The sequence below is a fragment of the Schistocerca serialis genome, chromosome 1 (assembly GCF_023864345.2).
Source record: "Schistocerca serialis cubense isolate TAMUIC-IGC-003099 chromosome 1, iqSchSeri2.2, whole genome shotgun sequence".
In the NCBI taxonomy this organism is placed as follows: domain Eukaryota; kingdom Metazoa; phylum Arthropoda; class Insecta; order Orthoptera; family Acrididae; genus Schistocerca; species Schistocerca serialis.
In genome coordinates, this window is record NC_064638.1 from 520,366,152 (window position 1) to 520,510,330 (window position 144,179).

Below are 144,179 nucleotides of genomic sequence, written 5' to 3' on the forward strand. Positions count from 1 at the left end.
CCTTAATTTTGAACATTAAAATAAAAGAAAGTGCAAATGCGTTGTATTCCCCACCCCTGAGGGTAATGACACGCAAAAGTACTGGGTAATAACATGTAAAACAAACAAACCTTAAAAATGTACAATACTTGCTGTTTTTATTTGTTTATTAGTTACTACAAATAGTAAACAGTATATTTAAGAATGAAATAATGTAATTCTACAAACATCTCTTATAATTTTCGATTTTTACATTTTTTTGAGGTGAAAAGAGTTCATTTTCTCATACCGTACAGCAAAGATCGCACTTGGAACCTTTTGGAGTATTCCAGCCACTACATTCTTCATGACTCCATCTGCTATAAGAAATACATCGGTGCCATAGTTCTCCATCCTTCCCAAACTCTCTACAAACTAAACAGACATCTTCTGAAATCGCCACGTTTTTACCCCTTTCCAAGACGTGGCCCCACCTATTTGTTTAACACCTTTAGGAGCCAAAATTCTCTCAGGCTTTTGTACAGTATTTGTGCCCATTTCATCGACGTTGAACACTCGTCCCTCTTTAAATTTATATTTATCAAAGACATGTTCTAAGTTTTTAAAATATGCATTAACCTCTTCTTCATTAAATGCCTGTATTCTGTTACTGCTAGTTACTTCAGGTTTTCTCATGCTAATACTTGGGTTTCTTTTTAAAAACAGAGCTAGCCAATCCTTTCCAGCTAATCTAGATGACTTATCAAAATTGTTTGCAATGTTGTTAGCCTCTGCACACTCTAATGCAATCTTTCGCAGCTAGATGCATGTAATGTCATTGTAATAACATGATCCCTAATCTCATTTTCCTGTTCTGTCGAAAATGTTGGGTTTCTTCCAAGTTTTGGACCCTCGGTATTTTTAAAGTTCATTCTCGTTTGCAGAGTAGCTTCATCAATCCCGAAAGCTCTTGATACTTCTCTTATTTTTCTTCCAGATTTGATAGCATCAAGAGCCTTACAAAGTTCCTCTTGCATCCATTTTGTTTTCTGGGGTTTTCTTTTATAATATCTACCCATCTGAAATTTAAAAATAACTCGTAAGTATTGAAAATATAACCTGCAAGGGGGAATACCACGCACTTTAACAGCTGCGTGGCATTACCCCACTGTAAGTTCGATGACTAACCTAAGCATAACTCGGCACCTAATTCAAATAGCGGGGCAAATCTACAATTAAATTAAAGGTTTTATCTAGGGTTAGTAGTTGATATGCAAGAATTACATTAAAGCAACTTATAGTTGCACCTACCTTGCAAAATACAGCTGACCAAAATTACATGAGACACGCCGAAAATAAACAATACTTCACTGCTCCAACAATGCCACTGGAAAATGGCTGGCATAAACCGCGTAGTAGTTGCTCCTGCCGGCAGGGTGTAGCACCAACTGGGAACAGCCTGCGCCATTCAAACTGCGTAAATCAGCCTGCGTGGGATTACCCACATGCGTGTAATTCCCCCACCTACCCCTATACTGCTGTAGCACTGGTGCTGTTTTTTGTGCACCATTTAAATTGTCCGGATTTAAGGTTGCGATTTCTACTAATGGTATTGCAGATTGGAAAAATATTTCTAATAATTTATATCATCGTGAGATTTCACTTGAACACAAAAATCACTCTTAACAAGAAAAAAGTCACTTGGAACAATAGATAACCATTTCGAGTCATATGTTGAGACAGAAAAAATGTACTGGCACAGTGTGTTGAAAAGGGTGTTTGCAGTAGTGAAGAAGCTAACAAGTCGTGGACTTCCCCTACATGGACACGTTGAAAGATTCCATTCATAACATAATGGTCAATTTATGATGTCTCTTGAACTTATAGCCGCGTCTTATCCTTTTCTCGCAGAGCACATCGAATGTCCAGGGTAGGGACATACAAGTTATCTTTCGTCAACAATCTGTGATGAAATAATAGGGCTTCTTTCTGAACGAATAAAAAGAATTATCATAAGTGAAATAAAACAGGCTAAATACTTCTCTATAATAGTAGATTCTACTGCAGACATTTCATATATTGATCAATTATCTTTCATATTAAGATATGTGAACGAGAATGGTGAACCTGTTGAACGTTTCCTTCTGTTTTTACCAAACCCGGGACACAAGTCCGAAAACTTAGCTGACTAAAAGTCCTGTCTACAAATTCCATTGATATTACTGACAGTAGAGGCCAGTCATATGACAACGCAAGGCAATATGTCAGGAACCTACACTGGTTTGCAGGCACGCATTAAAGAACGAAATCCGAAAGTGCATTATGTGCCTTGTGCTGCACATTCTTTGAATTTAGTCGGCACTAATGCTGCAAGCTGTTTTCTGGAAGCATGTTCATTTTTCAATGTAGTGCAAAACCATTATTATTTTATCCTCTGCCTCTGCACAACGCTGGGATAAACTTCTTTCTTTCATGAAACCAGGAAGCAGAACGGTAAAAATGTTATCAAAAACACATTGGTCAGCAAGAGGAAGCGTGTGTAAATCTCTATGAAAACTGGGAGGGCGTTATCAATGCCCTCACATATATTGCCAATAAGACGTTTGAAAAACCACTTGAGCGAAATGAGGCTACAGCTTTATTGAATCAACTATCAACTCAGCAGACTAGAAACAGTATTTATGATGACAGTCTGGAAGGACACACACCAGAGATTTAATAGTGTGAATCTGAAATTACAGAGTGTAAATATTGATACTAAAATAGTGCATGAATTATATGAATCACTTGTAGGATTTATTGCATCTATTCGTGGCATGTTCGACTATTATGAAAATAAATCCATGGAGATTGTGACTGATGTAGACTATGAATTCACTTATAAAAGATCACGAAAACGCAAACTTCGTGACGACGCAAAAGTTTTTGTTACTGGAAGGGAAAAATTTAGAGTCGAAACATTTCTCCCAGTACTCGACAACTTGTACGCCGAATTAATGAGGAGGAAGGAGAGCTATAGCAACACTGTTGGACTGCTTCACAGTTTTTCAGTAACCTTACGAACAGTTCACCTGGCAATATTGCTGAACGTGCAGCAAAACTCCAAGCGTCATACGACACACATTTAGAGCCCTCCTTCCCTCGTGCATGCGTGCATTTCGCGGAACTTTTGAAATCTTCTGACATTAGTGATATACCAGTCGAAGTGAGTAAATTTTTACGAAAAGGTAGGTTACAGTCCCTGTTTTCGAATGTTGACATGGCTCTTAGAATATTTCTATGTATGGCAGTTACAAATTGTTCAGCAGAACGCTCGTTTTCGCCTCGTAAAAGACTGAAATCGAACCTACGTTCTACGTTGTCTGAGGAGAGATTGAACGCCTTGTCCATTCTTCACATTGAAGCCGACCTCCTAACTGATACCCGTCTGAACTAAGAAGATATGATCAACGAGTTTTCTGCCGTCAAAGCCAGACGCAAACTTTGCTGATTTGTGAGTTTGTTTATTTATTCATATTAGTTCTAAAAATTTAAGATTATAATGTGATTTTTTATTATAACTTACAGCATATTCATTAGATTTACAAATTACGTATTACCTCGTTTACGTGCAGACGTGACCGAAGGCGTCCGACAATACTAAACAATATCCGAATGACCCAGGCCGCTCGGCGCTCTACAGTCAAGTCATACTGATACTGTAAAGCCTTCCTCACGGGGTCGTGGTCGCAGGATAAAGCAATTACAGCATGGCTGGTAGCGTATGTTTCATGACGATCACCTGCTATGGTGAAAATGTCACCCGAAAATGACAAGTTTGTGGAAGCACCTTGCAAATTCGTTCACGTTCAGATCTGGTACTTACTTATGATAATGAATACGAATTCAATTTAAACCTGTTGAAGAGTTCAAATGCGCAAACGCTTGCAGCAGTGAGAAGCAACACGATGTGTATGGATCTCTTCCCGCTTCTGCGGAATAGAACTAGGGTGGCGAGAGTCATTAAGTCTTATAAAGACAGTATTTACCTCTGAGAGGTTTGCAGGGACAGGAGAAAGGACCACACCAACATCCGGATCATGACTATTTTAAATCAACAAATAACATTACTATTTTATGACCTGAATCATATTAGTTTGCTGCTGGTTAAGTGTTTTCAATTTTCTTTCGAAGAAATCCAGCGGTGTAACAGCTTCCTTGGAATGTTTAGTTGAGAGGTGACGCAGAAGCTTTGATGGTTTCATACTCTCACGTGACAGTACCTCACCGCAAATTACACATTGAGGTTTATTGTTCACGACAGTGGAACCATACTTCAGGTAACTGTCGTCATAAAGTCTATTTTTTTCGAATTTGATTTGCTTCCGGCACTGCCACTTGTACCAGACGTGGAGGGCTGCACAGATCTTTTAAGAAACTTGCCCATTTTATGTTCGCTCAGAGAAGCGCGAAGACAATAATCACGTCCATACTTGCTGACGTACTCGGACAACTGATTGTAGTGACCGAAAAAGCGCTGACCTCTTCTCATCCGCACGCCTCTACCGCGGCAAAGAATATAATTATATATCAGCTCGCAGAGCACTGCGACCTCTTTTCACATTGCACTTGATTTCTCGATCAGTGTAGTATTAATAGAAAGAAAATTAAGTACGTTGCCTTTGAAATCGCTGATACACTTTTATTATGGTTCTAGGGGTCGCCAGAATATTTTTACTTGGAAAGGGGTCGCGTATTCAAAAAGGTTGAAAAACACTGCTGTAGTATATTACCACTGATGTGTATTCTTGGCGTCTGCTGAAATGTATAAGATATCGCGGAAATATACGTTATCGGAGAGTACGCTCAGATGAAAAAGTGTTAATAAATAACGTTGTTCAGTTCTGTGGATAAATACGTAATAGCTTTGCCAATACCGTTAGAGCAGTAGCTGCAGTACAAAACTGTTCAGTCCTTACATGGATAACAAGTATTGTGTAACTTATTATGCAGCATCTAGCTACACAGACCTTAATGCTTTACGCGTTAACTATTAGATTACAAAACAAATTTGATTTTTCCACACTAGTCTGTAAAATAATGTAACAGCAAATCTAGTTCTGTGTTTGTTCGTCTGTGTTTAGTTATTAGTTCGTGCACCGAAATCTCTATTTCATTTTCAGTTCTTAAGGTTTCCTTTAAATTCACGTATTAATACCGAACGTGTTTTTTATCTGCTACACATTCAAGTTATTAGATCGTAAAACGACAGTTTAATTTTAATTTTGAAAAAGAATTGCAAAAGTACGTATTAATTTCTAATGTATGACACGTTCGCTTCAATTTTTAGATCGTGACACAACTTTCTTATTTTCATTTTCAACGGTTTCGTGTAAAAGAACATATTAAAAGTGAATGTATAACAAAAATCCGTTGTCTCCTAGGCGCTCTGCTGAATTTTTAGGCCATAAAAGAAATGTTATTTTCCTTGTGTTCGTTTCTGTTGTCTTTCGACAGAAGAATATGTTAATACAATGCAGTTTTAAGTTTGTTTCATCCGCTGCCGTACACCAAGTACAATTCAGGAACCATATTACATTTTGATTGAGCGCGACTAGACCGATGACGCGCCCTTCAGAACAACGAATAGCAGAGTACGGAAACAGCTCACAGCGTTCCCACCCAAAACGACAACTGTGAAGTGATCGGGTAATAGTTATTATTTAAAACACGTTTTTTTGGGGGGCGCATATAATATGGTGCGCCTAGGGGCGCAAAATTTTTAAATCCGCCACTGCGAGCATCATACACACCAACAAATTACTGTCATCTAAAATTTATTCAAGAAGTACCGCAGTAAGAACATATAAAACTATAATCAGACCAGTATTACTTTATCCGGCAGAAATGTGGAGAACAGATAAATAAGTACATGGAGAGAAAGCAAATTGTTTTGGAAAATAAAATCCTGCGAAAGATATTTGAACCAATGAATGAGGGAGGAGAATCGCGAAGAAGAAAGAACAGAGAGCTGTCCAATGAACCAGGTGTAGTTGCGGAAGCTAAGATAAGAAGACCTCTATAGTCTTAGCAGGGATCTTTACTGAGAGAAGTCTCAGAGAATAAACTGAAAGGACGAAGGCCTCTAGGCAGACCGAAAGTGAGACGGAGATACCAGGCTGCCAAGGATCTCCCGAAACTCGGGGCAAGGAAAGAAGATGCCGAAGACAGAATACTGTGGTAGAGGCTATTTGACGAGGCCGAAAACCGACTGCGGTTTGTGAGTCCAGGAGAGTAAAAGTAAGTAAGTAATAATGGAGTAATCTTGCTTCGTAAAATAACGAAGTCACTTTGAGCAGTTTCTTCACAAGTTTAGCTGCTTTATTTTGCTGATACCACTGTAAAACTTTCCATTTCGAGTCCCGAAAACCAGAAATGAAACTCACACTAACTGATTAGAATAAGCAATGTCACCTGACGTACTAGCAGCAGCCAATCTGCAAATATACTGCACATTACAAGGCTTTAAACAATACTGCCACACGAATTAATTGTTCAGCTCTATAAAAATAGGCAAGTGAGAAAAACGGCGAACAAAAGAAAGAAGGGGGAGGGGTGAGTCCATTGCACTGCTCACAAAAGTGTTTGAAGCTACCCGCCCATTGTTGCGGTCAAAAATTTCTATCCTACTTCACGCATACGGAGTTTATAAACGGATGGCACTACTTGACATCCCCCCACCCCATCTTGCTTCCCTCAGTCCAGTCCTTACTCCTTGGTAGTCTAACCTGTACAAGTCTCTTCATCTCTGCATAGCTGCTGCAACCTAAGTGCAGTAGAGCATGCCTTATGTAGTTAAGCCTTGGTCCCCCTCTACAAATCGAATGCGGTTGGGGGGGGGAGGAGGGGGGACCCTTCCCCCACTTCTTACCATGAACAAAATTTACGATTTATTGAAGCCTGAGGAGGTGCCATAACTACCGACCCCTTCTTTTAGTAGTTGTACCACCAATTTTTCTTCCCAGCTCGACTCGTTACCCACTCAACAACTGTTTCAGAATACTTATGTACACTGCATTTCAAAAGATTCTGTTATCTCCTGTCAGGTTAGATATGAATCGTATTGCACCTGCAGTCCAATGGAAAGACGGCGGTGTCCCAATATACAATGAATAGTAATAATTTTAGGTCATTACTAAAAGTGAAGGCTGGCTACACTATACATTGTATCGTAAGTTGAAAATACTGTAAAACTTACGGGGAATTTCCTAATGTTGCAGAGCTAGTCGTAATAACCTCGTCAACTGCAATAGGGTTTAATGATTACGAATGAGTACTTATTTTTGTAAATTTACCATTCCTTTTACATAATATTTACTTTTCTTACAGTACTTTTGATGCGAACCGTCTAAAGTGGAGGTTGCTTCCTTGTTGGTGAACTACTGTTGTATAACACGTTGTAGTCTCACGGTTCCTAGGTTCCCCCCCCCCCCCCCCCCCCCCCTCTTGTGGGAGGAAGTTGTTTCTTTGGAGGTTGCTGTGGACTCATACGGTACAACACCATTATTTTAGAACAGTAGAACATATTAAGAAAGACAAATAAAATTTTATATAGTGATTGCGTAATTTGCTTACAGGAAACAAGAAGCTCTGAAGAATAGGTTAAGCTTATTTGTTTTGTTTATGTGTGCTAAAAGGAGCTCTACGTCGAACGTATAGAACAATGTAGGTATCAGTTAAAGTTGTTTGATCTAATAAGAAAATGTTATCGTTATAATTTATTTACATCTTAAGACAGTAAGAATGTATTTGCCGCTGAGACATCAGGGGTGCGACGTTTCATACCGTACAGCCATCCACCCTAGTGGACCCCCGTTTCTGAAAATGTGAGAAAAATTAATTTGTTGTGAGTCACAACCCATAACATGAGTTAAGTCAATAGCTCCTTAGCGTAATGGCGAACGCTCTAGGCCTGTAAGCTAAAGGTTGTGTGTTCACTACTTGTTGTTGTTGTTGTAGTCTTCAGTTCTGAGACTGGTTTGATGCAGCTCTCCATGCCACTCTATCCTGTGCAAGCTTTTTCATCTCCCAGTACCTACTGCAACCTACATCCTTCTGAATCTGCTTAGTGTATTCATCTCTTGGTCTCCCTCTACGATTTTTACCCTCCACGCTGCCCTCCAATACTAAATTGGTGATCCCTTGATGCCTCAGAACATGTCCTACCAACCGATCCCTTCTTCTGGTCAAGTTGTGCCACAAACTTCTCTTCTCCCCAATCCTATTCAATACTTCCTCATTAGTTATGTGATCTACCCATCTAATCTTCAGCATTCTTCTGTAGCACCACATTTCGAAAGCTTCTATTCTCTTCTTGTCCAAACTATTTATCGTCTATGTTTCACTTCCATACATGGCTACACTCCATACGAATACTTTCAGAAATGACTTCCCGACACTTAAATCAATACTGGATGTTAACAAATTTCTCTTCTTCAGAAACGCTTTCCTTGCCATTGCCAGCCTACATTTTATATCCTCTCTACTTCGACCATCATCAGTTATTTTGCTCCCCAAATAGCAAAAATCCTTTACTACTTTAAGTGCCTCATTTCCTAATCTAATTCCCTCAGCATCACCCGACTTAATTAGACTACATTCCATTATCCTTGTTTTGCTTTTGTTGATGTTCATCTTATATCCTCCTTTCAAGACACTGTCCATTCCATTCAACTGCTCTTCCAAGTCCTTTGCTGTCTCTGACAGAATTACAATGTCATCGGCGAACTTCAAAGTTTTTATTTCTTCTCCATGAATTTTAATACCTACCCCGTATTTTTCTTTTGTTTCCTTTACTGCTTGCTCAATATACAGATTGAACAACATTGGGGAGAGGCTACAACCCTGTCTTACTCCCTTCTCAACCACTGCTTCCCTTTCATGTCCCTGGACTCTTATAACTGCCATCTGGTTTCTGTACAAATTGTAAATAGCCTTTCGCTCCCTGTATTTTACACCTGCCACCTTCAGAATTTGAAAGAGAGTATTCCAGTCAACATTGTCAAAAGCTTTCTCTAAGTCTACAAATGCTAGAAACGTAGGTTTGCCTTTCCTTAATCTTTCTTCTAAGATAAGTCGTAAGGTCAGTATTGCCTCACGTGTTCCAGTGTTTCTACGGAATCCAAACTGATCTTCCCCGAGGTTGGCTTCTACTAGTTTTTCCATTCGTCTGTAAAGAATTCGTGTTAGTATTTTGCAGCTGTGACTTATTAAGCTGATAGTTGGGTAATTTTCACATCTGTCAACACCTGCTTTCTTTGGGATTGGAATTATTATATACTTCTTGAAGTCTGAGGGTATTTCGCCTGTTTCATACATCTTGCTCACCAGATGGTAGAGTTTTGTCAGGACTGGCTCTCCCACGGCCGTCAGTAGTTCCAATGGAATATTGTCTACTCCGGGGGCCTTGTTTCGACTCAGGTCTTTCAGTGCTCTGTCAAACTCTTCACGCAGTATCGTATCTCCCATTTCATCTTCATCTACATCCTCTTCCATTTCCATAATATTGTCCTCAAGTACATCGCCCTTGTATAGACCCTCTATATACTCCTTCCACCTTTCTGCTTTCCCTTCTTTGCTTAGAACTGGGTTTCCATCTGAGCTCTTGATATTCATATCAGTCGTTCTCTTATCTCCAAAGGTCTCTTTAATTTTCCTGTAGGCGGTATCTATCTTACCCCTAGTGAGATAGGCCTCTACATCCTTACATTTGTCCTCTAGCCATCCCTGCTTAGCCATTTTGCACTTCCTGTCGATCTCATTTTTGAGACGTTTGTATTCCTTTTTGCCTGTTTCACTTACTGCATTTTTATATTTTCTCCTTTCATCAAATAAATTCAATATTTCTTCTGTTACCCAAGGATTTCTACTAGCCCTCGTCTTTTTACCTACTTGATCCTCTGCTGCCTTCACTACTTCATCCCTCAAAGCTATCCATTCTTCTTCTACTGTATTTATTTCCCCCATTCCTGTCAATTGCTCCCTTATGCTCTCCCTGAATCTCTGTACAACCTCTGGTTCTTTCAGTTTATCCAGGTCCCATCTCCTTAAATTCCCACCTTTTTGCAGTTTCTTCAGTTTTAATCTACAGGTCATAACCAAAAGATTGTGGTCAGAGTTCACATCTGCCCCTGGAAATGTCTTACAATTTAAAACCTGGTTCCTAAATCTCTGTCTTACCATTATATAATCTATCTGATACCTTTTAGTATCTCCAGGGTTCTTCCATGTATACAACCTTCTTTCATGATTCTTAAACCAAGTGTTAGTTATGATTATGTTGTGCTCTGTGCAAAATTCTACCAGGCGGCTTCCTCTTTCATTTCTGTCCCCCAATCCATATTCACCTACTATGTTTCCTTCTCTCCCTTTTCCTACACTCGAATTCCAGTCACCCATGACTATTAAATTTTCGTCTCCCTTCACAATCTGAATAATTTCTTTTATTTCATCATACATTTCTTCAATTTCTTCGTCATCTGCAGAGCTAGTTGGCATATAAACTTGTACTACCGTAGTAGGTGTGGGCTTTGTATCTATCTTGGCCACAATAATGCGTTCACTATGCTGTTTGTAGTAGCTTACCCGCATTCCTATTTTCCTATTCATTATTAAACCTACTCCTGCATTACCTCTATTCGATTTTGTGTTTATAACCCTGTAGTCACCTGACCAGAAGTCTTGTTCCTCCTGCCACCGAACTTCACTAATTCCCACTATATCTAACTTCAACCTATCCATTTCCCTTTTTAAATTTTCTAACCTACCTGCCCGATTAAGGGATCTGACATTCCACGCTCCGATCCGTAGAATGCCAGTTTTCTTTCTCCTGATAACGACATCCTCTTGAGTAGTCCCCGCCCGGAGATCCGAATGGGGACTATTTTACCTCCGGAATATTTTACCCGAGAGGACGCCATCATCATGTAATCATACAGTAAAGCTGCATGCCCTCGGGAAAAATTACGGCTGTAGTTTCCCCTTGCTTTCAGCCGTTCGCAGTACCAGCACAGCAAGGCCGTTTTGGTTATTGTTACAAGGCCAGATCAGTCAATCATCCAGACTGTTGCCCTTGCAACTACTGAAAAGGCTGCTGCCCCTCTTCAGGAACCACACGTTTGTCTGGCCTCTCAACAGATACCCCTCCGTTGTGGTTGCACCTACGGTACGGCTATCTGTATCGCTGAGGCACGCAAGCCTCCCCACCAACGGCAAGGTCCATGGTTCATGGGGGGGGGGGGGGGGGTTCACTACTTACAGAGCGACAATTAATTGTAATCCTTATCAGAATGATATTATGGTTTTAAATGTGATTCTTTTCTCAAATTTAATTTCTGATCTTTGGTATCTCATTTTAATCATTGTATTAACTTTATTGCTTTGTACATGTTTAATGAAGTGAATTTGCATAAAACTGTGATTCCAGTAAGATAGCAATCATACTTTCTCATGGTGAGAAAGAATTTATGTTTAAAATATTTGTACGACGACAGCCATCCACAAAAATGTAATGTATGGGACCCTAATTTCGTTCCCGCTCCTATCTCGTCCACCCAGGAATTTTCGTCAGCCGCGTACATGGGTGACGCCTGTCTATTGTATTGTTGAGAGTGTTTGTTGTGTGGATTGCGTTTATGAAGGAATTCATTTTTTTATGCTGAGGTGAGCTAGTAAAGCAGTGAAATTAACAGCCTGCAATTTCTAGCGTTAGCACTGATTTGTGGTCTAATATTGCTTCGTGTGTTGTAGTTTCTGGTATGTAATCTTTATGGACAAGGCTTTGGGCTCTGTTGCTGTAGCGGTCGACATAATAAATCTGGGGATGTTCGTAATCTCGTTCACGGTGCAGTTCCAGCGATTTGGTTTGGAACTGTTATTATTAAAAAAATATTTTATTTGCTTTTTATAAAGATTACTTTACTTTTTTAATACGAGAAAACGCAAAGGAAAAGAAATCGATTCTTCGCACGAAATGTTTACTTTGTTACCAGTCAATGTGCTGTTTATTTAAACAGCCAAACAGATTCAAAATCTTTGGAAGACTGAAAAAACGTGAAAGGAGTGTTCGTTCATGACATTCAAGTGATTTATAGTAGTGAATCTGTCTGGCAATGTTAGAAAGGGAAAATAAATTTAAATTAATTGTACGGTAGAGAATTTTTGTGGGAAGCGAAATTACGAACACTTTTGATACTTATGTTTTTGCAGTATTAACACTTACGAAACTTCCTGGCAGATTAAAACTGTCAGTTATTCGCTTTCGTTATTTTACAATAATTTAATCGTATCTTGCCTTCAAGTGGAGGATAAATTCAGGAATGTATGTAACAATTTCTAGCCTTTTCCGTAACTTTTCAGAACTTATACAGGTTCTAACGTACTAAAGCGTTAGTGGCGAAATTTGGGCTCACTACCTTAACATATCTTTTTGCCACCAAAGTAAAGTGCTGCTTTAGTTTGTACCATAAATTTTGAGGCCTAAAACAAAGGAAGGGTCTTTTCTTAGCGTTTGCTCCGGCCTCGCACTGACTTAACCCAGCACTGTGAACATTTCACTTTCGTGGAAAGTTACACTCCTGACAACTACTCGTACCTTCAGAAGAACTTCATAATATTTAAACTTGTTTTCGGTGTTAGCAAATTTCTCTCGTTCAGAAATTCTTTTCTCGCTATTGCCAGTCTGCATTTTACACATCTGTACTTCGCCAATCGTCGGCTGTTTGCTGCTCTGATAAGAAAACTCACGTAGTACTTTTGGTGCCTTGTTTCTTTAATGGTGTTCGACCGGGAGATCAGCCGAGTTGTTTCCATTTCACGCACAGTGGTTTGACGACGGACACAGTCGTCTCCTTCATGTGCTGCGACTGAACAACTCGCAGCACCTGCAAAAAGTGAGTGGGTCCGTCGTCGATTGGTTGGTTGGTTGTTTTTGGGGAAGGAGACCAGACAGCGAGGTCATCGGTCTCATCGGATTAGGGAAGGATGGGGAAGGAAGTCGGCCGTGCCCTTTCAGAGGAACCATCCCGGTATTTGCCTGGAGTGATTTAGAGAAATCACGGAAAACCTGAATCAGGATGGTCGGACGCGGGATTGAACCGTCGTCCTCCCGAATGCGAGTCCAGTGTCTAACCACTGCACCACCTCGCTCGGTCCCGTCGTCGAAACAACGCCGCCCGGCGTAGTGTAGCAACTCGACGTGTCATGGACTCAAGTCGTTGGAAGTCCTCTGTAGAAATACTGAGCCACGCTGCCTCTATAGGTGCCCATAATAGCGAAGGTGTTGCCGGTGCAGGATTTTGTGCACGAACTGACCTCTCGATTATCTCCCATAAATGTTCGATGGAATTCATGTCGGCCGATCTGGATGGCCAAATCACCCTCTCGAACTGTCCAGAATGTTGCTCAAACCAGTCACGAACAGTTGTGGCCTGGTGACATAACGTCTATGTTTGGGAACATGAAGTCCATGAATGGCTGCAAATGGTCTCCAAGTAGCAGAACATAATTATTTTCAGTGAAAGGTTGCTTCGGGTGGACCAGAGGACCCAGTCCATTCCACATAAACATAGCCCATACCATTATCGAGCACGGAGCCCTGTTGACAACCTGGGTCAATGGCTTCGTGGGGTTTGCGCCACACTCGAACCCTACCATCAGCTCTTACCAATTTAAATCGGGGCTCATCTGACTAGGCCAGGGTTTTCTAGTCGTCTAGGTTCCAACCGATATAGTCACAACCCCCGGAGAAGCACTGCGAGCGAAATCGTACTCTTAGCAAAGGCACTCGCATCAGTCGTCTGCTGTCATAGTCCATTTACGTCAACTTTCGCCGCACTGTCCTAATTGATTCGTTCGTAGTAAGTCTCACATAGATTTCTACGGTTATTTCACGCAGTGTTGCTTTTCTATTAGCACTGAAAAACCTACACAAACGCCGTTGCTTTCAGTCGTTGTCCGTGGTGAGAGGTAATGCCTGAAATTTGGTATTCTCAGCACACTCTTGACACTGTGGATCTCAGAATACTTAATTCCCTAACCATTTCCGAAATGAATGTCCCATGCATCTAGCTCCAACTATCATTCCACTTTCAAACTCTGTAAATTCCTGTCGTGCGGTTATAATAACGTTGCAAACCTTTTCACATGAATCATCTGAGTACAAATGATAGCCCCGCTCCTCCATCTGTATACGTGCATATCGCTATCCCATGACTTTTGCCAATTCAGTGTGAGATGCAAACAACTACTTGGCTGAACACCCAGAAGCACATCGTTAATTCCTTCAGCATCACCTAATTCAATTCTGTCACATTCTATTACTCTTATTTCACCTTTGTTGATGTTCACCTTATAACATCTTTTCAAGACACTATACATTCCGTTTGATTGCTCGTCCATGTCCTGTTTCATTAAGATGTCATTTGCTGAGCTCAAAAATTTTTATTTCCTTTCTTTGAAATTTAATTCCCTTTCCAAATTTCTCCATAGTTTCCTCTACTGTGTGCTCAGTGCATGGAGTGAATAAAATGCTGGATAGGCTGCAACATTGCATCATCCCATTCTCAACTATTACTTCCCTTTCACTTTCATCGACCCTTACAACTGCAGTATGGTATCTGTATAAGTTGCAAATAACATTTTCCACTCTTTATTTTGCCTCCGCTTTCTTCATAATTTCATAGAGTATTATCACACAATGCAGGCTTTCACATCTTGTATTTGCATATTTGATCAATTTTGTTTATGAGCATTAGGCCATCGCCAAACACATACTTGTCTGCTTAACGTTTCGCCACAGTGCATCATCAGAAGCATTAAAGCCCACCACAAGGTACACAAGAGTAATTGTAATATGCCTACCATGGGCAAATCAGCAGAAGCAAATCATGCACTGGGACCAGAGAACCATAAAAATTAATTTCTCTGATACTGTGGTTTTATCAAGATCCAATCATTAGTAGGTTAGAATGTACAATGGGGTCACAGAAACTCAAAATCACAGAAACAACTTTAACACGAAAGAAGAAGGATTGAAATTATACTAGTTATGAGCCACAGTGCTAAATGAAGCAAACAGCGCCAACTATACCGCGCTACAAGCTCCATATCACACGCCAGCGCGTCTCTGTGGTTTTGTATGAATGCATGGTGTCTGCTCTTTCGGACATGTCCAATAGAACAGACACCACACATTCATATAACTGATTCGCCCAGATGGGCAATGGATCTCAGTAAGGCTGCACAAGTATGCCCAATCTTTTTAAGTAGCCTGTTTATGTGTCTGTATGTTGGCAGCGCGATAGACTGCATTAATAACTCTGACAGCACCGTGCACACTCTTCGACCATAGATACTAGTAGACTGGCCTTGCTGTGCAGAAGCTATGGGGCTAGTGTGGCTCCAACATAAACCACGTGACTGTTGGCAAAAAGTGGCGGGATTTCAAATCAGCGGTCTGCCATCCTATGTTTGTATCGGATTTTCCCCACATTTCTCAATTGACTGCCAAACGCTTCCAACAAAAACTACTTTTTTATTTGTGAAAAATTATGCCAGAACTACATTTGACCTGGATTTGTTCAAAGTACCATTTATAAAATCTAACAAATAAATCGAACGCCACTCTGGTGGGCAGCGGGACGAAATTACTATAAACTATCAATTATAGTAAAATGTCGTTAAAATTCTTTTAAACAGTAAGAGTGGGCTCGTGTCAAAACTTTAAACATTGTATTTGCCACATTTCGAGCTCTAGTCACTTATAAAAGAAAATGGGCTATGGGAATTATGTCAACTATAAGTGTCAAAGTTGTTTACTTTAGGAGCAGGTCCATTTTAGAGTATCAATTTTAGGTGCACTTCAAAGGTTCAGTTTCCACTATTTTTACAAAAGTTTAAACTATCAGTTTAAAAAAAATGATATTTTAGATGAAAGGTGAGACTTTGCAGTTTCAGAAAATAATTTTGGAGCCTAGGTTTAAAAATGACAGACACTGTAAATACAAATTATAGATATACATTGTAAATAATAACTAACCTATCAAAACACTTCTCCGCTAAGTGCTTCGAGCAAAGGCGCATATGTGCAAACGGCTTAAAGATTTTCCGTTTCAGGGCCTGTATCCAAAGCTGCCTTCGGTTTTCATCCTTACAGAACCTATGAGTAGGAACGAGAAACGATTATACTTACTTCTGTAACCGAATTATCACAGATACTTAACAAAATGTAATATGAGTCTGACTTTACAGGCATCACTTTCAACACTTTAATTTACGTGATACTCTATTTCAAGTGTAAAAAACATATAAAAGTCACTTCAGCAGATTTCAATAAACGCATTTGCACTATCATAGTAACACTTACACGTGAAATGTAACGCCATTTACCCGACAAAACGCTGAGTACAGCCATAAGCGCAACACGAAACAACCATGTTTTGCCAACATTTGTTCTGTCTCATACAACAATTTGTAATAAACATGACATTGAAGAGAGACTTCTGAAGACAAGTATTCCATTTATGATATACAAGTATGTGAAAGAAAAGAAATTTACAAACAAGAGGAAATTGTGTATGCAACAACTTAAAAAGAAGTTCAAATCATGTTAAAAGACTTTGTATTTTGTTAATTATGCGTACAATGAGAGTAAGCTCCCTATACATATACAAATGTTGTGTTAAAAGGAGAGAATTACATGTTCTTGTATCAAAATCATGCCTTTGATTTGTTGTGACAAAATATGGTAATTCAGCAGGAACGTAACTTAACACTTTCTAGATGTGATGATTGGATTCTAAAAGTATAATGAATAAAGTGCTGTCAAGGGGAATTTGTGTTAATTTTCAGTATTGTACCAAACAAAGTTTTCAAAGAGGAAGTAAATAAATAAAAATGTTAAAAATAAATGTTGTACCAGCGTCTTCTTTCATTATTTAAACATGATGGGTGTAGCCAAAATAACAGACAAGTTGGGGAAAAAAGAAAAGAATGTTATGTGTTGCAGTTCATTTTCTTTGTACGTCTCATTGGCAAAAACATTTTGGCTACATTCATGGAGTGTCTACCTGCTCTGCTCCCAATTTGTTTTTCAGTTGATGTAAAGTAGTATTTTGTGTGTTTCATAAATTTATTTGAACTGTGCAGAAGTTCAATTTCAAATGACTGAATATCCATAAATAACAATCAACAGAAAAAATTATAAATCGGATTTTGTAGACTTTACAGTATATGCTTGGTTTGTAGCGCAGATTTTTTTGTAAATGACCTCTTGGTTATCCATTAGCTGTGTAGTTATTTATTTGTGTAACCTACTATTCCACTTTAGATCATGCGAGTGGACATAATGTGCTTTAGGATATGTGGAAACGTAAAAATCATTTATATATGCATGCAATCTCAGATGATTTTTTAGTCTGACATGTGCTAAAGCTCGTTTATTTCCACATGATAATGGCCACACGGCCAAAATCGCAATATTGAGTTTTACAAAAAAATTTCACAGTCAATAGGTGATGTCGTAATTTACGAAAATTTTCACAATGTAAACTGCAGCTATGAGTAGTTAATATTTGTTTTTGATTGAGATTTCTATTATATATTACTTTGCAAGATCTCAAAAACCTTTATTGCTGCACTATGCGGCCCACATTCAAAGATTAAATGAAAAATATTGTCATCTAATTCGCGTATTTAGAAATAAACATAAGAGATTTTCGCGCCATTTTTTTTCGTATTGAAGTTCACAACCAGGCCACAAGTAACGCTGGTGTCGTTCTGTGTTTCCGTATAATAACGTGGTCTTTGCACTTATACTATATTGGTGTTCTGTGGTGAACAGTCAGCAGTGATGGAAGTTGGGAGTGGGTAGTCAGCAGTGATGGAGGTTAGACGTTAATAATTAGCAGTGTTGGAGGTTTGCAGTATTAGTGTGAGCGGACAGTCTGAATGTATATCTGTCATTGAGATTTATTACTGATGATTATATATTTTTTGGAACTGGATGTCACATTATTAAGGTAAAAATACATTGTTTGCTTTGTGACAAAATCTTTCCTTTGCTAACCGCATGCCTATCAGCCTTCAGTAGTTTGAATCTTTTATTTAGCTGGTAGTATTTATTGGTGCTTGCAGCATTGATGTAGTTCGGGTAATGAATATTTTTGTGAGGTAAGTGACTTATGAAATGTGTAGGTTATTGTCAGGATTTCTACTAATTGAGAGCCATTCTTTTGTATTAATTAGTTGAAGTCAGATTATCATTTTTTTGTGTGAATTTTAAATCAGTCAGATCGCGTTACCATTGAATATTGTGAGTAATTAATGAATAGGAAAAGTTTGAGTTCTGTTGTTCAGGGCAAATTCTGTAGGTCAGTGTTGAAATGGTAAAGACAAGCAAAGAGACAGTACGTCAGTTTGACTCAGCAGTTTAAGAACATTGAGTAAGCACTCAGCAGTTTAAGTAAAATTAATTTAAACAGAAAAGTTTCACCTGGCAACCCTAAGCCAAGGATATTTCATTGGAATCTTCTAATTTTTCTTGTAGTTTGAATAATTAGTGCATGATTAGAATTAGTTATTGTTATTGCTAGTGCATAAGTGTATAGAGACTTTCCTTTTGTAATTGTAGTTTCTTATCGTTGTACTGTATTGTAATGAGCAAAGCAGTTGTGGCATGAATGTTGATTTGCATTAAGTATCTTGCAGTCGCGTTTGCAACTAATTAGATATTTATTATTTTCAGTGCTATTTTGGTATGCCTTCTTATTTTTTGCTTTCAAATGGTTTTTTGTTTGTTATGTGAAATTCTGTGATAATTATGGATTGTGACAACCCAACACTAGGCTGAATGTAAATTGAGAAATGACAGTGATGACGAGTGTAGCTTGTTAGTACCACTTTGTAATGAATTAGCAAACGTTGAAGATAATAATTTTATAATTGTGTGTAGGGACATAGACCAGGCAGTAAATAATGGTGTAGAGATGGAAACAATCAGTGAACTGGGAACTATTGTCAATCGATCGATCAGTACGGTAACTCTTTGCCTCAGGAATGCGGAATAACAGAATGAAATCTTGAAATACCGTAGATTCAGGTTTTGCGTCATCACATTTTCCTCAATTAAGTCAAAACAAATTTTCTGCTTTTCAAAATAAGAATATTGCCGATGCAAATGGACTGCTGAAAAGCTCAAAGATACATGTTCCAGATGCTAATATGTTGTTATTAGAATTAATGCAACAAATAGACCAAAGGTTGACACAATGCTGCAATGTCAGGAACGAGTACTGCAACAGCTCCAAAAATTTAACACAATTGAACAACCATTTGAACAACTACGTGAAAATGTAACTTCTGAGACATCAGAAATCGAATAGAAACATCAAAAAGTTTCTGAAGATGTGAAAACACAAATTAGTGAACTTCTCAGCCTATCTTTTGGCGACATGAAGACACATTAAAGAATCATGAAGCTGACACAAAATAACTGCACATTATTGTTCGCGCAAATCACGACACCTTGCAAACTAAAACTGACTCAGTTGCATCTAACGATACAGTTACGCAACCTGTAAAAGATCAGGAAAACTTGAAGGACATAGTAGATACGATTACAACGCAAATGGACACACTGAAACTTGGTTCAGAAAAACACACAGAGGAAATCAGCACATTATCAGAAAAAGTAGCCGAACTTTCGGAGCAGTTAACAAATGTGTCTATGAAGGTAGATGATGATCTGAATGATACAAGACTGGTAGCTTTTACTGACACAGAAGAGTACAAGGAAATTAGGAAAAGTTAAACAAAATCAGAATCAAATTAATACGCAACACAAAAGAGAAATGCGGGAAGTATTAGTCTTTTGTTATATTCACATTTGTTGTTTATTAATACTGTTAATAATAGTAGTTACTTCCCTTGTAGAGTAAGTTTGTGATTATTGTAGTCAGGTTTTTAACATCTTCTTATCGTAGTAGCGGAACTTAGAAAAAATAAAATTTTACCATGAGTGAGAAGTGTGGGCTTTGCCGTAGGTTCGTGAGTAGTGGATTGCGGCGTGAGACTTGTTCGAAGTATTTTCACTGGGGGGAAGGCAGTGGGGAAGCCAGTGGGCATTCTGGTGAGATCCTCTCCTGGAACTGCAGGTTATGTAGCAAGAGTAAGTTGATAGAGGAGCAGGAGCGTTAAGATCTGGGGCCTTCAGGTGCAGTTGAAAAACGCACAGGAGGAGCTAGATAGGATGAGGAGGGAGAAGGGGGTTGGGGAATGGGAGCTGGCTGTTGGCAAGGGATCTGCTAGGAGAAGAAGATTTTCAGATAGTTTTACTATTGGTGTTTACAATAGATATGACCAACTGTCAGAGTCTAGTGGAGAGGAATCTCTAGTAGCTGTAGATGTAGGAAGTATGCAGCAGACCTCAGTAGTTACTGTGCCTAGAACAGTTGCAAAATCGAAGAGGAAGAAGAAGGTTCTGCTGTTAGGTAGTTCTCATGGCAGAGGTGTAGGCCAGCAGTTGCAGGAAGTGCTGGGGAGTGAGTACCAGGTCACCACCATTGTGAAGCCTAATGCAGGGTTGCCTCAGGTGACTGTTAACATAGGGGGGTTATGTAGGGATTTTACTAAAGAGGATCAGGTAGTGATTGTGGGTGGGGCTGGTAATAGTATTGATAGGGATGGGGAGTAAAACATAGATGATGACCTGGAAAAGATAGCCACTCAGACTGGCAACACGAATGTGCATTTCGTGGAACTGTTTCAGCGTCACGATCGGCCTCATCTTAATACAGCCGTCAGGCGTAATAACATGAGAGTTGGGGGTGCGCTGATGACAGAAAGCATGGGTCACATTTCAGTGGTGTCGGTGGAGTCTATCAGCAGGACTGGTTTCACTAGACATGGCCTGCACCTCAACAGGTATGGGAAGGGGAGGTTGGCAAAGCGTATAGGTGACAGCATAGGTGGGGTTGGTGGGATCACTCATGGGAAAATTCCTGCAGTAGTGGGTGTTAGAGCTGCATCTTTTTTAGATTGAAGTCAGCTGATAGGTATTCCTGCTTAAGGGAAGTCTCTCTAACAAGGGAATCACTTTTGACAAAGCTTAGGTATCCGCGTAATGAGGGAATTAATATATTTCATCAAAATATACAAGGTATTAGAGATAAAGTTAGTGAACTGCTTATAGATATTGACTCTGAAATTATTGGTATATCTGAACACTTCTTAAATAAGGAGATAATTCAGAGGCTTCCTTTACCAGGATACAGGTTGGCTGGCAGCTTTTCGAGGAGCTCTTTGCGGTGTAGGGGAGTAGCCATGTATGTGAAAAACGGCATCCCATTTGAGTCAATTGATGTTTCAAAGTACTGCACTGAAAAGGTGTTTGAATGTTGTGCAGGTGTGGTTAAATTTAACGGAGCTAAACTTCTAACTGTTGTTATTTATAGATCCCCAGACTCCGATTTCACAACATTTTTGCTAAAGCCAGAGGAGGTTCTTGGTTCACTTTATAGGAAATACAAAAAGTTAGTTATATGTGGTGACTTCAATATTAATTGTATAAGTGATTGTGCAAGGAAGAGGATGCTGGTAGACCTCTTTAACTCATATAATCTTATGCAAACCGTGTTCTTTCCAACGAGAGTGCAAGGGAACAGTAGAACAACCATAGACAACATTTTTGTTCATTCCTCATTACTAGAAGGGCATTCTGTTAGCAAACAGGTGAATGGCCTTTCAGATCATGATGCACAAATTTTAACTTTAAAAGATTTTTGTGCTGCAAGACGTGTTAAATATAGTCATCAGCTCTTCAGGGAAGCTGATCCAGTTGCTGTAGAGACCTTTTTAAACCTTATAAAGGAACAAGAGTGGCAAGATGTGTATAGCACTGATACAGTAGACGATAAATATAATGCTTTTCTCAAGACTTTTCTCATTCTCTTTGAAAGTTGTTTTCCGTTAGAACGTTTAAAACAGGGTACTAGCACAAACAGGCAGCCTGGGTGGCTGACTACAGGGATAAGAATATCTTGTAGAACAAAGTGGCAATTATATCAAAACGTTAGAAACAGTCAAAATCTAAATGCAGCAGCCCATTACAAACAGTATTGTAAGGTGCTTAAAAATGTTATTAGGAAGGCAAAAAGTATGTGGTATGCAGATAGAATAGCTAAGTCTCAGGATAAAATTAAAACCATATGGTCAGCCGTAAAGGAAGTTGCTGGTCTGCAGAGACAGGTTGAGGATATAGAATCAGTGTTACTGATAAGTCGCATATATGTACAGTATTTAATAATCACTTTCTGAATATAGCAGGTGAACTAAATAGAAACCTAGTCCCAACAGGGAATCATATAGCGCTCTTAGAAAAAAGTGTTCCGAGACTGTTACCTGAAATGCTCCTCCATGATACTGACAAGAGGGAGATTGAGTTAATAATTAAATCACTAAAGTCCAAGAACTCTCATGGATATGACGGGGTATCTAGCAGAATACTGAAGTATTGTTCCATGTATGTTAGCCCAGTTCTCAGCCATATCTGTAACTTTTCCTTTAGGAGTGGTCGGTTTCCTGACCGATTAAAGTACTCGGTAGTGAAGCCACTTTATAAAAAGGGAGACATTGATAATGTTGACAATTTTAGACCTATTTCTATGCCATCGGTGTTTGCTAAAGTTATCGAGAAGGCTGTATATACAAGGTTACTGGAGCATTTAAATTCACATAATTTGCTGTCAAATGTTCAGTTTGGTTTTAGAAATGGTTTAACAACTGAAAATGCTATATTACCTTTTCTCTGTGAGGTTTTGGACGGATTAAATAAAAGGTTGCGAACGCTAGGTGTTTTCTTTGATTTAACGAAGGCTTTTGACTGTGTTGACCACAAAATATTACTGCAGAAGTTGGACGATTATGGAGTAAGGGGAGTAGCTTACAATTGGTTCGCCTCTTACTTTAAGAACAGAAAGCAGAGGGTAATTCTCCGCAATATTGAGAGTGGTAGTGATGTTCAGTCCCAATGGGGCACTGTTAAGTGGGGCGTTCCCCAAGGGTTGGTGCTGGGGCCACTGCTGTTTCTTATTTATATAAATGATATGCCTTCTAGTGTTACAGGTGATTCAAAAATATTTCTGTTTGCTGGTGACACCAGCTTGATAGTGAAGGATCTTGTGTGTAATATTGAAACAGTAACAAATAATGTAGTTCATGAAATAAGTTCGTGGCTTGTGGGAAATAATTTGATGCTAAATCACGGTAAGACTCAGTTTTTACAGTTTCGAACTCACAATTCAACAAGAACCGATATTTTGATCAGACAGAATAGGCATATTATAAGTGACACGGAACAGTTCAAGTTCCTAGGCGTTCGGATAGATAGTAAGCTGTTGTGGAAAGCCCATGTGCAGGATCTTGTTCAAAAGCTAAATGCTGCTTTATTTACCATTAGAACAGTATCTGAAATAAGTGACACTTTAACACGAAAAGTAGTCTACTTCGCATATTTTCATACGCTTATGTCGTATGGTATTATTTTTTGAGGTAATTCTTCTGATTCAAAAAGGGTATTTTTGGCTCAAAAACGGGCTGTTCGGGCTATACGTAGTGTAAGTTCGAGAACCTCTTGTCGACCCCTATTCAAAAATCTGGAAATTCTGACATTGCCCACACAGTATATATTTTCTTTAATGTCGTTTGTTGTTAGCAATATTAGCCCATTCCCAAGAGTTAGCAGCTTTCACTCAGTTAATACTAGGCAGAAATCAAATCTGCATGTAGGATGCACTTCCTTGACTCTTGTGCAGAAAGGAGTGCAGTATTCTGCTGCATCCATTTTCAATAAGCTACCACAAGAACTCAAAAATCTTAGCAGTAGCCCAAACACTTTTAAGTCTAAACTGAAGAGTTTCCTCATGGCTCACTCCTTCTATTCTGTCGAGGAGCTCCTGGAAGAACTAAAAGATTAAGCAAATTCCAGTGTTACATTGTTGATTTTCTTCATTTAAACTTACGACTTGTCACCTGAATATGTTTTTTTATATTTCATTTTATCTGTTTCTAATATTGTGTCATAATTTCATGTATTGACTCGTTCCATGACCATGGAGACTTCTCCTTAATTTGGTCCCATGGAACAATAAATAAATAAATAAATAAAAAATAAAATACAAGATCAGTTGGCACACATTATACAAGAATTACACATTTCAGAGGATGCTCGCACTCCGACGGAAGAGGGACTTAGAAATACGGGAGTCACAAAGTAATAATACTGGGTATTTTGGAGATCTTGAAAGGAGTCGGCAAGGTGCACCGAGCTTTCAGAAGGAACCCCCGACACGAAGTAAGAATGACAGATTTGCTACTCGGCGTCATTATGACTTTCACTATAAGCTCTTCATCACAATGCGTAAATTCAGGACATTCAAGAATTGTAGTAATGATATATCCACAGGCTTGGCTTTATCAATTGTCTTATTGCTTTCCTCCTAATTGGTCATTAAAGTACAAAAAAATTACAAAAGATTATACCACATTTCTTGTGTAAACCCGATTATTGAGAAACAATTTGCTTTCTGATTTAGTCTTTGCCATTAAATTTTTCACTTCAAGTTACTATTACGCTTTGCTGCATTTAGAAACTGGTAACATACAGCGATGTATTGAAGTTAACTATCTAACCAAGAACCTATGGAAAGTATTAAGAAAATGATTTTATGAGTTCACTTTTATTACCAACAGACGACACAGTCTCATGGAGCGTATATTTCTGCTTGTTAGTTGCATGATTATTTCATGATTATAATGTTCACATTGTTGGAACATGTACTGCTAATGAGGTTTTTCTGCAACATCTTGATTTACTTGAAAAGATATTTTGTATTTAAAGTACTTTCTGAGAGGCTACAGTCGACACAGTATTTGGTATATTTGACAGCTACACGATTATATTACGACGCTACTAATAAGTGACACAATCTTCATTATTGCTTTTTACGCTGTATCTGTTAATATCTGCACAATTTTCTGTCTTCTTTTTGAAAGTAAAACATGTTTTGGTAATGGCGTTTGTGGCACAGTTACAATAACTGCGACATTTATACGCATAGCTCTTTACTTTTGTATATGACAAAGGTAAGTACAACGATTTTTGTAGAACTTTGCTTATAAACGACGATAACTACGACACTTGGTACATTGTTACCGTTAAGCAATGACAGAAATTACCTTACAGCAAGAAGCATAGTTTAGCGCCACATGACACGCATTTGTGTGATTACCTTTTGTACTTGGAACATTTTTAAGAAATATTTTTGAACTACTGCGATACAGAGAAGGTCTTCTGTGATACATTTCAATCCTTTATTTTAATCTGTAACATCTGAAGGTATAATTACATTAGCCCTCATGGGGGTAAACCTACTTTGTGTACCAAGCATGTGGCAAACGCAAGGAGCCCTAGCTAATATGGTATTTGCTTATACAATTTTACACATCAGTACCATATTCCTCTAACACAGAATTACACAGCTATCTGGTCATTTTAATGAGAGAAATGAACATTTACTACATCAGTGACAGATACTTATGAAATTGCACAGTTGGATTAGTTCACACTTATGAAATTGTACTTTTATCTGCGTTTTGGGAACTGTTCATGTATTTTCGGAACCATTGTGATACTGTGAGAGACTTGAGTGGTGCATTTTGTATGGGATCATGATGTTTGAAGTACATTTGAGGTAGATGACACTATTGAAACGAGCAGAGAGAATTTTTTTAAGTTTTTGAGATAATTGAAGGAAGCTACAAAGATTTTGAGATTTGATTGATCTGTTATAATGATATTATTACAAAAACAATGTGTATTATGATGTTGAGGTATGTTTATGATCAGAAAGATGATGCAATATGAGGAATATGATAATGCTAAATGTTTATTATGATGAAGTACTGAGGACATGTCAACGAATATGTACATGTGTAATGAGGCAATGAACAATGAATAGTGGTTAGGGACTATGGTTTGTGAAAAAATGTTGGAAATCGTACTTTATGAGTAATGAAATGTGAGTATGTATGTGAATGTGAGTACCACAATACCGACGTAAATTTTTGGCCACTGTTTTTCATGAGATTTCGTTTCTATACACTTCCAACATAAATTTTTAACCTGTGATTTTTGTATTTGTGTAGAAACTCTCACTGTCACGGAAACTGTTGCAAATATTTAGGTAAAGAGTTCATGTGACCTTGACAAAATGCTGCACCGAGCTGCACCCTAGCCACTTTGAAATATACCTACTGTTGTGTGGACTTTAAACTTTCCTCATGCTGCATCAGCAGCTTTGAAGCTTGCCGCACTCCCTCATTGCTCGCATAGCTGTAGGAAAGAGAGGCCATTGACCTTGCTATTGACATTTCTTTGCACACTGCACCACAAACACGACACACTATTACTTGGAAACATATGATTACACTTTGGAGCTCGTACCTTATACTACTTACTGAAATGCTTATGAATTGATGAGAAATATTCTTACATTTACACACCTGATTATGACAAGTGTCTCTCTACCAGAATTGCGAGAACTTTTACTGACTTATGAACTGCCACATGGCTATTGAATGATGTTTTTATGCTTTGCTTTGTACATATTTGTTTCTTTTATTTGATAACTGGTTTCTAGCTGCACTGTAGCATTTGTTTTGTAAAATAAAATCCAATACATATGCTAATGTAAACACTTTCTGTCTACAAACACATTAAATAATAATTTTATGATAGACATTCCTAAGAAAAGGGGAGCACTTGGAAAAAAATAGTAAGAAGGAGAAGTGTCTAGTTACTGGAATTACATACATAATTTTCTTTTCATGGACTCGATAATTTTTGGGTAGAATAAGTTGTTGTGGTGCATCAATTTAGTGATAAGTTGTGACTTAGACATTAAGATGTGAATAGACATTTCCCTTACCTGGATTGCTATCTTTACTGTAATATTTTTTTTGTGCTTGTGCTCTGTCATGTTTACGTATAAGTTATTGCATTTGCTACTGCTATTTGTCAGGCATTGTCCTGTCGAATTTTACTTTGTATTACTCTGATAAGCCAGTTTTACCAATGATTTTTTTTCTTGTTGCTGCATATTGCCTTATATTAGTTGTAATGTTGCATTTTCTTTACTAATTTAAATATACTGCTGCTTGCTTTGCCAATTTGCATTTTTTTGTCGTCATCGTTTGAGTTAATTGTTTTGTGCTGCTGCATTGCCTCGTAATTTATATATCTGAGCTCAGGAGATTTAAGTTAGTTTAAGAGGGGGTATGCTATATAAGAAAATGAGTTGTGATGAGTTGGGAAGTAATGCATTGAGAAGATATATGAAAAAGGTTTGGCCAAACAATATTGTACAATGAGGAATAATTATTTTTAAAAACGAAATGAATTGATAGGTAGGATATAGTGACAACAGGTTTAGGTAGGATTTTCTTGGAAACAAGTGATGAGGTAACAAATATATGAAAGTATAAATACAGATAGCATGCCCAGGTGCCAGCTGGAGTGTGTCGAGCGGTTCTAGGCGCTACAGTCTGGAACTTCGCGACCGCTACTGTCGCAGGTTCGAATCCTGCCTTGGGCATGGATGTGCATGATATCCTTAGGTTAGTTAGGTTTAAGTAGTTCTAAGTTCTAGGGACTGATGACATCAGAAGCTAAGTCCCATAGTGCTCAGAGTCATTTGAACCATTTTTGAACCATGCTTAGGTAGAATTTTTGTGGAAACAAATGTTGAGGTAAGAGAAGTTGGCAAGAATTAAATGAAATTTTAGTTGGAAGTGAAGTAATTTTGGTTGAAATAAAATAGGTATGAGCTTAAAGTAGGTATAAAATGCTCAACACAAGTACTGCAGTACCAAATGTTGCACTTACACGTTGACACATTTACTCTTGAAAACAGACCCTTTCCTTTCTTTTTGTGTTATTCCAATATCTTTATGTGTGCCCTTATGTGTCTGTGTTCTTCTCGTCTATATATGATTACCTGAGAAGATAAATTTGGTAGAATTTTTTTCTTCTAATTCTAAGCTGCATTCACTATGATGAGGAATACTGTTATTCTCAAATCTAATCTTGTTTTGTAATATATTCTTTACTTTGGGAAGATGTTTGTACATTATTTATTCTGTTATATTTTTTTTAATGCTCATGTGTCACGTTAATGTTTCAAAGGATATTCTCATTTTTTAAAATTTATTACCTTATGTATGCCAACTAGCTCTGCAGATGACGAAGAAATTGAAGAAATGTATGATGAAATAAAAGAAATTATTCAGATTGTGAAGGGAGACGAAAATTTAATAGTCATGGGTGACTGGAATTCGAGTGTAGGAAAAGGGAGAGAAGGAAACATAGTAGGTGAATATGGATTGGGGGACAGAAATGAAAGAGGAAGCCGCCTGGTAGAATTTTGCACAGAGCACAACATAATCATAACTAACACTTGGTTTAAGAATCATGAAAGAAGGTTGTATACATGGAAGAACCCTGGAGATACTAGAAGGTATCAGATAGATTATATAATGGTAAGACAGAGATTTAGAAACCAGGTTTTAAATTGTAAGACATTTCCAGGGGCAGATGTGGACTCTGACCACAATCTATTGGTTATGACCTGTAGATTAAAACTGAAGAAACTGCAAAAAGGTGGGAATTTAAGGAGATGGGACCTGGATAAACTAAAAGAACCAGAGGTTGTACAGAGATTCAGGGAGAGCATAAGGGAGCAATTGACAGGAATGGGGGAAATAAATACAGTAGAAGAAGAATGGGTAGCTTTGAGGGATGAAGTAGTGAAGGCAGCAGAGGATCAAGTAGGTAAAAAGACGAGGGCTAGTAGAAATCCTTGGGTAACAGAAGAAATATTGAATTTAATTGATGAAAGGAGAAAATATAAAAATGCAGTAAGTGAAACAGGCAAAAAGGAATACAAACGTCTCAAAAATGATATCGACAGGAAGTGCAAAATGGCTAAGCAGGGATGGCTAGAGGACAAATGTAAGGATGTAGAGGCTTATCTCACTAGGGGTAAGATAGATAGAGCCTACAGGAAAATTAAAGAGACCTTTGGAGAAAAGAGAACCACTTGTATGAATATCAAGAGCTCAGATGGAAACCCAGTTCTAAGCAAAGAAGGGAAAGCAGAAAGGTGGAAGGAGTATATTGAGGGTCTATACAAGGGCGATGTACTTGAGGACAATGTTATGGAAATGGAAGAGAATGTAGATGAAGATGAAATGGGAGATACGATACTGCGTGAAGAGTTTGACAGAGCACTGAAAGACCTGAGTCGAAACAAGGCCCCCGGAGTCGACAATATTCCATTGGAACTACTGACGGCCGTGGGAGAGCCAGTCCTGACAAAGCTCTACCATCTGGTGAGCAAGATGTATGAAACAGGCGAAATACCCTCAGACTTCAAGAAGAATATAATAATTCCAATCCCAAAGAAAGCAGGTGTTGACAGATGTGAAAATTACCCAACTATCAGCTTAATAAGTCACAGCTGCAAAATACTAACACGAATTCTTTACAGACGAATGGAAAAACTAGTAGAAGCCAACCTCGGGGAAGATCAGTTTGGATTCCGTAGAAACACTGGAACACGTGAGGCAATACTGACCTTACGACTTATCTTGGAAGAAAGATTAAGGAAAGGCAAACCTACGTTTCTAGCATTTGTAGACTTAGAGAAAGCTTTTGACAATGTTGACTGGAATACTCTCTTTCAAATTCTAAAGGTGGCAGGGGTAAAATACAGGGAGCGAAAGGCTATTTACAATTTGTACAGAAACCAGATGGCAGTTATAAGAGTCGAGGGACATGAAAGGGAAGCAGTGGTTGGGAAGGGAGTAAGACAGGGTTGTAGCCTGTCCCCGATGTTGTTCAATCTGTATATTGAGCAAGCAGTAAAGGAAACAAAAGAAAAATTCGGAGTAGGTATTAAAATTCATGGAGAAGAAATAAAAACTTTGAGGTTCGCCGATGACATTGTAATTCTGTCAGAGACAGCAAAGGACTTGGAAGAGCAGTTGAATGGAATGGACAGTGTCTTGAAAGGAGGATATAAGATGAACATCAACAAAAGCAAAACAAGGATAATGGAATGTAGTCTAATTAAGTCGGGTGATGCTGAGGGAATTAGATTAGGAAATGAGGCACTTAAAGTAGTAAAGGAGTTTTGCTATTTGGGGAGCAAAATAACTGATGATGGTCGAAGTAGAGAGGATATAAAATGTAGGCTGGCAATGGCGAGGAAAGCGTTTCTGAAGAAGAGAAATTTGTTAGCATCCAGTATTGATTTAAATGTCAGGAAGTCATTTCTGAAAGTATTCGTATGGAGTGTAGCCATGTATGGAAGTGAAACATGGACGATAAATAGTTTGGACAAGAAGAGAATAGAAGCTTTCGAAATGTGGTGCTACAGAAGAATGCTGAAGATTAGATGGGTGGATCACATAACTAATGAGGAAGTATTGAATAGGATTGGGGAGAAGAGAAGTTTGTGGCACAACTTGACCAGAAGAAGGGATCGGTTGGTAGGACATGTTCTGAGGCATCAAGGGATCACCAATTTAGTATTGGAGGGCAGCGTGGAGGGTAAAAATCGTAGGGGGAGACCAAGAGATGAATACACTAAGCAGATTCAGAAGGATGTAGGTTGCAGTAGGTACTGGGAGATGAAAAAGCTTGCACAGGATAGAGTAGCATGGAGAGCTGCATCAAACCAGTCTCAGGACTGAAGACCACAACAACAACAAAAACAACATTACCTTATGTCACAATTTCTGTAATACTCATGTATATGCTTATTTCTATTCTTTTTGTAAAGCATGTATTACTACAAATGTTATCGGTATTATCTTGTTTTTGACTGTAATGATGTTTTTTGTACCTTTGTAATTTTACCCTGATGCTGTAAAATTGTAATTGTATAGACACCAGTTCTTCTTGTCTATGTATGATTACCTGATAAGATAAATATGGTAGAATTTTTTTCTTCTAATTCTAAGCTGCATTCACTATGATGAGGAATACTGTTATCCTCAAATCTAATCTTGTTTTGTAATATATTCTTTACTTTGGGAAGATGTTTGTACATTATTTATTCTGTTATGTTTTCTTTAATGCTCATGTGTCGCGTTAATGTGAGCGCGCACTTTTTGGAGCAAGCGATAGTGTGGAACTGAATCGAACGCCTTTCGAAAGTCGAGAAATATGGCATCAATAGTGGGATTTATTTTACTGTACACATTTCTACATCTACATATCTACATATATACCCCGCTAGCCACCAAGCGGTGTGTGGTGGAGGGCACAATTCGCGCTAAAGTCCTATTTCCCCCTCCCCTCTGTTCCACTCGCGGATCGCGCGAGGGAGAAACGACTGTCTGAACGCCTCAGTAATAGCTCTTATTTCCCTTATCTTTGAATGGCGATCATTGTGCGATTTGAAAGTTGGCGGTAATAATATATGCTCTGCATCCTCGGTGAAGATCGGATTTCGGAATTTAGTGAGGAGCCCCTTCCGTTTAGCGCGCTGTCTATCTGCAAGTGTGTCCCACTTCAAACTTTCTATGAGATTTGTAACGCTCTCGCGATGGCTAAATGTACTAGTCACGAATCTTGCCGCTCTTCTTTGGATCTTCTCAATCTCTTGAATCAGACCCAACTGGTAAGGGTCCCATACAGACGAACAGTACTCTAAGACTGGACGAACTAACGTATTGTAAGCTTCCTTTGCTGAAGGAGTGCATCGCTTCAGGATTCTACCCATAAACCGCAATCTAGAGTTCGCCTTACCCGTTACTTGTGTAATCTGATCATTCCATTTGAGATCATTTCCAATAGTCACACCCAGATACTTGACAGATGTTACCACTTCCAAAGACTGAGCATTTATTTTGTACTCGTACATTAATGGGGATTTTCGCCTTGTTATACGCAGTAGGTTACACTTATTAATATTGAGAGATAACTGCCAGTCATTAAACCATGCATTTATTTTCTGCAAATCCTCATTGATTTGTTCACAACTTTCGTGTGATACTACTTTCCTGTAGACTACAGCATCATCGGCAAACAGTCTAGTGCCGCTGTCAATACCATCAACCAGATCGTTAATGTAAATCGTAAAAAGCAGAGGACCTATTACGCTGCCCTGGGGCACACCTGAAGTTACGCTTGTTTCTGTTGAAGTCACCCCGCTCAGGACGACATACTGCTCTCTGTCTGTTAGAAAACTTTCTATCCAACCGCATATGTCATCGGATAGACCGTAAGCGCACACTTTTTGGAGAAGGGACAGTGCGAAAATGAGTCGAAGGCCTTTCAAAAGTCGAGAAATATGGCATCAAGCTGGGAGCCGGTATCTAGAGCTTGTTGTATATCATGCACAAAGAGGGCCAGCTGCGTCTCGCATGACCACTGTTTCCTAAAACCGTGGTGGTTTCTGCAAATGAGCTTCTCAGAGTCTATAAAGGTCTTTATGTCTGAACATTTCTGTTGGTCATACTATATGTATAAAATGTCAGAGGTTATATGACAGTGTTAGTGCATGCACAAGTGTTGATAATTCAGCAAAGGACTGGTTAACAGCATTGCTGGTTCTAAGGATATTGCAAAAAGTTAGTGAGTGCACAAGTGGTGGTTTATGGACTTGCTATATTATCCGCAAGACTCTTCAATTGTGATTGTGCACCCACACAGTCGCAGCGGATGGCTGCTGCCCATCTCTACAAGGACTACAGTGGGTCTGCACCTTTGGTGGCCCACTACTACAATAATTTCTACAAGACTACAGTGGGTCTGCACCTTTGGTGGCCCTTAACTACAAAAATCTCTACAAGGCATACTGTGGGTCTGCTCTCTGGTGACCTACCTACCAATATTCTTCAAGACTTCGACTGACTCTGCTGTGGGTTTGCTCTGTTGTGGCCCATTACCAGTCTTCATGTCAAGAGTCGGCACTGTGTTTCTGTTGGGGGGGCAACACTACTTCTTCAAGACCGCATGGAGGTCCACTACTTATGTGTGCATTTTCTTTTACTGCTCAGACTTTGTGCTTAAAACTGTCATAGACTACTCTTCCGATGAATGATTAGGACTGTCTTTAGGGATTGTGAGGACAATTTGCTTTTGACCAACAGCATATTACTAATTGTGTGCATTTGATCTATTTGATATTGTTAGTATAAAAAATTTAACAAATTAGTTTTGGCCATTGCCCATAACATTTTGTAAAATTGTTTGAGAGGAGCAGGGGGACTATGTAGGTCGCCTGTTTATGTGTCTGTATGTTGGCAGCGCAATAGACTCCATTAATAACTCTGACAGCACTGTGCGCCCTCTGTAAGAGACTCTGTGGCTGGTCGGACTAGCAGTTGGAAGTTAACAGACAGCGGTGGTGGAAGTTGGAGGTGAACAGCCAGCAGTGATGGAAGTTGGGAGTGTGTAGTCAGCAGTGATTGAGGTTAGACATTAATAATTAGCAGTGTTGGAGGTTTGCAGTATTAACACGAGCAAACGGTCTAAATGTATATCCGTCATTGAGATTTATTACTGATGATAATGTATTTTTTGGAACTGGATGTCACATTATTACGGTAAAAATACATTGTTTGCTTTGCGACAAAATCTCCCCTTTGGTAACCACATGCCTATCAGTAGTTACAGCCTTCAATAGTTAGAATCTTTTATTTAGCTGGTAGTACTGGTGCTTGCGGCATTGCTGTAGTTCAGGTAATGAATATTTTTGAGAGGTAAGTGACTTATGAAACGTATAGGTCATTGTCAGGATTTCTACTAATTGAGAGCCATACTTTTGTATTAATTATTTGAAGTCAGGTTAGCATTTTCTGAGTTAATTTTAAATCAGTCAGATCGCATTACCATTGAATATTGTGAGTAATTAATAAGTAGGAAAAGTTTGATTTCTGTTTCTCAGGTCAAATTCTTTGAAATCATAAAGAATAGAAAAGAGACAGTATAGTCAATTTCTCTCAAAAGTTTAAATAAAGAAGTTTCACCTTCTGCGGGAATCTCAGAGTAGCGAGTGTGGAGGAAATGGACAGGGACTGCGGATAGGTGGAGCTCGGTGGTAATGTGGGTTGGATGTGTGCTGGCTCTGAGCACTATGGGACTTAACATCTGAGGTCATCATTCTCCTAGACTTAGAACTACTTAAACCTAAGGACAGCATACACATCCATGCCCGAGGCAGGATTCGAACCTGCGACCGTAGCAGCAGCGCGGTTCCGGACTGAAACGTCTAGAACCGCTAGGCCACAACGGCCGGCGGATGTGTGCTGTGCCGAGATAGTCCGTGCAGATTCAGTAACACTGTGTCCCAGATGGTGCAGTGTTTAATGCACCTGCCTAATAAGCGGCAAATCCCAGGTTCGATCTCGGTCCAGGACACATTTTCACTTGTCGCCGCTGATTCTGCTTAATGTCCCAGTGCAGCTGACACAGGAATCCCTTTCATTTCCTTTCCATTTCACCTCCCCTTCCCCTCCACCTTCGATTTACATATCTGTGGTTTTAGACTGAGGTCTGAGGACGTCATGAACTGTCTGTTGCGTGGATGCATACAATTCGGATTGCTGAGCTTGTTCGTGTTTGTAACTGCTTTATGAATCGATATAGTCGCTGAGGATGTGTCCAGTATTGGAAGACGAAACGATAGGCAGAATAATGCCTAGGAGCGTGGCCTAAAGACCCTAAAACAAAAATAAGCAAGTATTGAGGTCCGACCACTTAGCTGAGCAGTCAGCACATATGACTGCTAGGCAGTGGGCCCGGGTGCGATTCACAGCCGTATCAGACATTTTCTCCACTTGGGGAGTGGGTGTTGTGTTGTCTTCATCATCATCAACACTGAAGTCGCTCAATTTGATGTTAGCTGAAAAGACTCGGTGGACAAACTTCAGTGCCAGACGACCATTTCATTTATCCACGAAATATTAAAAAAGTATATTCCAGTCTACATTGTCAAAAGTGTTCTCTAAATTTATTAGGGCTAAAAATGTAGATTGGCCTTTCTTTATTTTATTTTTTAAGATAAACTGTAGGATTAGTTTTCCCCTCACACCTTCCTACATTTTTCCGAAATCGGAAAGCCGTCTACCAGTTATTCCATTCTTCTGTCCGATCATCTACGTCAATCTGGTTTTCTACAAGTGTTCCAATTATGATAACACAAATCTTTATGGATGGTGGAGTAGGGCTAATGTATTATTCCGAGATAAGAAGCTCTGGCCCAGAAACAACTTAGTGGAAATTAGGAATGCGAAGTTGTTGTGGGATCATTACGCTAGTGGGATACAGGCATATACAAATCGTAGTCTAATGGACTACGCACGTAGGTGCTAACACTGTGGGGTAATCAAACACAACCAACATGTAGGTGCACATCACGACTGGTGGGGGGGGGGGGGGGAGGGGAGGGAGGGGGGGGGGGGTCGGAGCATGGAAACTGAACCCTCGCTCTGCACATAACGTGACGTGTATGTGGACATGATGACTGCTAATGTGGAGATCTGTAGGACTACAATCTACATTTACAAACTGAAGTGTGTAGTCGATCAGCCATACTGAAATGCCACAGTATTCTCTAGTGGCCGGCCGCGGTGATCTAGCGGTTCTAGGCGCTCAGTCCGGAACCGCGCGACTGCTACGGTCGCAGGTTCGAATCCTGCCTCGGGCATGGATGTGTGTGATGTCCTTAGGTTAGTTAGGTTTAAGTAGTTCTAAGTTCTAGGGGACTGATGACCACAGATGTTAAGTCCCATAGTGCTCAGAGCCATTTATTCTCTAGTGGAATTAGTACACACAATTTTCAGGTTTAGACAAGCAAGTGGAAGTTACAAAAAATCTGCAATGTATGAAGTATCCAAATACCGGATGTAGAAGTATGAAACCGGAATTTGGTTCTAATAATTACACCTCTGTTGTTTGGACTGATAAACAATATTTTATTCAAAATAATCTTCATTGCTATTTACACATTTCTCCCACCTATCCGGCAGGCCATGAATGCCACGCCAAAAAGCAGTTCTTTTGAAGCGAACCACTAAGCGAGATACTTTCGTTCATTTTCATACGAACAGAAGCGTTCAGCGAGAGCGTGTCCCAATGCTGCAAATAGATGATAATCGGACTGAGCCAAGCCTGGAGAATAAACGCATGCCCTAGTGTTTCCCAACTGAGCGCCTCGATCCTTTCCCTCACCCATTTTGCTGTGTGTGATGTGTTATCGTGGAGCGAAATGACTTTGTGTTGCCTTTTTCCATATTTCGGTCGTTTTTCATGTAATGTTCGATTTAAGTCGATCATTTGCTGTTAGTGGTGATCAGTGTTAACGGTTTCACCAGGTTTTAGCAGCTCATAACAGATGACACCCTTCTGATCCCAACGAACACAGAGCATTGTGCTCTTTCCAAAGCGATCTGGTCTTGCAGTGGATGTCGATGGTTTATCTGGATTCACTCATGATTTACGACGCTAAGGATTCTGAAAATATATCCATTTTTCATCAGCTGTCACTATTCGATAGAGAAAAGACTTTCTTTTGTATCTGGCGAGCAGAATTTCACAAGTGGTCTCTCGAATTGCTTGCTGTATTTCATTCAGTTCATACAGAACTCATTTCCTGCTCCTTTCCCATAGCTTTCAAACCAAGTGAAACTGCTTTCTGTGTCACATACAATTGTTCCGCGCCTTTCTGTTGTGTATGAGTATCATCTTCATCCAATAAGGCCTGCAATTCGTTGTCTTCGAACTCTTTCGGTGGTTTCCCGCGCTCGTCGTTTCTCACGTCAAAATCACGACTTTTGAATTTTTTGAACTACTCGAAACACTGTGTTTTCCCAAGAGCATGTTCGCCGAAAGCTTTGACAAGCATTCGATGAGATTCTGCAGCAGTTTTCTTCAAATGATAACAGAAAACCAGTGCTGTCTGCAAATCGTAGTTCGTAGGCACAAAACTCGACATATTTACTGGTTTGAAACAGATACTGATGTATGGAACTTGGGTTACTGTGTGTTGACATTCGTCATCAGCCGTTACAGGGAGCAGACGCGGTCTCACGAGCCCTACACTGACGCCTAGGACCATCTGTAGGCAAATTCCGGTTTCGTACATCTACACCTGGTAAGGAACGCTTCATGTTATGAGTCGTTTCTGACACTATAAATAACGGAATACCGTAGAGACCAACAGCGTCTGAAGAAACACTTTGGTCCATATGGAGTGTGGACCCGGTAAAACCAATGAGGATGAACTCAAGCTATGCTGTCGTACAAATCCGAGAAGCGTCCATCACCACACGTAGACAGCCCATAGAGGTATGGAAGATGACCTGGCTGAAGTAAAGGTGAAGGGAGATCATGAGTCACACTTGCATAGCTCAATGAGTAGGGCAACTGTCTGTGAAAAGCAAAGGTCCTAGGTTCCAGTCCCATTCCAACACAGAGTTTTAATCTGCCAAGATATTTCAACCTGAAGTTTTGTACACAAGTTTAGATCAAAGCGAAGATAATCAACAGGGTAAGGGTTTATGAATGGCTGCAACGTGCCGCACCACCACATATGATTGCAGTGGCGTACATTCAATGGACACAAGATACGCACTGCTTATCCAGCGTAAGGAAACAAAGTCAAACTAACGGAAACATTAAAATTTAAAAGCATTCCTTACGTGGGTTGGCGAATATGATATCACAGACTATTGATCGAATAGTGCTGCCGATTTTTCATGATTCTCACCAAATCTCATGTGTTCACGGTCACTATACTTATGATTTCAGGCAGGGACTGATGTTCTCTGAGCGGACTGTACAAGGGCGGCTGGAGTTCTGAGACGAATGGCTACCGGTGCCTGCTGTCTTGGGCCACAAGAATTGACCAATAGATGTCACGCAAGGCGGATCTTCCAGGATAAAAGGATGTGGCGAGTGTTTCGTTATCAGCAGAGAAGCAGTAGCAGCACTGTGGGTTGGACAGGAGAGCTCATTGACTTCAAGGGGAACAAGTCATAGGATGTCACCCGATTAACAAATCCATCAGGGACATTTCAACCCTTCTACAGCTGTACAAGTCAACTGCTGAGACGTGACTGTGACGTGAAAACACGAAGAAATAACCATAGCTAAACGAAGACGAAGCAGACTTCTACATCTACATCCATACTCCTCAAGCCACCTGACGGTGTGTGGCGGACGGTACCTTGAGTACCTCTATCGGTTCTCCCTTGTATTCCAGTCTCGTATTGTTCGTGGAAAGAAATATTGTCGGTATGCCTCTGTGTGGGCTCTAATCTCTCTGATTTTATCCTCATGGTCTCTTCGCGAGATATACGTAGGAGGGAGCAATATACTGTTTGACTCCTCGGTGAAGGTATGTTCTCGAAACTTCAACAAAAGCCCGTACCGAGCTACTGAGCGTCTCTCTTGCAGAGTCTTCCACTGGAGTTTATCTATCATCTCCATAACGCTTTCGTCATTACTAAATGATCCTGTAACGAAGCGCACTGCTCTCCGTTGGATCTTCTCTATCTCTTCTATCAACCCAATCTGGTACGGATCCCACACCGGTGAGCAGTATTGAAGCAGTGGGCGAACAAGTGTATTGTAACCTACTTCCTTTGTTTTCCGATTGCATTTCCTTAGGATTCTTCCAATGAATCTCAGTCTGGCATCTGCTTTACCGACGATTAATTTTATATGGTCATTCCATTTTAAATCACTCCTAATGCCTACTCCCAGATAATTTATGGAATTAACTACTTCTAGTTTCTGACCTGCTATATTTTAGCTAAATAATAAAGGATCTTTCTTTCTATGTATTCGCAGCACGTTACACGTGTCTACATTGAGATTCAATTGCCATTCCCTGCACCATGCGTCAATTCGTTGCAAATACTCCTGCATTTCAGTACAATTTTCCATTGTTACAAACTCTCGATATACTACAGCATCATGCGCAAAAAGCCTCAGTGAACTTCCGATGTTATCCACAAGGTCATTTACATATATTGTGAACAACAACGGTCCCACGACACTCCCCTGCGACACACCTGAAATCACTGTTACTTCGGAAGACTTCTCTCCAGTGACAATGACATGCTGCGTTCTGTCATCTAGGAACTCTTCAATCCAATCACACAATTGATCTGATAGTCCATATGCTCTTACTTTGTTTGGTAAACGACTGTGGGGAACTGTATCGAACGCCTTGCGGAAGTCAAGAAAAACGGAATCTACCTGGGAACCTGTGTCTGTGGCTCTCTGAGTCTCGTGGACGAATAGCGCGAGCTGGGTTTCACGCGATCGTCTTTTTCGAAACCCATGCTGATTTCTAAATAGTAGATTTCTAGTCTCCAGAAAAGTCATTGTATTCGAACTTAATACGTGTTCCAAAATTCTACAACTGATCGACTTTAGAGATGTAGGTCTACAGTTCTGCACATCTGTTCGACGTCCCTTCTTGAAAACGGGGATGACCTGTGCCCTTTTCCAATCTTATGGAACGCTACGCTCTTCTAGAGACCTACGGTACATCTCTGTAAGAAGGGGGGCAAGTTCCTTCGCGTACTGTGTGTAAAATCGAACTGGTATCCCATCAGGTCCAGCGGCCTTTCCTCTTTTGAGCGATTTCAATTGTTTTTCTATCCCTCTGTAATCTATTTCGATATCTACCATTTTGTCATCTGTGCGACAGTGTAGAGAAGGAACTACAATGCAGTCTTCCTTGATGTAGTGACGGGAAGGGACCATCAAGCACTGCAGATTGATGTGGTAAAAATCGCGTTAAATCAGCGGAAGGAATGAATGGTGAGTTCTGAGGTGCTACCCGTATTCTAGCTAGCACAGTGACTGATGATAGAGAGTTAAAAATGACGACAGCAATCGAGGAGCTAGTCAGAAGTCACACATTTCTTGTAGTCAGTGCCAACAAGGGGACCATACAAACCTACCCACACTGATCGGAGTCATATTGACAGGATGTGTGCGGCACGACTAGTACTTTAACGAATCTAAACAGGAAGATGCAACTCTGAACCGTTTTCGAGAAAATCCAGTTTGAAAATTTTACGCGTCCTTATATACTTTGTATGATCGCCAGAACTAAAGAGTCCGCAACAGAGGGAATAAGTGCTTAGCTTCAAAATGGCGAGTCCTTTGGATGAAATTCCCTGCAGGAACTTCTTTTATAATTCCCACTAGTTCAAACAACAGACTTATTACGATTGCAAATTATCAGTAGTTAATGATTCATTTATTAATTTCATAATCTTTATGTTCAAATAAGGAGAAAAAGTTTTGTAAGGAGATTGGAAATAAAAAAAGGATAAACAAGAACTTTCAATCAGATCAGTGTAGTCAATTTATATTATTGTGTTTACATTTGTCACAAGTATAATGAGGAATGTGTGGAGCACTGCACGAATCATGATGATCATAGAAAAAGGGTAAACAATAATTATTCCGACATATAAAAATTGTGCTGAATGCCGAAATGTTGGCGGTTCATAGTTTTTTCAGTGTGTGTGTTGCAAAACAAGCTTCGCACGCATATCTGTTGTTAGAACTGCGTGGGAATGAAAAAAAAAAAGAGTACCAGCAGCGAGATTCGATCGACAGACGTCGCGTTTATGCCCCGCTGAGGAATTCTTGAATATTAGCGACAATACGAAGTCTGTAACCACATCTAAAATTTTCAGACCCATTTTCTCGAAAACGGTTGCGAGTTGCATCTTCCTGTTTCCGTATGTTGAAGTCCTAGTCATGCTTTCTACACCCTGTCATTGTCAATCAAATCGGTGAGGGGAAGTTCGTACGGTCATCTTGTAAGTGGCGCCGCGGTGGTACAAAGAGCTACACAACTGGGCAGGGGATGACTGGACACGTGTGTCTGGAGTGATCAGTCACGTTATATCTTGTGGCAATGAAGTGCGTGACCTGCCGTCCATCATGTGTGTGTCAGTGATCCCGCCTACGGAGGTGGGTTATTTATATAATACACTGAAGCTCAAAAGAAGCTGCTAAAGGCATGCATATTCAAATACAGAGATATGTAAATAAGCAGAATACGGGGCTGCGGTCGGCAACGCCTATACGGGGTGGTCCATTGATCGTGACCGGGCCAAATATCTCACGAAATAAGCGTAAAACGAAAAAACTACAAAGAACGAAACTTGTGTAGCTTGAAGGGGGAAACCAGATGGCGCTATGGTTGACCCGCTAGATGGAGTAGCCATAGGGTAAAACGGATATCAACAGCATTTTTTTAAATAAAAACCCCCATTGTTTTTATTACATATTCGTGTAGTACGTAAAGAAATATGAATGTTTTAGTTGGACCATTTTTTTCACTTTGTGATAGATGGCGCTGTAATAGTCACAAACATATGGCTCACAATTTTAGACGAACAGTTGGTAACAGGTAGGTTTTTTAAATTACAATACAGAACGTAGGTACGTTTGAATATTTTATTTCGCTTGTTCCAATGTGATACATGTACCTTTGTGAACTTATCATTTCTGAGAACGCGTGCTGTTGCAGCGTGATCACCTGTAAGTACCACATTAATGCTATCAATGCTCAGAATGATGTCCGTCAACTTCAATGCATTTGGCAATACGTGTAACGACATTCCTCTCAACAGCGAGTAGTTTGCGTTCCGTAATGTTCGCACATGCATTGACAATGCACTGACGCATGTTGTCAGGCGTTGTCGGTGGATCAGGATAGCAAATATCCTTCAACTTTCCCCACAGAAAGAAATCCGGGGACGTCAGATCCGGTGAACGTGCGGACCATGGTACGGTGCTTCGACGACCAATCCACCTGTCATGAAATATGCTATTCAATACCGCTTCAACCGCACGCGAGCTATGCGTCGGACATCCATCATGTTGCAAGTACATCGCCATTTTGTCTTGCAGTGAAACATCTTGTAGTACCATTGGTAGAACATTACGTAGGAAATCAGCATACACTGCACCATTTAGATTGCCATAGATAAAATGGGGGCCAATTGTCCTTCCTCCCATAATGCCGCACAATACATTAACCCGCTAAGGACGCTGATGTTCCACTAGTCGCAGCCATCGTGTATTTTCCGTTGCCCAATAGTGCATATTATGCCGGTTTACGTTACCGCTGTTGATAAATGACGCTTCGTCGCTAAATAGAACGCGTGCAACAGTCTGTGATCGTCTCGTAATTTCTCTTATGCCCAGTCGCAGAACTGTACACGACGTTCAAAGTCGTCGCCATGCAATTCCTGGTGCATAGAAATATGGTACGGGTGCAATCGATGTTGATGTAGCAGATGCTGATCTGTTCTTGGCCCTCACGTCGGTAAATGCGAACATCACATTTCCAATTCTATGGTGTTTATTCAGAGGTTGAAGTCCTTGTCTCTTAGTCCCTCGGATTTACTTGTGAGCTTTGATGTCGTGTCGCTTTTTACCCGGGTTCCTCTGGAAGAAACCTTGCAATTAATTGGTGAGAAACTGGATGAGGAAACAACCAGGCTTTGTCGCCACGTGCTAACGTCGACGTACTTTTTATTCAGTGACAAATATTTTGAACAGACTGCCGGAGTGGCTATGGGGAGCCCATTGTCCCCAATAGTCGCCAATCTTTTTAGGAAGATTTTGAGGACATGGCGCTGAAGACGGCGTCCTTAAAACCAACCTGTTTCTGGAGGTACGTTGACGATGCGTTTAAGGTGTGGCCTCATGGGAGAGAAGCTCTTGACCGCCTCCTAGATCATTTTAATTCCCTGCATCCTAGCATCAAGTTTACCATGGAGGTGGAAAGTGATGGAAAGCTTCCGTTTCTGGATGTTCTGGTGTACAGAAAGGATGATGGAACACTGGGACACAGTGTTTATCGAAAGTCTACGCACACGGACCGTTACCTGCATACTTCTAGCTGTCATCCATCGTTCCAGCGTACGGGGGTCCTGCGGACGTTGGTGAGAAGAGCTTATGCCATTTCAGATCGAGAAAGCTTGACACAAGAATTGGACCATCTTAAGGTTGTGTTCAAGCAGAATGGCTATACAGATAAACAGACCCGTCGTGCTTTCCAGTTTGGACTTTCGCCTGAACCACCAGAAGATACCTGCAAATCGGTGGCTTTTCTGCCTTTTGCTGGGAACATTTCCTCGAAGATAGGAAGAATTCTGAAAGGATACCATATCAAAAGTATTTTTCGTCCGCCAGCCAAGATTAGAGCGCTCCTTGGCTCTGTAAAGGATGACTTGGGTTTGAGGAAGCCCGGTGTGTACAAGATCCCTTGCCACTGTGGGAAGGCTTATATTGGTCAGACAATCCGGACCATTCAGGACCGATGTGTTGAGCATCAGCGGCACACACGGATGCTTCAACCTGAGAAATCTGCAGTGGCGGAGCACTGTCTCACCGAGGGACACAGAATGCTCCATGACGAGACACAAATGGTTGCCCTTGCATCTCGCTATTGGGACTGTGTTTTAAAAGAATCCATAGAGATTCGTTTATCTGACAATCTTATTAATAGAGACAAGGGTTATCTTTTAAGTAAGACTTGGGACCCGGTGTTATCTGACATTAAAAAACAACGGTCTGTGTTTCGATCGTCGGAATAAAAATTTTTTAATTTTTGACAGCGATATCTCGATTTCACCTATTTCCACCACTGGCGGCGCGGTATGTTTACAGCGCTAGAGGGCAGTTACGGCACCTTCTCGCGCACGCGTTGTGGGTCTTTTGCGGCCTATATAGGGGCCGCCGCTTGCGCTAGGAAGCCCCACCCCTGATGCCATGGAAGTCTCCCCGCCTGTCCCTGCCCCCTCATCCTCCTCCTCTCCCCCTTCCTCCTACCGCTACCTCCTCTCCCGTCCTAATCCCTCTCTCCTTGAAGCCCGGAACCTCACCCTCTTCCTTCGCCAGCATTGTCCTGGTGCCCCCATCTCCCTCCTCACTCCTCGCCAAGATTCTGTTCTCATCTCCTCCCCCAGCCCAACCCTCCATACTGACATCCTCTCCCGTCTCCCCATCACCCGTTTTGGTCCCAACGCCTCCCTTACCCCTGCTCCTTCTCCATCTCCTACCCGCCAACCCCAACCCCCGCGTCGCCCGCCGACCCTCACCGCCGTAATCACGCGGCTCAGTCCGTCGATCACGGAGGAGGAGGTGTTGGCGGAGCTCCAGGCCCATCCCACGCTGGAGGTGCGGGCGGTCCGCCGCATTTTCAACTCGGCCGGCCCCACCCGCCTTATGTGGGTTTTCTCTGAGGACGCCCCCTCCATTGACCGTCTCCTGAAGGAGGGTGCCCTCCTCTTCCACCAGCGGTACAAGGTCGACCCTTCCCGTTCCCCTCCTCAATCCCTGCGCTGCCAGAGGTGTCTGCGCTATAATGCGCACCCCACAGCTGAGTGCCGCGAGGCCCCCACCTGCCCGCATTGTCGGCAGGCGCACTTCCTCCAGCAGTGCCCTAACCTCCAATCCCCTCCCTCCTGTAATACCTGCAATCTCCCTCATCCCACCTACTCCCAAAAGTGTAAAGCCCGACCCCCTCCAACCACTCCTGAACTCACCGTACCTGTCCGTCCTCTGGACGCCCCCACCCCTCCTGACAATTCCCTTCGTCCCCCACCCACCGCTGAGGACATCATCAGGTTCCTCACCATCGTCCTCCAGAATGTTCATCCCTTTCAGCGCCCTCACACCCTCCAGCAGATCTCCCTTGCTGCCCGTTCCATCTTCCAACTCAAGATGTACGCCACCTACTCCAACAACCAGGCCCATTTCACCTTCTCCCGTCTTGACACCCTCGTTTAAATCCCAGTCATGGCGCGACAGCAACGTATCCTTTTCAACAACATACGCTCCCTTCCCGCCAACAAAAACCTGTTCCTGCACACCCTTACCACCCACCGCGTGGATGCCTTCCTCCTCAATGAAACCTTCCTGCAACCCCACCACACAGTCCACACTTCGCCCTACCTCCTCCACCGCTCCGATAATCCCCTCCCGATTGCGCGTGGCGGAGTTGCCATTGGGCACCACCGCCAGATCCCCGTTCGGCTCCAACCTCTCCTTCCCGACCCCACCGAACACCTGATCCTTAGTGTCTTCTTCCCCGGCCTTACCATTACCTGCGCCACCATCTATGTTCGCCCCAACGCTCCTCTTCCCTTCGACTTCCTCTCCCACATTGATCGTACCTTCTCCTCCTACGTGATCGCCGCCGACCTCAACATCCATAGTCGTTCCGCCGCCCAGTTACGGCGGTGGCATCGGTTCCTCTCCTCCCTTCAAGGCGACCTCATTCCCATCCCCCAGCACACCCGTCCCGAATCCAACTCCACTCCTGATGTTGTCCTATCCTCCCCCAACCTCCTTAGCCGCATAACGGTGGATGTCCTGGAGCCTATTGGTAGCGACCATCTCCATGTCCTCCTCACCATTTCAGACGGTCGTCGCCCTCGCCCCGACCCTCGTACTGCTCCTCCCCCTAAGTATGTCCACGACTATTCCCGAGCCGACTGGAATGCCTACCGGGATACCCTTTCCACCCAGGTCAATAGCCACCCTCTCACCTACCACCACCCTGATGATGTCACCCATGCCGCCTCCTTTCTCCAGCAGACCTTGTCTGAGGCCGTGGAGGCTCACGTTCCTACTGTCGCCATCCACCCCCACCGTCCTACCTTACCCCCACAGGCCGTTCTCCTCCTCCGTGAATCCCGTCGTCTCTACCGTGCCTTCCTCCGCACGCGTGACCCGGACACACTACGACGCCACCGGCAACTCCAGCGACACGTTCGTAATTTGCTCGCGGCTAAGAAACGCCGGGACTGGCGACAGACATGCACCCGTTTAAATGCAACCCTACCAATCAACTCGTCCAAGTTCTGGTCAGCCTTCCGTCGCCTTACCGGAACTAAACCCTCCCCCTACTATCCTCTTCTCCACGATGATCACCCCTTCCCTGACACCCTTAGTAAGGCCAATCACTTTGCCTCCTACCTCTCTGATGTTTTCTCCATCCCCGACGATCCCCAGTTCGATTACTCCCTCTTCCTGGATATCCGCGATCGAACTGACACCTCTGTCCCTCCCCTCGCTCCTGGTTTCCAGTACTTGGACAACATTACACACACGGAACTCAATACCCCTCTCACTACACAGGATCTCATTGATACACTCCGCACCAAACGCAACACCGCTCCTGGTCACGATCGTGCCACCTACCGTCACCTTCGTGAAGCTCCTGTCTCTTTCCTCTCCACCCTGGCCAGGCTCTACAATGTAGTCCTGTCCACCGGTTACTACCCCGACCTGTGGAAAACCTCCCGTATCCTCATGTTCCTTAAACCTGGCAAACCGCCGTCCGCCGTCTCCTCCTACCGTCCCATCAGCCTTACCTCGGTCTTCAGCAAGGTCCTGGAATCTATCCTCACCCGCCGCATCCACCAGCATCTCCGCCAGCACCGCCTCCTTCCCGTCACCCAGTGTGGCTTTCGGCCATCCTTCTCTTCCGACGACCTTCTCCTTCACCTCACTCATCTCCTTTCCGAACAGCTTAATTCCCGTCGCTCCGCAATCTTCCTCTCCCTGGACCTCGAACGTGCATATGACCGCGTATGGCATTCCGGTCTCCTCTTCAAGCTCCAAACCTTCGCCCTTCCCATCAACTACGTCCGTCTGATCGGCTCCTTTCTCTCCCGCCGTCCTTCCTATCTCACCATCCATACCACTGATTCCTACACCTTTTTCCCCTCCGCCGGTGTGCCCCAAGGCTCCGTCCTCTCCCCCCTTCTGTACCTGTTGTACACGGCGGACATGCCGCCGCCGTCACCCCCCATCCACCTTCTCCAGTTTGCCGATGACACCGCCTTCCTTGCCCTTGCCCCCACCCTACAGCGCTCCCAACGCCTTCTCCAATCCCATCTTGACCGGTTCACCGCTTGGTGCAACCAGTGGTTGCTCAAGGTCAATCCTTCCAAAACCCAGGCGATCATTGTAGGCAAAACCACCCCTTCCTTCCGCCTCCTTGATTTCTATCTCACCGTCTATGGCCGTCCCATCGCCCTCACTCCCACCCTTAAGTACCTTGGCGTCACCCTCGACCGTCGCCTCTCCTGGACTCCCCATCTCCAGAGAATCCAAGCCAAGGCACGTTCTCGCCTCCGTCTCCTCAAGCTCCTTTCCGGCCGTACGTGGGGTCTGGACCCCTCCACCATCCTCCACACCTATAAATCCCTCATCCGCCCCATCCTTTGTTATGCCCATCCAGCATGGATCTCCGCTCCCCCTACCTTTTATAAATCCCTCCAAATCCTTGAACGCCATGCTCTCCGCCTCGCCTATCGCATCCGTCTCCCCTCCCCCACGCGGATCCTCTACGATCTCATCCCCTTCCCCCACCTCCTCCTTTTCCTTGAGAGGATACGGATCCTGTACACCTCTCGCAAACTCGATCCTCCTCACCTGCTCGTCTCCCCGATCCTCTCCCACCCTCGCCCGCTGCCGCGCCTGTATTCGCACGTCCCACCCGGTCTCCATCTCTCCAACCTCCTTACCCTCTCCCAAGGTGGCTTCCGCCAGCTCCCCCTCCCTGATGATGCCCTCCTCCCTTCCATCTACCTCTCCTACCAACTTTGATCCTCCCGCCCTCCTCCTGTACTTATTCCTCCGGGCACCCTCCCTCCCTCCTCTCCCTTTTCCCTCCCTCCTCCTTTTCTCCCCCCCTTCTCCCCCGGGCCTCCCCTCCCCTGTTCCTCTCCTCCTGCCCCCGACTCCTCAGCCATTGGCATCCTTTTTCTCCCCTCTCCCCCACCTCCCCCTTCTACCCCTCTTGGCAGGTCCCCGGACTCGCACACGTTACGTGGACATTCGCGCGCCGGAGGTCGCCGCCATCAGTGTTTTGTGTGTTTAGTGTTTAGTGTTTAGTGTTCATCGTCCCCTCCATCGTTCACCAGTGCCATCATCATCTTCAGTGGTTGTGCGTCGTCTCATCAGCTAGCAGTGTGGATTATCGACGAGTGTGAACGGCTCCGTGATTGTCTCTATGTGTCTCCTGTTTTATTGCCCACCGCTCTGGGACCTATGTGTCTTCTCCCTGTTTTTGCTGCTTGTGTCTTCTATGGCTGAAGAGCAGCGTAGTGTGCTGCTGACAGCCTGCCTGTTGTACAGGTTTTAAAATAACAATAAAGTAAAAAAAAAAAAAAAAAGCGCTAGGAAGTCAGTTCCGGCGAGATCGTGCACCAGCACTCTCACCTGAAGATGGCGGCCACCTGGACCGCGGAAATATTGTGTCATGAAGACGTTATGATCCGGCTGCATACCCGAGAAGAATATTATGTTGGCAGTTGTTCTTCACTCGAATTATGGGGTATTTACTTCGTCATCTTTGGTGGAGAAATCACTTCTGTTTTAATAGATGACTTTCTGTTAATTATTACGAAATGTGATCTGACAGGAAATCATGAATCCAGTCACATAACTGATACGATATTCCATAAACACGCAATTTCACTACAAGCCGTTTGTGTGGTACAGAGCAAAAACCTTTTGGAAATATAGAAAAATGGAATCAATTTGAATTCCCTTGTCAATGTTATTCAACATTTCGTGTGTGTAAAGAGCCAGCTGTATTTCGCAAGAACAATGTTTCCTAAATCCGTGTTGACTGTGTGTCAATAGACCACTCCCTTCGAGGGGATTCATAATGTTCAACACAGTATATGTTCCAAAATCCTGCTGCATATCGACATTAATGATATGGGCCTCTAATTTAATTGATTACTCCTAATACCTATCTTGAATATTGGTGGGATCTATGCAACTTTCCAGTCTTTGGGTTCGGATCTTTCGTCGCGCTAGCAGTTGTATACGATTGTTAAGTATGGAGCTACTGCATCAGCATACCCTGAAGGAATCAGACTGTATACCATACAGTCTGGATCAGAAGACTTACTTTTATTAAGTGATTTAGCCGGCCGAAGTGGCCGTGCGGTTAAAGACGCTGCAGTCTGGAACTGCAAGACCGCTACGGTCGCAGGTTCGAATCCTGCCTCGGGCATGGATGTTTGTGATGTCCTTAGGTTAGTTAGGTTTAACTAGTCCTAAGTTCTAGGGGACTAATGACCTCAGCAGTTGAGTCCCATAGTGCTCAGAGCCATTTGAACCATTAAGTGATTTAAGTTACTTCACTATTCCGAGAATATCTGCTTGTAAGTTAATCATGTTGGCAGTTTTCTTCACTCGAATTCTGGGTATTTACTTCGTCATCTTTGGTGGAGGAATTTCGAAAGTCTGTGTTTAGTAACACTACTTTCGCAGCACTGTCGTCGGTAGTATTTCTATTGCTATTGCGGAGAGAAGGTATTGTGTCTTGCCGCTAGCATACTTTACTTACAACCAGAATATCTTTCGATTTTCTGCCAGGTTTCACGATAAAAGTTTCGTTGGAGAAACTATTATAAGTACCCTGCATTGATTTCCGCTCTAAATTTCGAGCTTCTGTAAAAGTTCGCCAATCTTAGGGAATTTGCTTTCGTTTAAATTTGGTATGACTTTTTCTGTTGTGTCTGCAACAGTGTTCTGACCCCTTATGTGTACCTCCGTCGTTTGATAATTTATTTGGTATAAATCTCTCAATTGCTGTCGATACTATTTCTTTGAATTCAAGCCACATCTAGTCTACACTTACACTGTTAATTTGGAAGGAGTGGAGATTGTCTCTCAGGAAGGAGTCAAGTGAATTTTTATATGTTTTTTGAATGGTATATTTTTCGTTTATTTTTGGAGGTTTTGGGGTTACAATATTCAGTCTCGCTAAGACAACCCTATGTTCGCTAATCCCTGTATCCATTATGATGCTCGTTATAAGCCCAAGATTGTTTGTTGCTAAGACTTCAAGTTTGTTTTCACAACCATGTACTATTCCTGTGGTCTCATGACCTAACTGCTCGAAATAATTTTCAGAGATTGCATTTAGCACAATTTCGGATGATGTTTTATGCTTACCTCCGCAATCAAACATGCATTTTCGCCAACATAGCGAAGGTAAATTAACGTACCACCAACTGTAATTGTATGAGCCGGGTATGTTATAAGATACTACTGCAGAAGGGTGTAAAATGAATGCGCGCAACGGAAAAACAGCACTCCGTCTGCAGGCCACAAGTGGTCCATCGGGACCATCCGACCGCCGTGTCATCCTCAGTTAACGATGCGGATAGAAGGGGCATGTGGTCAGCACACCACTCTCCCACTCGTTACGATGGTTTTCTTTGAACGGAGCCGCTACTATTCGGTCGAGTAGCTCCTCAATTGGCATCACGAGACTGAGTGCACCCCGAAGAATGACAACAGTGCATGGCGGCCTGGATGGTCACCCATCCAAGTGCCGGCCACGCCCGACAGCGCTTAACTTCGGTGATCTGACGGGAACCGGTGTATCCACTGCGGTAAGGCGGTTACCTTTGCAATGGAAAATACGGAACGCAAAAATCAAGATTTGGCCCTGTCTGACTACTCCCTGAAGCAGATCTTAGGATCCCTTAATTGTGATGTTATTTCCTCTTTCTGGCTCTTTAATATATAAATTACAGCATAAACATAAATGAATGATTAAGGGAACTAGTAACTACAAAATGATAAATGTTGTTTCTGCTTATACAGTTATTGTAGATTAAAATCCCTTTATATATTACAAATGTTTACATACCAATGTCCAATTTACATTGTTTTTGTTGTTGTGGTCTTCAGTCCTGAGACTGGTTTGATGCAGCTCTCCATGCTACTCTATCCTGTGCAAGCTTCATCATCTCCCAATACCTACTGCAGCCTACATCCTTCTGAACCTGCTTAGTGTATTCATCTCTTGGTCTCCCTCTACGATTTTTACCCTCCACGCTGCCCTCCAATACTAAATTGGCGATCCCTTGATGCCTCAGAACATGTCCTACCAACCGATCCCTTCTTCTGGTCAAGTTGCGCCACAAACTCCTCTTCTCCCCAATTCTATTCAATACCTCCTTCATTAGATATGTGATCTACCCATCTAATCTTCAGCATTCTTCTGTAGCACCACATTTCGAAAGCTTCTATTCTCTTCTTGTCCAAACTGTTTATCGTCCATGTTTCACTTCCATACATGGCTACACTCCATACAACTACTTTCAGAAACGACTTCCTGACACTTAAATCTATACTCGATGTTAACAAATTTCTCTTCTTCAGAAACGCTTTCCTTGCCATTGCCAGTCTGCATTTTATATCCTCTCTACTTCGACCATCATCAGTTAATTTGCTCCCCAAATAGCAAAACTCCTTTACTACTTTAAGTGTCTCATTTCCTAATCTAATTCCCCCAGCATCACCCGACTTAATTAGACTACATTCCATTATCCTCGTTTTGCTTTTGTTGGTGTTCATCTTATACCCTCCTTTCAAAACACTGTCCATTCCGTTCAACTGCTCTTCCAAGTCCTTTGCTGTCTCTGACAGAATTACAATGTCATCGGCGAACCTCAAAGTTTTTATTTCTTCTCCATGGATTTTAATACCTACTCCGAACTTTTCTTTTGTTTCCTTTACTGCTTGCTCAATATACAGATTGAATAACATCGGGGAGAGGCTACAACCCTGTCTCACTCCCTTCCCAACCACTGCTTCCCTTTCATGTCCCTCGACTCTCATAACTACCATGTGGTTTCTGTACAAATTGTAAATAGCCTTTCGCTCCCTGTGTTTTACTCCCGCCACCCTCAGAATTTGAAAGAGAGTATTCCAGTCAACATTGTCAAAAGCTTTCTCCAAGTCGACAAATGCTAGAAACGTAGGTTTGCCTTTCCTTAATCTTTCTTCTAAAATAAGTCTTAGGGTCAGTATTGCCTCACGTGTTCCAACATTTCTACGGAATCCAAACTGATCTTCCTCGAGGTCGGCTTCTACCAGTTTTTTCATTCGTCTGTAAAGAATTCGCGTTAGTATTTTGCAGCTGTGGCTTATTAAACTGATAGTTCGGTAATTTTCACATCTTTCAACACCTGCTTTCTTTGGGATTGGAATTATTATATTCTTCTTGAAGTCTGAGGGTATTTCGCCTGTCTCACACATCTTGCTCACCAAATGGTAGAGTTTGGTCAGGACTGGCTCTGCCAAGGCTGTCAGTAGTTCCAATGGAATGTTGTCTACTCTCGGGCCTTGTTTCGACTCAGGTCTTTCAGTGCTCTGTCAAACTCTTCACGCAGTATCATATCTCCCATTTCATCTTCAACTACATCCTCATTCCATTTCCATAATATTGTCCTCAAGTACATCGCCCTTGTATAGATCCTCTATATACTCCTTCCACCTTTCTGCTTTCCCTTCTTTGCTTAGAACTGGGTTTTAATCTGAGCTCTTGATATCCATACAAGTGGTTCTCTTTTCTCCAAAGGTCTCTTTAATTTTCCTATAGGCAGTATCTATCTTACCCCTAGTGAGATAGGCCTCTACATCCTTACATTTGTCCTCTAGCCATCCCTGCTTAGCCATTTTGCACTTCCTGTCGATCTCATTTTTGAGACGTTTGTATTCCTTTTTGCCTGCTTCATTTACTGCATTTTTGTATTTTCTCCTTTCATCAATTTAATTCATTATCTGTTCTGTTTCCGAAGGATTTCTACTAGCCCTCGTCTTTTTACCTACCTGATCCACTGCTGCCTTCACTATTTCATCCCTCAAAGCTATCCATTCTTCTTCTACTGTATTTCTTTCCCCCATTCCCGTCAATTGTTCCCTTATTCTCTCCCTGAAATTCTGTACAACCTCTGGTTCTTTCAGTTTATCCAGGTCCCATCTCCTTCAATGCCCACCTTTTTGCAGTTTCTTCAGTTTTAATCTACAGTTGATAACCAATAGATTGTGGTCAAAGTCCACATCTGCCCCTGGAAATGCCTTACAATTTAATACCTGGTTCCTAAATCTGTGTCTTACCATTATATAATCTAAATGAATTTCCTAACTAATACGATTGATCAGATTGTCCAAATCTGCCCCTTTTTATGGCTACGCGATCTAATATAAATAACACGAGATGACTGGCGTCATCTGTGTACCAAACACTAGAAGACACTACTCTCAAAGATGATCTACAGTGGTGTGCAACCTCAGTGGAAATACAACTTACGTGATCACAGCTGTTTAGCTTTATAGCCCTAATAGGCTGAAGCAGTTAGCAATATCACTGTATGTACTGCGTCTGGTGCATCGGAGTGATGGTTCTCGCACATGTCTGTGACGTTGGAAGAACTCCAGCCACATAATAAAAAACTCTTTCTAACACTAGGATGGCAGAAGGCGGTCCTCTGACTAGTATAATCTAATACTGTCTTCTCCTCTCCGTGTTCTACAGACAAGAGACGCGAACCCCCAGCCACAAGGACAGAATTCAGATAACGTCTCAGTGTGAGTACAAAAAGATGAAGTGCTCTCAGTCAGTGTTCGCTGCATACTCAACGACGACTCCCTACCCGGAGGCAGAGTCCAGAATCGTGTAAGTTCGCAACAGTGCAGTGCCTAACTGATCTAAGTAACTGTTCGAACTTTATAATCTCCTGAGAGCAAAGACAGCAAGTCCGTCTGCATCAATAAAAGCTGATACTGAGCGACACGGGTGCTCAAAACGGAAGACCTCTTTCTCTCCACCGCTAGCTTCCCAGCGAAGTTCGGCTCCCCTCACTCATAACTGCAGAAGGCGAATCATATTCTCGAAACCACGGAATATTCTCCCTCTCTACAGATTCTTCCGAATACCGACCAACCATATTTTAGACTTTTGTCATCCAGTGCAGAAAGTTTGGAAGAAAAAACCTATACCTGTTTATTGGTACGCTTCTCAGAGTAAAAATCCTCGGAAATAACCCAGCCTGCGTGATTTCCGAGGTAACACTCCCTTGGTCCTCTCTGCTGTGTCCAAGATTTTCAGTTTCCGGTTATCCTTCCGGCCTAGCTACAATACCGGCCAGCTGCCACTCTATTGTGCTTCAGTGCGAAGGTGCCCCGACCATCCGTCTTGGGCTACTTCCTGCTTTTAGCAGGACCAACACACCTGTGCGGGCTTTTCCACCCAGGGCCTGAGTTACGCCTGCCTTTTCATTTCCACTGGAGTTCCAACCTCTGCTAGTATAGGCAATCGTTCATTACGCCATTTTGATAGTAAAGACAATCCATCAGCTTTCATGCAGTAAGGGCTAGGAACTATTTCCAAGGTGTACGTGACAATGTCAGTCTTATTTAAATATTCATGTACATGAAGTACAACCTATCAAACAATACCTAATGCTGGTTTTAAATCACGGCAAGGTATGTAGATGAGTGCTTGTAAGGTGCGAAATTATAGCCATCTTACAACGTGTTTGAAACTAAACTCAAGTTTTCTTTGAACCTTTCAGCAATTGTTGTTGGGAGGTTGGTAAAAGGATCGAGTTGTTATTTTATTCCGCTTGCCAAGAACGACGTGCCCATACTAACTCACAGGAACTACTTAGATCGATTTCGCTACAAGATAAATTACTTCTGACAGCAACAAACACGCCACCACCAACTGTATTTAGCCTACTCTTTCGGAACACCGTTAGGTTCTTTGCAAAAATTACGGCTGAACTTATTTCCGACTTTAGCCTGCCTTCAGTGCCTATAACAATTTGACATCAGTGCTTTCTATTAGCGCTTGTACCTCTGGTACTTTGCCAGCACAGCTACGAAAATTTGCAACTGTTATTCGGATGGTTGCTGTATCTACGTTCTTCCTACGTTAGACCAGCACCATTTAAGACTGAAGCCCTCTTTATATTTCGCCGAGACCCTCTAACCTAAAAAACCGCCCAGTCCATAGTGAACAGCTGCTGCTACCCATGTAGCCATCTCCTGCATGTAGTGGATCCTGTGTGTAGCGGACTGCCGGCCTATTCAGCGGGGCCTGAAAGTCCACCACCCTATGGCGCAAGCCAGGCGATCTGCAGCCTACACAGTCACAGAACCGTCTGATCCTGTGATTCAGACCCTCCACTCGGCTCTGTACCAAAGATCCACTATCGGTCCTATCGGCTATGCAATGGTGAGATCTGCACTCACCTTGCAGGCAAGACTGGCAGCGTTTACCACTTCCGTTAGCCACTTAAAACCAGAGAGAATCTCTTCTGATCCAAAGCGACACACATCATTGGTATCGACGTGGCCGACCACCTGCAGATGGCTGCACGCTGTGCTCTTCATGGCATCCGGAAGGATCCTTTCCACATCTGGAATGACGCCACCCAGTATGCATACAGAATGCACATTGGCTTTCTTCCCCTCCTTGGTAGCCATGTCCCTAAGGGGCCCCATAACGCGCCTAACATTAAAGCTCGCAACTACCAATAATTCCACTATCTGTAACTGCCTGGACCTTGCATGCTGAGAGGTTACCTCTGAAACAGGACAAATGATTGCATCTGATGAGGGACAGTGTCAGCCACAGGCAGCATCTAGTACCTGTTTGTCAGACTAACTGGGGAGGCCTTACATGCAGCCCCCTGGGAAATCTTTCATTGCCTGCCACGCACCGAGGTGACCTCCCACTCGACCACGAGTGAGTGTTCAATCTCAGTGAGGGCAGTAAGTGGGCTGGTCACTGGTGCAGGCTGATCAGCACACTCAGACATGCTGGGCGTCCATTGGATCCACACTGCTTGCCCACAACAGTGATGCCCGTCCACTGCAGCTTCAAGCTATGTAACCGAGGCCATCCCTGCCTGGAGATGAGAGTGAAGACTCACAAACTTGGCTTGCATCTGCAGACAGCCATCACAGCCCTATCTACATTAAAAACTGAGGAAAACTACACTACACAAACAAACAAGGGCAACTGATACAGCTATGAAACAAAAAACGTTTCAAATGGCTCTGAGCACTATGCGACTTAACATCTGAGGTCGTCAGTCCCCTAGAACGTAGAACGACTTAAACCTAATTAACCTAAGGACATCACACGCATCCATGCCCGAGGCAGGATTCGAACATGCGACCGTAGCGGTCACGAGGTTCCAGACTGAAGAGCCTAGAACCGCTTGGCCACAACGGCCGGCAAAGCACACACGTGATTTGGAGGGAATTTACTCTTCTAATTGTTCAAAGCAAAACACCAGTACCAGCCTGAACTCTTTCTAGGATATTTATAATGGAATTTTTATCACCTCTTTTGCCTCTTCCTGCATAAATTTAATTTCTCTGTACATAATCTCTCGTGCCTGGCTATGCAGAACTCTTTCTATGACTGCAGTGCTTCGAGACTGCGATGCAATGCTGTGTATTGCAGTGTGATCACTAGATGTGTGCTGAACCTTAGACGACCGTGGACTGATGTGACCTCCCCTTGTGGTAAAACGAATGAACTCGACCAGCGCTTTCGAAAAAATGCATCACTGCACATCGTCCAATGTATCCTGTGCAGAAACGGCGACACAAATGGTTTGTGCGGATTCCAACCAGGTCTGGCTCACTTGTCTGTCTTACTAGCTAGTGTGTTGTGTACTGTTAAGCTATACGAACAGATCATTTGTCGATGCTCCAGTATTTGTACAGAGCTGGCTGGTACTGACCTGCACGGCAACAGCGAGGTGCGCCACATTGATGGCGGCGATGGGACTGGGCACCTCTATGACCAGCAGGCAAGCAATGGCGTGCGCGTGGCAGATGTTGTCCATGGTGGCCGCGTGCCGCGTCATCGCCTCCAGCAGCGCGTAGTGCAGCTGGTCCTGGCAGTCACACAGCAGCTCCGCATCGCCAGCCACCTGCCAGAACCACACCCAGGCAATGTCGCGAGGATCCAGCGACGACAAGAGACCTGCCCCATTTAATAATCCGTTAGGTGCAACTGTTCACTTCAAATGACACAGAAATTGGGATGCGCGAATAAAAGAAAGGAACCATTGTCTGTAAATATTCTCAGTCTGGTACCGCGCGCCGCGGAATTTGAATCCCCGCCAGATGTCATGGACGTCGAAGACCAATAGAGGTCTCTGTACCATAGCGCCGTAAGCTGTGGCGGCCCGCGCCTCCTGGCCCACATTTAGAGTGAGGGCGCCGCAGTTGAACACGTGATTGCAGCGGCCAATAGCGGCGTCCCCGATCGAGTATTTAGGTGCCTGCCTGTTGCTCAGCCTTCCAGTCTAACCTCGCGTGCGTCTCAGGACATATCGCCTCAGACAGCGTATTGACTTTCGTGTTGCTTTACGAGTGGACTTGGTTGTCTTGTTTGGTTCGTGACTCTACTGTCGGTTCTTGTTTTGTGCCGTAAGGTCCTTCGTTGGTCGTGTCCATCCTCTCCCGTTGTGTTGTTGTTCGCGGGCCGCTCCGCGGGTCCCGCCGCGTTTCCGTCACTACAATCCTGCGACCGTTCTGGTCGCCGTTACAACACTCAGAGCAAAAAATCATTTTCTGAGAAAGTTCCCAATTATGTATGAATAAAAAATTGGAAGTGTGTTCTCCTCTATATAGGCTGACTCTTACATAGAAGATTACAGCAACCAGCCACTTTTTACAATGCTGTTTATTTATTTAATCAGCGTCATTGCCGTTTTCGAACCGACAGGTTCATCTTCAGACGGCTAGTTCACGTTTTACATTGGACTTCGCCTTTTGTTTCCCCAACTGACGAAATTTTCCCAGGGATGGTGGTGCCCTACAACCAAAACAAGATGTAAGACAATGTCTTTTTAACTGTAATTGTGCCACACAACAATTTTATGTGATGCAAACAAATTATTATTATTGCAGTGAAGGTTTTTCGGTTACTTATAATGAAGAATCCGCGCTATTATATTCTAGTACAGGCTGCTTATCATCCTGCAGCAGCGAAAACTGTGTAATGCACATTTTGTGTATAAACATGCACATAATGTAAAGCACCACTCACACACTAAGAAGTTTCATCATATGGAGGTATGTATACAAAGATGGCGATATTACAACCATAAAAAGGCAAAAGGTTTTCACTCTCAGAAATATTTCATTATGTACATGTATGTGACAGTAGAAATTGCTAATCTTACATTACTTACTATTTACATTGAAAGAGATCTGATTAAAATTAAGATAAACAAATAAAGCAGTCAGTTATAAAGTGTTACTGGAGTGATAGTCCATAAAAATAATGTTATACATTGGAACAAAAGTAAATGATAAGGCCAGATGAACATAAATAAATATTACAACTATGGACATATTATGGCATACATCGAAAGCACAGTAAATGGGTTGAGATGGTTGTGCATATATTAATATTACAACAGTGGACATTTCATTATTTTTATACTTCAAAATGGAAAGCAGATGAATGAATTTTGTAAAAAGTCTCTATTGGCGAGCTCAGTTTGTTCATTGAGGAGATTTTGTGCTGATTTGCTGTTATGTACAAATATTTCAAACTCCTCAAGCAAATTCATAAGGCTACTTTTCTCAGTATGGTGCAATACTTGTACATGGTCTTCAATGCTCTTTATTCCATGACTGTTAGTAGTTGTGTGAGTGGCAAATGCGGATTTTGAAATGTTGTTCAAACGTATGGCATCTACAAGTCTTCGAACTGTGTCTCAATGCTTCTTCCAGTTTGTCCTATATAGTAAGAGGGGCAACTTTGACAGCTGAGTTTATATATGCCAGATTTTTTTATATAAGGGGCTATTATTCTTTAAGTTGTGAACTGCTAACTGATGGAGTTTGTTGATTGTGTGGAAGCTTATTTTAATATTTATCTTTTTAAATATGTTGCTTAGTTTATAGGATATGCTCCATATGAAAGGTAGTGCAATATATTTTCTGCTGTTTTCTACTGTTTTGTCTACGTTGTATGGTTGCCTGTTGTGCAGCATAGTTGGCTGGTGGGTTTTGGATTTTTTGTGATAGATTGTCTGTCATGAGATGGCTGTAACCATTGTTTGAGGCTATGGTTTTAATGATACTGAATGCTTTTTCTTTTTTAACTGGTTCAAGTGGAATTTTGTGTAGGTGGTTCATGTGGATCTAAAATATGCCATCTTATGTTGGTTTGGACGAGAAGACGAGTTGTTGATACATATGGCAGTGGATGTTTGTTTTCTATCAATCTGAAAATGATGTTTATGGTTTTTACCGGTGATTTTTACATCTAGGAAATTGATGCTGTTGTTGGTCTCATGTTCAATGGTGAATTTAATGTTTTTGTGCATGCTACTCAAATTTGTTGCTAATGTGTCTATTTCCTCGTTGGTGCCATTAAAAAGTATAATTGTATCGTCAACATCTCTTTTGTCGTAGATGATTTTGCTGTTGATGTGACTGTTAGCTTCAAAAAATGTCTGTTCTAAGTGATTTATGAAATATCCCTTATCATTTACTTTTGTTCCAATGTATACCACAATATGTATATAATATTGTCGCAGAAGAAGCTGAGTAGCTCCGTGGTGTAGTGCTTATGATACTAAATTGTTGCAAGGAGGGTCGTGAATTCAAAACTCACATGGACTGTACAATTTTAATTTCTATATTCGGTTAGAGCACATTCTAGAAGTATCCACAGATGTCAAGAATCATTGTACTGGAATGTTCTGTAGCTGTATGTATACTATATGTGTTCTGGCTGAAGGCAGTTCGCTCCGCGCTCTTGTGTGTGCAAGTGCTGAATAAACCTTCATTAAGTGAAGTTAGTGTTCGTCATTCATCTAATTACACCTTCTTCTACATGACATTATTCTGGTGGAGACGCTGGGTATTGGAACTTGTGATAGCTAACATTATCGACGACGCAGTGGCTTCCATCAGGCCATGACAGAGCCACTGTTTACGTGGCGAGAAACCCGAGTTCGAGTCATATTCAACAGATCGCAATCTATCGGAGAGAGAAGAATAAGAAGAGGACGTTACGATGACAGCAACTGTGCGCCACCACATGAGACATCCTTCCGGGTTCTCTGGTGACGATGGCCAAGATCCAAACAAGTGGCTGAAGGTATATGAGCGTATAGCTAAATTTAACAAATGGGATGACACCGTGTGTTTGGCTAACGTATTTTTCTACTTGGAGGGCACTGCCAAGCAATGGTATGAGAACAATGAGGAGAAGTTCACAAACTGGAAACTATTCCAGGCGGAAATGGGCTAGTATTTCGGCGACACACAAGGACAGAAGTTAAATTAAAGTGCAGGGCACAGCGTCCAGGAGATACCACAGCATCCTACATTCAAGATATCTTGGAGCTGTGTAAAGTAGTGAATCCTAGAATGGAGGGGGAAGATAAGGTTGCACATTTCATGAAGGGTGTTGCTGAGGACATGTATGACGCCCTGCTCCTGAAGGAAGTTTCAACAGCAGACGCCTTCATAAAATGGTGCCAGTACATCGAGACAATGCATCAAAAAAGTATTATCCGCAAGAAGTTCGAACGGCTTCCAAACGTCGTATCGATATCTGTGACGGAGGAAGGAACTGATTTCATAAGTGTTCTTCGTCAGATACTGAGAGAGGAAGTTCAGAAGGCACTTGGATTGCACGGATAGCAAGAAACCGAGACGCTTCAAGAGGTCATAAGGGAGTAAGTGGAACAAACATTGAACCCAATCTCTCGTCCTTCATTTCCCTTTAAAACAGTGAAAAAGTCGAGAGCCAGGCGAGGTTACGTTCCTACAATGCCGCATGAGCAACCTGTTTGGGCACCATGGAAGACTGACGTCTGGAGAACCAAGGATAACCAACCAGTATGTTTCCACTGCAGACGACTGGGACATGTGTTACGCTATTGTCGAGAAAGGCGGCGGATATTTGGTGACGCCCACGCCAGAAGAAAGCAGAGCGATCTTAACCGACGACAACTCCGGGACGACGAAGATGAACAAGAACATGTGGGTGCAGGACGACATAGGTCACCATCGCCGCAAGCTAGCCGCTGGAGAGGACGCTCCCCAACACGCCTATCAAGGTCTCCATCGCTGTTTAGAAGCTCCAGCCGATCACTTAGCCGCAACCTGGAAAACTAAAGGGTGCGACCTTCCTTGGAGGTGAGACCACCGAAGAGAAAAATCCTCCGCCGTCGATCACTACAAAAATGATAGGAAAATTGTCGATATCCTCATGGATGGCCGACCAGCCCAAGCTCTTGTGGACTCTGGAGCATCATATTCAGTCATTTCGGAGAAGTACCGTCGCCAGTTGCAGAAAACCGTATTCGTCGACAGCAAAACATCTCTGCTGAAGGTGGCTAATGGGAAATATGTAAAAACTACAGGAAGAAGTACCATTCGTGTGGGTATAAGTGGCCATACACAGCATTTAGAATTCATCGTCTTACAAGAGTGTAGTCATAACGTCATTTCCGGATGGGACTTTTTGAAAGCTTCTCGGGCAATTGTAGATTGTGGTCGCTTGAAGGTTATGCTAGACGAGATGAGATACTGTGGACAGGAAGATGCGCATCCGAGTTTGTGGAGACTATGTATGCTGGATGAAGTGGTCATTCCTGCAGTCAGTGCCAGAAAGGTAACTGTCGTGTGTCATGCCATGCATCAACCCATGCATCTTGTAGTGGAATGTAAGAGGAGCATAACACTGAAGAATAACTTGGTCATCCCAGCCTCTGTCGTCTCGTTTAAGAACGGATTCGGTGAATTGTGGATACTTAATTGGCGCCGATAACCGCAGATCCTTCCAAGACGCATGTGCGTAGCAAATGATGAACCGTTAATTGCCGAACAGCTGAACGTCAAAGAAACCTCCCATGCCAAGTCTGTGGGCGAAATTAGCGCTATCACTACGAGACAAGATCTAGCTCGACTATCACCAGATCTCACTAAGGAACAACAGAAGGAGCTACTTGCCTTTCTTAGAGTGTTCTCTGAATGCTTCAATCCAGAGGTGAAGAGCAAATTAGACAAATCGACGGTGAAGCACCGGGATTAGCACTGGAGACCATCAACCAGTAAGCCAGAGAGCATGCCGTGTGTCAGCTACGGAACGTCGAATAATTAGCGACGAGGTATAGAAAATTAGCGACGAGGTATAGAAAATGATGAAGAATGACATCATTCAGCCTTCGCAGAGACCATGGTCGTCACCAGTGGTCCTCGTCAGGAAGAAGGATGGCAGTTGGCGCTTTTGTGTTGATTACAGGAAGCTTAATGAGATAACTAAAAAGGACGTTTACCCTCTTCCACGAATTAACAATACACTAGATTGTCTGAAGGGGGCTAAGTTTTCTCAACCATGGACATGTACTCGGGATACTGGCAAATCGAAGTAGATGAGGCTAATCGTGAGAAAACTGCATTCATCACCCCTGAGGGCCTGTATGAGTTTAAAGTAATGCCGTTTGGTTTGTGTAATGCACCAGGAACTTTTGAACGGATAATGGATAATCTTCTAAGGCAGCTGAAGTGGACGATGTGTCTTTGTTATTTAGATGACATTGTAGTGTTCTCAGTGACATTGGATGAACATATAAAAAGAATGAACATATATAAATGAACATAGAAAAAGAATATATGAGGGCCATTCTTAAGTGTCTCCTACAAGGCGGACTGAAACTTAATCCAAGAAAGTGTCTCTTTGGAGCAAACGAAATCAAAATACTTGGACACATTCTGCCAAACGAAGGTGTGCGACCAGACCCAGAAAAGGTGAGAACTATAACGGAATTTCCTTTTCCTAAAAGTATTAGAGATGTGAGAAGCTTCCTGGGATTACCGTCGTTTTATCAAAGACTTTTGTATCAAAGCCAGGCCACTCCAAGAGTTGTTAAAAGCCGATGCTAAATTTATCAGGGATGGTGCTCAAAAAGATTCTTTCGATGTGCTGCGAAAAGCTCTGACGACTGACCCTGTACTTGGTCTGTTTGATGAGAGAGCACCTACAGAACTACACACACATGCCAGCGGGTATGGGATTGGCACTGTTTTTGTTCAGATTTCGGATGGGAAAGAGAAGGTTGTAGCCTATGCTTCTAGGACACTTACAAAATCCGAGAGAAACTACTCAACTACAGAAAGAGAATGTCTTGCTGTGATCTGGGCCATGTGCAAATTTCGACATTATCTCTATGGAAGGCAATTCGCAGTTGTTACAGACTATCATTCACTTTGTTGGTTGACAGGTCTTAAGGATCCAACAAGACAACTCGCCAGGTGGATGCTACGGCTTCAAGAGTATGACATTACCATAGAGTACAAAAGTGGAAGAAAACACCAAGATGCCGACTGTCTCTCAAGAAACCCTGTGCAAGACCATCAAGACTTTGATGAAGATAGTGACTGTCTCGCTGCACTCCAGGATCTCTCTGCTGAGCAGAAGAAAGACGCTAAGATATCTGAAATTATGCTTTCCTTAAATCGGTCAGAGGATGTGAAAGGACAATTTAAGGTAGTTAATCGATTACTTTGCAAGAAAAACTTTGATCCGTTTGGAAGAGGTGGCTACCAGTGATTCCTAAACACATGCGCTTAGATATTCTACAGAAATTCCATGACACACCTGAGGCTGAACATCTAGGATTTATTAAGACATATGATAGAATCCGCAAGAGATTTTTCTGGCCAGGTTTATTTAGGAGTGTCCGTCACTACGTGTCGCACTGTCGAGGGTGCCGGAGGAGAAAGAACTCCTCAGAAACCACCTGGCCGACGCATACCAATACCACCAGCCGAAACGCCTTTCCATCGTGTTGGGATTGACCTCCTCGGACGATTTCCAACGTCTGCTAGTGCCAATAGATGGATTTTTGTTTGCACTGATTACCTGACACGCTATGCCATTGCAAAAGCCGTGAAAACAGCCGAAGTATCCGAAGGAGCCAAATTCATTGTGGAAGACATTGCGTTAAAACACGGTGCCCCAAGGTCGTTAATTACGGTTCGAGGGAAAGGTTTACAATCGAATCTTGTGACAGAGATTAACCGTCGGTGCAACATTACTCATCACATGACGACATTCTACCATCCGCAAACTAATGCCCTAATAAGACCTTAGCCGACATGCTATCAATGTTCGTCAATGTTGAGCAGAGCAACTGGGATGAGGTGATACGTTTTGTAACGTTTGCCTACAACACCGCCAAACAAGACACCACAGAATTTACGCCATTCTTCCTGGTGCATGGGCGTGAGGCGGCTACAACGATGGACACTGTGTTTCCGTTACATCCTGATGACGTGGACGACGACTACATCGACCATGTGTTACCAGAGCTGAGGAAGCTCGGCAGTTAGCTCGCCTCTGCACGCTGCAGGCTCAAGAAAACAATCGCCGAAAGTACGACGCGAGCCACCGCCCTGTTGTCTACCAGCCTGGTGACCTCGTCTGGATCTTCACTCCTGTTCGGAAGGCTGGTTTTTCTAAGGAGCTCCTCAGGCGCTACTTTGGACCTAATAAGGTTGTAAGACAGTTGTCTGATGTTGCTTATGAAGATTTCGACCCCGACACAAGACGACGAAAGATCAGAGATACAGTCCACGTCCTTCGAATGAAGCCCTATAAGGATCCTGCAGCCCAGGGTAAATTCGAAGCTCCAGCGACAGGCAACAAAGGGAAAGTTGACGAAGAGCGTAGCGGCAAAAGAAGATCTAAGAAGATCACCGCCAGGGCGAGAATCAGTCATCAGCAGTCGGAGTATGCAGGACCGATGACTCGTTCCCGGACTAGGACGACGTAACACCGAGACGCTGTTCTCTTAAGGAGGGAGCAATGTCACAGAGTAGCTCAGCATAATCGGTCAGAGGGTTTATCTACCCTCTGTAATAATAATAAAAAAAGTAAGTGAACGGACCAACGAACAACCTGAACGATTGTCATCGGACGTCCGCCACGAACAAAGTCAACGAACAACATAGAACAAGATGAGATTAACAAAAAATTGTTGCATGTGTTGCATGGAGGGTCGTGAGTTCAAAACTCACCTGGACTGTACAATTTTAATTTCTATATTCGGTTCGAGTACACTCTAGAAGTATCCACAAATGTCAAGAATCGTTGTACTGCAATGTTCTGTAGCTGTATATATACTTTATGTGTTCTGGCCGGAGGCAGTTTGCTCCGCGCTCTTGTATGTGCAAGTGCTGAATAAACCTTCGTTAAGTGAAGTCAGTGTCCGTCGTTCATTTAATTACGCCTTCTTCTACGTGGCAATATCATTCCAGTAACACTTTATAACTGACTGCTTTATTTGTTTATCTTAATTTTAATCAGTCCTCTTTCAATATAAATAGTAAGTAATGTAAGATTAGCAATTTGTAAACTACTACTCTTACATACACTCCTGGAAATTGAAATAAGAACACCGTGAATTCATTGTCCCAGGAAGGGGAAACTTTATTGACACAATCCTGGGGTCAGATACATCACATGATCACACTGACAGAACCACAGGCACATACACACAGGCAACAGAGCATGCACAATGTCGGCACTAGTACAGTGTATATCCACCTTTCGCAGCAATGCAGGCTGCTATTCTCCCATGGAGACGATCGTAGAGATGCTGGATGTAGTCCTGTGGAACGGCTTGCCATGCCATTTCCACCTGGCGCCTCAGTTGGACCAGCGTTCGTGCTGGACGTGCAGACCGCGTGAGACGACGCTTCATCCAGTCCCAAACATGCTCAATGGGGGACAGATCCGGAGATCTTGCTGGCCAGGGTAGTTGACTTACACCTTCTAGAGCACGTTGGGTGGCACGGGATACATGCGGACGTGCATTGTCCTGTTGGAACAGCAAGTTCCCTTGCCGGTCTAGGAATGGTAGAATGATGGGTTCGATGACGGTTTGGATGTACCGTGCACTATTTGGCCCCTCGACGATCACCAGTGGTGTACGGCCAGTGTAGGAGATCGCTCCCCACACCATGATGCCGGGTGTTGGCCCTGTGTGCCTCGGTCGTATGCAGTCCTGATTGTGGCGCTCACCTGCACGGCGCCAAACACGCATACGACCATCATTGGCACCAAGGCAGAAGCGACTCTCATCGCTGAAGACGACACGTCGCCATTCGTCCCTCCATTCACGCCTGTCGCGACACCATTGGAGGCGGGCTGCACGATGTTGGGGCGTGAGCGGAAGACGGCCTAACGGTGTGCGGGACCGTAGCCCAGCTTCATGGAGACGGTTGCGAATGGTCCTCGCCGATACCCCAGGAGCAACAGTGTCCCTAATTTGCTGGGAAGTGGCGGTGCGGTCCCCTACGGCACTGCGTAGGATCCTACGGTCTTGGCGTGCATCCGTGCGTCGCTGCGGTCCGGTCCCAGGTCGACGGGCACGTGCACCTTCCGCCGACCACTGGCGACAACATCGATGTACTGTGGAGACCTCACGCCCCACGTGTTGAGCAATTCGGCGGTACGTCCACCCGGCCTCCCGCATGCCCACTATACGCCCTCGCTCAAAGTCCGTCAACTGCACATACGGTTCACGTCCACACTGTCGCGGCATGCTACCAGTGTTAAAGACTGCGATGGAGCTCCGTATGCCACGGCAAACTGGCTGACACTGACGGCGGCGGTGCACAAATGCTGCGCAGCTAGCGCCATTCGACGGCCAACACCGCGGTTCCTGGTGTGTCCGCTGTGCCGTGCGTGTGATCATTGCTTGTACAGCCCTCTCGCAGTGTCCGGAGCAAGTATGGTGGGTCTGACACACCGGTGTCAATGTGTTCTTTTTTCCATTTCCAGGAGTGTACATGCACATAATGAAATATCTCTGAGAGTGTAAGCCTTTGGCATTGTCATGGTGGTAACATCGCCGTCTTTGTATACATACCTCCATGTGATGAAACTTCTTTTTAGTGTGTGAGTGATGCTTTACATTATGTGAATATTTATACTCAAGAAAGTGCATTATACAGTTTTCGTTTCAAGATGATAAGCAGGCTGTACTAGGACATAATGGCACGGATTCGTAAGTAACCGAAACATCTTCCCTGCAATAATAATAATAATTTGTTCACATCACTTGAAATCGTTGTGAGGCACAATTACAGTTAAAAAGGCGTTGTCTTACATCTTGTTTTGGTTGTAGGGCACCACCACCCCAAGGAAATTTCGTCAGTTGGGGAAACAAAAGGCGAAATCTAATGTAAAACGTGAACTGGATGACTGAAGAATAACCTGTCGGTTGGAAACCGATAAAGGTGCTGTTTAAATAAGTAAATAGCATTGTAAAAAGTGGCTGGTTGCTGTAATCTTCCGAATCAGAGTCAACCTAAATTTTGTACACAGCTATGGGCTCAAAATGTCAGTTTTTGAAGAAACTGCATATTCTCCTCTTCTTCTTGAGAAGGTTCTCGGTGTGTTTCGCGTGTCGCATCTAGCACACAATGTACGTGTATTTCATTCAGCTCGCTGAAACAGGCAAACTATTCAGTGTACAAATATGGGAATTGTTTTTGAATGTGTTCTGGAAGAGTTACAGTACTGTTCGCTTTAATTTTATGTGCGGCAACAAATTATAAAGACGATTAAGGACAGTTTACCAAAATCATTTTCTGTTGACGGTACCGAAATTTTAACGAGCAGGAATTTTTTTTGTAATTGAAATTAGGTGGACACATTACGTGATCGAAATCTTAACCCGGCAGTGCACGCACCTGGAAACAGGATGGCAGTACACGCAGTTGGTCTCGCAGATCCTTGCAGTTTCTATCTTTCTGAATTTGGATTTAGATGTATGTCATGGAGGGAAGCGTTATTAAATGAAGTAGTATCTTTAAAAATCAGTTTAGTAAATATATTTAAGGGATGAATTTAATATTTTGGTCAAAAATATTTACACAAATGGAGATACATAAAATTTAGGTCTTATCAAAATAATGCATGTATTCAATCAGATATTTTGTCGATAGTCTTGGCACACAGTAACAGAATGTCCTGGGTAAATGTATTTCTTGCAGTTCTTACAAATATATCTTGTTTTTCTGTTTCTGTTTCTGCAGTCCACACACCGTCCTCGTGAAGTCGCAGTTGATTCCACTTCAGAAATTTTTACACTGCAAAGCTCTCCAATTCTCTCAGTTATCTTCCTTGCCAATATTTTTGACATTACTCTTTGCAGAAGATGATCATGTAGAAGCGCAAAAGAAAGCTGCCTCAAAAACTCTCTTTTTCTCAGTTGTTCTTTCTGATTAGAGTTGAAAATAATAGCAGCATTTATCGCAGCTGTGTTCATGATGCTATAAAAAAACAACCATTGGCCATCTTCTTGTGTTTCTAACTACATTATATGTTGCACTCATTCTGTCTACAACGTCAACTCCACCCTTAGTAAGGTTATAGAAAGTGATAATTTCTGGTTTTTTAACATTCCCTGCATTTTAGTCAATATTTACATTGTGGTGCAGCGTTGGCAGTAGTAATACTAGTCTATTTCGTTTCGGCACGTAAGAGACAAGGTGCAATTTTTATGAAACCCAAACATAGGTGACTTTTTTGTCGGCTTTTAGTGTTAATAAATCCCCTTGGGACTTCTCTCTTGTTCTTCCTCAGGGCACCAACGATGGTCGTCTTCTTCGTAATCACTGTGTTTGCAAGCTCGTAATTTGTAAAATAATTGTCGCAAGTTATGTTGCGGCCTGTATTCAGAATAGGTTGGCAAAGTCTCTGAACTAGTTCAACTGGTCTGTTGTCCTGTCTGTAAGGGCCTTCAAGCTGTTGCCCAACATACTCCTCCATGTTGAATGTGTAAAACATTCTGGCATCCACTGCTGCAAAAATCTTTACTCCATACTTGTTTCGCTTATTTGGCATGTACTGTCGGAATCTGCATCTTCCACGGAATGCTTCTAGTTTTTCATTCACTGTTACGTATTCATAAACTGTATAAGCCTTCTGAAAGTTTTCAACAATTAGACTGAACACCTGTGTTATCGCCGTTATGTGATCTGTTTTCTCGCTTTCCATTCTCGTTTGTTTATCGTCGAATCTGAGGCATCGAAGGAGAAAACGAAATCTGTTTATGCCCATTTGAGATGAAATATTTCAACTCCTGTGCCATCTGTTCGCCACAAATCTTGTAGACTTAGTCGATGGGCACACAATACACCAGCGTAGTACAATAATCCCAATAAGGATTTCATTTCAGCTTTATTAGTTTGTTGTGCATCTCTTTCCCTTGAAAAGTTTCCCTGGATACTTTGAATGTATCTATTGGTGCAGTCAACGAGTATGTGTATGATGTTTTCATCTAAAAACAGTTCCCAGCACTGTAGATGATTTGTAGCACTTTTCGCAGCACCTTTCACACCTGGTAAATGAGTTATGATATTATGACAATGTGTGCGCGAGTTCTTTGGCGGAGCACGTGAGTTCCATACTGTTCCGTCTTTACCGACAAACACATCACTGCCAGCACCACAATCACTGTCTTCTGATTCATCACTCGACTTTTTTTTGTTCGATGCCGGAGTCACTTTTCCACTCTGGATCCTGGATTTCTTCAAAGTCGATTTACGATCTTCAGAATCACCAGCGTCACTTTCAGCAATTACTTCTTCAATTAAGTTCCTAATTCTCTCCTCCTGTGCCTCGTAAGAATAAGCCATGATACAATTACAACACTTACCACACACTAAAACAAGGTACAAAACACGAAAAAGTCTGTTCTACCACTAAACTAAGCAGATACCGCAAATATGCGCGCGCGTGAATAACCTTGGTGGAGCTAATAATAAACTGACACCAGTGCACGCGGCTGGCCTGTGAGACCCTAGACCTCTTTGTTGTGAGCTAAGCGAAATTGATATTGTTGAAATACCAGATATACCATGCCAAACGATTCCTATTACACTCACTTAAAGGTACTGAGAAGATAGCTTCTTGGAAACAACTTTCAGACATTGCTGTAATGTGAAAACATTCTCCTTGGTCTGACAGACCACCTGCGTGTACTGACGGGTTAAGAATATATCACATTTTCATTTACCACAAATCGGAACTCTGTCAGAGTTTTCTTACACGAGATAATTGTGGTTAAAAATGGCGAATAATGGTTTACTTGCGCATCAAGTAGTACTTAAGCGGTTGGCTGTACACTTTCGGTGCAAGAAACACATCGCTAAGTTTCTAATAGACTGCTTATTAATTTTTCTTATCCGATTACTTATTTCTAATATGACAAAATACGATATTTAAAAAATGGAAAATCCAGGATGGAATGTAATAATATTACGAAAACTATAGTTGAGATTCACCATATAGGGGAGATACTGGGTCGCAGAAAAGACTAGAAAAGTCAGCTTTCGGCCAAAAAGGTCTTCGACGAAAATAGATACATACACACACACACACGGGCTCGCGCGCAAATGAAACACACACACACACACACACACACACACACACACACACACACAAGAAAACAGTCTCTGTAGTCATGTGTGTGTGAGCTGTGTTTACTTGAGTGTGTGTGTATGTTGTTTATTTTCGATGAAGCCTTGTTGGCTGAAAGCTCAATTTCCAACAGTCTTTTTCTTGTGCCTATCTGCGACTCAGCATCTGCACTATATGGAAAGTAGCAACTATCCTTTTCATAAAATTGTAAAATATAAGATTTATGCTATGAAAAAACAGGATGTTAACATCTGAAAATGTGAGTGGCACAATTGTCTGGTGAATTCCAAAGTCTGAAAACCTGGTGCTGCTAAAAAACTCAAAAATGAATTCATTTTCACTTCATTTGTAACACCATCTTCGCTTCTTTTATGATTTGCAGGAAGCATGTTAGTAGTAGGGCAACAGAGGTGCCACCACACTCTACATTGTAGCCAAATTTATTCAATATGGAGGATCCAAGATGACGGCCATAGATGTGGCAACGTCACATTGATATCAAGGCGGAAATTTCAAATTTTGGCTGCAAAATAGCTCAGTTGGGCTACCTCCACTAACCTAAGCCCACCCCCTCTGCTCCCCTTCCCCCTCTCCATCTCTCCTCCCATCCACTCCCCTCACCCATCTGGAAAACCCCAATATGTGCTGGACTGCTGGATGGGAAGGACGTAAATCTTTATTTTGTATGAATTGCTTATTTAAACAGTTTGAATTGTCACAGACAGTAGCTCCATCCAGTGTGTTCACCTTAAAGTCCGGAGTCCAACTAGTTCACAACACCACCACCAGACGGCACTCCTACTCCCCCTCCCATGACGTAAACGGAGATGGTGGTCCAGGGAAAAATGGCAGGAAATTCGCTCAGTCTGTGTCTAGTTGCTGGACTGGGAGAACAGATGTAATTGTTTGCTGAGTGTACTATGTAGGAGGATGAGGAATTTAATGGGTATATTAGTTGTAATAATGCAGCTGAGGACTGTGTCCATAGCCACATGCATGATGTCTGGAAAGTAATGATATTTGGTAAATGTTAGAAGAAGACGAATAAGTTTAATCAAATAAAGAGGATTTAGCAGGATGGGGCTTAGTTACACTTCGGAATTCATGCTGATGAATGTGTGTGTGCTGTAATTGCAGATTATTCGAAAAAGGTCCAGTCAGTTTTCCAAAGTACAAGAGGTAAGACATTCACACCGGAGTCTTCGCGTCCACTTGAAGAGAGACCACGTTCAGGGCTAACAGAACAGCCACGCAGTTCTCACAAGGGCGGCAACGTGCTAAATACTCCCTGTTTCGTTGGAAATACCCACAGCCTTCCTCCTTCCCATCCTAGGCGCACAGATACTCTTTGTCATTGAATACAAACTGCTTCAGGACTTATTAAATCTGGTGTTGAAGCAATGTCCAGAATACTGTCACATACATAACTTGAATATATCACAAGAACTAAATGTACCACTGCACAAAGAGGCAGAAAATGTGCTTTGTACATGACGCAAGAATTTTAAACAATTGGCGATGTAGATACACATTTTATTTTGTAGAATACCACCATCTCCAAACCTAAGCACAAATTCTAAAAAGAATATTGCACTACACTTGTGAAACCACCCAGAGACACTTCGCACTTCCCTTGTCTTTGAGAATGGAATGCTTCAGGAGTTACAAAATCCAATTGAATACGTCTCTAAATACAGTTTCAAAAAGATCGCTGCACAGTAGTTTGCTTTAGTTTAGTGATGTGTACCACCACACTCGAACACGAACGCACTTGTGAAACCTCCTTGAGACACTTCACACGCCTTTGTGAAAAACAGATCCCGAAACCGACATCAACTGCAATATCTGATTTTACACGCCAAAACGACAGTATTTGGAAGTCGAAATAAATATCCCTGTATTCTAAACAGAAGGCTGTATTTTCTTAAATATTACCTGAAGGATTTAGGTTGTTTTCATTACACATATATTTAGTAGTGCGGTATCTACTCGGGAAATTAAAGCTTTTAGGTTCTATCTTTTATTTCCTTTCACAAAGTGTAAAGTATATGCGATCTGAGGCCTAATTTTTCGGAGTGTACAAGATTTGATTTTTAATGTTTGTTCAAGTGCATTACAAATGGCTCTGAGCACTATGGGACTCAACATCTTAGGTCATAAGTCCCCTAGAACTTAGAACTACGAAAACCTAACTAACCTAAGGACATCACACACACCCATGCCCGAGGCAGGATTCGAACCTGCGACCATAGCAGTCCCGCGGTTCCGGACTGCAGCGCCAGAACCGCTAGACCACTGTGGCCGGCTAAGTGCATTACATCACTACATTGATAATATACATGTATATTAGTGTTCCACATAACTTAAGTGACTCTTGTGATCTGTGCTTAATAGAATATTACTGTTATTGTCTAGATAAATTTTGTAAAAATATTTTAAACGACCGTGAGCGAGGTGTGTTTGAGCTGCCGTAGGAAAGTCAGTTCTGGGATTCTGTGCTGCTGTTGTGACAGATGGTTACATTAGGGAAATGTAGTGGCATTGGAATTGGGGAAGTAAATGGTCTCTTCCAGGGTGTTTCAGAGTATGTTCTAGGGATAGGAAAATAGCTGTACAGAAAGGGAAGATCAGAGCCGTTAAGGCTGAACTGGATAGTGCTAGGGAGGAACTGATGAGGTTAAGGGGAGAGAAGAGTGAAGATAGGTGGGAAGCGGTAGCAAGGAACAGGGGCCACAGAAGGAGACCAACATCTGACAGTTTCATCATCTGTGATGGAAACCAAGATGCCAGTCCAGGGAAAAATGGCAGGAAATTCTTCTTGCTACCTCAGTCAACTAAGGAAGAGGCTCAAGTAGATGTAAGTGCAGTCGGCACTCAACAGGCTTTCACTAGGTGAACAACTGTTTCAAAAAAAAAAAAAAAAATTAGAAAGTAGGAGGAAAGTTCTGTTGTTATGTAACAGCCAAGGAAGAGGTGTGGGCTAGATCTTTCAGGAAAAATTAGGTGATTGGTACCAGGTCACAAGTGCACGTCTTAGCCAAGTGATAGATGATGTAGGATCATTGTGCAACGATTTTATAAAGTAAGATCATGTTGTGGTAGTGTGTGGAGTGGGAAACACTGTTCATAGGGACCAGGGCTACAACATTCTGCTACCAATCATACAAATGTTGGCTTGGTTCCTGCTTTAATGCGGTATCATCAGCCCCAGTTGAACAGCTCTGTCAGGAGAGTCAATATACAGCTCGATCAGCTGCTTCAGGTAGCTACTACGTCAGGTATAAGTTTGATTCCTGTTGATGGTATTGATAAGTGGGACTTCACAAGACATGGCCTGCATCTCAGTAGGAAGAGGAAGGGTAAATTAGCTGGGCTGATAGCAAAATCTTTTAGGGGGCATTGAAACTTACAGGAGTGTCTCTTTTTTAGGCTTAGATCAGTGTCTAGCCATTCAACATTGATTGAAATTAAGCTTAATGAGAAGCTCAGACAGGCAGGTACTAGAATGTTAAAATATCACAAGATTCTCATAATGGGACAGTGAAAAATAATGTTAGTATGTCACAAGATCCTCATAAAAACACAGTGAAAATTAATGTTAGTGTATTGCATCAGAATATCAGGGGATTAAAAAACAAAATAGATGAGCTTCTTGTTTGTGTAGAAGATTTAGAAACTGAAGGTGGAATAGCTGTACTAGTCGCAGGTATGGAAGTGATAAATGTAGGTGGGTATAAGGTTTTGACACATGTAAGTAGAGACACTATGGAGAGAGGAGGAGTGGCCATATATGTTAAAATATGCCGTAGTGTGAAAAATGTGGAAACTAAAATTTTTTGTGTAGAGCAACATATAGAAGCATGTGCATGTGAGCTTAAAATAAATATTGGTACTTTTATAATTGTAGCTATGAATAGGTACCCATTGGGAAATTTTCAGCTATTTTTGAAAAAACATAGCTGACAGAGGGAATCAAATTATTATTTGTGGGGATTTCAATGTAGATTTTCTGAAAAAGTCCGATAGAAAGCTTGACTTTGAAGTATTACTTGGTTCTTTCAATTTGACATCAGTTACTGATTTTAATGCTCAGGTGGTATAGGGAAGCAGCACATTGATAGATAATGTTTTTATAGACCAAGATAGGTTTCATCAGATAAGAACAGTCTGTCTGATCACGATGCACAGATAGTTACAGTATATGACATAGTAATTCAAAACAGTCCTCCAACATAGTGCTTTCAATTAACGATTTAACAGGTGCAAATTTTAGGGAAGCTTGCACCAGTTATACTGGGATGAGCTCTACAGGGAAACTGATGTTAATTTAAAATTTAACCTATTTTCTGACACCTTTGTGAGTATATTTGAAAACAGTTTCCCCAAGAAAACAGTAAAATATAAATGTAAGAAACCATCTAAAAAGCCATGGCTTACTAAAGGGATAAAAATATCTTGTAAACAGAAAAGGAAAATGTATCTTATAGCTAGGAGGAGTAATGATCCAGAGAGAGTGAAACATTATAAAAACTGCTGCATTATATTAAGAAAAGTTATTAAAAAGCCCAGAAGTAAGTGTATTATGTTTGAGATTAGCACATCGGATAATAAAATTAAAACAACTTGGAATATTGTTAAAAGGGATAAAGAGCAACTGAGAGCACAGGAAGACTGTATTTCTGTCAAACTCAATGAAAAGTTTGTTAACAAGAAGTCAGAAGTAGAAAACATTTTTAATAACCTGCTGGTGTGGAGAAAATAGAATCCAGCTATTCATTAGAAGATGCAGGGCAATATATGGAAGAGGCAATACCTATGCAACTTAATAAAATTGAAATTCTATCTCTCCTACTGAAATTAGGAAAATAATAAAGTCACTCAAAAGTAAAAGCTCACATGGAACCGATGGCATTTCCTCCAGTGTACTAAAAGCTTGTTCTCTACAAATAAGTAGGATTCTCAGCCACATATGCAGTAGCTCACTGAAACAAGACATTTTTCCAGATAGACTGAAATACACTTTTGTTAAACCATTGCATAAAAAAGGGGAGAGGTCTGCTGCTAACAACTAACACGCAATCTCACTTCTGACAGCTCTATCCAAAATTCTTAAAAAAGTGATGTATTCAAGGGTAGTATCACATATTTGTAAACATGAAATATTAACAAAATGTTTGGTTTTCAGAAAGGTATAACTGAACATCACTTGCTGGGATATTTTGTGATCTCTCAAAGGCTTTAACTGCATGAATTATGCAATCCTTCTAGATAAGCTTAAGTGTTGTGGTATGAATGCGACAGTGCACAAATGGTTTAATTCATATTTAACTCATTCATATTTAACTGGAAGATTATTTAGCATTATTTAACATATTCATATTTAACTGGAAGATTGCAGAAGGTTGAAATTAAGAGTACAGGTAGTCTGCAAAAATCAACAGAGTATTCTAACTGGGCAGGTATCAAGAACGGTGTTCCACAGGGTCCATTATTGATCAAAATATATATTAATAACTTTCCATTCTATATGCATGAAGATGCAAAGCTAGTTCTTTTTGCTGATGATACAAGTATGGTAATCACACCCAAAAAACAAGAATCAGCTGACAGTATTGTAAATAATGTCTTTTAGAAAATGATTAAGTGGTTCTCTGCAAATGGACTCTCAATGAAATTTGAGAAAACACAGTATATACATTTTGGTACAATAAATGGCATAACACCACTGATAAATGTTGTTGTTGTTGTTGTGGTCTTCAGTCCTGAGACTGGTTTGATGCAGCTCTCCATGCTACTCTATCTTGTGCAAGCTTTTTCATCTCCCAGTACCTACTGCAACCTACATCCTTCTGAATCTGCTTAGTGTATTCATCTCTTGGTCTCCCTCTACGATTTTTACCCTCCACGCTGCCCTCCAATACTAAATTGGTGATCCCTTGATGCCTCAGAACATGTCCTACCAACCGATCCCTTCTTCTGGTCAAGTTGTGCCACAAACTTCTCTTCTCCCCAATCCTATTCAATACTTCCTCATTAGTTATGTGATCTACCCATCTAATCTTCAGCATTCTTCTGTAGCACCACATTTCGAAAGCTTCTATTCTCTTCTTGTCCAAACTATTTATCGTCCATGTTTCACTTCCATACATGGCTACACTCCATACGAATACTTTCAGAAATGACTTCCTGACACTTAAATCAATACTGGATGTTAACAAATTTCTCTTCTTCAGAAACGCTTTCCTTACCATTGCCAGCCTACATTTTATATCCTCTCTACTTCGACCATCATCAGTTATTTTGCTCCCCAAATAGCAAAACTCCTTTACTACTTTAAGTGCCTCATTTCCTAATCTAATTCCCTAATTTCGCCGATGACATTGTAATTCTGTCAGAGACAGCAAAGGACTTGGAAGAGCAGTTGAATGGAATGGACAGTGTCTTGAAAGGAGAATATAAGATGAACATCAACAAAAGCAAAACAAGGATAATGGAATGTAGTCTAATTAAGTCGGGTGATGCTGATAAATATTGACTATGAATATAAGTTTGTTGATAAGGTAGAATGTCCAAAGTTCTGTGTGTGTGCATTGGTGAGAAATTGAACTGGAAGAAACACATAGATGATCAGCTGAAACGGTTAGGTTGAGCTACTTATGCTATTAGGGTTATTGCAAATTTTGCTAATAAATATGTCAGTAATTTAGCCTACTATGTCTATTTTCATTTACTATTTTTATATGGCATCATATTTTGAGGTAGTTCATCATTAAGAGAATAAGTATTCATTGCACGAAAGCATGTAATCAGAATAATATCTGGAGCCCACCGAAGATCACCTTGCAGACATTTATTTAAGGAACTCAGGATATGCACAGTACCTTCTTAATACATATATTCATTTACGAAATTTGTTATTAATAACCCATCCCTATTCAAAAATGACAGCGAAGTGCATAGCTACAACACTGGAAGAAAGGATGTTCTTCACTATTCTGCATTAAATCTGACTTTGGCACAGAAAGGGGTGAATTATGCTGCCACAAAAATCTGTGGTTATTTGCCAAATAGCATGAAAAGTCTTACAGATAGCCAACCAAAATTTAAAAACAAGTTAAAAGGATTTCTGAATGACAACTCCTTTTATTCAATAGATTAATTTTTAGACATGAAGTAGTAACAGTAAAAAAAAAATTACTTTGCATAAAGAAAACTTATGTTAAAATGACACATTCTGCATCATTACAAAATGTCGTATTCATGATCTGTGGAACAAGTATTAATGTATGTATGTATGTCACCACTTTTCGAGATCTGGTTTATTGTTTGAAGGCATTACCAGAGCGAGAGAGATAAAATTTCTGAGTACTACTGCTGCTGTGGTGTTTGTCACTTTTCTGAAAGGGTGAGTGGGCTTAGTTTATATTTTCTCCTGTAGTCAGGGACGTTATTTTCCTCACTTCCCGAATCACACACTGATGTCCAAGTACAGACAGGAAAATCAGAATAATTACACAAACAGAATTCGAGGCGCTGTCCTACAAACGAGAAAAATGGCTGTAATTTTCGGTGAATTTTCGATGTCCTACAGATGCTGGTCTGCAGGTGGCCTAAAGCCACATTGACAGGTGAGGGACAAGATCTTGCCTGTCCAAACAAGAGGAGGCTGGTCTGCTTGGACTTGTATCTTAATACTCGGACACAGAAGACACCTCATGACTCTCAGACATTACAGATCTTCCCATAGATACCATACCCCCATCTTTTCTGCACCAGTCCGTAGAAGCTCCTATGCTCCACACAAAGGATGCCTTGTGACTCTCTGATGTCATGGAACGTATTGCGAATTGAGCACTCTGATTGGTTCTTACTGAATTTACCTGCCAAACTGCTGCTGCTGCCGGTGTGGCAGCACTGTCCCCAATTTCCTACGGACACATTACGAGACTTTCAGCAGCAAAACTATTTTGTACAGACCGAAAAATATCATACAGAAGTCATATTGCACTGTCAATTACAGATCATGGAATATGGAAACTATCACGAAAGATGCTTCCTCAATTACACTGTTCTGCTACTGTCGAAGAAAGCTTGAATTTTTCAGCGTGAAACGGATTTCCAACCGGCCTATATCGCCACATACCATAGCGATGTAGTAAACACAATTCATACCCTACACACCATACAAAATCATCACTTCTGCATCCTGCATATCGGTATCGATCACCAGACACTCGTGCATATACCACGAAGACAGACAAATCCCAAAAGAAAACATAAGCACATGTACCAGATATAGTCTTTGCACCACTAGATAATTCCTGAGAGGTCGGTCGGTCATCCACCATCGCCAACAGCCACGTCTCATCTACCCCTGCACACGCTTGCCTGATACACAATCAGAGTGCCGTCAGCGCACGTGGTCACACTATGAACTGGTTGCCCCAGCACAAAGGTGTTACTGTTTGTGGCCCCAACCTACTTGCTTGTTTGCTGCCATGGTTTCTACAGCCATCTCCAGACTCTAGGATTACAAGAGCACATATATTTTCGAATGGTTTGCCAGAATATCACACACGATAGTTCCACATAGCAGTATGCCACCAATCACTTGCACAGTATAATCTCTAGAGACATATCACAAGAAACCCGAAACTTTAGTGAGATTCAGCGAGGTGGGACGTGCTGCAAACCACTCAGTAACTAGAAACTTATCTCATCTGCGAAGACGTTAATACAAAAACTCGAAAAAATAGAGGAAACTGGTAGTTCCACTTATATTTTTTAGGGAATACCTATGCCAATGATACAACGTATTAGAATCATCGTTGTACTTTACAAAGTCAACTAAGATTTTAATGCTTATAATCGTATGTTTTTCTCATATCTAGAGAACCAGCAAATGTCTCTTCCACCTGTTTGTCACCATCTAGATGCAAACAAAACAGATCAAAATCGATGTTCTGTCAACCACATAAAGACGGGAAATATGAAGAAGCAGTCAGCCGGTCAATCTACATGGGAGGGAATAATTGTCCAGCACAAACACACGTCCATATTGAATACTCTCAAATTTCCATGGAGAACACACGCAATCACAAAGGCTACCCATCACAAAAATACTGAGTATTAGTTCGCTGTTCATCCGCCCATAGGGCGACATGGCTAGGTCAGCTGCACTCTTGTACTCCAGCCCATCTAATTCCGACGGCTACCGCCATAAGCTGGGAATGTCAATTGTTTCGGCTACAGGCTACTGCCACAATGCATCCCCCATACGTCAGGCAGAATCACCCTAGGAAACCAGTCACATATATATCACTGTACTTACAATTAAATGTTACGATTGCGGTCTCAATCTGATGATATTTGACAGTGAGCGAAGTATCGGAAATACCCCTCTCCGGACGGCTGTGGCTCTGGAAATATGTAAACCTGTATGTCTTATAACTGGATATAATTTTTGATGTAAAAAAAATCTTTCCTCCCCCTTACGAATATCGCAATTTTCCTTCCAAATCCGTACCGTCCCTTATGACAGGACACAGTCATTTTCTTTTCATTTGTTGGAACACTGACCGCAGTACACATACTACAGGGTTATTACAAATGATTGAAGCGATTTCACAGCTCTACAATAACTTTATTATTTGAGATATTTTCACAATGATTTGCACACACATACAAAAACTCAAAAAGTTTTTTTAGGCATTCACAAATGTTCGAATGTGCTCCTTTAGTGATTCGGCAGACATTAAGCCGATAATTAAGTTCCTCCCGCACTCGGCGCAGTATGTCCCCGTCAATGAGTTCGAAAGCATCATTGATGCGAGCTCGCAGTTCTGGCACGTTTTTTGGTAGAGGAGGTGTAAACACTGAATCTTTCACATAACCACACAGAAGAAAATCGCATGGGGATAAGTCGGGAGAGTGTGGAGGCCATGACATGAATTGCTGATCATGATCTCCACCACGACCGATCCATCGGTTTTGCAATCTCCTGTTTAAGAAATGCCGAACATCATGATGGAAATGCGGTGGAGCACCATCCTGTTGAAAGATGAAGTCGGCGCTGTCGGTCTCCAGTTGTAGCACGAGCCAATTTTCCAGCATGTCGAGATACACGTGTCCTGTAACGTTTTTTTCGCAGAAGAAAAAGGGGTCGTAAACTTTAAACCGTGAGTTTGCACAAAACACGTTAACTTTTGGTGAATTGCGAATTTGCTGCACGAATGTGTGAGGAATCTCTACCGCCCAGATTCGCACATTGTGTCTGTTCACTTCACCATTAAGAAAAAATGTTGCTTCATCACTGAAAACAGGTTTCGCACTGAACGCATCCTCTTCCATGAGCTGTTGCAACCGCGCCGAAAATTCAAAGCGTTTGACTTTGTCATCGGGTGTCAGGGCTTGTAGCAATTGTAAACGGTAAGGCTTCTGCTTTAGCCTTTTCCGTAAGATTTTCCAAACCGTCGGCTGTGGTACGTTTAGCTCCCTGCTTGCTTTATTCGTCGACTTCCGCGGGCTACACGTGAAACTTGCCCGCACGCGTTCAACCGTACCTTCGCTCACTGCCTGCCGACCCGTTGATTTCCCCTTTCAGAGGCATCCAGAAGCTTTAAACTGCGCATACCATCGCCGAATGGAGTTAGCAGTTGGTGAATCTTTGTTGAACTTCGTCCTGAAGTGTCGTTGCACTGTTATGACTGACTGATGTGAGTGCATTTCAAGCACGACATACGCTTTCTCGGCTCCTGTCGCCATTTTGTCTCACTGCGCTCTCGAGCGCTCTGGCGGCAGAAACCTGAAGTGCGGCTTCAGCCGAACAAAACTTTATGAGTTTTTCTACGTATCTGCAGCGTGTCGTGACCACATGTCAATGAATGGAGCTATAGTGAATTTATGAAATAGCTTCAATCATTTGTAATAGCCCTGTATATAAACCCGCTTATCATAGTGAATCTATCACACATCGCCTAGTAGGTATAATACTTTGCCAGTAACTGAAAGCTAGCGATACCAAACAATACTGAACGAAAATCTGCGATGGATGGATATGTCTCATGTGTCTTTCTTGCTAGTGGTACCAGTGTGTGATAGTAAGAGAGTCGTCATCGTCTTATACTCGACCAACGCTTACAATATGCAATCGCAACGGCTATGTTACTGTCACCCATCATAAAAAGCGGCCTTGGTTCTACCGGCGCACACGAGTATCACTAACGATATCCATGTTAAAAACTATACAAGCTTTGTAAATCGAGGTATGATATTGCCTCTGGGTGAAGTAGTTTGCCACACACATACCGCGACATTGAATATAGGCGGTGATCACAGGGGTGTTTATTAACAGATCGAAAGCACAGATAGACGTTGCCAGTGGTGTAAGGTCATAATAACATCACTGAATCTAGAAAGTTATTCGGCTAAGGAACATGGTATGAAGCAGGTATTTGCAACTACCTCACGCTGTCACTAGATATTTCTCACACTAACATACAGTTTTTGTAATGCATTCTATTCTGATGCCATGTCAGAGTTCTGCAATATATCCGCTGCGTTATAGGCTTGGGAGAATGATAGCTGATTAAGTATAATCACATACAGTAGATGGTGAGCCATGCAACGAATCACTGGAAAAAAATATGTGAGGTTGTAAGAAATGTACAAAATCCTATGACTATTACACTGACTTTTCGCATCTATAGTCTTACGCTTTCTGGTAGAAATGCTGTATGCGATTTGGGACCAACTCTTTCCATTCAACCACATACCTGCGTTGTATCCTATGGAGACGTCTTTTAATGATTACAGTCACCAGTTAACCATATTCGTAGCACTGTCATATCTCGAAACGAGTCACCCTTTTCGAGCCTATATGCTACAGTAAAACTCTGGGGTTGTTTTAGACAGCCCCTATGCATCATGCAACTGTTTCTCAGTCTCTGCCCTGCCCTCCCTGCAGCTTTGTCTATGTGATCGTCCCAATTTAAGTTGTAACTGAGCAGAAGTCAGAGAATGCTCTATCTAAGTCCTTCTGCAATCTATGGAGAAACAGGGTGAGCTGAGGTAATGCAACGTGACCATCTTTTTCGACCACTGGGTGGAACTGGAAGCATGTTGTCATAGCTCCACCAGCTGTGTACGATGCGTAAGACCAACACCAAATGAAGCTTTCTCCTGCAACATGAGGCAGTAGAAAAGACAGTCATGCAGTTATGGGAACTGGGAGAAAGACGAGCATTTTGGTACAGCATAGCGATACATCTCCAAACTACATAAAGGAAATGCTATCCAAAGGAGATTTGCGTCCCTCAGGGTGCATTCATGTCTGTCACCCAAACATTCTCTCTATCACCATTGTTTTGTGCCATACAACAGAGAAAAAACTACAGATTATAAAAATTCCACTAATGTCATCTGACAGAGAACTTGACAAGATTTTACCACGTCCCTTTCTTCAGATATATATGTACAGGGTGGTCCATTGATCGTGACCGGGCCAAATATCACACGAAATAAGCGTCAAACGAAAAAACTACAAACATTGAAAATTGTCTAGCTTGAAGGGGGAAACCAGATGGCGTTATGGTTGGCCCACTAGATGGCACTGCCTTAGGTCAAACGGATATCAACTGCGGTTTTTTTAAATAGGAACCCCCATTTTTTATTACATATTGGTGTAGTACGTAAAGAAATATGAATGTTTTAGTTGGAGACCTTTTTCCGCTTTGTGACAGATGGCGCTGTAATAGTCATAAACATATGGCTCACAATTTTAGACGAACAGTTGGTAACAGGTAGGTTTTTTAAATTAAAATGCAGAACGTAGGTACGTTTGACCATTTTATTTCGGTTATTCCAATGTGATACATGTACCTTTGTGAACTTATCATTTCTGAGAACGCATGCTGTTACAGCGTGATTACCTGTAAATACCACATTAATGCAATAAATGCTCAAAATGATGTCCGCCAATCGCAATGCATTTAGCAATACGTGTAACGACATTCCTCTCAACAGCGAGTAGGTCGCCTTCCGTAATGTTCGCACATGCATTGACGATGCGCTGACGCATGTTACGCAGTGAAACATCTTGTAGTAACATCGGTAGAACATTACGTAGGAAATCAACATACATTGCACCATTTAGATTGCAATCGATAAAATGGGGGCCAATTATCCTTCCTCCTATAATGCCACACCATACATTAACCCGCCAATGTCGCTGATGTTCCACTTGTCGCAGCTATCGTGGATTTTCCGTTGCCCAATTGTGCATATTATGCCGGTTTACGTTACCGCTGTTGGTGAATAACGCTTCGTCGCTAAATAGAACGCGTGCAAAAAATCTGTCTGTATTTTCTCTTGTGATCAGTGGTAGAACTGTACACGACGTTCGAAGTCGTCGCCATGCAATTCCTGGTGCATAGAAATATGGTAAGGGTGCAATCGATGTTGATGTAGCACTCTCAACACCGACGTTTTTGAGATTCCCGATTCTCGCGCAATTTTTCTGCTACTGATGTGCGGATTAGCCGCGACAGCAGCTAAAAACACCTACTTGGGCGTCATCAGGTCGTGGTTGACGTTTCACATGCGTCTGAACACTTCCTGTTTCATTAAATAACGTAACTATCCGGTGAACGGTCCGGACACTTTGATGATGTAGTCCAGGATACCAAGCAGCATACATAGCACACGCCCGTTGGGCATTTTGATCACAATAGCCATACATCAACACGATATCGACCTTTTCCGCAGTTGGTAAACGGTCCATTTTAACACGGGTAATGTATGACGAAGCAAATACCGTCCGCACTGACGGAATGTTACGTGATACCAAGTACTTACACGTTTGTGACTATCACGGCGCCATCTATCACAAAGCGAAAAAAGTGGTCCAACTAAAACAATATTTCTTTACGTACTACACGAATACGTAATAAAAAAATGGGGGTTCCTATTTAAAAAAAAACGCAGTTGATATCCGTTTGACCTATGGCAGCGCCATCTAGCGGGCCAACCATAGCGCCATCTGGTTTCCCCCTTCAAGCTAGACGAGTTTCGTTCTTTGTAGTTGTTTCGTTTGATGCTTATTTCGTGTGATATTTGGCCCGGTCACTATCAATGGACCACCCTGTATATATATATCGAAAAAAATACTGTTTATGTGCTGGCATCGAGCGTATATGGCGACCCTCTTAAATATATAGGTATTGATCCACTGGAGCAGGTGAAGAGTGACCGAAGTCACCAACAAAAACCCAGTTTAAAGTTTCATCGCCTGTACTGTAGGCGGACCATATCCGACAAACTATCAGCTGCAAGAGAGGTTTCCTGTTTTGTTGTTTTCTCTGATGTAACATGTCCAGGCAATGTATGAATACAGCTTTGTACAGCACCATACATTTTGTTTTCACTGTTTCAGTGCTAGCCTTTCCCAAAAGATGCTGCCCTTCCACCAAGACTCTTTCTTCATCTCAAACAAGTGATGTCAATCATTATGTGGAAATCAACAGTGTACCAGTGGACAGATGGGATGGAAAAAACATCAAAGTTGATAGCAATTTTACCACTTTTTACCGTAATTTCAACGCCGACCAGTGATACGGCAGCATGCTTCCCAGTTTATGTAAGCACTCCAATCATAGTGCGAGTACGATTGTCCATCTTTCCCTGTGCAGATGGGAGCCACAGAGCGTTGTTGTATTCCTGGGATAAAGTTAGGGAGTGACAGATCTCCTCATGTTCTATTTGACTAACCCTCCCTGCAACACTGTCACCACTTTAATTTGCAACTCGCCAGAAATAGACCACTACGTTCCAAGTCTCATGAAAGAGCATAACGTGTCAAGTCCGCAACTCCTGTTCTGCACCAGTCTTACTAATGGCACCCATCCAGGTGCACAAAATCTCTCTAGACACGAGCATGTCGAGGAGGTCCCCTTATCGGTGTGTAGTAGATATGAAAGTGTTGCGATGACATAACAGAAGGTTAAGAAGAAGAAAACGTGTGGTTTTAGGCATGATGGAGCTCCAGACGGACGGAGTTTTAAGCATTTTACGTAAATCAACTGCACTACCAATTCTACAATATTGTTCTAGTGTCTGGGGTCAGTACGAAGAAGGTATTAGTAAGAGAGAAATTATTGTAGAACATAAACACGTGCATTCTAATGCACGACATAAATGTCCAACATCTGACAGACATCCACACTACGAGTTTTCTATCGCACTCACTACGGTGACAAACTTTAAGAAGATAAAACTGCTTCCTTCAAACATAGAGTGTTTGTGATACATACACAATATGACTTTTCAGGGGTGTATAGCGCCCACTGTTCACATCCAATCACGGTTCATAAATAATACTATGATCGAATCAGTGTTATAGAAAATGACAATTAGTAACAGAGAATGTTTCGTATAAGGAAACAGACAATCGTGTAGCTGCGGTGTTTGATATATGACATATGAAATTACCATAACTCCATAAACGGGACATCTGTCAAGCAGATGTGTACACAGGGATTGCAGTACCTCACAAACACCTGTCACTAACTTACAATCACCGTAGATATGAAACTGAAGACTCGATATTTACCCAAGACGCAGCAGGGGGAATGAAGTACGTCGCATAAATCTTCGTTTGTCTAGAGGAGGGTGTCGAAACAATATGGGCGTGTTTCATCATCATCACACATGAGCTGGAAGTCCTCTGATCGCTGTGATATGGAGAGCTTTGCTATTAACGATCACAGGTAGATAGTGCTCTAAGTTACACACAGAACACGAAATTGTATACGAGACGAATGCAGGTTATGCCGTACAACTGATACATCCCAACAGAACACAGGAAAAAAATGGTTAAATGAGCGATAAATGACCAGCAGCAACATCATGCATGATAAATGACTTGCAGCAACATCTCCCTCTCTGTCTAGAATGCATCACCAGTCTACCATTAAATCGCTACAACTCAGTCTCAACCGATCACTCCCACCACGTTCTGTCATCCCTTAAGGCAGATGAAAGTCGAGTTTGACGAGTTAGAGGTAGATGGTTCTCTTTCTTCCAGGAAAACATCAAAACAGCAGTCAACCAGCTTGTATCCCTATTATCTCAACAGACTTACAGCAGAATGTTTCCATACAGTAACTGTTTGTTAGTTGACACCACAAGGTGCGGAAAAGCAAATTGTAAACACTGTTTGTCACGGTTTAAAACACCTAATCAGTCCTACACAGGGTCAAACACGCGATCCATTCTGTAGTTGTATATTGTAGTCCCACAGCTGTTAATACAACGTTATTTTGCTAAGGATACTTCACAAAAATCTCAAAAATCTGTACGGTGGTTGCCGATAACTTAGGGGTCACACCTGGGCTTGTGATCTCTCACAACACATTATATATATACGAGTGTCTGGTGGTCGATAGCTATATGCAGAATTCAGAAGCGGTCCAGGATACGAACTGTGTTTACTACATCGATACGGTATGTGGTGATAAAGCCCGATTGGAGATCAGTTTCACGCTGAAAAATTCAAGCTCTCTTTGACAGTAACAGAGAAAGGGTTTCTGTATTTCATGATCTTAGACCAGTTTTCCAGGGCTTAACTTTCAATACTATATGACTGCTGTATGTTTTTTTCGATCTGTATGAAACAGTTTCGTCACTGAAAGTCTCATAACTTGTCTGCCTGAAGAAAATAGTGGACGGTGTTCCCACACCAGCAGCACCAGCCGTTTGGAGACTATATTAAGTAAGAACCAACCAGAATGCTCCATTCACAAGAAGTGTGCTTAGTGTGGGCTAAGTGTGGGGCATAGGAGCCTCTACTGTACACCCCAGCCACATGCAAGAGGGTTGCCATGCGCCACCACCTCCGGCAGACATCTGTGGTCCGAAGATGATCTTATCGAAACCGGACACCACATTAAAAAACTTTTTGCAATCAAGACTGTTTCCAATTTATTTATAATAATTATAGATCGCTGGTTCCTGTAATAAGAACGATGTTCTTTAAAATATTGAAAGTTCTGTGATGTCTGAGAGTCACGTGATGGCGTTTCTTCTTTGTTCGAGAGTTTAGAGACAAGTCCAAGCAAACCATCCTCCTATGTTTCGGACAGGCGAGATGCTGTTTCTCACCCGCCATTGTGAGTTTAGAGTATCTCCAGACCAGCATCTGTAGAACATCGAAAATTCACCGAAAATTCCAGCCATTTTTCTCATTTGTAGGACAGTGCTTCGAATTCTGTTTGTGTAATTGTTTTGATTTTCCTGTTTGACCTTAGACACCAGTGTGTGCTTCGAGAAGTGAGGAAAATAACGTCCCTGACTCCAGGAGAAAATACAAACTAAGCCCACTCATCGTTTCAGAAAAGTGACGATCAGCACAGCATGAGTAGTACTGAGAAATATTGCTCTCTCTCTCTCACACACACACACACAGGCAGTGCTTTGAGATAAGCAGCTAAAACTCGGAAAGTGGTTAGCGTCCTATTTTAGAGTTGCAGAGATATTTATTTCGACATCCAAATATCGTCGTTTTGGGGTGTAAAATCAGATGTGGCAGCTGATATCGGTTTCGGAATCTATATCTCAAAAAAGCGTGTGAAGTGTCTCAAGGAGGTTTGACAAGTGTGCAGCGATCTTTTTGAGTCCGTGATCGAGGGTGATGGTATACATCGTAAAACAAAAGCAAACTACTGTGCAGCAATGTATTTGAAAGTGTATCTAGAGATTTATTCAACTGGATTTTGTAACTCTTGAAGCATCCAATGATCAACAACGGAAGGCTTTGGTATTTCCTACAAAAGCGCAAAGTGTCTCTGGGTGGTTCCACAAGTGTAGCGCAATGTTTCTTTAGAGTCCGTGTTCAAGTGTGGTGGCGGCAGTATTCCTTGGATTAAAACCTGCATTTACATCGCAAATTGTTTAAAATTCTTGCATCATCTGCAGAACTCTCTCTCTCTCTGTCTCTTTGTGCAGTACTACATTTAGTTCCTGTGACATTTTGAAGTTGAGTATGTGACAGTATTCCAGACACCGCTTCAACACCAGATTTAATAACTCCTGAAGCAGTTCGTGTTTAACGACAAAGGGTACCCATGCGTCGGGGATGGGAAAGAGGAAGGCTGTGTGTATTTCCAACAAGACAGGGAGTACTTAGCACGTTGCCGCCCATGTGGATACGCGTAGCGGTTCTGTGAGCCCTGAACATGGCCTCTCTTCCAGCAGATACTCTGGTGTGAATGTCTTGCCTCTTGCACTTTGGAACACTGACTGGACTTTTATGGAATGATCTACTGTTACAGCGCACACATTTATCAGCATGATTTGCAAAGCGCAACTGAGACCCATCCTGTTACATCTTCATTATTTGATTAAACGTATTCCTCTTCTTCATACATTTACCAGACATCATTGTTTTCATTAATTCGTGAAGCATATGCGTCTTCTTCATACATTCCAAACACTGTGTACGTGGCTTTGGACACAGTCCTCAGCTACATGATTACAGCTAATATCCCCGTTAAATTCCTCCTTCTCTCGCACAGATATTTCATCCATTGAACGCATAGTAAACACAGTATACAATTACATCAGTTCTCCCAGTCCAGCAGTTAGACACAGACTGAGCAAATTTCCCGCCATTTTTCCCCAGACCGACATGTTGGATTATGTCGTGTGGGGAGGGGGGAGGGGACAGCACCATCTGGTGGTGGTGGTGTTCTGAACAATGTCAGTTGGACTCCAGACCTCTAGGTGATCACTCTAGATAGAGCTACTGTCTATGACAACTCAAATTATTTAAATAAACAATGCAAACAAAATAAAGACTTATGTCCATCCTCTCCAGCAGACTAGTACAGTCTGTGTCCTTTTCCTGCCAATTTCAAGATGGGGGAAAGGAGGTGAGAGGGATAGGGGAGGGGAAGGGGTGGGGTTAGGTCAGTGGAGGTAGGCCAATTGTCCTACTTCCCTGCAGAAATTTGAAATCCCAGCCATGACGTTATTGTGATGTTGTTACATCCGCTATCTTGAATAAATTTGGCAACAATGCAGAGTGTGATGACATTCCTGTTTCCCTACTACTCACGTTCACTAGCCAAATAATTTGAATACTGTTAAACCTGTATAAACCTATACAGTTTCTTTCTTCAGTAGTTCTTTGAGCTGCGTGTATCCTTTTTTGCTTCCCAAACAACATAAATTCTGCCCCTTTTTACTAAAAAGACCTCAGCAGAACTTATCCAACTCGAAGTATGCCACACAGCCCACTTCAAAAAATGGAAATGGTCTCCAGTTACGAGGAACTTCCCTAGTTTTATTTATTCGAAACTGGAGAATGTAATTCGGGTCGAGCAATTTCCTTCACCCTTGTACTCAAGTTGAGAACATTCTCAGGTGAAGTGCATTGGCGTTCAAAAATTACAGCAACAAACGGTAATTTTGCAAGGTTGCGTTTATTTTGCCAGAAAACAGTGTAAACAGGTGGTAGTAAATAGAAAAATGTAAAGAATATAGAACATAAGCAATTGCAACATGCATAAAGGTAGACAAAAATGTTCTTACTTTTTCCAACTCAACAAATTTGCACACACATCCCAACAATAGGTTAATGGGTCCAGTATGGAGTGTGACCGCTTCTTTCAGCAATACAGGTCTGAGAACGACAGCGCATGCTGTGATTGTCGTCATCAAGCTTACGTTGGGGCAATAAAGCCCATTTTTCTTGCAGAGCTGCTCGCAAGTCATGGAGAGTGGTTGGTGGTTGCTGACGTGATGCAAGCCATCTCTGCAGTGCGTTCCATACACGCTCTATGGAATTCAAATTGGGTGAGCGAGCAGCCCACGGCATGCATGCAATATCTTCCGTTTCCAAGAAAAAATCAACCACCTGTGCTCTATGAGGTCGAGCATTACTGTCCTTCAATACGAAGTCTGGGCCCATAGCACCTCTCAACAACCGCATATGAGGTCCCAAGATAGCTGACAGCAGTTAAACCTTGCCAACTCATCCGTACATTTTCATGAAGAGATGTTCGAGTGGTGAAAATAATCCTGCCCACATCATTAAGGATCCTCCTCGATATCACCCTCTTTCCACAACGTTTGTGTCCCGAAATCGTGTTCCAAGTTCTCTCCTGATGCGAATCCGTCGAGAATCACTCTCCTGACCAAATCGGAACTCACCTGTGGAAAGAACATGGACCCAGTGTTCGACCGTCCAGGTGGCATGTTAACGACTCCACTCTAAACTTTTCCTTCTGTGGAGGCGCGTCAGTGGTTCACGTACAGCAGGTCTCCGCAATAAAGGCCACTCTGCTGAAGCCCTCTGTACACTGTTTGGCTCGATGTAACAAGTCCAGTTGATGCTGCCATGTCAGATGCCAACAGCTGTGCAGTTCCAAGGCGGTACCGTTATCCTCTTACAACCAAACAACTGTCCTCTCTTTCTGATGTCACAGGTGATCGGTACTGACCTGGTCTTTGAGATACAGTTTCGGTCTCTATAAACTTTCGCCACATCCCAGAAACAACAGAACGATTCACATTAAGCCATCTGGCCACATCAGTTTGCGGCTGTCGTGCTTCTACTGTTGCTATGACCCTCTACGGAGAGTGTCTGGTAGGCGCCTTCTTAGTGCCGTATTGTACCGTCTGTGACTGTTTATACGGCTATCGTGAATATGGGACTATCCAGCAAACGTTACCCCGGTTGGTACGTGCCTTGACGTCATCATTAGCGTGGTTGTACGTTGACCGGAATGCCATCTTCCGAGCAGAACATGTTTGTACGGGTATCTTTGACAGTCTATGATTATATCGAGAATTAGACCTGGGACGGGGAAACAGCAGCTTGTTGCTTTAATTTTGGACACCATTGCATATTCTCAGACTCGTTTTATTCATGCGAGCCTGAGAATGTTCTCCGAAATTTCGAGGATATGACCCATTGACGATGGCAGAAGTACTACATGACGTCCATTAAAACTGCAACACTAGGAAGACTATAGTACGATTCACGACCGACGACGTTCGGTGCAGGTCGGGACACAGACGGGTATTGCAGTGTTACCCGTTCCAAGTGACAGTTGCAGTACATTCATGAACGGGCTTTGAGCGTGAAAAAAGCGTGTATCTTGCACATTATGTCTCTCGCTTTCTTATGTATAAAAGGCAGTCAAATAAAAACAAGACACATGGAAAAAATATGTAAACTGTTAATTGTTTCAAAAGTAATAGCTATAACTGTTAATATATTTTTCACACTGTAAGTCAGTGTCTTTATGGAAATATGCCTGCGACTGCTTACCGGAATCATGACTGTGCCCAGGCGTGCACCTTTTCGTCGAAGCAAATCGATGGCCATGAATGACCTTCAGAGCTCCAAATTTCATGGGGAGAGAATGGGGCTGCATGGAGGATGTGCAATGGCTTCCCAGCGAAACTTCTCCAGCGTGGTCGAAAAAACATTGGCAGCATGTGGGTGGGCATTATTCTGCAACCGAGTGATGCCGTCCGTCAACAATCCTGGGCGTTAGTACTTAACGGCGGGCTCCAGTTTTTGCAAAGTGTCCAGGTACTGTTGTGCTTTAATTGTGGCTCCGTGTTCCAGACAGTCAATGAGCAGCAGGCCCTTGCAGTCAAAGAAAAAGGTAGTGATGGCTTTCCCGGAGCTGGAGCGCCTGTTGTTCCCACTACGGTGCAGAAGTTTCGCAGAAAAGCCCTTACACGCCCTCCATACAGTCTCGATCTCTCCCCAAACGATTTCCATCCTGTTGGAGCCATGAAGAGAGACACTGGTGGGTGTCGATTTGCTTCGACGAAGAGATGCACTCCTGGGTACAATCATGGTTCCGGTAGGCAACCCAAACGTTTTTCCATCAGCGTGGTCACTATCTTGTCTCCAGTGGGATAAACGTATTAACAGTTGTAGCGATTACATTAGAAATAATACAGAGTTTACTTACTTTACTGCATCTGTATCATTTTCATTTGACTTCTCCTTACAGCATTTCTCGCTTAACACCATCATAAGCCATGGCAACACGCAACAGATGAAATAAAAATTCACTAAATGATTCGCTACAACCACGTTTAATGGTCGTACTGGCTACGGCGTTCACAGAAGAGCGCTCCCACCCAAGCCTCCAAATGACAAACAGTCAGATCGGTAACAAGCGTTATATGTCGACAGATATCAGCCCAAAACTCGGATGTAATTTGTGCTATGTGATGTCGTTTACGAAAGTGTGAGTAAACGGTAAGTAATAAGTAACATCTGACCCACGGGGCACAGGAAAAGCAAAATCGTGATAGTCTGTCATATAGAGCTCCCGTGGGCAAGTCGGTAGGGCGTTAGTTTCTCCTACTAATCCTCCTACTAATAGTAAGGGTCACGGGTCTGAGGCTTGGTCATGCCAGTTGTTGCACTGTGGTAGTCGTGAAACTACGTCTACATGAATGCTCCGTAAATCACCCTTAAGTGCCCGGCGGAGACTTCATCGAATTACCTTCACAATTCTCTATTATTACGCTCCCGAAAAGCGAGCGGAAAAAACTAACGCCTGTATCTTTCTGCGCGAGCTCTAATTTCTCTTATTTTATTATGATCATTTCTCCCTATGTAGGTCGGTGTCAACAAAATTTTTCGCATTCGGAGCAGAAAGCTGGTGATTGAAATTTCGTGAGAAAATCTCACCGCAACGAGAAAAGCCTTTGTTTTAATGATGGCCACCCAAATCCTGTGTCATCTCCGTGACGCTCTCTCCTCTACTTCTTGACAATACAAAAACCGCGCTGCCCTTCTTTGAAGTGGAGGTATTCTGTGTCGACTTGGGCCAGGACACCAACGTACCTGACAATGCAGCGGAGCCACGGGGCCTACCTGCCTGGCAGGCCAGGGTCGGAACACTTCTCGAAAACATGGCAACCGTCATCGCGGTTCAGAGAGCAGACATGAGCCAGGGGATCGAGGACCTCCTAGTTCAGCGTATGTAAGCAACATGCGCGGGTTACGAGTGCGGAGGTTGACACAATATCCACTTCCTGAGTAGCTGCCGGGCACTTGTGGTGCACCTGGACAAGCTTCGCTTGTATTTGCAGAAATAAATGGTTAAAAGTCACTCTTCTCTTACTGTGCCCACTGGCGTACACAGGTTACAACCACTTCCTCTTCCCTGAGGAACCAGCAAGTGGCGAACTGGGAGAGTCCCTCCTGACACACCATCCATCTATCGCCAACTGCCAGGACCGGCAGACTTGCTTTTATTAAGTGATTTAAGTTGTTATACGGAACAACAAACTCTTGACACGTAAAAGGACTGTTTGGAGTTAGGCAATCTTCTTCTGGCAGTCAGCTTTCGCTTCGTTTATTTGAAAGTAGCAAACGTATAAAGTACATTTGTGGTTTCGCATAATAAACATAAACAGTCGGAACAGATGAAAAAAGAAACAATTGCGTCACATGTTCTGAAGTATTAATACTAGTAATAATAATAATCATAATAATAACAGTCCAATGGACAGTTTTAGATGGGTTGAAATGTTCCTGATGGATCTGTTACTCAGGCGACATCCAATGACTGGTCCACGTTCGATGTCTCTGAGTTTTCCTGACTGACCTACTGTGCTGTTGCTGCTTCTCGGCCTTCAGCGCAATATACGGGCTGCTCCGCCCTTCGTTAGAAGTAGTGGAGAATTTCGCATGACATTGGAATATCCGGATACTTTTGATCAGATGGTGTACTTGGGGGATGGGGGGGGGGGGGGCTGTTGTAGCCCAGCCCCAGATCTGAACCCTGAATCTGTGCCTGTGCAATGAAATGATAGTGTGTATGGCATTGACGGCCGGGAATCCCCACCTGTGAAAGTTCGGCCGCCATGCTGGAAGTCTACCAGTTGATGCCATACTGGGAGACTTGCGTATCGACGAAATAATGGTGAGGGCAACACAGTACTCAGTCTCTGAGTGGAGAAAATCTCCGATCCGGGCAGAGATCGAGTCCGGGCTCATTACATGGCAGTCAATCGCTCTGACCACTCAGCTAAGGCGGTAGACTGTGCCTTTGTCTTCCTGAAACAAAATAGACGGTTTTGCCAACTACTTCCCCCTCTGCCAGAAACTGTGAGAGAGATTCTGGAGTACAAACAGAGATTGCTTTGCTTGCAGACATTGGCAGAAGATGAGGCGCTACATGTGGTGAATCACGCTGGACGAGTGAGACCTGGTTGCGCCGCGACCGGACTCGAAACGGGCAGTTGTGGACGAAGCCGCCGGTCGCGAAGAGCTGCGGGTTCAGGAAGTGGCGGGCGTTATCCATGCGGTCGAGCAGGAAGAGCAGCGCCTTGCAGCCCAGCAGCGACATGGTGCGGTCCTCCGCCGCTATGACCACCAGCAGCGGCGGCAGCACCTCCTCCGTCAGCGTGTCCTGCCGGCCGGAACCCTGCATCAGCTTCACTACACCGTGTAGGACGTCAGCAAGCTGTGTGCACACCGCTACCGACAGTTTGCCGGTAGCGAGGCTCTCGTTCATTTGCACGCGTAGACAAGGTCGACGCACAGATTCCTATTTCCAAGTCTGTTGAGAAAGATACGGCACTGTTACCATGTACGTATATTATGGGCACACTTTAGTGTACTAAAAATATAATTGACAATGATAGCACATGCAAAAAAAGTTGACATACATAATCACAACGACTATATGAAAGAAAACTTATATTCAACCCTCGTTAATAAAAGTTTGTGTCACAAAGACGTGAGGGAACTTAATTTTAAGGACAGTTGTGCTTGGAAACTGCAGAAAATCTTACATATTTCAAGAAATAATACAATTTGGTTTGCTTGGCTTTTTCTAGTGGTCTGGAATCAACCACGATTACACTAGCGTATTACGATAGGCATGCAAGCAGTGTGTATACGAGGGTGTGGTTGTGTTTTCACATCACGAATTTCTACTTGGTGGTGATGTTGTTTACTACACTGAGGTGACAAAAGTCATTCCATACCTCCTGTATCATGTCAGAGCTCCTTCTGCCCGGCGTAGTGATGCAACGCGACGTGGCGGGGACTCAATAAGTCGTTGGAAGTCCCCTGCAGAAATATTCAGCTATGCTGCCTCTCACTATGGTCGCAGGTTCGAATCCTGCCTCGGGCATGGATGTGTGTGATGTCCTTAGCTTAGTTACGTTTAAGTAGTTCTAAGTTCTAGGGGACTGATGACCTCAGAAGTTAAGTCCCATAGTACTCAGAACCATTTTATGCTGCCTCTGTAAGCGTATGTACCTGGGAAAGTGTTGTCAGTACAGGCTTGTTTGCACGAACTGACCTCTGGGGTATGTCCCATAAATGTTCCGTTGGTATCATGTCGGCGATCTGAGTAACCAAATCATTCACTCGAACTGTCCGGAATGTTATTCAAACCAATCACGATAAAATCCTGCCTGGTGACATGCCACATTGTCATCCATAAAAATTGCACCGGTGTTTGGGAACATCAAGTCTATGAATGGCAGCAGATGGTCACCAAGTAGACGTATATAGCCATTTTCAGTCACTTGGCTAAGAGGACCCAGTCCATTCCATGTAAACACAGCCCACACCATTATGGAGCCACTACCAGCTTACACAGTGCCCTGTTGACAACCTGAGTCCATGCTTTCGTGGGGTGTAAGACCCTACCGTCAGCTTTTACCAACTGAAATCTGTACTCGTCTGACCAGGCCACGGTTTCCCCATCGTAAAGGTGCTTTACGATGCCACGCTGGTAGCAAAGGCACTCGCCTCGGTCGTCTACTGCCATACTTCGTTAACGCAAAAATTTAGCGGCCGTGTCCTAACGCATACGTTCGTCGAACATCCCACATTAATTCTTGCGGTTATTTCGTGCAGTGTTGCTTGCCTGATGGCACTGACAGCTTCGCAAACGCTACTGCTCTCAGTCGTTAAGTGAAGACCGTCGGCCACTGCGTTGTCGGTCGTGAGAAGTAATGCCTGAAATTTGGTATTCTCGGCACACTCTTGACAGTGTGGATCTCAGAAAATTGAATTCCCTAACGATTTCCGAAATGGAATGTCCCATGCGCCTAGCTCCAGCTACCATTCCGCGTTCAAAGTATCGTTCGGCCATAATTACATTCGAAACATTTCCACATGAATCATCTGAGTACAAATGACAGCTCCGCCAATGCATTGCCTTTTTATACTTTGTGTGCCCAATACTGCCGCTATCTGTATACGTGCATAATGCTATCTCATGAATTTTGTTACCTCAGCGTAGTTGATTGTAGGAAATTCGGTCTATAAATGTTCAGAGAACCTTGGCATCATAGTTCGGATTGGTAAATACCGCAACCTTCGTCGAAAGTTGTTACTGTGTGTAACAACTAGCAGACCTAAGCCATTTATAGTAAAAGCTATAACTGTGAATCAATATCATTGATTATGTTTTTCTAGTGTGTAACATGAAGCATTATCTTTGTCCCTCCTAAAATAGTACTTGAGAACAGTTTAGATGTGGAAATATTCAATTTCAGGATGTGCAGCACTGCAGTACGTCGTGTTACACCGACAGTACACCTAGCTAATTATATTATTCCATTAAATTAGATTGTCTATATTTTGGTGTGCTTGTCTGGTTAACGTAGAATTTCAGCTGACTTGTATTTTCTGCGCTTATAAGCCTGGTCAGATTAGTTTTTTCAAAATATTGATGTCTTAGGCCTGTCTTCTAATGTCAACTGTTAGTTTATCGTGTTATTTGTAATATTGTACGGGTACAGTATCACTGCTTAAAACATTTAATGATTATTACGGCAGCTGTTTCGGAAGGTTTCCAGTTTCGAGTACGTATAAGTTGTCCGGCCAGAATGTCACAGACGTCTGTAAACGTAATCATTTGATACTTGGTCAACATGTTATCTACAAAATAAATCTTGTTGTGCTACCTCTTGACTTTCTTGGTGTTGCATTTACGGTGGCCAGCAGTGTATACACACACACACACACACACACACACACACACACACACACACATATATATATATATATATATATATATATATATATATATATATGTTATATTTCGCGTGAAATTCTTAATATCGATTTCACATCGGTTTTATGCCATGTCAGCAGGGGACTGTTCAAGCTGGTGGAGGCTCTGTGATGGTGTAGGGTGACTGCAGTTGGAGTGATATGGAACCCCTGATAAGTCTAGATACGACTCTGACAGGTAATACGTACGTAAGCATCCTGTCTGATCACCTGCATCCATTCATGTCCATTGTGCATTCCGACGTACTTGGATGATTTCAGCAGGACAATGCGACACCCCACGCCTCTATAATTGCTACAGAGTGACTCCAGGAACACTCTTCTGAGTTTAAACACTTCCGCTGGGCACCAAGTACCCTAGACATGAACTTTATGGAGCATATCTGGGATGCCTTACAAACTGCTGTTCAGAAGAGATCTCCAACCCCTCGTACCCTTACGAATTTATGGACAGCCCTGCAGGATTCATGGTGTCAATTCCCTCCTGCACTACTTCAGACATTAGTCGAGTCGATGGCATGTTGTGTTACTGCACTCTTGCTTTCTCGCGGGGCCCTTCACGATATTAGGCAGGTGTACCAGTTTCTTCAGTGTACATACGCCAGGACGACGCAGACGAAGTTGAATACAGAAATCTTTCGAAACAGATATCGTAATAATCAATAAATATTTAAAGCAGCCATTATGAAACCTTACTTACAATGTCCTTTCAAGAGATGTCCTGCAGGTCCAGTCATCAAGAAATTATTTGTAACAATTCAAACATAGAAATAGCATTGGAATACTTATTTCAGAGTTGATAATTTAACAGGTGGCTAACCTGCACGGCTAGCAACTCCTCACCCTTGAGTAAAGATGTGACACACAGAATCTAGCAACTGCACTTGGGACTGTAATGCTGGATGTAGCAGTGATTGCAGTGGCACTACTAACCATCTATGCTTGCGCTTTTCTTTTACTGGGATTCTACAAACTGAAGGTGTGAAAGACGGACACTAGGCCGTTCGGGGCAAACGATACAAGACAGCCAAGGGCCGAGGCAGCGGTCGCTCCCTCGGGATGCCTGTCAGAGCTGGGCCATGAACGCACTGCAGGGACAAAGCGGCAGGTCGGGCTTTTGCGCAGGCGGACGCCCTGATCACAGACACCAACACATCCCGTCACAGGACAGCACAATTAGACGGGGCTATGGCGGTAAGAAATACGAATCCCACGCTGTTTCCACCAGCCCGGCCTACCACAGACAACATAGACCGTCTGCAGGCGAATGAGGAATAATGGAGAAACGGTATTCTAACGTACAGGAATGCAAGCTCCAGAGGGAGATAACGTCTTAGAACCCTGACCAAAAGAGAGCTTGAGTTGTGCCATTATAAAGGTGGAAGTGACTCTCCTAGGTGATGTTAAATTAGCAGAACCTATTTTTTTACTTTTGCAGTACCACGGTGGCAAAAACGTGCAGGCGGAAGGGACATGCCTTGTCATTGGTGGAGGGACCCCGATGACGCGTCTTATATTCAACTTTTCTGGGCAGAGGAACGCGATAAAGGAGTGGAAGAGCAGTTAATACAGAGCCGGTGTAGCGAATAAGGGAGATAGTATAAATTTATACTAGTGACCAACGTTGGTCGCAAAGCGGAAGGTTGGACAAAAGTGTGAAGGAACGTGAAAAAAATTGTGGATGGGTGGAAGAATATGCTATTTAGGACAAATTAAAAGAGTCAGTCGAAGGATATGGGAAAGAGAAGAAATGGTCAGGGGAGATGCAGAGTAGAACAGACTAATGTTCCGATCATCGACTCTGAGATCAGCAGAGCACACACACACACACACACACACACACACACACACAGGGAGAGAGAGAGAGAGACGCAGCGACGATGGCCGCCTCGAGTACTGGGGCTCGACAGAAGCCGACGCAGCTCACGGTAAAAATACATTGTGGCTATAGCATGCCCTGGACAAATGGTTCAAATGGCTCTGAGCACTATGGGACTCAACATCTGAGGTCATCAGTCCCCTAGAACTTAAAACTACTTAAACCTAACCAACCTAAGGACATCACACACATCCATGCCCGAGGCAGGATTCGAACCTGCGAACGTAGCGGTCGCGCGGTTCCAGACTGAAGCGCCTAGAACCGCTCGGCCATTCCGGCCGGCCACGCCCTGGACAGACAGGCGTAACAGTTCGTTCATGTTTCTAGAAATGGCGGCCTCCATCTTGGTCATTCTGCCACAATAATAACATTACCTTCATTCACTGTCAATTCTTCACTGTGCGTCACAGTTTACCTACTGTACGACTTCGTGTGTTTCTAAATATAACATCGTGGCATGTACTGTTAGAGATCTCCACTCGTCTCCAGATCTTGCCAGCACATAGCAATGGCTGTTAATGTCAGCTGTCGTCTATTAATTGGGATTAGACTGTGAACCATGATTATTAATCCTTGCAAACCACAATGTTATTTATGGAATAAATTCTAGCTGTTATAAGAGATGACTTTAATTTCGTGACTATTAAATCCCATGTTATAGTAAAAAGTTAGAGAAGATTAGACCCCACTCGGTATACTTTGCTTAGGCCAGTGTACGTCAGATGGCGTTATCCAAAATCCGTTGTGTAACTTCTTTAATTAGCATTATACCATGAGGGGAGATCTGCTACTGGAATCATAGCAGTCAGGTCTGACTGTACAAGCACAAGAGCCGATGTTAGCTAGAAATGCAGGAGATCTCGCAAATCATGTTTTAAGCACTAATTTGATGAATATGTGTGTATGTGTAATGAAAACATAGTTGACAACATTTTTGGCATTTTATGGAATTCAGACAGTTTTTTAAGTGTGTGCCAATTCCGGTAGTTCGAATACTTCCAAGTGGGGTTACGCTGTAACGGTTCGTTCACTTGAATGTTGACTGAAATACTAAGCGCTGATTGGATGAGAGGGAAGAGAGATGAGTGATGTATTTTTTTTATAATAATTCGGGTCGTTTGGATACCTGTGAGCACAGCCCAGATAGAGCTACATTGCAAATGACTCTTTCATTTTAATGGTGGATATAATACTAGGCGTCCGCAGCCCGTGGTCGTGTGGTAGCGTTCTCGCTTCCCGCGCCCGGGTTCCCGGGTTCGATTTCCGACGGGGTCAGGGATTTTCTCTGCCTCGTGATGACTGGGCGTTGTGTGATGTCCTTAGGTTAGTTAGGTTTAAGTAGTTCTAAGTTCTAGGGGACTGATGACCATAGATGTTAAGTCCCATAGTGCTCAGAGCCATTTTAACCATAATACTAGGCACTGATTGGAGGAGAGGAGACGGAGGAGTGTAATACATTTTTTGAAAAATAATGCTGGGCTTTTTGATACTTTGGAGCACAGCCCAAATGTGGCTACATTGTAATTGGCTGACAATTTTGTGTGTGTGTGTGTGTGTGTGTGTGTGTGTGTGTGTGTGTGTCTGTGTGTGTGTGTGGCAAATATATTTGCATTTTACATGAACTTGTTATGATTACAAATATAGATGAGTGGAGATAGAAGAAGTGGGAGTAAAAGAGTCAGGAGGTAGTGGAACTGAAAAATACAGAAGAGTGGGCATTATATTGAGGTTTGGAGGGTCTGGACGCTACCAGACCGGCGAACTTGAACACGTATGTATAGCGAAGGGTGCGTCTTCGACCTAAATTTTAAACACGTGGATCTAGGAGAAAAGAATAAGTTGGACCCACAGATTTTTTGAGCTACCGATGAATGGCGGAGGCACTAGCGGTCGGAAAGAAAGACGAAAGGAGATAGTATAAACGTGAGAGGCGGTGGTGTAAATCGATGGGAGTAAAAAGAGACAATGGCAGAGACACACGTAGACAGTGGCAGTGAGAGAGAGATGCTGAGTATGTATGCGCAACTATAAAGAGAGACTGGGTAAAAGGATTTAGAATGTTCTGTGTTAAAAGAGCAGGAATATGTCCGCATGCCAAAACTTTTGGTGAGGAAGGCGGAATGAGCATTGAGGCAGTTGGTTCCCCGCTTTCCTGTCAGAGTTTGTTTTTAAAGAAGAACATATTCGCCTTTTTTGTGCACTGGCAGGAGCATTTTCCACTGGTATAATTATTGACCGAATTTAAAAATTTAAATTGCCATCATTACTTAATCATTAAGAGGTATAATTTTATGTTAAAAGTTTAACATGCGAGTAGTAAGACAAGTATTACAGTTAGAAACTGTGTATGTATTGTGCAGAAGCATAAGTCACAGCACGCAAATTACGAGTATTTAGGCTATAATCGAGCAGTATATGAGGGTGAACTTAGAATTTAATTTCTAATCTTTTGTAAACTTTCCTCGCTCATTTGCTTAACGTAAATTATTAAACATATTAACTAATTTTTGAAATAATCGTATGTTCGAAGCTATCTTATACATCGGTGTGTAAATGAAGTAATGAGACTGGTTTTTTCCCTGTTTTATTGCAATAACGTTGCAACTGAACACTGTTCCCTTCAGGATACTTCAACTAGTAAGTCACACAGTGCTGGAGACGGTTCGTCCACTCTTCACAGCAGTGGTGGAACTCAGACAATGGAGTAACCTTCAGCTGGTCGGCTGCAGCCATTTGAGTGTTGTCCAGGGAAGCGACGTCCCTTGAGTGTGTTTTCAATCTCGTCACCGTCACCGGTAACGGTGTGTTCCAGAAAAGAGGATCATTTTCAATCTGTTCTAGAAAGTCAACGCACCTGTCCCTTCTCATGTGCTGTTGGTCTGTGTGAGGTTTCCGGGAAACAGTTTTGAGCAGATTTTTCTCATCCTCAACTCATTTGCCAATATCTGATGAAAGGTGGTGTGGTTCAAATTCAACTCTGCTCCAATCTTTCTGACTGTCAACCAGTGATCTGCAGACATAAGATCCCGAACGCTGTCAACAGTTCTTGAAACCGAAGACCTTCCACTGTGAGGTTCATCTTTAGTTGACTGTCTTCATTCTGCAATCGCCTTAATCCATCGAAACATTTGGACCTTTGAGAACACTCTGTCTCCGGAGGCCTGCCGAAGTTTTGAAAACGTTTCCACTCCACTGTGCTCAAGTCTGAAGCAAAATTTTATCGGACACCAGTGCTCGAAATTCGTGTCACTCATTGCCAGAACGCACAAGCAAAACGTTCTGCGGTCCAACACGCATTGATGATGTATCACACGTTCAGCTGAGTCCCCTTCAAGTCCGGCGCCACGAGCGTTTCGAATCTAATGCTACGCTAATAGTCTCATTACTTTATTTATACGCCTTGCAAAGTGAGTTCGATTCCTTAAAGAATTGGGGATGGCATGTTTATTGGAATGCTGTAAGGCCGGTATTACACTATCAAATTTCTTTGTCAAATATGTTTGTCCAATATCTTTGTCAAAGATATTTGATGGTGTAATAGGGAACTTTGTCAAATGTCGTCCAATATTTGATCAAATCTAGGGCCTCGCTGTAGATTTGATCAAAGAAGTCGCTTGTCTTCTGTTCACTGCAATGTGACACGTTACCACATGGAGCACTAGCATCGCTGCACTCTGTCGTCTGTAGTGTTTTTATAAACATTCCCGGTAAATACAATTGGTGTGTGCCGACAACTACAAAATTAATAGAGATGTACGAAGCTGTTGAGGCGCTTTACAACGTGAGGCACGCTGAATATAAAAATAGATTACGAAGATTGGAGACCTGACCTAACCTAACCTAAGCCTCTCCTGTAGCAAGGAATCGGAGTGTTACAGTGAGCCTGTCTTCTCCAGATGTAGCAATTCTTAAGTGAATATTGTGCTTTGTGATGTGAGGATACACTTCATTGAGCACATACAGAAATGTATGCTCATCCATTCTTAAGTAATTGATGTACGACTTGACGTAACAAGTTTTGTTGAATGCTTTTATCGTGTCGTCGTAAAACCCAAGGCTTCAACCAGGTATGTTTCCTTTTTTTCCCCCCGCTTCTCTTCCGCATGTGCACACAGTGCAATTGTGGTACATGCAACTGCTGCGGTTAATAACAAGTTGTTGTCAGCCATCTCGAACTTTGACGAAAAATATTATGACAGTGTAATACCCCTTCAAGCGCTACGTCAAAGATCTTTGTCAAATATATTTGACGGAATATTTGATGATCAAATCTTTGACAAAGAAATTTGATAGTGTAATACCGGCCTACGATTCTACAACGGATGTGGAGGACACTGAGCGGACGTGACCCGCGCCCGTGTGCGGCACCTTGTAGGCTCGCGTGGTGTAGCCGGCGGCGGCGTGCACGAGCAATTGGCCCAGGTCGAGGCGCTCGGCCCTGGTGAGCGTGGCGTCGGCGGCGCGGTCGGCCACGACGCACAGCGACAGCTCGCGCAGGTCGGCGCTGAGGTGCAGCAGCGTGCGGATGCAGAACGACGCCAGCGTCTGCAGGTGCTCCGCCTCGCGCTCCACCGCCTCGTGCAGCAGCGACAACAGCCGCATCACGCACATCCCCTGCCGACACACCGCGCCGTCAGACAGATATTTATCTCAACTTTTTGCCCTGCTTGCTAGGACTATGCGGAAAGTAATTTCAGTTAGACTGAATACTGATAACATACGTTTTGTTGACTCTGTTCAACAGTTCCGATACATTTCAGAAATGATATTACATAGAATGAAATTTTCACTCTACAGCGGGGCGTGAGTCCTGCTTGGGTAGCTCAGTTGCTAGAGCTCTTGCCTGCGAGAGCCAAAGGTCCCGAGATCGAATCTCGGTCCGGCACACAGTTTTAATCTGCCACAAAGTTTCATATCAGCGCACACTCCGCTGTAGAGTGAAAATTTCATTTTTGAAACATCCCCCAGGCTGTGGCTAAGCCATGTCTCCGCAGTATCCTTTCTTCCAGGAGTGCTAGTTCTGCAAGGTTCGCAGGAGAGCTTCTCTGAAGTTTGGAACATAAGAGACGAAGTACTGGCGGAATTAAAGCTGTGAGGACGGGGCGTGAGTCGTGCTTGGGTAGCTCAGTTGGTAGAGCACTTGCCAGCGAAAGGCAAAGGTCCTGAGTTCGAGTCTCGGTCCGGCACACAGTTTTAATCTGCCAGGAAGTTTCATATCAGCGCACACTCCGCTGTAGAGTGAAAATCTCATTCTGGAAACATCCCCCAGGCTGTGGCTAAGCCATGTCTCCGCAATATCCTTTCTTCCAGGAGTGCTAGTTCTGCAAGGTTCGCAGGAGAGCTTCTGTGAAGTTGGAAGGTAGGAGGCGAGGTACTGGCGGAATTAAAGCTGTGAGGATCGGGCGTGAATCGTGCTTGGGTAGCTTAATGGTAGAGCACTTGCCCGCGAAAGGCAAAGGTCCCGAGTTCGAGTCTCAGTACGGCACACAGTTTTAATCTGCAGGAAGTTTCATATCAGCGCACACTCCGCTGTAGAGTGAAAATCTCATTCTGGAAACATCCCCCAGGCTTTGGCTAAGCCATGTCTCCGCAATATCCTTTCTTCCAGGAGTGCTAGTTCTGCAAGGTTCGCAGGAGAGCTTCTGTGAAGTTGGAAGGTAGGAGACAGGGTACTGGCGGAATTAAAACTGAGGACGTCGCGTGAGACGTGCTTGGGTACTCAATTGGTAGAGCACTTGCCCGCAAAAGGCAAAGGTCCCGAGTTCGAGTCTCGGTCCGGCACACAGTTTTAATCTGCCAGGAAGTTGCATGATATTACATAGAATTTCCCATTTATCTTGATGACCGCAAATAACGTGTTGTCCAGAAGCAAAATAAAAAATTTATCACGTTGCTTAGCAACTAGAGGCACTTTAACCAAAATGACTGCTTGTCTTGTAGCTTTGTTCATTACGAAGATATGAATAGAAGAAAATATTTTTTAAAACATCACAATATATTTCTTGTTCAGTAATCCACTTCTTCTCCTCAAGACATGTTCAAAGACATGTCACATTGTACCATTGAGGTTCTTACGACGTTATTACAACACAAAACATAAAATTGACGATAACTCCACTGTTCTAACACATAGTGCAGGAACTTAGGGTACCGTGACTGTCCTCTTGCTAGATAAGAAGTTGCAAGGTGGGCACGTCATTTTGATTTTTGTAAGTTATCGATGTGCACATCATAGAGAGACAGAGAGAGAGAGAGCAAGTTATGTTACTGTTAAACAATCTTTGGTCTTGTTGTGGCAGAGTCTTTGCCTCTGCGCAGTCTCACACAGTCTTGAAGTGAGATAGGTGATGTATGTATTCGGAAGTGCTGTGTTGACTTGGGACTGTATCTTTAGATGAAAAAAGATTTATTGTTAAGGACGGCAAGATTGACTATGTGTACATTGAAAGGTGAAAAGAATATAAATTTTGAATAATGTATAATTTTTATTTTTATTTTTTTTTTTAAGGGAGAAGAAGCGAGACTACAGCACAGCACAGCGCAGCTAGTTTGTCACAACGATTACTGTCTGCTAGTTAACTTTGATCACTTACTCAGAGTTGAGAGAAAGACGACCCCGCTACTCTGAGTCATGCATTAACATATCAACTGATTACGATGTTTGGTTTTTATAGAAATTCCCTGGCAACATTGTACTCGTATCAAATCTTTGTTCACTTTGATAAGCATGGTATTGTTCAGACCAACACTATTATAAAGATTACGCGAAGTCTTTTTGCATACGTACTTCATTCTAAAATTGTCGTCATGTAACGTCACTTTATAGGTATAGTTACTCCCCCCGTCCCATTGTCTAATGAAGGTTTATCATTATACAATACTACATTGCACCATATGGTATGCATCAGTTTTAATACTGTTTTGAAATTTTATTTTAAAATAGAGATCTTGCTCAGCCACTGCCTACTCGCTGTAAGCTGTTGTGCTATCGAGAAATCTGCAATAATGTTGTCAAGACGCGACGCAAGTGGAAATTCTGATTAGGGTCAGATAATTTTTCTACTTCAATTGTGCGTTGTACTCACATCAGTTACAGTTCAGTTCAGATGGCGTTATGTTTAGTCAAATGATACCATACTAGTTTAATCTGGATAACAGTTTCTGTGTACAAAGTTATGGTAATACACAGACATTCTATAGAGTGAGAGATGAATTTGGGCTAAATTCTGTACAGAAACACATACTGCGGAGCTTACAAAGTTATCCGGGTGGTCAAGATAAATGGAACATCCTGTAAAGCACAGCAAGCGGCTGTTTAAATTATTCTTCAAGTGCGGAGATCATTAACCAGGTCATTTTCTACAAATGTTATGAATACAGAAAGGTTTCATCTAAAAAGGATGTTCCAAAGCTGTGAAAATACAAGCAACAGTTACAGTTTGGATTAACAGTAAAATTGCACTCAAAGAATTCAATAAAACATGTAGTGGAATAGTACAAGTTGCCTTTACGTCTCAGGTAAGTATTTTTCGAAATTCGAATTCTGAGCCAAAGAGACTGGTACACCTGTCTAATATCGTGATGAGCCCCTAAGAGCACGCTGAAGTGCCGTAACACGACGTAGCATGGACTCGACTAATGTCTGAAGCAGTGCTGGAGGGAACTGATACCATGAATCTTGCAGGGCTGTCCATAAATCCGTAAGGGTACGAGGGGGTGGGGATCTCTTCTGAACAGCACATTGCGAGACATCCCAGATATGCTCAATAATGTTCATGTCTGGGGAGTTTGGTGGCCAGCGGAATTGTTTAAACTCAGAAGAGTGTTCCTGGAGCCACACTGTACCAATTCTGGACATGTGGGGTGTCGCATTGTCCTGCTGGAATTGCCCAAGCCCATTAGAATGCACAATGGACATGAATGGATGCATGTCATCAGACAGTATGCTTATGTACGTGTCACCTGTCACAGTCGTATCTAGACGTATCTGGGCTCCCAATCACTCTAACTGCACACACCCCACACCATTACAGAGCCTCCACCAGCTTGAACAGTCCCCTGCTGACACGCAGGATCCATGGATTCATGAGGTTGTCTCCGTATCCGTACACGTCCATCAGCTCCATAGAATTTGGAAAGAGACTCATCCGACAAGGCAACATATTTCCAGTCGTCAACAGTCTAAAGCCGGTGTTGACTGGCCCAGGTGAGGCATTAAGCTTTGTGTTGTGCAGTCATCGAGGGTATACGAGTGGACTCTCGGGTCAGAGTCCACGTCGATGATATTTCATTGAATGGTTTGCACGCTGACACTTTTTGATGGTCCATCATTGAAATCTGCAGCGATTTGCGGATGGGTTGCACTTCTGTCACTTTGAACAATTCCCTTCAGTCGTCGCTTGTCCTGTTCTTGCGGGATCTCTTCCCGGGCGCAGCGATGTCGGAGATTTGATGTTCTACCGGTTTCCTCAAAAGCAAAACGAGGATAATGGAATGTAGTCGAATTAAGTCGGGTGATGCCGAGGGAATTAGATTAGGAAATGAGACACTTAAAGTAGTAAAGGAGTTTTGCTATTTAGGGAGCAAAATAACTGATGATGGTCGAAGTAGAGAGGATGTAAAATGTAGAATGGCAATGGAAAGGAAAGCGTTTCTGAAGAAGAGAAATTTGTTAACATCGAGTATAGATTTAAGTGTCAGGAAGTCGTTTCTGAAAGTATTTGTATGGAGTGTAGCAAATGTATGGAAGTGAAACGTGGACGCTAAATAGTTTGGACAAGAAGAGAATAGAAGCTTTCGAAATGTGGTGCTACAGAAGAATGCTGAAGATTAGATGGGTAGATCACATAACTAATGAGGAAGTATTGAATAGAATTGGGGAGAAGAGGATTTTGTGGCACAACTTGACTAGAAGAAGGGACCGGTTAGTAGGACATGTTCTGAGGCATCAAGGGATCACCAATTTAGTGTTGGAGGGCAGCGTGGAGGGTAAAAATCGTAGAGGGAGACCAAGAGATGAATACACTAAGCAGATTCAGAAGGATGTAGGTTGCAGTAAGTACTGGGAGATGAAGAAGCTTGCACAAGATAGAGTAGCATGGAGAGCTGCATCAAACCAGTCTCAGGACTGAAGACCACCACCACCACCACATCAGCAACAACAACAACAACCTGTTTCCTGACATTCATGGTACACTCGTGACAAAGGTCATACGAGAAAATCCCCACTTCATCGTTACCTCGGAGATACTGCGCCCCATCACTCTGGCGCCGACTAGGACACCACATGCAAATTCATTTAAATCTTGACACCCTGCGATTGTAGCAGCAGTTTCAGATCTAACAACTGCGCCAGACACTTGTTTTATATGGGCCTTGACGACCAGTTTCCTTGGCGATTCAGTGTGTATATACAGGGTGGTCAGAAAATGTCTGAAATTCTTGTACGGACGTAGCAGGCAGATTGTACTGACACATAAACGTTACGAAAAAAATTCGGTACGTTGCGCCGTTTCCGAGTTATTTAACATTCAAATTATCCAATTGGGGCGTTACGCGCTCACATTCAAGCGGCCTGCCAGGGACTATGTTGCCCAACGAGTGCTTTGTTTGGTTAGGTAAAACGAATTTGCGTGTGTGGCAAACTGATTGGCTAACTTCAATGTTAAATAACTCGTAGACGGCGCAATGTATCACATTTTTTCTTAACATTTATGTCTCAGTACAAGCTTGTCTGTAACATCCCTTCAAGTGTTTAAGACTTTTCCTGACCACCATGTATGTATAAAAACTACGCAACACGAAGGAATTAGCCAAATGGGACGGAAATCGATATATATGATTTACATGTACATACAAACAAATTATTACGAGTTTAGAAAAACTAGATAATTTATTCAAGAGGAAGGCCTTTCACAAACTGCACAAGTCAACAATACGTTGGTGCACCTCTGCCCCCTATGTAAGGAGTTATTTTTCTTGGCATTGTTTGAGAAGGTTGTTGGAGGTCCGCCTCAGGGATATCGTGCCAAATACTGTCCAATTAGTGCGTCAGATCGTCGAAATCCTGAGATGGTTGGAGGGCCCTGCCCATGCTCCAAACGTCCTCAATTGGGGAGAGATCCAGCGACACTGCTGGCCAAGACAGCGTTTGGCAAGCACGAAGACGAGAAGCAGAAACTCTCGCTATGTGCAGAAGGGCATTGTATGACCCAAATGTAAGCTCAGCATGACTTGCCATGAAGGGAAACCAACAAAACTGGGTGTAGAATATTGTCTACGTACCACTGCGCTGCAAGGGTGCTGCAGATGACGACCAAAGGGGTCCTGCTATGAAAAGGAATGGCACCCCCAGACCATCGCCTCTGGTTGTTGGGCCGTATGGCGGACGACAGTCAGGTTGGTATCTCATTGCTGTCTGGGGCGTCTCCAGGCACGTGTTCGCTGGTGATCAGGACTCAGTTCAAAGTGGGACTCATCACTGAAGACACTGCTACTCCAGACAATCAGATTCTAGGAGTCCTTTTGGAAACAGATGAAAATCGGATGGGGCCATGTCGGGACTGTATAGGGGTGGTCGATGCCAGTGAGTCCAAGGCGTCGAATTGTTGAAGATATCGCAGCGCTCGTGTGTGGTCTGGCATTGTCATGCTGTAGGAGGGTTGCTCCATATGTGGGTGACCTCTTCGAATTCGTGCTTTCAGTTTTCTGTGTTGTTTCTTACGCACTGGCATAGTTATGTTACACACTGCCTTACTTCACGCTACAGGTTGGAACCCTCTAGCGACAGAAAGTTGCAGCTTGCGCGAGCGAAGCTAGAAAGTCGACCTAGTAATATGCATGACATGTAATACCTCAACCGATATTGAGAACAGAATAAAAAATTTGTAGGCAATACTTGTCAGGACACACTCGTGTATGTAGCCAGACTTGTGACATGATTAAAAGCCTCTTCACAGGTAAATCGTGGACTGAACATGGAATTATCTGCAGATACAAAAATAATTTATGCGTGTCTCAACAATGTCTCAAATAAGCACTATATTTAATTTTGTATAAGGATGAAGGCAGGTGATATTAATTATAAATTGGGACTTCTTTCTGATGATGCGTTATGTACTCAGTGCACATGATAGCTATCTACAACATACCACAGTGGTGTAGGGGAATCTGTGGCAAACAATTTGATGTAAGACACTTAAACCGGGTAATAACTTCTGAAATTGCCCTACAAAAGCCATCCAGTAACAGCGCGCATGAGACCACTGAGATTTTCAATTTCCTCTCGCTTTTTTAAGCTACCTGCTTAGTTGGCTACTTCGTTAACATCTTTAAAGTATCCTGTACAGCTAATGAAAGAAAGAAATACTTTTGTAAACACTATGCAAAACTAATTGCGTTTACAATTCAGTCTAAACTTATCCGTTACAGTCGCAGTAGGTTTGTAGTAAGAAGGCCAGACCAACAAAACTATTCAATGGTTTATTTTATAATGTTAAAATTTATAATATTGTGAGGTAAAATTTACACGAATGTGAATTATACATTTTGTAAGTGAAAGAAAACGGGACTTTTCATATTCAAGTATGATTTTAGTCAATATCTTGTGCAAACGCTATAGCTTAGGTGCATTTTGTAGGCCAATTTGAGCCTATTTCTCGGATTGATAGACTACAAGTGTTCTGTATCAATTTGTTCGTCTCGACTTCACCTACTGTGCTGTGGTACTACGTTGTAAACAGCTATTCTTTACACCTTCTCATATGTGTATTATCATAAACAGAATTATGCAATCAGCCTTTCGCATGATGCTAAGATTAGTAAATGGCTCTTAGATATAGAGCAAAGTAAAGTTCTACTGTTAATAAAAAATTAAAATGTAGAATATTTCGATTGCATTAATACTCTGTCATTGCTAGTGTCAGTAACGTCACATGTACGAGCAGGGTCAGTAATGCGAGTGCATACGAAGGAAATGTGCAGAGAGGTACTGCAAGTAGTTATTGCTAGAATACCAGTATAACGAACTTTGTCTGCAGTGTAGATTGGTAACTAAATGATCCTGTAACATTTATTGAAATAATGATCGAATATGTGGGATCTACTTTCGTTGGACGGACAGGAAAATTGAGCATATGCCACCACAGACATACACGGATTAGTTTGACTGGTGATATACTACAAGACAAATGCTGAAAAATCTGAACTCATAGAAACGAATAGAGGCGTCATCTTGTGAAACCCTAGTAAAATCCCAACAATTGAATCCTCAAATACTATTTACTTCATATATTAAGCTCCTGTATCAAGGAATGTGTGTAATCGTCCCTCCAATATCCCATCGGTGCATCAAACTTTTATAAACCATAATTAATTAGTAGAAAAATGTGCCCTTTAACACGCACTTCGTGGCAACTTGCATAGATGAGAATTAGGGAAAGCTGGTTGTTCTTAAATAGCTGTTCACGACTGGGTACCAGGACGACTGGCTAAGTGAGCCCAGTGGCACACTGCACCATACCTCCAGTGGGATGGAGCCAGCCTTCCGTTGCTCCAACTCGATGCCGCTCACCATCGACAGCAAGATAGCAGCCGTCTGCTTGGCGTCTCCACGGCGATTGGACCTCAGCATGATTTCTGAATGTGAGGTCAGCACGCTCACCAACTGCAACAGGAACAAAGGTAGTCTTCAGCAAGTGCGCGACCGCTACGGTCGCAGGTTCGAATCCTGCCTCGTGATGGATGTTTGTGATGTCCATAGGTTAGATAGGTTTAAGTAGTTCTAAGTTCTAGGGGACTGATGATCTCAGATGTTAAGTCCCATTGTGCTCAGAGCCATTTGACCTACAGTCTACCATAAGTACAGGATGCTGGGGAATGGTCTATTGTAAAGCAAGGCTTCATACCACTCTAGTTATTTTATCTGATACATTGCTGTTTATATGGACAAAGAGCTTATTCAGGGGTGCTCGGTAGTACTCGGCCTCGACCATGGATCCCAGCATAAGGTGCTTTATTTCTTCTTCAAGCTTGGTACAACTTTCTACATGTTCCGTGTAAAACTGCAACTTCATTCCGTCCAGTAGCAGCTGTCTGGGTAATATGCGATACGTGTGAATTCTGAGTAATGGACAAAACTGAGTGTCGATCAGTGCTGAAGTTTTTTGCAATAGGTGGTTTGACGCCTGCCGAAATATCATTCGAGACCGATAAATGTGTGTGGGGATTCTTCTTCACTTTCCACCGTGAAGAAACGGGTTGCTGAATTTAAATAAGGGCGTGAAAGAGTACAAAACGATCCAGAAAGAGTGTTGGAAAAGTGCACTCACAACGCAGTGAGCCGGGTGGCTCGCCGGCGATACATCGATTCGCACGTTTGTGCTACCTCCCGCTGCGAGTTAGGTCTGGGTGGCAGCGCCGCCTGCAGGCCGTTTTCGCAGAGCTGGAAGGTACGGTTCGGATCCTCGGGCAGTAAGGAACGGACACCGGTTAACAACGGACATTTCCTGCCTGCTACAACGTCTTGGGCTGGCTTAGGCACAAGTTGGCAGCGCCTACAACGAGAGCCAGAGTGGTGCTCTTGCGTGGCCGTATCGCCGCGACAAAGCTGTGGACGTGCAGCGGCGCCTGCCCGCCTCTTGCCTGGGAAGTGGCTAGTGCGTTCCGTCGGACGGTATTTTCTTACCATGACAGTTGCTAATGGCTGGTGCTTTTCTCAAGTGACCATGGTGAAAGCGTAATGTTACATGTGCAACGTATTTCTGATACATTGTCTCACCTTGTAAGCCCTTTGTGTTTGGAATCTCTGATGTGACCACGTACCGCAGTTGGCTGGCTTGTTCCTAATTTAAACTGAACTCGAAGTGCTAAACTATGATGGTGAGTTGCCTGTCGTCATGGCGTTAATTTGTTGAATTAAGCCGCGCGGGATTAGCCGAGCGGTCTGGGGCGGTGCAGTCATGGACTGTGCGGCTGGTTCCGGCGGAGGTTCGAGTCCTCTCTCGGGCATGGTTGTGTGTGTTTGTCCTTAGGATAATTGAGGTTAAGTAGTGTGTAAGCTTAGGGACTGATGCCCTTAGCAGTTAAGTCCCATAAGATTTCACACATATTTAAACTTTTTTTTGTTGAATTATTGGCCACTTTGGTTGGGCTTGTTATTACGTCGCTATCCTATGAATGAATTAAAGTTTCGAGCAGTTATAAAAGGCCAACGGCCTTGCCAGAGTGGTAACACCTGTTCCTGTCAGCTCACTGCTGTCGGGCTTGGCTAGTACTTGGATGGTGACTGTCCGAGGACTTTTGGCATGCAGGATGTACTCAGCCCCTGTGAGGCAAATTAAGGATACCATTGACAGAGAAGCAACTGCTCCAGTCACGAAAGCCAACAACGACCCCAAGGACATTATGCTCACCACATGGCCATCCATATTCACTTCCAGTGATGCCTATTGCCGAGGAATAAACGGCGGTCGGTCAGTACCGTTGGGCCTGGCGACGCCTGGTCGGATGGAGTGTAGTTTTAATAGTTATAAAAGGATCAGGGTAGGCAACAAGAATGAGGATATGTTTTGCAATGAAAGATCGTTTGATAAATTAAAGAGGGGTTACTGTTCAAGCAGATTTAAGTCTGTGTCATGCATGACGAATTTTTACCAGATTTCTCGTCGCTTTGAGTTATAGTGTTGTGCTTTTAATGGTAAGAATGAACTGAATGTTTTAATCTAATGCCTGCCATAAATTTTCGAATTCGGGCGTTAGGTTGGATACATCCATTGGCTTCCAGGTTGTGCTGAGTTCTTTCTTGTGTTTCCTGTACTGGCCTGCCCGGTTTATTTATTTGCACTGTTAAGACATTGCGTTGCGTTGCATTTGCATACTCTTGTCACCTCTGCCTGCTAGTTCTTTGACTGCTTGTCGCTTGGCTGCACTCGCTAACGCTTGTGTCCACTCCCGGCCCAGATTTTCTTAGGTACTCACCAAAACCTGATAAACCTATGGTCTTGTTATGTGTGTCCATAAGAATAACACAGACAGGAAGTGAGTTTTTGAGCAACACGGGTTAAGTAAATATACTGGACGGTGAAAATTTCTAAGTCCGAATCAAGGTCACGCGCAGCGAGATGCGTAACCCAGACTACAAGAGACCCACCCACCGTCCCCACACCACTACACAGTAGACCACCCAACGAACACTTCTTTAATATAAAGAGTTCTTTAATATAAACACCTATGTTAATCACCCTGATAAGGAGACCTCACTTACCGTGAGGCCATTTCATAGGATGGCCTTCGGCTGTGTGTCTGAGCAGGACTATGAGGTCTTTATTCTATTGAGGTTATAACATCTTACACTAAAAATCAGAACAAAAAGAACCTACTTTTAAGTCAAATAAAAAAAAAAAAAAAATCTCACGAGCGGTCTGGCGCGACCAATAACCACCACAACCAAACTTTAAAGATAACAATAAAAAAAAAAGTTAGAAGGATCACTTTATTACAAAACGAAACCAATACATTAATTGCGTTCAAAAGAAACATATACAAGAAGGCTGCGCCGCCAGCGACGACGCCATGCGCGTCGCAAAGGCATTGCTGTGGCACGTTAACAAATATGAAATTGAATTTCAGCCATTTGTTGCCACTTGCTTATGGCCAATCTTGGTCAATTATAGAAGTGACATCTTGGATCTCTACTACCAGTAGTCTGTTATGTGTGACGCCGACACAATATCTCACCTGGAGATGAGGATGAGTGGGCTACCTCACTTTCCACCGCAACCTAAATTTGTATTCTTTGTGACATTTTCCTATAATTTTTTTTATATTCAGTTGTTGAAATTTAAGCCTGAAAGAGCATATTAATATTTCTTAACCCTACATTCAATGTTTGAATAAATTGGTTATTAATTGCCCTGGCCTCGAAAATTGCAAGAACTAAAATTTTATGTCTTAGGTAAGCTAACTATTAGATTCATTTAGAGGTGATAGCAGTTTGCTTTTGAAATTTGCTGCTTCTAGTGTTAATGTTTGTTAATCTTGTATTATTTCTGCATGTCCACTTTAGGTAAATTTTGGAGAACTCGCATTTAACTGCACTACAGGAACAAAACTATTTATACATTGATTCTGTGTAACTGTCATTTCCCGTCCGCTGGTGCGTAACATTAATGTCGAGAACCTTCTTGGAAATCAGTGTATCACAGTGTATAGCACAGTGGTCAGCGTGACACATTGCCATTATACGGGCCCAGGTTCGATTCCGGCTGGGTCGGAGATTTTCTCTGCTCAGGGACTGGGTGTTGTGATGTCTTCATTATCATTTCATCCCCATCCAGCGTGCAGGTCGCCCAATGTGGCGTCAAATGTAATAAGACCTCCACCAAGGTGGCCGGACCTGCCCCGCAAGGGGCCTCCCGGCCAATGACGCCAAATGCTCATTTCCATTTCCACAGAGTGTGGAGAGGGTCTGATTCAAGTAACAAGGGACTGGAAGGGTACTTGCAACAGTGAGGGGAGTTCCCTGAGAGTTGGGTAGGAGGAAGAGGAGGAGGTTGGGAAGGGGGAGGGGTGGGGTTCCTCAGAAGGATGGATTATCCCCAAGGAGTCATAATCCACGTAACAGAACCATAAGCTAAGGACCTGCCAATTGAAAGAGAACAATAGGTTTGTCCTCAATGTATGATTGCCCCTAAATGTATGCACCCTGCACTAACAAAATGTGTTAGAACGAACTTTGCCCTAATACTGCTGACACAGGTTTATTCTTACCATGGACGAAGTGCAGTGCTCACTTTCTCCACTTCTGTCAGGATTAATGAAATGGTCAAGTTATCTTGGACTTACAGTACATTCACTGACCATTTAACACAATTTTACAAAATTAGATCAGATGGTATCACCTGAGACTTATTGCCTCAACGTAACATTTTACTAGAGAAATTTCGTTTTTATAGTGTATGTAGTACAGTACAGGGCTAACTTAATTCTTAATCTTGATCCATTTTTCGACAGATTGACACCCATTCAGAGTTGCAGACTGTAGATTTTAGCATATGTATGTTTTCAGTAGAGCGAATAGCATGTTTAGAAACGCTAATCTGAGGAATATTGATGAACAACAAATGTGAGATACATTTAGAAGATGTGGAAAGTAGGCAAAACGTGCTGAGCATGTGACTGTTAATTAATAATATGGAAGAAAAGGTTGTGATAAATAATCAGTAAACAAATAGCTATGTGATTATAGTTAACTATCGAATGTGCAGAATAAGGAACAGTACCCTCATATACACACATCAAATTTTTTTTTGCATCAGCCTGGTTCCCAGAACTACTGAAGATAGACATTGACTGCGGATATTGTATCACCAACACAGTCCCTTTGACTGTTCAGAGATGTCACTAAACCCACCCAAAGATGTAAACAACCATGCGTGAGCAGCGCCTATTAGACGGAGAAGGTCCGACAGTCGATCAGTTCCAGTTATTCCACCAGGAAGGAGGTACACGGCTCGTGTTTGTGGTTCAACTATGCCTGGACGGTCAATACCGCGATTCGATCGCGTCCGCATTATTACTTTGCGCCAGGAAGGGCTCTCAACAAGAGAAGTGTCCAGGCGTCTTGGAGTGAACCAAAGCGATGTTGTTCAGACATGATGGAGATACAGAGAGACAGGAAGTGTCAATGACACGCCTCGCTCAGGTCGTCCAAGAGCTACTACTGCAATGGATGACCGCTACCTACGGATTATTGCTCGGAGGAACCCTGACAGCAACGCTACCATGTTGAATAAGGCTTTTCTTGCAGCCACAGGAGGTCGTGTTACGACTCAAACCATGCGCAATAGGCTGCATGATGCGCAACTTCGCTCCTGACGTCCATGGCGAGGTACATCTTTGCAACCAGGACACCATGCAGCGCGGTACGAATGGGCCCAACAACATGCCGAATGGACCGCTCAGGATTGGCATCACGTTCTCTTCACCGAGGGGTGTCGCATATGCCTTCAACAAGGCAATTGTAGGAGACGTGTTTGGAGGCAACCCTGTCAGGTTGAACGCCTTAGACACACTGTCCAGCGAGTGCAGCAAGGTGGAGGTTCCCAGCTGTTTTGGGGTGGAATTATGTGGGACCAACTTACGCCGCTGGTGGTCATGGAAGGCGCCGTAATGGCTGTACAATGTCATCCTCCGACCGATAGTGCAACCATATCGGCAGCGTACTGGCAGGCATTCGTCTTCATGGACGACAATTCGCGCCCCCATCGTGCACATATTGTGAATGACTTCCTTCAGGATAACGACATCACTTGACTAGAATGGCCAGCATGTTCTCCAGACATGAACCCTATCGAACATGACTAGGATAGACTGAAAAAACTGCTTATGGACGACGTGGCCCACCAACCACTCTGAGGGGTCTACGTCGAATCGCCGTTGAGAAGTGGGTCAATCTGGACCAACAGTGCCTTGATGAACTTGTGGATAGTATGCCACGACGATACAGGCAGGCATCAATGAAAGAGGACGTGCTACTAGGTGTTAGACGTACCGGTGTGAATAGCAATCTGGACCACTCTCTCTGAACGTCTCGCTGTACGGTGGTACAACATCCAATGTGTGGTTTTCATGAGCAATAAAAAGGGCGGAAATGATGTTTATGTTGATCTCTATACCAGTTTTCTGTACAGGTTCCGGAACTCTCGGAACCCAGGTGATGCAAAACTTTTTTTGATGTATGTACAATGTTTTATGCAAATTATCGTGATTGACATGGAGAACTATCCAGAATGACACGGGCCAAGTGATACTGTAACAGTTGTGACCAGCACGAGAGCGAGTCTCAACATTTAAGGTTGAAATACTTGTCAAATATATTTAAGTAATTTGCTCACCTTGGTTATTGAATATATGAGTTCTGCAGCCCTCCCGCCCCGCCCGCCCTTGGCTTCTACTAAATAGATCCCTGTTACCTTTAATGAAACGTATGACCAATAATATTTATGAAATATACAGTGCATAACAGTCCTGAAGGATTACTTTTTTGAAACACTGTAATTTTTTCCCATTGCGATGCATACGTTTGAAATTTGGCTCAAAGGTACTGTACCTACGACAGTCCTCTGTAATGGTGCAATAGCGTGTCGCCCTAAAAGAGTAAGGTGTCGACACATCCGAAAAAAGGCCAGAGCTCAAAGCTCATGTGACGTGTAAGATGGATGAATGATGTCACATTGGCACCAAATTTCACCACGATTCTACCCAATGCCACCGCGGATGTGTCATGCGATTGGAAGGTCATCACACCTCTTCTTGTCTACACTTCACCCATCCTTTTGGCGTCGATGCGATGGAAGTCTGAACGGCGACAGCCACCGCTGAAATGACGCAGTTTTCTTATCGGACCGAGAAAAATATTTTACACACACACCGCCGCTGAGAGTCGACACGGAAGGACGTTGTAGGTTGGCAAAATGAGCGTCAATGAAACCACCCCTTTCCTTGGCATGTTAATATCCGCACACTTCGCCCTAAATGAGAGTTCTGAGTGCGATGAGCAACAGCACGACGTCCTTGACATCCTGCTGACTCCCAAAACATATCAACCCAATGTACAGAATACAGCACAAAACGTAACTTTTCTTAAGTTACACATTTATATTGATGTTTGTGTACTCATCCTTTCTGACGATCTGTCGCAGCTGAAGTCTTAAGTTTTCAATAACTCTAACATTTAACTTGGGAAAAGTTAAATTTAAAATCAATCTTGTATTATGTTTTAAATACATTTATTATCTTTAAATGCGAACATTTTTAGGTTAGGCTTTACCGTGACTGTTACTGACATTAAATGAAACTACAAGTTTACTATAACCAGTCACCGTTTTATTTTTTCCACTACGCGTTTCGAAGGTTTAAACCTCCATCATCGGGTGGATTTACATTAGTTAGTATTACATATGTGTGAGTGTTGTGTTACGATTTTGGAGGAACTTGTGGCACTGCCTCCAGTGGTCACAGGTTCCTTTTGCTGTCGTAACACATCACATGTATACTGCCACATTTGTATACATGTGATGTGTTACGACAGCAAAAGGAACCTGTGACCACTGGAGGCAGTGCCACAAGTGCCTCCAAAATCGTAACACAACACACACACATATGTAATACTAACTAATGTAAATCCACCCGATGATGGAGGTTTAAACCGTCGAAACGCGTCGTGGAAAAAATAAAACGGTGACTGGTAATAGTAAACTTGTTGTTTCATTTAATAGATTTATTATACTTTCAAAACAAAAGTAAAGTATTATTACAAAGGCAAACAACACAAAACAATACAAACAATACAAAAGGAGCAGTTACATGCTCACTGCTCAAAACCAAAAACCAGACTGACTCCCCATGCCAATATGGCTGTTAGTATTTACACTTTCTTAACAATCCTCGCCGGCCAGAGTGGCCGAGCGGTTCTAGGCGCTTCAGTCTGGAGCTGCGCGACCGCTACGGTCGCAGGTTCGAATCCTGCCTCGGGCATGGATGTGTGTGATGTCCTTAGGTTAGCTAGGTTTAAGTAGTTCTACGTTCTAGGGGACTGGTGGCCTCAGATGTTAAGTCCCATAGTGCTCAGAGCCATTTGAACCATTTAACAATCCTCGGCATTGTTTAAAATTATTATTTCATTAATTAACAATTAAAACTCTCATCCTAAAACAAATGACATATTTTAATGATTACCTAGATTCTTATATATTAAACACATGAGTGTATAAACGCTTAGGTATCAAACGTTAACGATACACTTGTTATATTTACTAATTACAGAAGATTCATGTCATATAAAATGTTCCTACTAATTAAAAGACTTCTACACATTAGTGTAATTAAGATTCCGTAATTATTTTCTTCGTAACTTTTTCACAAGTACATATTTCCATACACCTCTATGTCAGAAATGCTGTTTATGGTTAAAATTTACGTGTTTTTATTAGTTTGGATTGGACTGTTACGTTTCAAGCACGACCCCAATTTTTGGTCTGTGTACAAGGTGGAGCTACTGGGGGCCGTTTAAAACAATTCGAGGAAGTCCGAGAGTGATTGAAGCAGCAAAGGGTGCTTATGTTTTTCAACCATCATGTTTCACGTCTTTGTATGGCATGATCGTGTAGGGGTGGACATTGACACATATGTGAATACAACAGCAATGTGTCCCACTAACGTCCTCCACCACAGGTCGGCAATACGGTGGCAGCTGCCAATGTTTATTGAGAATTTTAAAAATATGCCTTTACAGAGAAAACCTGTGAAATAGTCCTAGACAGCTGCAGACAGTCAACTGGCATTGGAGGGCTGCTAAGTGATTGCCTACCTTCAGGTGCCTGCACTATTTGGAAGGTTTTCTCTCTAAACGGACATTTTTCAAATTTTCAATAAATGGGAGCAGCTGCCACCCACGTTATTGCAAAACTGGAGGGCCTTAGAGAGACGCCTTTCCGTTTTATTCATGTGTATCTCAATGTCGCATCGCCCCATGGTCACGCCTTAGGAGAACGCAAAAGACCCGTAGGAGTACTGAGAAAACATAAGACCCTTTTACTGCTTCAGATCACATTCAGATTTCTACGAATAGTTTTGAACGGTCCATGCTGTACCATCTGCGGCTGAAATGCAGTTGTATGGAGCGAAATGATTTTCAATGGTACTGCTAGCCCACGATATCCATACAGACGGGCTGAAGCGTTAGGAGATGTCAGTAGCAGCAAAGATTGTCAAGAACGTCGTCCTGTTGCTCAGTGTCGTTTTCGACAGCGAAATATGTGGGAATCAACGTCCCGAGGAAAGGGATGATTTCATTGCTGCCCTTTATGCCACCACTTGAGCCCTTTTCGTGTAGATTAAGAACGGCGGTGCGTCTGAAATGTTTCCTCGGCCACTCATAAGAAAAATGGGTGATTTCAAAGCAGGGAGTTGCGGTTATGATCTGCATCGCCGAGTCGTCAGGTAAAGGGCTGAAACGTGGGTACGAGTAGCTATAAAGACCTTTCCATCGTGTGAAACGTTCACGGCTGCTTTCGACAGAACTGTGGTGATTTTTGGTACCAAAGTGACATGATAAATGAAATGTCGTGTGGCTAGGGCCTCCCGTCGGGTAGACCGTTCGCCTGGTGCAGGTCTTTCGAGTTGACTAACCCACATTACATGTCACGTGAACTTCTGAGCTTCGGCCTTTTTTCGGATGTGCCGACACCTTACTTTTTGAAAGATCGTCGAGTCCGAGGTTGACATTGTAGGGTGACATGCTTTTTTTTAAAAAAAATTATTGTTCATTGTTTGCTCCCCGTCAAGATAATGCACACACGTTCGCAGATAGGCATGTGGCGCACAACCGCTTTCTGAGAAGCTTGTACGCATTGGCCGTGTAGTGCGGTCGGTGAGCGTGGCGAGCACGTACCTCGCTGAGCGGCACGCCGAGCTCCAGGAAGACGTGTATGAGGTAGAGCGAGGCGTCGCGGGCGGCGAGGGCGCGCCGCTCGTGGCAGCACTCCAGCACTGCGCGCAGCGCGTCGTCCATCTTGCCGGCACGCAGCTGCTCGCGCACCGCCACCCGCAACGTGTTCTTGGCGCTGCCGTAGTTCCACCACGCCCTCTGCCGCCGCCACCAGCACCTGCCCGCCACAAGCGTACCATTGCAACACTGACTCAAAGGAAGGCCTCGGCGCTTGTTCGTGACGTCACGTCAGCTAGGCACGGCGAACGCCAGGTCTGTTGCAGGCATACTCATAACGGTGGTCTCTCCCTCTCTGACACAGGAAAATGTGAAACTACTGGCGGTAGTTGACCAACACACATTGTTCTCAGAGATTTCTGCAATCAATTAATTGTGCAATTCATTACACTTCTTAACAAATACTGTACTCCCGAACTTAAATTTCCATCTGTTTTAAGGATTGACATACAAAAACAACTTCATGGTCCAGCAGCAACAGAATTCGTGCTTCTTTACCTTATTTGTAAATATGAGGAAGTTACGTTTGTACTGGGTTGCTTTTACAAGAAACTGTGAACATATTGGTGCTCTTCTTTAGGTATCTTGGTTGACTATGGGGCGAGCAGCACTGAATGTTAATGAAATATCTTACGATTGTACACGTTGGGGGTGGGGGACAGAAGAAGAGGCGAAAGAGAGATACTTGTTTTATGAAATAACATTTTTTTATCTTATAAAGTTTCTTCTTTCAGTTGCAAGAGGGGAATATTTATCTTTTCTAATGTGCATATTTAAAAAAGTTTAAGCTCAGCAGTATTTTCGATGTATGAAGCTATTTTGTTTCTGTTTAGAATTCCTTTCCTTGAAAACGACTGTAATCTAATGACTGGCAACAGTTCGACATTTACACATGTAAATTAGTTCACATTTCCAGTGACGATGTCAAACGAAAATAAATAAATAAAAGAAACGAGTTAATTGTAAGGGGGTTGGGGTAAGTTTCGATAACAAAATGGATCAAGTAAATATACTTACTTGAATGTAAAATTTCCGAAGCTTGCAATGGGGCAAAACATCTTCTCATATTGACCTACGTTTGTTTCGACAAGGTTCAGTAATACAGAATTATGATCTTCATTTGTAGCTTTACGATAGTAAGAAAATCTTTCATCTAAATAAAACTGCAGAATCCAAAACAATAGCAAACATTTTGTCCAAAAATAAGAGATTTATAGTGATAAGCACGCCCAGGCGTTTCTGCCTGCAACAGACCTGGCGTTCGCCGTGCCTAGCTGACGTGACGTCACCAAGCGCCGAGGCCTTCCTTTGAGTCGGTGTTGACCATTGTCACCACATAGGCGCCGTGCATCTCTCACATCTTACCGTACCGAGGCTAACGACATCACAACAAACACAGAAATTTAATTACGTACTTGATTATTGCCTGCGGAATCGCTTGTCTACGCCGTCACATTTATTTCACACACACACACACACACACACACACACTGAGAGCCAAAACATTGCAACTGCCCACCGCGACGGTGGACGCCGCCTGGTGGCGCTGCGGGCACATGACGCGGTGACAAAGGTATGTAAGCGGAGCATACACTCTTCACAGAACATGGTGTTCGGAGGCTTCTCTGCTCTTGGAAGTAGTACACATTATGTGATCCAAAGTATCCGGACACCTGGCTGAAAATGACTTACAAGTTCGTGACGCCCTCCATCGGTAATGATGGAATTCAATATGGTGTTGGCCCACCCTTAGCCCTGATGACAGCTTCCTCTCTCGCAGACATACGTTCAAACAGGTGCTGGAAGGTTTCCTGGGCAATAGCAGTCCATTCTGTGGACCGTTTCACCAAGGAGAGGTATCGATGTCGATCGGTGAGACACGAAGTCGGTGTTCCTAAACATCCCAAACGTGTTCATGTTAGGACTCTGTGCAGGCCAGTCCATTACAGGGATGTTTTTGTCGTGTAACCACTCCTCCACAGGCCGTGCGTTATGAACAGGTGCTTGATCGTGTTGAAAGATGCAATCGCCATCCCCGAATTGCTCTTCAACAGTGGGAATCAAGAAGGTGTTTAAAACGTCAATGTAGGCCTGTGCTGTGATAGTGCCACGAAAAACAGCAAGGGGTGCAAGCCCCGTCCATGAAAAACACGACCACACCATAACACCACCGCCTCTGAATTTTACTCTTGGCTCTACACACACTGCCTGATGACGCTCACCGGGCATTCACCATGCCTACACCCTGCCATCGGATCGCCACATTGACGTGATTCGTCACTAAACACAATTTTTTTCCACTGTTCAATCGTCCAATGTTTACTCTCCTTGCACCAAGCGAGGAGTCGTTTTGGCATTTACCGGCGTGATATGTGGCTTATGAGCAGCCGCTCGACCATGAAATCCAAGTTTTCTCACCTCCCGCCTAACTGTCATAGTACTTGCAGTGGATCTTGATGCAGTTTGGGATTCCTGTGTGGTGGTCTGGATAGATGTCTGCCTATTGCTCTTAACAACCCTCTTCAACTGTCGGCAGTATCTGTCAGTCAACAGACGAGGTCGGCCTGTACGCTTTTGTGCTATACGTGTCCCTTCACACGTTTCCATTTCACTATCACATCGGAAACAGCGGACCTAGGTATGTTCAGGTTTGTATAAATCTGGCGGACAGACGTCTGATACAAGTGACATCCAATCACCCCACCACGTTCGAAGTCCGTGAATTCCACGGAGCGCTCCATTCTGCTCTCTCACGATGTCTAATGACTACTGAAGTCGCTGATATGGAGTACCTGGCAGTAGGTGGCAGCACAATGCACCTAATATGAAAAACTTATGTTTTTGGGGGCGTCCGGATACTTTTGATCGCATGGTGTAGATGGTGATGTGTGGTACCTCCGCCGAAAGAGCATGTTGCTGCTGCATGCACACGTGTTCTGTATCGTGCATCGTGCATTGTTGAAAATGGAGCTCCGCAGCAGACCACACCTAGGTGTTCATATGTTGACCTAACGACATCGTCAATTACGATTGCAGTGGACACATGACCATCGGAATTCGACCGTTAATCAATGGAAACGTCTCTGTTCTTCGGGTAAGTCAGATGTTTGCTACACTAGGTTGATTGTCGTCTTACAGACGCTGTCATCGAGGTGAAACGTGCAGCGCTCCACGGATGCAGACTGGTGGTTGCAGTATTATGCTACGTGAGACATTCTGCTGCAGTTGTGTGGGACCTGTGGCAGTAATCGAAGACAAGCAGACAGCTGCGAACCATCTGCATCTCTTCGTGCTTAGTGTCTACCCCGAAGGCGACATCATCTTTCAGCAATATAAATGTCCGTATCTTGGAGCCTCAACCGTGTTGCAGTGGTCTGACGAGCATTATAGCAAACTCACATTGACATAAATCCTAAGGAATCCATCTGGATCGCTATCGGGCGCCACCACTGCGTACACAAATGAGCGACCAGTTATTTACGCATATTACATGATCCGTGCATAGACACCTGATGCCACATACCTCCACATACCTAGCAACAACCCGTCGGATCCCTGATACGCAGAATCAGTGATGTATTTCGTTCCAAAGACGGACAAACAAGCTATTAAGCAGGCGATCATAACGTTTTGGCTCATCAATGTATATGTATGTATATGGTGTTTGGGAATTTCCGTTACAAACGTCTAGTACACGTACAGAGGAGTGAGGACACAATGTGTTGAACAGGAACCCATGTCCAGACGGTTTCAGTTCAGATGTGTAACCCGTGTGCTGAGGGAAAGAGAAATGTGTTAGAGCTGGTTGCCCCGATATTCAATACGATAGACAGGATAATGTCTACTACGTCAGACGGTAACCTGATGACACTTAATGTCTGCCTTGAAAAGTTGAATTTACGAGGCTCCTTTAGAGAGAGAGGAAGATTTGCTGGCACGAGTTCTGGCCGCTACACTAGAAACTGACGAGACACTAGCTAGGATGGAGAGTGTGTGCCAGAACATGCTTCGTACTCACGATGTCTGTAACAATGATGATGGTCGCCACATCGAACCGCTGTTGTAATGCATCATTACTGTTGTGTACGTATGTAGGGTTCTTTCTTGTTTTGGAATAATGTAAACACATAATGTTTAAGTGTTAATACAAATGTGCATAAGTGTTATGTTAACGTTTCGTTATGTTGCTTCCTATCGAATTGTTACATAATAATTGTACTGCGTTACGCCTAATTCAGCTCCTCAAGCAGAAGTGGTTGAGTTAAACATCTGAACTGAAAACTTCGTAGAAAGGAAACCTTACGTTTCCAGACATGTGTTCCTAATCAAAATATTACGTTCTCACTCTCCTCCACAAATCCTAAAAATTTATAATACGATTTTCCGAACATGCTGTACATGTACACGTGTACACAGGATGTCCCAAAAAGGTAGCGACAAACTTCGAGGAATTGTAGAGGTCGTCTTGAGAAACACATCGAGGAATTGTAGAGGTCGTCTTGAGAAACACATCAACTGATGTGTAGGAACGTCATCCAACGACGCTTTAGAGCGTCGAAGCTACAGGCGCCGGCGCCGGCGCCTGCCACTAGGGCACCACTTGAACAGCAAACATGACACTGTGTGAAACTTCCTGCCAGATTAAAACTGTGTGTTGGACCGAGCCTCGAACTAGGGACCTTTGCCTTTCGCGGGCAAGTGCTCTACCATCTGAGCTACCCAAGCATGACTCGCGCCCCGTCCTCACCGCTTTACATCTGCCAGTACCTCGTCTCCTACCTTCGAAACTTCACAGAAGCTCTCCTGCGAACCTTGCAGAACTAGCACTCCATGCGGAGACATGTCTTAGCCACAGCCTGGGGAATGCTCGCGAAAGGCAAGGGTCTCGAGTTCGAGTCTCGGTCCGGCACACAGTTTTAATCTGGTAGGAAGTTCCATATCAGCGCACAGTCCGCTGGAGAGTGAAAATTTCATTCTGATGACACTGTGTGTTGGACCATACGCATGACGTCTCGCAGTTTAGCCAGTGACTGTGGCGGAGTACCACGATTGCCAGTGGAGATGAAATTAGCTGTTCTGTTGCTCAGTGGAGAATTGTTTTTGGGTGCGAGTTTCCATCCACAGCTTACTTTTCTCCTAAAGCCCTCTGGAACCAGCAATATTTTTTGGTACACAGGAAAAAAATAAACTGCAACTGGAAATCTATGTCCAAAACTGTCATCCACGAAGGCAAACAGAACATTGCATTCCTAGGAAAAAGGGCTATCTATGCAGCAGCTTCTTCATCGGCAACCGTGGCAGTCAGTCACGATCACTGAAAGACAAACAACACTGCGAGGTTTTCTGACCACGGTCCGTCAGCGTACAAATGGTTCAAATGGCTCTGAGCACTATGAGACTTAACTTCTGAGGTCATCAGTCCCCTAGAACTTAGAACTACTTAAACCTAACAAACCTAAGGACTTCTCACACATCCATGCCCAAGGCAGGATTCGAACCTGCGACTGTAGCGGTCGCGCGGTTTCAGACTGTAGCGCCTAGAACCGCTCGGCCACAAGGCCGGCCGTCAGCGTACAAAATCAGGCTTGCCACCTAAGGGGTCGCCTGGCACCTATAACGTCGACTCTCTGAAATGTCGTCAGATGACGTTTTCCGACAAGGGTTTCTGTGCTCGAATTCTTCCAGAACACATCCTCTATAACTCCTTAAGGTTGGTCATAACACTTAACACTACCGTTGAACAGTGTACTGTAGAACACTTTTCAGACTTCCTCCTCTAGCCAGCCTGGTGATACACGTTTAATATATTTTTATTCCATTTTTAAATGATGGAATTCACCTTTTATGAGCTGCAACCCTTTTCTGGAATTACAAACATTACTCCAAACATTTCTCCAAATACGAAAACATGTTCCAAGTAACAATATGGTCATATAGCTAGCAACAAGCATCCTATTGAAATTTAAGAGCGTTGCAATCGAGAAATCTTCTCAATACTGTAAATAGTTGTCTGTGTCATATTATTGCTCCACTACAAACCAGCAATCAGTAAGTGAAATCAAATTAAACATAAGTATTATTAAGAAGACAGTACAAATTAAATACAGGTTGATTATAATTAAAGTTACATTTCCAAACTGCTGTACAAAAGAACCGCTGCTCAGAATAACGTCAAATTTGAGTGGAATATAGCCGGCCGCTGTGGCCGAGAGGTTCTAGGCGCTTCAGTCCGGAACCGAGCTGCTGCTACGGTCGCAGGTTCGAATCCTGCTTCAGGCATGGATGTGTGTGATGTCCTTAGGTTAGTTAGGTTTAAGTAGTACTAAGTTCTAGGGAACTGATGACCTCAGATGTCAGAGCCATTTGAACCATTTGAGTGGAATATTATCGAAGAGAAGAGAAACGTTACGGAAATGAAACAAATTTAATGAAAATTTTACCACCAGATGGCGCTGTAAACGTCATAACGTAAATGGGTTTGGTTACAAATGACAAAACATTGTCAGGTGCATTCGGACACTGTGCAATAGCCCCCTCAACGGGTCACATGCATGGTCAACTGCATTAATGCCTAGGGACTATGCTGGCCAACCAACTCGGTTGATGTTGCATCTTTGAAGATACCGACACACTGCTAGAGGACGGTGCAGTCTTGCATTGCCATCGACTAGGATGAAGTTGTCACTGATTTACGTCTTTTGGGCCTTACAATCGTTTGTAGGTATCAGGGACCACTCAAACTGCCGTAGATGAGAATTAGAGGGTTTCGAAATTCCATAATTATCTCCGTCCAGAACATTATACTTCCAGCAGCAAACGGATGGACTTCCAGAACATATCGGCATTCCTGGTGTCGTCTAGCACTTCTCCAAACCCGGTCGCAAACCAGTCCTGGTCTCGTCAGCAACCGTGATATTACTCCATTTTGAAATATGCGAATTAAAGGGTTCCGCCATCCCATCATTATGGCTGGCCAGAACACTACACTTCCAGCAGCAAACGGATGGACTTCCTGAACATATCAGCATTGCTGGTGTCGTGTAGCGCTTCTCCAAACCTGGTTGCAAATCAGTCCTGGTCTCGTTCAGCTAACATGATGTTGTATTGCATTGTATTGTATCGAACTGGGGACCTAGACATGATGGAGATGCTTCGTCTCCGCTGTAGCCCTCAGTGGTACACAACCCCACAACAGGCTATAGTACTCCACTCACGCCACCTCCACCCTACACCAAACCTAGGGTTATTGTGCGTTTTGGTCCCCAGTGGACCCCCCCGCCCCCCCCCCCCCCCCCCACCGCCCGGGAACGTCTCACACCAGAAGACCATTGTTGGCGACCAGGATCCGTGAAAGACCTTATTACGGTAGTTGCACAGTTCTTCATTGTTGTCTGACTTATTTTCTTATTTAACTAGCACTACCAATTTAGTCGTATAAACTACTGCTGGGAAGCTTATTTAAGTAGATAATAATTACCATACTTTGTTCTACTCAAAGTTGTTTCTTGCACAATGTTGAGAGTCGTCTTTGATTGTTCTAGTCGAAAGTTTCACACTGTCGCTGGAGTACTTACAGAAATATTGCAATTTTTACTTTACAGCGAGTCCACAGCGAAGCACAAGGGCCTAGAGCAGCCCAGCAGAAAGCAAAAGCCTTCAGCATTGCAGCCCACCTGTGGGCAGGGGCACACAGACTGTTTTGTGTGGGCGACAATTTTATGACGACTAGCAGTAGCAGAAACTCCAAACTTCCAGCTGACTATGGACAATATACGTTCCTCTCATAAATAAGTTGTTACTTACGACTATGAAACTGTAATATTATTGAATCTGGTAGATATTTTTTTTTTTTTGAGTCATCAGTCTTCTGACTGGTTTGATGTGGCCTGCTGCAAATACCTCTCCTGTGCCAACTTTTTAATCTCAGAGTAGTAACTACAAACTACATCCTGAATTATTTGCTGAATGTGTTCCAATCTCTGTCTTCCTGTACAGCTTGTACTTTCTAAAACTGTCTCTAGTACCATGGACGTTATTCCCTGATGTCTTAACATATGTCCTAGCACCGTGTTTCTTCTTCTTGTCAGTGTTTTCCACATATTCCTCTCCTCGACGATTCTGCGGAGAGCCTCGTCACTCCTTATCTTATCAGTCCACTTAATTTTCAGAATTCGTCTGTAGCACTATATCTCAAATGTTTCAATTATTTTCTGTTCCGATTTTATACAATCCATGTTTCACTACCATACAAAGTTGTATCCAAATGTAAGTTCTCAGAAATTTCTTCTACAAATTAAGGTCTATGTATGACCCTAGTACGCTTCTCTTGGCCAGGAATGCCATCTTTGTCAGTAGTAGTCTGCTTTTTTTATATCCTCCTTGCGCCGTCCATCATGGGTTATTTAGCTGCCTATGTAGCAGAATTCCTTAACTTCGTCTACTTAGTGATCCCCAATTCTAATGTTAATGGCAGAATATCGTAACTAAAACGCCATCGATTGGAAATGTATTTTGCTGCAGACAGCGTTCCAGAGATCGAGACAGTTTAAAAATTCCCACAATCAGTGGCTCCATCTAAACGCAGGGAGCCGCGAGCACACCACAACAGGCCAGAGACACGCCTTCCTCTGCCATATCACATCACCATGCTTTTTCCATGGTCTCTGTAGTGGAATAAAGAAGCTTGCTCCGTGATAGCAAGCCAGTGTCGTATTGAGTCTATGTACAAACTACATATGTGCCAGCTACACTCTTGGTGACCATTTACTCCGTGAGCTTGGACTATGGTTTGTTTTACTATGGGTGGACTTTTCACAGCATTACGACGGAGCAGTGTTTTGCAGCGTTCATTCTTTACGTAACTGCAGAGAGCCAGAGGCTTGTGTTGTGCGGCTAATTGTAACCTGCATACAACTTGTGACCAGCGTTTATGTTCAAATAAAGGGAATAGAGACCGTTCCAACACTACTATCGCGACCATAATCGCTTGGTCAAGCCAGAGGAATCAAAGTGGGAGTAATTGTGCCGGATCTCTTTTGTTCTATAGAATCGAACAGTAACTGAACCATTCAGTAGTGTTACACGTAGGAGAAAATCGCAGAGTTGGTTTTTAGATTTAATAATAGGACCGGCCGCGGAAAGCTGAGTGGATACTGCCTGGTACTTACTGGATGGACATGCGACCCGAGGTAAGCAGCGTGAGTTGGGCCGCGTGGGCGTGTGTGACCGCCACCATCATGGCGGTGGCTTTCAACAGGTACACCGTGTCGTCATCGGACAGCCTGGCCAGCGGCAGCTGCGACACCGCCTTGCCCAGCTGCGAGTTCAGCCGCCACACGTCTCGCTCGTCGCTCTGTAACACCAAGTCACCGCACTCTTCTCCTGTATCAACAGGCCCATTCAAAAACTGATCACTTCTAATTCTCTCTCATTGAAGCTTCAACAGATATATAGCTAAACGGAACAAAATTTCACCAATGTGTTGTCTTTTTCACACATGGTCACCACTATTCTTTATACACTTTTGTCAATGATGAACAACAGTCTGCGACAGATGATGCTTGCGTCTACTTTACAACTTCGACGACAGCATACGAGTTTGCAGCAAGTTCGCCACGTAGTTTGCCTTTCGTTCTCTGGAATGAATATGGAAATTTGAGCTTTCAGTCTAGTTAGAATCATCTTATTCCATTCTCAGCTGGCAGTTGCTTTACGATCAAAGAAATGCCAAAGAACCACATGCTGCCTATCCGACAAGACTGTGCATTACTTTGCCAGCAAGGGGCTGTGTTGTGAACTTCTTCGTTGGAGAATTTGCATGATGTCGCTCCATGGAGTGTCTTCTGGATTTCACCTCGAAAGATGACACCATCTCTCATACCAAGTGATAACAGTGCACAGGAAATTGTCATCTTTAGCCTGCTGGTGATCACAACAAATTTCTAGTCGTTGATTTTGCGGTGTTTTGTAAACATCTGCAGGACCCACTTTGTTGCGATAAGCAAGGTTACAACCATCTTGTCCAAAAAAGCATTGCAGGCAACATTCAGATTTCTATACAATCCCTTAGTCATGATCCGTCAATCATCACAGACGTTTATCAAGATGCTGTTAATTATAAGGGAAAGCATCAACTGTGAACATCCTGTTTATCAGTAATGGAACCCAGTACCCACCACCCTACGTTACACACCGCTGCTGTACAGTCTCCACATACCTTTAGCAAGCGTCGATGGATTTCAATTGACGCAATTTTCTCAGCACCGAGCACATCAATGACACGGCTTCAATTCCCACACACATCGAAGTCAGACGTCAGTTTGGAACGCTACCCTGCTGTTGCTATCTGCCATAGGAGACAGAAACCAACAGGACATTAGTGAGCAGATTCAGAAATAAGTGCTCCACCAACATACCTGTAATCTGGCTCGGACACTGAAACTCAACAAAAAGAAATAGGAGTTATTAATTTCGGGATGACGCTTGCAATCAGTAAAGGAAATGCTGGCTGTGCCTCAAAATTACATCAAAGTACTGTGAGAAACACGTCAGTGTCATAATCTGCCGACCGTTCTGAACTGGAGCCTTCCAAATGCGTGCCTGACGCACGTACTGTTCACTCGGCTCCGGTGTGCGAGAGAAAGAGCGAATATACTTCGCACACTTTTGCGTAGGTTGCTGAATATGACCGACACTTCGTCATTTAATAACACTATTAAACGCGGATTCTGATAGACCCTGAAGCTGCACACTCAATGCTCTTTGCTCTTCCGTTGACCTTGGGAGTAAAATCGTAAATTGAGGAACCACCCTTCGGCTTTGATCTAGAAAGTCATCTAGATAGTGGCCATCTCTACTTCATGCGTATACATTATGGCAACCATGGTGCCGCTCATCACACCGGCAAACAAACATAAATAACATGCGAAATATTTAACACTAGCAACGGAATGAAAGTAGATGGACAACAGCGGGAATCAGTGAGTTTTGACCAAGCGAGGTGGCGCAGTGGTTAGAACACTGGACTCGCATTCGGGAGGACGACGGTTCAATCCCGTCTCCAGCCATCCTGATTTAGGTTTTCCGTGATTTCCCTAAATCGTTTCAGGCAAATGCCTGGATGGTTCCTTTGAAAGGGCACGGCCGATTTCCTTCCCAATCCTTCCCTAACCCGAGCTTGCGCTCCGTCTCTAATGACCTCGTTGTCTACGGGATGTTAAACACTAACTACCACCACCACCACCAGTGAGTTTTGGGCATGGACAAACTAACTATATGACGGTAATAATGACGCCATTCCAAACGAAACCCCGACATCGATCACGCGAAATCCGCAACGACCAACACAACGAAAAACAATTGGTATGACAAATATCGCTTGACCTTATAGCTCAAACGAAGCGAGCAATACCAGAAACCCACAAAGAATATGAAAACCGATACTGAAATTTCACTTGACCCACCCAGCCACAATCTAAAATAATTACTGAATACTAACAAGAAAAATCACTTGTATCACTACCAATTTTAATGCACAAGAAACAATTATAAACATAAACACACATACCACAGATAATGTAAGTAGGCTGGTGAGGTTTTTATGTGGGTAATGTCACGTAGTGCTGTGTATGAAAATCGCTGACTGCGCTGTGTGCAGTCTGTGGCTGGCTGGACTCATTGTTGGAATATTCGCTTGTGTAGTGTTGGGCAGTTGGATGTGAACAGCGCATAGCGTTGGGCAGTTGGAGGTGAGCCGCCAGCAGTGGTGGATGTGGAGAGAGAGATGCCAGAGTTTTGAGAGGTTACTATAAGGGGACGATGTGGACGTGTGTCCGCCAGGAAAAGGAAATTTGTAAAGATGGCTGTCTATGGTGACTTTTGAACATTATTAAGGTAAATACAATGTTTGTTCTCTATCAAAATCTTTTATTTGCTAACTATGCCTATCAGTAGTTAGTGCCTTCGATAGTTAGAATCTTTTATTTAGCTGGCAGTATTGGCGCTCACTGTATTGCAGTAGTTTGAGTAACGAAGATTTTTATGAGGTAAGTGATTCATGAAAGGTATAGGTTATTGTTAGTCAGGGCCATTCTTTTGTAGGGATTATTGAAAGTCAGATTGCGTTACGCTATAAATATTGTGTGTCAGTTTAGTGATGATCAGAATAAGTAAAGAGAGAAATGTCTGAGTACATTCAGTTTTGCTCAGCTGTTTGAAAATCAAATAATGTAAGAGTTTTTCCAGCACTGTCATTCTTAATTTTTCTAAGGGGACGTTTGATATGTCGACCCTTAACCGAGGATACTTCACTGAAATCTTACGATTTTTTCTTGTAGTTTGTGTAATTAGTGTAGTTATTGTTTCTTGCTAGCGTGTAATTGTAGAGAGAATTTCCTTTGTAATTGTAGTTTTTCATTGTTGTACTGTAAAACAGTTGTGGCATGCATTTAGATTTGCACCATGTATTTCGCAGCCGCGCTTCCAATTAATTGGATATTATTTTTAGTGATAGGTTAATGTGTTTTGTTATTTTGCTCTTCAATTTGTGCTTTTCTGTGTTATCGTGTGAAATATTGTGACAATTATGGCGTGCGAAAAACATTATACTAGGCTCCAAAGTAAACTGAGAAATGACAGTGAAGACCAGAGTAGTGTGTTAGCGCCACAATGTAATGAATTAAGTGATGTTCAACACAATAATTTGATAATTGGGCATAGGGAAATGGACCAGGCACTAAATAACGGTGTAGGTAGTGAAACAGCTGGTGAACAGGGTAGTGTTGTCGATCGGTCGGTCGGCAATAGTTCGCCTCAGGAATCCGAAATGACAGGACAAAATCTTGCAAATACTGTATATTCAGGTTCTGCATCATTACCCTTTTCTCAGTCAAGTCAAGATACATTTTCTGCTTTTCATAACGCGAATGTTGCCGGTGAAAATGCTCTGCCGAATAGCACTGAGGAACAGGTTCCAGACATTAGTACATTGTTATTGCAATTAATGCAACAAATGTAACAAAATCAAAAACAAACGGAACAAAAGCTTCAAAAGTTAGACACAATGGAACAAAGTCAGAGACAAACACAGCAACAGCTTCAAAAGTTACACACAATTGAGCAGACGCTTGAACAAACACGTGAAGGTTTAACTGCTGAGTTACTTAAAATCGAATCGAAATGTCAAAAAGTCTGTAATGACGTAAAAACACAAATTTGTGAGCATTTTCAACCAATTTTTTCGCGTCATGAAAATGCATTACAGAATCAAAAAGCAGCCATAAAAGAACTGCAAACTGTTGTTCACGAAAAACGCGACACCTTACAGACCAAAATTGACTCAGTTGCGTCTAACGATACGGTTACGCAACTTGTACAAAATCGGGAAAACTTAAAGGTCACAGTAGATAATCTAAAGCTTGGTTCAGGAAAACACACGGAGGAAATCAGTTCATTATCGGAAAAAGTAGCCGAACTTTCGGATCAGTTCACTAACTTATCTACAAAGGCAGGTGATGATCTGAATGACGCAAGACCGCTAGCCTTCACTGACACAGAAGAGTATGAACAAATTAAGAAATTTAAACAAAATTAGAAAAAAATCAATACACAGTACAAAAGAGAAATGTGGGAAGTACAAGATCAGTTGATACACGTAATGCAAGAATTACATATTTCAGAGGACACTCGCGCTCCGACACGGGAAGAAGTACTCAAAAATAACGAAAAGTCACAAAATGATAAGACAGGGAATTTCGGAAATTTTGAAACAAATTGGCAAGGTGCACCGAATGTTGAGATGGAACTGCCGACACGATGTAATACTGATCGATATGCGACTCGCCGACACGATGACTTTGGCTATAAGCTGTTCATTACTAGACTGATAACCTCAGATGTTAAGTCCCATAGTGCTCAGAGCCATTTTTTTCATTACTACACATAATTTCAAAACATTTAAGAATTCCGGCAACGACATCCATCCACAAGCGTGGCTTCATCAATTCTCTCATTGTTTTCCTCCCAGCTGGTCATTAGAGCACAGATTATAATTTATGTGTGGCTACTTAGAGAATGAACCAGCTGTAAGAATGCGATCGGTCATTCACGATTATCACAGTGAAGGAGAATTTTATCATGCCTTCCTCTCAGCATATTGGTCTCAAGATATTCAAGATCGAGTAAAACATAGCACCATAATGATGAAACATTTCGAACAATCTGAATTTTCCAGTCTTGCCAAATATTCTGAAGACATGTTGCACAAGAATCAGTACCTGTCAAACCCATACAGCCCCTCAGAACTCATCCGCATTTGTTTAATTAAATTGCTGGAACATTTAAGACATATTACTTTGGCACGACGTTGCAAAGACGATATCGAAGCTTTTCAGGGACTCTTATAAGAATTGGAAATTGACGCTGACTATCGCGGGACGCGAAACCAGGAGAACAACAATTACAGGTCACATCCGTCACAATTTCGTGACGACAGAAATAATAACTGGACACGACAAGGCTATTCTTACAACGCAGATCGTGACCAAAACAGACACCACCCGTATGACAACCACTGGCAGAGTAATAATAATTACAGGGAAAGATCACCTCTCCGTGATAATGACTATGACAGAGACAATCATAGAAACAGACAATATGGGAACCAGAACTATTATTATCAAGGGAGACAGAATAACTTCTGATGCAACGGTCCACCGCGCAGTTATGATTCTGGGAGAAATTCTCCACCAGGTGACCGACAACAAAGAAACTATGGAAACTACCGACAAGACGATATAATCTTAACAATAGACCAGAATTTAACCAAAATTGGCGTGATTCATACAGGACAGGGCCCTCTCGACAAGTCGAAATTGTAGAGGTCAGATCTCTAAATCCCAATTAATGATGCGCGACAACAAAGAGACAGTAGACAAGGATTTCAATACCAGTTTCGTGTTCGTAAGCATACTAAATTTTGTATTAGACCATAAGTAATTCCGGAACATTTAGGGACCGTTTTAGAACAGAAATACAATCTATGCTTGACGAGTGCATTATTAAGCTTGCAGTAAGCTCATACAACAATCCGTTACATGTTGATTACATGTTGTTGAGAAAAAAATGGATCGATCGGGCTTGTCTTAGATTCGAGACAAATCAACACTATCATCATTCCTGAAACAGACAGACCGCAAACGTTGGAAGAACTTCTTCAAAATTTTAATGGTGTAAAAGTGTTGTCTTACATTGATTTCAGATCCAGCTTTTATCAGATCGAACTTCATCCAGAATGTAGAAAATACACAGCTTTTCTTTGTTTCGGCGTTTTTTATCAGTTTCGGAAACTTCCTTTTGGTTTGAACATTTCTTTGGCAGCATTCATTCGTGGGCTTCAATCCATATTACCTGAGTTGTTAAAACGTCATATCACTTTATATGTGGACGATATTCTAAAAGCAGAAGCCTCATGGGAACAACGCAATCGCATCCTCAACAGTGTGTTACGTATTTTTGCAGAATCTGGAATAACAGTTAACATGGAAAAGTCTGAATTTGGTAGGACAAAGGTGAAGTTTTTGGGGCACATTATTTCTTCTGAAGGCATTCAGCCGGATCCTGAAAGTTAGAAGCAATCAGAGCCATTCCAGTTCCATCCACAAAAAAACAAGTCTGCAGTTTTCTGGGGCTCGTAAATTTTTACCGTCGTTTTCTGAATATGCAAATTTTAGTAACACCAAAACTTTGTTCTCTCACTGGAAAAAATACTATTTGCAACTGAGACGAACAGGCACAGTTGGAATTCAATTCTTTGAAAGAAGCGCTACTTAACGCGCCAATACTAGCTCATCAAGGTCTGTCACAAGATTTCTGCCTTAGCACGGATTCTTCTAAAGTCGGTCTTGGTGCCCTTTTATTTCCAGAAACCATAGAAAATCTCACCATTGTTCAGGAAACCGTTCCTTATGCTAGCCGTGTGCTAACAAAATCTGAAAAGAATTTTTCCGTCACTGAATTAGAAGCTTTAGCTATCATTTGGGCATTTAACAAATTTCGTTTCTTCCTTTCTGATAAGCACGTAAAAGTATACAGTGATAACCGTGCATTACAATTTCTTATGTCTTCAAAATTAAATCATGACAGGTTAAAACGTTGGGCATTGATTCTGCAAAATTCCGTTTCATAATAGTCTAAATTCCCAGCAAGGAGAACACTGCGGCGGACGCACTGTCACGTGCACCAGCTGGGCTTGAGAAAAGCAACACAGAAGCTAACCTCAAAACAATTTCAGTATTCTTTACATTCAGAAAGTAGCCTTTGAAAACTTCATCACTACATCTTTAAAAGACAATAAAGCCTACGTTGTATGATCAAGATAAGGATACGATTTGGAAAGACATCAAAAGTAAATGGCATGAAAGGACAAACACGCAGATTTGGCATTATTATCTGGTTAGAAACAACATACTCTTCCAACGTTGCACTGTTGATGACAAGCTATGGGTACTTTGCATTTCTGAGGATTTTCTTAATCAGCTCATCTGGTACATTCATTTCAGCTGCGCACATTTTGGCCCACGAAAATGTTATCATATTCTTCGGACGACTTGTTATTTTAACAATATGGAAAACAGAATTCAGAGAGTCTTGTCTATTTGTAAGCTTTGTCAAAAGGCTAAACCATCTACCATCTCACATCGTGCTCCGTTGTTTCCTATCATTCCTTCTAAATTAAAAGAATTTGCTGCTGTTGATCTCTTGGGACCCCTTGTCACAACATCGAATGGATTTTAGTACGTTCTAGTAGCTGATGAAATTACTTCAAAATTTGTTTCTTTCACTACATTACGTAAAGCCACTGGACGGTCTGTAGCCAACGCCTTTGTTTAAATTTCTTACGTGAAGTTGGACACGTTGCTAAAGTAATTCCAGGTAATGGACTGCAATTCAGATCTGCTGTTTGGTCATACATGCTTCGGAATCATAAAATCAAACCTGTTTCTATTTCATTGTACTCACCACATTGTAACCTGTCTCAACGGATTATGAAAGAAATCAATAAGCTTTGCAGACTCTATTGTCACAGAAAGTATCAGTATCGGGACAGATGTTTACACTTATTTCAAAACTTGCTCAATGAAATGCCTCACGACTCCACTGCTTTACCACCTATTCTTGTACTGAAGAATGAAGAATCACCAAACAGAATCAGAGAGCTTGCACCTTTTCCGAATACACGTAAACTTCGACACAAAGACATAATAGATTTGGCTATTAAACATATAAATTCTGCTGCAGACAAAGGGAGAAAACTACACAGTAAAGCAAATGCAAAGAAACTATATATTGGTCAGAAAGTTATCATTAAAATTCATTCATTGTCACATAAGAAGAAACACTTGAGACACAAATTCATTCTGATTTACAATGGACCTTACAGAATCCGATGTGTACCACATGATAATTGCATTGAAGTTGAAAATCTGTGTACTAGGGAGAGCAAAGGTTTACACCACATTTCACATGTAAAACCGTTTATTGAGAGATAATTTGCTTTTTAACTTAGTCTTTGCCATAGAATTTTTCACTTCACGTTACTAGTACGCTTTGTCACACTTAGAAACTGTTAACATCCAACAATGTTTTGAAGTCAACTATTCAGGCAAGAACCTAGGGAACTTATTTAGACACTAATTACGAATGCATTTTTATAGTGAACAGACGACACAGTGTTATTGTGTGTACATTCTTGTTTGTTAGTTGCACGATTACATAACGACTATAAGGCTTACATATTTGGAACATATACTGCTAATGAGATTTTAATGCAACATTTTGGTTTACTTGAAAAGACATTCTGTATTTAAAGCACTTTTGAGAGATTACAGATGACTCATCTGTTTTATATCTGCACAGTTTTTCTGTATTCTACTGGAAAGTAAAACAGGTTTTAGTAGTAACTTTTGTGATATAGCCACAATGAGACAGCCTTTTCCATAGCACAACAATAAGTTACAGTACAGTACTATCTTGATCACGGAAATAAGCGTAATAACTACGATATCTATACGCATAGCATTTCACTTTTGTTTATGACAAGGTAAGTACATTGACTTCTGCAGAACTTTGCTTATGGAGGACGATAATTTACGACACTTGGCACATTTTTAACGTTAAGTAATGACAGAAGTTATCTTACAGCAAGATGCACAGTTTAGTGCTACAGGACACGCATTTGAGTGATTAAATTTTGTATTTAAAACACTTTTTCGAAAGATTTTTGAATTACAACGACACAAAGAAGGTTTTCGGTGATACATGTCATTCCATTGCTGTAATCTGTAACACCTGAGGGTATAATTACATTAATCCTCAGGGGGTACACGCTTAATTTGTGTGCTAAGCGTGTGTCAAGCGCAAGGAGCCCTAGCTAATATGGTATTTGCTTATACAACTTTATACATCGGTACCATATTTCTCTAACACAGAATTACACAGCTATCTGATTATTTCACAGTGGGACAAACACTTTTTTACTATGTCAGTGACACATATTTATGTAATCACACAGTTAAATTAATTCACTCTTATGAAATTGTATTTTTTCTGTACTTTCTCATCTGTTCATATTTTTTGGAACCATTGTGATACTATGGGAGCTTTGAATGATGTATTTCGTATGGGATCATGATTTTTGAAGTACGTTTGAGGTAGATGACACTATTGAAAGGAGCAGAGAATTTTTTTGTATTGTTTTGAAATTATTGAAAGAATCTGTAACGATTTTGAAATGTGACTGATGTGGTATGATGATATTATTACGACGACAATATGTATTATGATGCTGAGATATCTTTATGATGAATGAGATGATGCTATATGAGGAATTTGATTATGCTACATATTTATTATGATGAAATATTGAAGATGTATTGATGAATATGTAAATGTGTAATAAGGTAAGGAATAATGAGTAGTGGTTAGAGACTCTGATTTCTGAAAAGGATGTTGGAAACCAAGAATCGTACTTCAAGAGTTATGAAATGTGTGTACATACGTGAATTCTGACAAAACTTTCTTTAACCTCGCTATTGACATTTGTTTGTAGAAAGCATCACAAATACGACACCCTCATACTTGAAAACCATTGCAACTGTGCCAGTGCACAATCACCATCGAAGAGTCTTACGGATAATATAGCAAGTCTATGATCCACCACTTGTGCACTTAGAAAAAATTTTTTTAAATGTGCTTATAATAATTAATTTGAGGAACTGGTGTCTATACATCCATCTCTAGAAGGACTACACTGGGTCTGCAATTTTGGTGGCCCACCAGTACAATAATCTCTACCAGGACTACTGTGGGTCTGCTCTGTGATGACCTACCTACCACTATTCTTCAAAACTTCGACTGACTGCTGTGGGTTTGCTCTGTTGTGGCCCATTACCTGTCTGCATGTCAACAGTTCGCACTGTCTTTCCATTCGAAGGATAACACTACTACTTCAAGACTGCATGGAAATCCACTACTTCAGTGTGCATTTTATTTTACTGCACAGACTTTGTGCAAAAAAAAAAAAACTGCAATTACTACTGTGATGAATGATAAGGAGTGTCTTTAAGGACTGTGAGGGCAATTTTTGCTTTTGACCAACAGTGTATCAGTAAGTGTTTGCATCTGATATATTTATTAGCGTTAATATAGAAAAATTTAGCAAAAATGTAATGGCCATTGCCCAAAACAATTTGTAAAATTTTTTGTTGGGGGCTATGAAAGTAGGCTGTTTAGGTTTTTATGTTGGTAATGTCACGTAGTGCTGTGTATGAAAATCGCTGACTGTGCTGTGTGCAGTCTGTGGCTGGTTGGACTTATTGTTGGAATATTCGCTTGTGTAGTGTTGGGCAGTTGGATGTGAACAGTGCGTAACATTGGGCAGTTGGAGGTGAGCCGCCAGCAGTGGTGGATGTCGAGAGAGAGAGAGATGCCAGAGTTTTGAGAGTTTATTATAAGCAGACGATCTGAATGTGTGGCCGCCAGAGAAAGGAAATTTGTAAAGATGAATTTCATGAACTGATATATACATATATGGTGACTTTTGAACATTATTAAGGTAAATACATTGTTTGTTCTCCATCAAAATCTTTCATTTGCTAACTATGCCTATCAGTAGTTAGTGCCTTCAATAGTTAGAATCTTTTATTTAGCTGGCAGTATTGGCGCTCACTGCATTGCAGTAGTTTGAGTAAAGAAGATTTTTGTGAGGTAAGTGATTCATGAAAGGTAAAGGTTATTGTTAGTCAGGGCCATTCTTTTGTAGGGATTATTGAAAGTCAGATTGCGTTCCGCTAAGAATATTGTGTCAGTTTAATGTTGATCAGAATAAGTAAAGAGAGAAATGTCTGAGTACGTTCAGTTTTGCTCAGCTGTTTGAAAATCAAATAATGTAAGAGTTTTTCCAGCACTGTCATTCTCAATTTTTCTAAGGGGACGTTTCAATACTACAATTCAAACAAATCTCCAAAAATGCCAACCGTAGCCATTACCATATAAACCTAGGCTTGCAGATCACACACAAGAACACAGACACACACACACACACACACACACACACACACACACACGCATACACACACACACACACACACACACAGTCACACACACACACACACATACACACTTGGTACTTGCATTGTTTAATTCATAAATTTCGGGCGTATTATAGTATTTGTGAGCTGTAGCATCGCGTTTTAGTACCTGATTAGTGTAAATTCTCGTAGTCGTTTGTCTTCTGTTTTTGTTTTGAGCGGCCAGTGTCGGTTGGTCACAGTCAGTGTGCTCCCTGCCGCCGTTGGATAAGCAGCTGCAGCAGCAAGTCGTATACTCCTAGCTCACTCATTTGTTACATAGTTTAATTCTTAATTTCTTTGCGTGTTTTTGGTACTTACATTGTTTAATTCATAAATTTCGGGCGTATTATAGTATTTGAGAGTTGTAGCATCGCGTTTTAGTACCTGAATAGTGTAAAATCGCGTAGTCTCCTTCCGCCGCCGAGCAGTGTGTCAGCAGTGCGGAAGTAGCAGCATTACTGCATTTACTAGTCAATCTTGTATTTTAATAACCGTTTAAATTTTGTGTCGATTTGTTTGCGCTCTCTGTAGATTAGTTCAGACGTTCTTTGCACAACAGTTTTCATCATGGATAGGGACTGCAACTGCTGTGTTCGGATGCAGGCTGAGTTGGCATCCCTTCGCTCCCAGCTTAAGGCAGTGTTGGCTTCGGTCACACAGCTTGAGGCTGTTGCCAATGGGCATCACTGTGGGGTTCCGGATGGTGGTTTGTCGGGGAAGGCCAGCTTGTCCCACACATCCCCCGATCGGACTACGACTGTGGTTGCCCGGGATACTGCCCGCATTGAGGCTGATCCCTCACCTGTGGTAGAGTGGGAGGTCGTCTCAAGGTGTGGCAGGGGGCGAAAGACATTCCGGAGGGCTGAACGGTAGGTCTCTCCAGTTTGTCTGACGAACCGGTTTCAGGCTCTGTCTCAGGCTGATACTGATCTTCGGCCTGACATGGCTGCTTGTCCTGTTCCAGAGGTTGCCCCTCAGTTTGCAAGATCCGGGTGGTCGTAGAGGGTGGGCTTACTGGTAGTTGGGAGCTCCAACGTAAGGTGCGTAATGGGGCCCCTTAGGGATATGGCAGCAAGAGAGGGGAAGAAAACCAATGTGCACTCCGTGCGCATACCGGGGGGAGTCATTCCAGATGTGGAAAGGGTCCTTCTGGACGCCATGAAGGGTACAGGGTGCACCCATCTGCAGGTGGTCGCTCATGTCGGCACTAATGATGTGTGTTGCTATGGATCCTAGGAAATCCTCTCTGGCTTCCGGCGGCTATCTGATTTGGTGAAGACTGCCTGTCTCGCTAGTGGGATGAAAGCAGAGCTCACCATCTGCAGCATCGTCGACAGGACTGACTGCGGACCTTTGGTACAGAGCCGAGTGGAGGGTCTGAGTCAGAGGCTGAGACAGTTCTGCGACCGTGTGGGCTGCAGATTCCTCGACTTGCGCCATAGGGTGGTGGGGTTTCGGGTTCCACTGGATAGGTCAGGTCACTACATGCAACAAACGGCTACACGGGTAGCAGGGGTTGTGTGGCGTGGGCTGGGCGGTTTTTTAGGTTAGATGGCCTTGGGCAAGTACAGAAAGGGCAACAGCCGCAACGGGTGCAGGGCAACGTCAGGACATGCGGGGACCAAGCAGCAATCGGTATTGTAATTGTAAACTGTCGAAGCTG

At 42.6% G+C, this 144,179-nt stretch overlaps 1 long non-coding RNA gene and 1 pseudogene across 1 annotated transcript; one reads left to right on the top strand and one right to left on the bottom strand.

Moving 5' to 3' along the window:
- Positions 1-50,434: 50,434 nt before the first annotated feature.
- On the bottom strand, positions 50,435-50,552 carry LOC126423102 (5S ribosomal RNA; annotated as a pseudogene).
- A 16,297-nt stretch (positions 50,553-66,849) lies between these two features.
- On the top strand, positions 66,850-94,983 carry LOC126457772 (uncharacterized). The gene is made up of 3 exons (XR_007585524.1): positions 66,850-67,008; positions 67,129-67,240; positions 94,621-94,983. It is a non-coding gene; the product is annotated as an uncharacterized LOC126457772 (long non-coding RNA).
- Positions 94,984-144,179: the final 49,196 nt, after the last annotated feature.